The sequence below is a fragment of the Rhinoderma darwinii genome, chromosome 2, assembly GCF_050947455.1.
Source record: "Rhinoderma darwinii isolate aRhiDar2 chromosome 2, aRhiDar2.hap1, whole genome shotgun sequence".
Taxonomy (NCBI): domain Eukaryota; kingdom Metazoa; phylum Chordata; class Amphibia; order Anura; family Rhinodermatidae; genus Rhinoderma; species Rhinoderma darwinii.
In genome coordinates, this window is record NC_134688.1 from 429,693,941 (window position 1) to 429,838,119 (window position 144,179).

General features: G+C 42.5%; 5 protein-coding genes across 7 annotated transcripts; 3 read left to right on the forward strand and 2 right to left on the reverse strand.

Annotated features, from left to right (window-relative positions):
- Window positions 1–4,730: 4,730 nt before the first annotated feature.
- On the reverse strand, window positions 4,731–8,133 carry EMC6 (ER membrane protein complex subunit 6). Its single transcript, XM_075850875.1, has 2 exons — window positions 8,016–8,133; window positions 4,731–5,262 (listed from the first exon to the last, which is right to left on the reverse strand). Exon 2 carries the CDS (start codon window positions 5,231–5,233, stop codon window positions 4,901–4,903), a length of 333 nt encoding a protein of 110 aa, XP_075706990.1. The 5' UTR covers window positions 5,234–5,262; window positions 8,016–8,133; the 3' UTR covers window positions 4,731–4,900.
- Window positions 8,134–8,589: 456 nt separating this feature from the next.
- TAX1BP3 (Tax1 binding protein 3) lies at window positions 8,590–35,594 on the forward strand. The gene is made up of 4 exons (XM_075854388.1): window positions 8,590–8,707; window positions 27,027–27,146; window positions 30,466–30,543; window positions 30,685–35,594. Exons 1-4 carry the CDS (start codon window positions 8,669–8,671, stop codon window positions 30,820–30,822), a joined length of 375 nt encoding a protein of 124 aa, XP_075710503.1. The 5' UTR covers window positions 8,590–8,668; the 3' UTR covers window positions 30,823–35,594.
- Window positions 35,595–38,563: 2,969 nt separating this feature from the next.
- On the reverse strand, window positions 38,564–63,964 carry CTNS (cystinosin, lysosomal cystine transporter). 3 transcript variants are annotated; one of them, XM_075854392.1, is made up of 11 exons: window positions 63,745–63,964; window positions 58,392–58,482; window positions 58,191–58,302; window positions 57,352–57,436; window positions 51,509–51,612; window positions 50,405–50,536; window positions 48,741–48,840; window positions 48,542–48,661; window positions 45,064–45,234; window positions 43,396–43,513; window positions 38,564–40,776 (listed from the first exon to the last, which is right to left on the reverse strand). In XM_075854392.1, the coding sequence occupies exons 2-11, from the start codon at window positions 58,459–58,461 to the stop codon at window positions 40,646–40,648; spliced, it is 1,143 nt and encodes a 380-aa protein (XP_075710507.1). In that variant the 5' UTR covers window positions 58,462–58,482; window positions 63,745–63,964; the 3' UTR covers window positions 38,564–40,645. The 3 variants fall into 3 exon arrangements, with proteins under 3 accessions (XP_075710507.1, XP_075710508.1, XP_075710506.1); XM_075854393.1 differs by lacking the exon at window positions 63,745–63,964 and adding an exon at window positions 59,750–59,930; XM_075854391.1 differs by lacking the exons at window positions 57,352–57,436; window positions 58,191–58,302; window positions 58,392–58,482; window positions 63,745–63,964 and adding an exon at window positions 56,200–57,343.
- Window positions 63,965–64,022: 58 nt separating this feature from the next.
- Window positions 64,023–88,022, forward strand: SHPK (sedoheptulokinase). Its single transcript, XM_075854389.1, has 7 exons — window positions 64,023–64,228; window positions 65,943–66,084; window positions 68,493–68,676; window positions 69,661–69,813; window positions 71,850–72,025; window positions 79,834–80,034; window positions 87,383–88,022. The coding sequence occupies exons 1-7, from the start codon at window positions 64,079–64,081 to the stop codon at window positions 87,772–87,774; spliced, it is 1,398 nt and encodes a 465-aa protein (XP_075710504.1). The 5' UTR covers window positions 64,023–64,078; the 3' UTR covers window positions 87,775–88,022.
- Window positions 88,023–101,632: 13,610 nt separating this feature from the next.
- TRPV1 (transient receptor potential cation channel subfamily V member 1) lies at window positions 101,633–143,314 on the forward strand. The gene is made up of 15 exons (XM_075850876.1): window positions 101,633–101,955; window positions 103,099–103,268; window positions 104,303–104,455; window positions 105,525–105,665; window positions 108,960–109,258; window positions 110,558–110,734; window positions 113,995–114,153; window positions 117,090–117,173; window positions 126,440–126,510; window positions 129,658–129,823; window positions 134,644–134,710; window positions 136,306–136,616; window positions 138,037–138,164; window positions 140,392–140,510; window positions 142,947–143,314. The coding sequence occupies exons 1-15, from the start codon at window positions 101,633–101,635 to the stop codon at window positions 143,102–143,104; spliced, it is 2,526 nt and encodes an 841-aa protein (XP_075706991.1). The 3' UTR covers window positions 143,105–143,314.
- The last annotated feature ends 865 nt before the right edge of the window (window positions 143,315–144,179 follow it).

The window sequence follows — 144,179 nt, forward strand, 5'->3', positions numbered from 1 at the left end:
TCAGAGCATGCTGTGGATATTCAAGGCAGATTGTAATACAAAGGTTGAGATCTGCAACAAAATCTGCTGCAGAGTTTGCTGAGAATTTGAGGTAAATCCGCAGAAAAAATTTCCACGTCGGAGCTGGGGCTTCCTATTTCAGGGCTTGTTACCTAGCGTGCCAAGACTCCTGAATAGCCAATCTGTGTAGTTGGGTAGCAACTTGAGAGTGGGGAATGTATCTCTGTACTACAGACAGCTTTGCTACTGAGTACAACCCATGAGATGTAATGGTGACCATATTGGCCATTGTCACCCAACTTAGCTAGAAACCTGGAAGAAAATACGTCACAGGGTAAGAAAACTAAAGGACTTTATTTAAGCGGAAAAAGCTCCTAAAGACATACAGAAAATTGTGTTCAAACCATAAATATTAATTTATACACATTATTATTATTTATTAAACATTATTTATAAAAAGTGTTGGCATTTAGAATTTTTAAAGAGGGCACCACTGCACAATTTGCATAGAAATGTCATTTGTTGTAAAAAAAAAAAGTCTATGCAGTTTTTTTAAACAAGTCTATGAACTGGACGTGTAGAGTTGTTCATTGATGACTCCTGTCACAAGGAGCTGTGTATGGGGACGAGAACTCGTTACTGCGGTCGCTCGTCCCCACACATTTCTATCATGTCGGCAGCACTTCTCGTTTACACAGGGAGACGCGCTGCCGACAACGATAATATTTTGCACTTTTAACACGATACGAACAAGTAAACTAGTTTGCTCGTTGATCTGCTGATCGCTGCCGTTTACACAGGGCAATTATTGGCAACGAGCCTTCTATGGACGCTTGTGTGCCCGATAATCGCCCAGTGTAAAAGGACCTTAAGAAGAGAGGACAGAGGAGAGCTGATAACTGATATTCTATTGCCACCAGAACATCCTAGAGATCAGTTTTTTGCTAAATACGGCCTTAGATTTATGAAACATAACATATTTATAGGATTACAATTTTTACATTTTGCTATTATTCCAATAAAAAAGTAACTATGTAACAAGCTATGCCTCTAATAAATACAATAATAATATACAATATTTCATATTTTTATTTTAAAGCCAGAATTGGAGTCGGTTTCTACTGACCCCGACTGAATGACTATAAGGGTATGTTCAAGCACACTAATTACGGACGTAATTCGGGCGTTTTTGCCCCTAATTACTTCCGAAAAATGCGGCTTGAAAGCGTTGACAAACATCTGCCCATTGAAAGCGATGGGCTGACGTTTGTCTGTTCACACGAGGCATATATTTACGCGCCGCTGTCAAATGACGGCGCGTAAATAGACGCCCGCGCCAAAGAAGTGACCTGTCACTTCTTGGGGCGTAATTGGAGCCGTTATTCATTGACTCCAATGAATAGCAGCGCCAATTACGTCCGTAATGGACGCGGTGTTCAAGCGCCTGCACATGCCGTTACGGCTGAAATTACGGGGATGTTTTCTCCTGAAAACATCCCCGTAATTTCAGCCGTTACGGACGCTGTCGTGTGAACATACCCTAAAGGCACGTTCACTTTTCAGGCATATTTTGGAGCATATTACACTCCATTATACACTTGAAATACGCCCGCAGCATCCCACTGATTTTAATGGAAAATACACTGTGTACTTCATAATACTTATTTTTTACGCTGCGTTTTTTTCCCCCGCAGCGTGGGCATGAGATTTACTACATCTCATCCACTTTGCTGCTACTGTAAATGCTGCAGAATTTCCGCACAGAATTCCGCAGCGTTTGCGCTACGTGGGAACCCGGCCTTAGGGTCCTATTCGACGGGCAGATATTTAACGAACAAGCAGCGAGCAATGATTTCGCGTTTTTTTACATTCGAAAGACGGTCCATTACACGTGACACTAATTGCTAAAGATTTTCGCTGCTCAGACGTTACTGAGACAGTTGCTCATCTCTGAACTGATCACGACTGGAAGATTTCTGATTAGACGAGGGGATGCGGAGGCGACAAACGATAATCTTTTGCTCAGGCAGATGTGGCCGATCCACGGATTTATTGTTCGTCGTACCATGCTATTATACGTAGTGATTAACTCTTACAGTCGAACGATTATACAAAACTTTGTACGATAATCGCTCCGTCTTTAATCTAAAGTGCGCACACCTCTTAATAAATTTGGTGCACCTCATGCCATCCATGGCCCAGAAAGTCAAATCTACAACAGCTATTAGTTGGCGTAGATTTTAGCTATAATTTATGCCAACTTCTGCCATAAATTATAGTCAATTTGTAGGACCGCCCCCCCAAAAGCCCCGCCCACTATATTTAAAAGGTTCTTGAGCGTCGTAAAAAGAAAAAGCTGCAACATTTTTTAGCAAAACGCGACTTTTCTATTCGGACGTGGATTGTTTGAATCGAGTCCTTGTGCGGCAGCAATGTAGTCGCACACGTTTTATGTGACTCAGGATTTTCCAGCCATCTTTCCTTGGGTCTCCAGCTTGCAAAATTTGCAGGGGGGGGGGGGGGTCATCTGTTGGTCGTGGCACTTTTCATTAGTATATTCAGAAATATCCCAAATTTTTCTACAAAACGGATGATGAAATGTAGGTAAAACTAGAGGGGGTGGGGATTCAGAATATAGAAAAATAGCGTACAATTCGGAGGTGCAGGATATTTTACCACTTGGGCGGCATAGTAGCCATGGATTTGTGGAAGAACTAGAGTACTGCCCGATCTCATGTAAGAACGAAACCTAAATGTTCACCTGCGATTACAGATTTATTCCTCATGTTTTCCTGAAGTCCATTGTAATAAAATGATTCTTTAGTACTGTGGAGTCCTACAATATCAGCCAAATGTGAATTAGGTCTTCATAGCATCATCAGAACAGCCGAAATCTCTACTTTGGTATAGCAAGTGAAAATATGAGATTTTTGGTACGAACGGTCATATCTTCAGGAGATACGGGGATGGGATGTCTGGATGTGGGGGGTCCCACCGTGAAGCATGGTAGAGGAGGTGTGATGGTGCTTTGCTGGGGACTCTGATGATTTATTTAGAATTGAAGTCACTCCTAAGAAGCAATGGGCTCTCATTTCCTTTTCTCTTAAAGGGGTTGTCCCACAAAGGACATTTATAACCTTTCCACAGTATAGGTGATAAGTGTCTGATCCCTGTCCTCGGCTGTTTCCGTCAGCTCCAAGGATATTGAATGGAGGCACAAGGCTCATGTGTGACCATCGCTCTATTCAAACTCCTCCTTACGGTGGTCTTGCAAGGAAGAGGAGGACTCGGGACCACGTTCTAGTGATAGGTGGGGGTCCCAGTGATCACAAACGGATTAATGATCCTATAGATAGGAGATAAATGTCCTTTGTGGGACAAGCCCTTTAATCTTGCAATACACAACATAGTTGTCGATCAAACCCTTGTTCAGCTGATCGCTACCTCTCCTCATAGTGGCCCAGAGTGGTCAATTTTGTATCTTTATTTCAATAGGGAGTGAGGAATAAGCCCCTGCCAGACCCCTCTAGAACACTTATCTCCAGGGTACAAAGGATTGGTCAAGTTGATATCCAACGTGCCTGATCCTTCTTTACCCCAACAGTAGAGATCAGGGGATTGTCAGAATTTCCAATACTCATGTGGTTTGGCTGACGGAGTGCGAGAAGTTGGCCCAATATGACCAAAACCACGTCTCAGATTGTGTAAGAAATATTGGACAAAGAATACGCGTGACAGTGCTGTGTCAGATGACCTGGCCTCCATAATCACCCGACCTAAACCCAATACAGAGAGTTTGGGTCAAGTCAGACTGCAGAGTAAAAAAAAAAAAAGCAGCCCAAAAAAAAAAATCTCAGAATATATGCAAACGCCTTCAAAACTATTGGAAAACCCTCTTAAATGGCTAAAACAAGATAAAAGAATGTCAGGAACTTGCATAACGATTATGAAGGTAATGAACATCCGGTATGAAGAATCAACTAAAAATAAAGAAACCCCCTTCTATGAGTAAGGCTGGGTTCACACGACCTATTTTCAGGCGTAAACGAGGCGTATTATGCCTCGTTTTAAGTATGAAAATAGGGCTACAATACGTCGGCAAACATCTGCCCATTCATTTGAATGGGTTTGCCGACGTACTGTGCCGACGACCAGTAATTTACGCGTCGTCATTTGACAGCTGTCAAACAACGACTCGTAAATTGACTGCCTCGGCAAAGAAGTGCAGGACATTTCTTTGCCACGTAATTTGAGCCGTTCTTCATTGAACTCAATGAAGAGCAGCTCAAGATGTACGAGCGTCTCAGACGCCTCGTATATTACGAGGAGCATTTACGGCTGAAACGACGCAGCTGTTTTCTTCTGAAAATAGGCTGTCATTTCAGCCGTAAAAGCCAGCTAGCGTGTGAACATACCCTCAGTGTCAAAACCTGGGACTGTCTAGCAATTTCCGTATCATTGCATCAAGTTTCGGTACCAATCCCTTGTTGTATAGCTTTCTTTATTTAATATCCGCACATACAGCTAGGAATGCATATACTGGTCACACACGTAGGAGCTGAAGATTTTACTAAGCGATCGAGCTCCGCACTTGTATGAGGTCAGTATAGGTTATAGAAATTTACATTGAGAATACAAATATTATCCTATGTACATAGAACTGCAGATTTCAGACTTCGCTTTCCTGTGAATTAACATTTCTTGAAATCTATGGAGAAAACACAAGTAACTTCAGAATTCTAGAACAGTTTTAATTGAGGGAAGAATACATAGCTTTGATAAGTTACTAACAGAGACCAAGGAGAAAGATTCATTTTAAAAGGTAAAGGTCTAGTCAAATTCGATATTGGGCAGAAGTCCTGGAAATCCATTAAAAAGAGGCAGATTGAGCCGGCGGACTTCAGTAGACATGCACCATGCCGTATAGGAAGGTCCAGAACAGGACGTACGTGAAGAGGCCACCAATAAGCCCCCCGGTAAAAAGTGGCCTCCTCGATTTAAAATATTTGTTCCACCTGCGTCCAGACTTTAACACCAACAGCACGGAGAGGAGGAAAGAGGCAATGAAGTAAAAGATGAATCCGTACAGGCCTGTTAAGCCAAGAATTCCAGCCGTGGCTCCGGAGAGGGCAGAGACCGACGTTCTGCAATAGTCGAGGACGGCGGCGTTCCCTCGCACTGCGGCTTCACTGATAAACTGCGGACCCTCTCTCTTCAGACCGATGGCAGCCATCCCTGAAAATGTATGGATTCCAGCTACAGCTGTGCAACAACAAACAAAAAAAAAAAAACGTGAGCAAAGGATGACAGAAAGCAAAAAAACAACAAAAACGTTGCCTAGACCTGGGCCATATTGACTGATTGGCACAGTAGGCTTCTGCCTATAGGTATGCCAGGGAGAGGGGCGACTGCTGAAGGGAAAATTGACATATGAATCCAATCAACAGCGTATTTATATGTAAATTATGGTTACGTATATGTCAATTTGGCACTCACACTGCGTGAGGACACGTTCCAGGCCAAGAGAATGCTAAATAAGCTGCCCCCGCTACCAAAAATTACCCAAACCTGTACCTGCGCTTCCTTATTAACAGTTTTTCATTTTCGGTTTTATTCTCCCCGCCTTCCAGAACGGTTAACCTTATTCTGCGGGTTAATACGATTATGGCGATAACAAATTTAGTTTTTTTTTTTTTTCATGATGTACAACTTTTACAAAAAAAGAAATTTGTCTCATGTCGCCATATTCCGAGCCATATCGTATTTCATTTTCCGGCTATGGAGTGGCGTGAGGGTTTATTATTTGCCGGGCGAGCTGGAGGTTTTGGGAGCAGAGGTTACCAAAAAACAGCAATTCTGGCATCCACCCTGCAGGTTAAAGGATCAGTCATGTCCCCAGAAAAGGTAATCTGCCTCCTTACCGGTGCTGCTGCCTTGTTCAGGATTCCAGCGGCGTTTATTTCTGGTTACTTGGTGCCTCCCTGACCCTGCAATCAGCCCGATCAATTTGGCGGTTGATATACTAATATTTTAATAAAATGGCAACTTGACGGTCTCTACAGAGCGGATCAGGTTCACACCTCGTTCACACTGGGCAGTGGAGATTAAAATGATCGGGCTGATTGCAGGGGCACGGAGGCCTCTAGTAACATGAAGTGAACGATCGGGAACAAGGCAGCAGTGCAGGTACGGAGGCAGATTACCTTTTCTGGGGACGTGACAGGTCCGCTTTAAATAATGCTGCATTGCAATAGTTCTGACTTTTACGGACACGGCCATACCAATTATGTTATTTTTTTTACATTTATGGATTACTTTAACTGGTTCCTGACTGCTGGCTGTGTTTTTACGGCCAGCGGTCAGGGACGGGTCCTTAAAATCCGAGCCATAGACTTTTTACGGCTCGGGTTTTAACTTGCTGCCTGCGCGATCGGGCAGCTGAATGTCGGGTCTCTGGCTGTCAGTGACTGCCGGGGACCCGGAGGAGAAGATAGAAGCAGCTTTCGCTGCTTCTGTCTTATCCAATGTCTTTTTACACAGCGCTCAATGAACGCTGTGTATAGGAATAGAGACAGCAGCAGCGGCGCTGTCTCTATTCCTCCCGGTGATCATGTGACTGGTCTGCTGTGCAGCTCCAGTTACAGGGGAAATGCATGGTGTAAAAGAAAGAAAAAATATATAAAGTTCCCCAAAGGTCTTTTTAGACCTTTGAGGGACAGACCATAGTAATAAAAATATAGTAAAGTAAAGTGCAAAAAAAATTAATAATAAATACACATAAAATACCCACGCCAAAGAAAAACGTTCCCCCCGCCAATCATTGTTGTAACGCTAGCGCTGACCCAATTACCCTAATATAGACATGTAATATATTCAAATTTACGGTAGACAATGACGATCACAAATAAAAGGTCTATTTTAGGGTAAAACTATGTTATTACCAACAAAAAAAAATTGCTGAAACGTAAAAAAGCTTATTTTTTTACGATTATTGTCAAACTTTATGAATAAAAATTCAAAAATAGCAAAAAAGGGGTGTATAAAAACGATACAAAAAGAAACCTGCATTGTCTACGGAAAAAACGTCGCAAAAATCACGTCGTTAGCCCAACAAATAAAAAAGTTATAGCCATTTAACTAACACGTGCTAAAAAGGGCTAAACGGTGTCTGGTCCTGAAGGCTCAAAATAGCCCGGTCCTGAACAGGTTAAGTAAAAAATAGGAAAAATTTTATTTTTTTAATTCTCCTATTTTTTTGCACATTACTAAAAACTTTAACTGTTTATTATTTTTTTTTTTCTAAGAACATCTATCCATAGCACGATCGCAGTAAGGAGGATTTTGAATGGACAAGCGGTCACATGTCCTGCAGCTCCATTCATTGTCTATGAGGCTAACGGAGAAAGCCAAGTGCAGCGCTCGGCTGCTTCTGTAATCCTGGCCATCTCCTCATTCATAAATGACTAAGATGGGAATAGATCCAGGGTGGCTATAGATCAGTGTGAATATCTGGTGCCCACCATTGTTTAAAGAGGACAGGTCATGTACCTAGAAAAGTAAATCTGCCTCCATACCTGTACTGCTGCCTTGTCATCAGGGTATTTGGCATCTGATGGGGGGGGGGGGGGATCTTGAAGGGACTGTAATAGAATAAAGGGACTGCTCCTCTCTAGAACAGCGCCAATCTTAACCAAAGGATGTGTCTGGTATTGCAGTTCAGTTCCATACACTTGAAGGAGCAGAGCTGCAATACCAAACACAGCCTATTGACGAGAGTGGCGCTGTTTCTGGAAAAAGAGAAAAAAAATGCCTTTTCTCTATTCTCTGGGGCCTAGTAACACACACGATTGGTCTGCTCGCTGTCCTCTACACAGGGGGTTAATACGTGCAGGATTACGTGTCCCCCTCGGTGATTCTGGCAAAAAATGACAGCCTCTATGAATGAAAAATGTGTATACAGATAGATACGACATCCACATGAAGCTGAGCCCGGCACCCTGCCAAATATACTGCACCTCTGCGGAAGATGCCACACCGTCTGCCAAGCTACCAGCCTCCTTGTACCAACCGCTCTGCGACCACTAGCAGAACATTACAGTGCGATCTCCGCCATCTTCAGAAGTGACAGGAAGTGACCTTTCACCCCGGAAGCTGTTCTAGAGATGGGTATGAGGCGTTTACGGGCGGCCATATTTATTGATGGCATCGAATATTTTGTAGCGTCGCCTCTCTTATAGGATCCTTGTTAATCCAGCGAGAAAGTATATTATCTTATATTATTATTATTATATTGTATCATTATATTAAATAATATTTGTATCTTTATATTACTGCGTGTCCCGGTCGGTAATGTCTGCGTTATGCAAGAAAATAAATTTATCAAATAAAGTCAGAGGCTTGGCTGCTATTAACCGCGTTTATGAACAATATATATCAGGGTGTGAAGTCGTATATACCTCGGCTCTGTGGATGCAGAGTTAATAATGGGCGTGGTTTTCATGTTACTGCATAATTCATGAGTAAAATATGTGACTTCCTATGAAGTGGGCGGTGTTATTCAAATAAGGGTGTGTCATCTAATTAATATGCATGAGCTGGGCGTGTGTGAGGCCCGGACCGCTTTGTCCAGTTGCGGGCGGTGGCGGAGAGTTGTGGAGCAGTCGCAGGGATGTCGTTTATTCCGGGACAGCCGGTCACTGCCGTTGTGGTGAGTTTTTCCTTGCTGCTATGTTCACACTGTAGTTTAGTTCCCATATGGAGCAGGAGAGTCTTGTAACAAGTTGTTGGGTGACTTATGACTGAACTCGCCTGCAGCCAGCGCCTCAGCTTCCTGACCAGCCTGTTACAAGCGCGGCTATAAGGGCGCTCCATAGCCTTAAAGTGACCCGACCCCCATTAGTGTTGTCAAAGTGATCCAATACTGTCAACTTTAAAAAAAAAAAAAAAAAAAACTTTTCCAGAATGCTGATTGGCTGCTAATTGCAAACTCTTTATTGTGACAGGTATTTAGCAGTCCGACCGATCATAGTTGCATTTTTATAAAGTCCCATGACTTTCGATCTATCGTCCTTTTTTCCATTGTGATGTTACGTTGTGGGGAAAAAAAAAAGTTGCAAAAAATTCTGCGTCTAGCTGCTAAAAGCCCTTTCACGCTGGCCGATTATCGGGCAAACGAGCGTTCACCGGAAGCTCCTTCCCTATAATTGCCCTGTATAATCGTATAGGGACGAGCGATCGTAGTAACGAGTGCTTGTTACTATACCAGGTCCTTGTGAAAGGAGCAAACGAGTGCCGATCAACGACCTTCATTGATCGAGCTGTCTCTTTGATCGAGCTGTCTCGTTGATCGGCGCTCGTTTCCACGACGTGTAGATTGCTCTCTCGTGTAATAATTGTATTGGAAAAAAATGACCTTTCGGATGGACACCATGTTTATCGGGCTCGCCAACTTTGTTTATTGTTTTTAGACTTAGTTTTGGATTGTGGGCGACGCTTTCCAGTTGCAATCCATTTAAATAATTTCCAAACTTTTTCTCCGCCAGTAGCGTGCGCCATATATTCCACAATGGCCACACTGTATTGTAGTTCCAGGGGGACAGTGCGGAGCTCGTCTGATGGGGGAGATTTATAATATGTAAAAAAATCTCACGTATGGCTTCTCTTTTCTTTGAGAATACAGGAGGATCTGAAAGACGGGGTTCCCACGTAGTATAAACGCTACGGAATTGTGTGCGCATATTCCACAGCATTTACAGCAGCAGCAAAGTGGATGAAATTTTGCAAATATTAGCCACACGCTGCAGAAATAAATCACAGAAAATTTGCGCGGGAAGCGTTCTGCCGTGTTTCTTTAAACTAAGCAGCATGTCCGTTCATGCTGCGTATTCTGAGCGGAGATGCTGCGTGTTTGGCCCATAGACTCAATGGGGAGCAGAAATTCCGTACTAAAAAAAATTGCAAATTGTGTTGCGGTTTGTACAGTGATTCTGCAGCGTAAAAAAGCAGTAAAAACCGCTGGAAATCCGCAGGTGCACACAAAGTTTGCTATAATTAACACTAAATCCCCAGTAAAATCTGTTGCGGAAAATCCCCTGCGTTTCCACAGAAATACGTGCAGCAAAAAAAACGCACTGTTTGCTGCAGATTTCTGTAACTGATTTACCTGCAGTATTTTTATTTTTTTTTCAATTCTGCTGCAGAAACTCGTCAGCATCTCCTGTCTGTGGGAACGGACTCTAATCCTCGCTGACCGCCTGTTGGGCACGTGTGACTTTTGTTATGCCCAGAAAGAAATGATCCGCTCTCTCCAGGTAAACCACCATACATTTTAGATTAACTATCTAATGTGTATGGGGACATCCAGCTGCTCTGCAAAATCGGACGTGGGGGATGAAATGACAATCAGACATGTTGGATTTCACCCTGTCCGATCCTTTGTTGGGCCAGGTGGTAAACCGATGTGAGAGGTGTATGGGAGCGGCTTGTCTCCTCTTGAATAAACATGCATGCTCTGCCGAGCTTAGCGTGCATGTCTATGGGAAGATTGAGGGAGATCGCTGCCAGCCATTCACATGAGATCTACTTTTATCTTTTCTAACATAAAAATACTGATCGCTGTGGGTTCCCCAGAAATCTGTTCTTTTTAGGGAAAGCTGCGGACAGCCACACATTTTCCCCGCGTACTGGTCCTTTGACTTTGTGCTGGGTGGATTTTTTCTGTTTGTATAATAAAGTCCTGAGATTTCTTCATGAAGTGCTGGATCATACCTTACCATACAATATTATTGTATTACTTGGCACCCATTTAAGGCCTCATGCACACATCCGTAGCCCGTTGTACGGCTGCTAATGACGGATCCGTGAAACATGGACCGCACACGGATGGCTGGTTTATCGGACCAAATGAATGAATTGGCCGAGACTATTCCGTCAAAAACGGACCTGTTCTAATTTTGTCGGAACGGCCACACGGTTCCGTTAAAACAACGGTAGTGTGCATGGCACCATTGAAATGAATGTTGTGTGCTATCCGTTAAAACAACAGATAACACCCTGAAGGAAATAACTGAAGTGGGCATGAGGCCTAAGTGTATGGTTGACTACGTAATACCTAGTCATCCCTGAGGCTGTCTGAGTTGGAGCCATTCCTTCCATCACCTCTCATTTCTGTCTAATAGAGGGGTCCAGAACAGCACGGCACCAGCTCTGCCTGCCCGGTCCATTCACTTGGACTGTGCTGGCGTCTATTAAAGCTGTCAGCACAGTCTTGGGGTATGTGCACACAACCTCCTTTGTATAGAGGCGTTTTACGCCTCGAATTGCGCCTGAAAACACGGTTCCAATACGTCGGCAAGCATCCGCCCATTGCTTGCAATGGGTCTTACGATGTTCTGTGCAGACGAGCTGTCATTTTACGCGTCGCTGTCAAAAAGACGGCGCGTAAAATTACGGCCGCGTCAAAGAAGTGCAGGACACTTCTTGGGACGTAATTGGAGCGGTTTTTCATTGACTCCAATGAAAACTAGCTCCAATTATGTCCGTTAAAAGACGCCGCGAAAAAAGCCTGCACTTGTAAAAACTTCTGAAATTCTGGAGCTGTTCTCTCCTGAAAACAGCTCCGTAATTTCAGGCGTATTTGGCGTTGTCGTGTGCACATACCCTTAGGCTGGCTTCACATGGATTTTTTTTTTTGCAGGAGGAAAATCTGCCTCAAATTTCCGTTTGGAATTTTGAGGCAGATTTTCCTCTGCCTGCACGCCGTTTTTCACTGCGTTATTCGTAGCGTCTTTCACCCACAGCCATTGAGCGCCGCGGGCATAAAACGCCACGAAATACGCTTTCTCTGCCTCCCATTGATGTCAATGGTAGGTCAGAGGCGTAAACCACAGAGATGTGCAGAGAAGTGACAGGATTCTGAATACTCATCACGTCCTGGCTGGAGGTAATGTATATTCACTGTCAGGACACTGCAGTAACGTTATAGTGTGTATGTGGCTGCACAGAAGGATATCACTATCTGCTGTGTAAATGAATGGAGAGAAGTGTATGACGCTGATTAGTCAGCGTCATACACTCCTCTGTACAACGCCCACTTGGTCAAAAGTAAAACACGTCCAGTTGTCCATTAAGAATCTCATTAGCATAAAGCTAATATAGGTCATAACTCCATCAAAAATGATTGTTTTTCTAAATAAAAAACACTGCTGTCACCTACATTACAGCGCCAATCACATTATGTACAATATAGGCCACTTATAATGTGGTGACAGAGCCTCTTTAAATCGCCACCCATTGATTTTGGCCACTCGCAAGAAAGAAAAGCGTCATGTTCTTCCTTGAAGCTGTTTCCGCTTTTGACCTCCCATTGAAATCAATGTGAAGTGGAAAAAAACCTGTGCAGTAGTTTCTGAGTGTTTTTCCGCTGCATTTTGTGTTTATGGCTCTTGCGTTAGATTAAATGGCCACAGGCAAAACACGTGGAATTCGAAGAGCTATAACTTCTTTGTTTTTGCATCGACATAGCTGTATAAGGTCTTGTTTTTTGCGGGACAAGTTGTCTTTTTTTTTTAATACACTGCAATACTTCTGTTTTGCTGTGTATTACGGACAGGCAGCTGTCAGGTCATCAACTAGAGGCAGACCTGGGGTTATTTGTTAGGCCCCCGGCTGCCATAGAAGCCACCGGTACCCTGCGATCGCCTCGTGGGGTGGGAGAGGTAGTCCCCTCCCTCTAAAACCACTGAGATGCAGCGCTCGCTATTGGGGTTAAATGAGTAGGTTCGATATTGATATAGATCCCGGCCACTCGGGCAGACTACTGGAGATTTACCTGCTACCGGCAGTGTTTGTTTATTCCGATGCAGAGCTATAAAATGGCTACTGCATCGGAATAATCCCATTAGTGGCTGCCGTAAAAACACCTATGGGCGGTCACCAAATGGGTTAAGGCGCCATTCACATTACATTTCTGGCCATATGTTTAGTATATACACTGGGAAAAGCCTCTGACATACATTAAACTGAGACTGTGAAGAATGCCTAACAGTGGCACCTGTCACACACACACTATTATGGCATCAATTTAATTTATATGTCCTAAAAAGCTACGTCGCCCATAGGCATCCATGTGAAAAAAAGTATTTTGCACAGTAGAAATTTCTTTACGGGATTCCGTTGTATTGTATAGTGTGGCCTAGTAGTCTACTACCCTATTGTACTTGCTACAGCATGCTAACGTACACCGGCCCGACGGAGTACGCTCCTTTGGCCTCCATCGGGCTAATTTAACTCTATGGACACGGGTGCTTTCCTGGCATACACATTTTAAACAGACATCACAAACAGGACCTTGGTCCGAGGCGTCACCTGAAAATGGCCTGGGGGGGTCTATCGAGAATTGTTATGCACTCCTCTTTGTCTACGTTTTATAGATCTAAAAATAAAATCTTGCAGATATGCAGTAAGCACTCATGGATGTCTTCAAGGGGAATGCTAAATAAAACACAAGGCTACAAGTTCAGGCCGCTGCGTTAACCGTTTTGGATAGTGGATCTTTGTTAGAAGACAGTGAAATATTTGGTATGATGCCCGAAGGAATACTAGGACTTTGTGTTGTTGGTGGCTGATATCTTTACATTTTCAGATCTGTTATAAAGAACCCATAAACGTAACATTTGGGATGATTTGCTGTATATACTTGTTCTGTTTTATTTTTTTTTGCAAATTGTAATTCTTTAATTTGGGTTCTTCTCTTGTTCTTTTGCATTAACTACAACCAACTTACCTTAAGGCCTCATTTACACGAGCGTAATATACGCGCGTGTGACGCGCGTGCTTTTCACGCGAGTCGTACGCACCTATATTACTCTATGAGGCAGTGCAGACAATGCGTGAATTTTGCGCAGCACGAGTGCGTTGCGTAAAACTCACGACATGTTCTATAATCGTGCGTTTTTCGCGCATCACGCACCCATTGAAGTCAATGGGTGTGTGAAAACCACGAAGGTCGCACGGAAGCACTTCCGTGCGAACTGCGTGATTCGCGCAAGAGCTGTCAAACTGAATGTAAACAGAAAAGCACCACGTGCTTTTCTGTTTACAAACATCCGAACGGAGTGTCCTAGACATGAGCGAACCGAACTTTACCGGGTTCGGCCGAACTCGTTTTGACCGAAACCGGCAGGAGACAGTCACTGTGCAGGGTGCTGAAAGAGTTAAACTGGTTCAGCACCCTGGACAGTGACTTCCGATTCCAATATACGTGAACGTGTAAAAAAAAAAGAAAAAGTTCGGACTTACCGATAACTCCCGGCTTCTTCCTCCAGTCTGACCTCCCGGGATGACAATTCAGTCCAAGTGACAGCTGCAGCCAATCACAAGCCAAGCACAGGCTGCAGCGGTCACATGGACTGCCGCGTCATCCAGGGAGGTGGGGCCAGATGTCAAGAGAGGCGCGTCACCAAGGCAACGGCCGGGAAGTTCTCGGTAAGTACGAACCTCTTTTTTTTTTTTTTTAAACAGGTTACTCGATATGGTGATCGGAATGCACTGTCGAGGGTGCTGAAAGAGTTACTGCCGATCAGTTAACTCTGTCAGCACCATGGACAGTGACTGACGTCGGCTAGAATCATCTCTATGATGGCGACTGCACGAAAATCACCCAGCCGCGCATCATACACGGATGACACACGGAGCTGTCAAGTGCCTTTTGCGTACGCAGAACGCTGTGTTTTTTGCGCGCGCAAAACGCACACGCTCGTTTAAATGAGGCCTAAAAGGGGCCATTTCTCCCAGGGATATGCCAGCAATGTGTGATCAGTGAGGTGGATTGCCAATGGTAGTCTACTGATGGAGGCTGCGATGTAATACCAGACACAGCAACTGGATGAAAGTGGCACTGTCTCAGAGAGAAGCTGTAGAGACTTTGTTTATGTCATTGGCGCAGGTCCCAGTGGTCCTATCCACACATATTGAAAGCATATCCCGGAGATGTGGAAATTTTTTTAATGACTGGAAGAAGGGGAATTTTTCTTTAAGAATTTAGCTGACTCGTTAAAGCAAGAGAGGACAAGTCACAGGATTTAGAAAGCCAATGCAGCTAAAGACTATCTTTAACTAGTTTATTAATTCTCTAATCTCCTAACTAATCTAATTGGCGCTATGATGCTGATAACTACAGTGTATTTTTATTTTTTTTCTTCAAAAACGTTTATTATTTGCAAAGTTCTGAGCATTTTTCTAAGTATGCTAATGTGTCTCTAATAGCCAAATAGGAGGCGACCTTTCTTTTCTCTCTGGACGGTGTAATGTTTTCTGTAGGACACTGTCCAATCGGCATACAGCTCCGCAATACAGCGTGATCATATAGTATACAGCTTCCATTCCTGACTGTGTTTTCAACTGGTGATTATTCCGGTTGTTTCAGAGCCAGAACTGCCATATGAAAGATTATAATCTCATCTTTCATATGCCACCAGAACCGCTGTTCTAGGTGGTCCACAGCCGGAGATATGGCTGTTTGAAGTGATCCCCCTTCCCTCCAGCCTCAGTCTCTCACACTGTGTGTAGCAGCTTCATGCTGATAGGACAGCGTCAGAGGCTGTGAGGAGGCTCCACCTCAGGAGAATCACTGCTGTTACCTCCCACTTGTCTAGTATAGGCTCATCTGCATATTTAGAAAAAAGCTCATAACTTTTAAAATAATTACGGACATGTTGCTATGCGACGCAAGGAGATTAGCCAAGATTCCTCCCTTTTTCTTTTTTTTTGTGGAGCCGTAATTACCGATGCACTACAGACCGCATTTACGGACACCGTTCCGTATATATGTGGATGATTTACGGATGTCTATAAATTACTATGGACCCGTATAGACGGACAGTATTTACGGATGGATGAGAAATACGCTTGTGTGCCTGGGGCCTTCCTGTGACTCTAGTGCTTTACACTCTCCAAGACTTCCTCTGTGCTGCTCTAATACCCTGGAATCCTCTCTCTGAATTGGACTAATTTCTTACAATTGTCTTAAGAACTTTTATCAAGTTTCCAAGCAATATTTAGTTCGCCACGTTTGTTTTCCACATTTAGTAATTTATTATTTTTTTTTATTCTGTGGTGCTTGGGAAGACATTGGTTCTATATAAAGTTTACATACATTGTTGCATTAACTATCCATGTAGTCAGGAGTTATGGAAACCTTTCGGGTTTCTGTCCATACATTACATGAATGCTTTACCACCTCATTAAAAATGAGGAAGGGGACGCCCACCAAATTACATGTCCTAAGAGTCTGTCATCCGTGAACCCCTTTGACAAATGATGCTGAACTGTGTGAATATATTCAGATTCTAAACACTAAGCTTGGGGGACGGGACTTGTATATTAAGCATCAAAATCGCGTTCGGTTTCGTAATGTGGTTTTTAACATGTGAATGGACCTTTAGGGCCCATTCACATGAACGTGAATAACGTGTGTTGCGCATGGAAATCACGTGCAGCGCACGGACCCACTGATTTCAATAGGACCATTCACACGCTCGTGAATCTGATACGCTTGTGCGAATGTAGCCTAAGTGGTTTACAAGATATCACACAACCAAAGTGGAAACTGGTGATAGCCGAGGTGTGTTTGACGTTCCTATCGCGGCTGCATTCCTGAGTCAGTCACTTCCTCCCTGAGTCATCCTGAGACTTTGACAGCAGCATTTATATAGCGTTTGACATGTTAGAACAGTTGTGATCTTTTCCTGCCTCTCCCTACAATTGCTTCCCAAGTTATCCCGTAAAGTATGGCTTCTTGTAAATACAGTGAGAGATCGAGCGTGATTCATCGTGTAGGGGCTGCCATTCGTCATTTAGGTTTGTCAAAAATCCGCAGATTGTGTTTTGTTTGTTTAAAAATAAAATAAAAATTGTGTATGTATGTATTGAATATCACAGCTGGTAGAACAATGAGTGTCACTTAGTAATTCTGTATTAAGGAGTCATTCCATGATGCAAATAATACCTATAATGTATGCGAATAAGCTGGGAGAGTGGAGAAGTGCTGCAGTGATCCGCTCCAGATCTGTCAGACTCCACACGACTGTTTTATACACTTCCCAACATTGACATTACAAAGTTTTAGAATTGTGGAAATCACAGGATCGATAGACCTGTTGATGATATGCAAATAATGAAAAAATGGTAACAACATATTGCAAACCTCTTGATTTATTCAGTATAGAGTGTGAGATCCATGCGCAGAAATACACGCACTTACACGCCTTGGCATGCTATCAATGAGGTTATTAATGGTTGTCTGAGGAATGTTATGCCACATTGAATGCACTTGGGCACACACATCATCAAGATTGGCTGTTGGCAGCTCCCTTTGCAATTGCTGACCAATGACGTCCCAGATGTGCTCCATGGGAGATGCTGCAGACCATGGTAGCACGTTTAGGCCACGCATGCTACTCACAGTAGCACGAGCAACATACGGCCTGGTGTTGTCCTTTTGAAAAACTGTTTCTGGGACACTGAAGAAATGGTCGTAAAAATTTTCCACGACTGAGCTGTTAGTGTACCTGAAATAAAGACTAGAGGGGTCCATCTACCGTACATTGTCACCCCACACCATAATCCCAAGAGTAGGACCAGTGTGACTTTCCCTTGTGAAGGCTTCTTCATGGCATTGTCCACGTGGTCTCCATACCAATCTCCGATACAAGAGCGGTGGCGTGTGGTCAATGGAAAACCTGTAGCTGGACATCTGGCTTGTAGCCCAATGTCGTGTGTCGACACTGGTTGCCGCCCTAGGCTTGGGATGTGACGTCCACTATCGCTATGCGCCATTCTTCCAATCAGATGATCCGTCCGCGCAGAGATTTGCCCCTACGCACCTCTTGCTTTCGTTCCTGTTCGTTGTTCTCCCAACCTGCAGGACACACAACGTTGAACAGTGCCGTCATCTTGGCCTAGGCACGTAGCAATCTGCCGTTGTGATAAACCAAGATCTCCCCGTTCAAGGATTCTGTCCTCCGTTTTACGATAACTGGCACATTTTATGCCCTTCCTTGTGCCACAGATTCGAACTAGGTGATTGAAAAGTTGATCATTTGCAGATCTTAAAGAAACAGTGTCATCACAAATTATTTTTTTATATGTTAAAGATGTTAGTGCTTTATTAAAAACGTTTATATTCATTTGTGTGTTTGTGTTTTACTTTTTCTTATTTTTACACTTTTTCTTCCCTATGGGGGCTGCCATTTTTTGTTCCATTTCTGTGTGTGTCGATTAACGACACACACAGACATGGAATACGGCAGCCACAGTCCCATAGGGACGACGAACGGCTCCCGTCCCATTGACTGCCGTGTACGGCGTCTGTGTGGGAACTGCGCATGCGCCGCTCCCACACAGTCCTATTCGAAATTGGCGCCGTCCGGCGCCATTTTCCTGTGGACCGGAAGTCGCGGCCGGACAGTAATATTACTACTTCCGGTCGCGGCTTCCGGACAAGTGCACATGGAACAGTGGCAGCAAAGGGAGCGGACGGGCCGGAGGGAGCCGCGGCGGCAGGAGCAGGTAAGAGATTTCAATGTATGTTAGTGTTTGTGTGTGTTTACTACTGTATGTAAACCTACTACACTGTGGGTTACCTCAAAAAATGGCGACACACAGTGTAGGAGGTTAAACCTTTCAAACCCCTCGTTTATCCCGGCACTAGCCAGGATAAAGGAGGGGGGGATGCTGAGAGCTCACTAGAGCGAGGGCTTTTAACCCAATGTTGCAATGCTGCAATTTTGGGAACTAGCTCCATCTAGTGACCAAAAATGGGTAGTATTATAAATTAGAAAAAATTTATAATATTTCCTGACTCGCGAAAAAAATAAAAAAAATTTGAACAATGTTTAATCACCCACACACTAAATGTTTAATTTTTAAAAAAAAAAACATGTTTTTCTGGCGACACATTCCCTTTAACGACTCCTGCTACTCGATTTTGCATAACCTTACGGCTTGCCCTTCTTAGTTTTGCAATTTCAATATTGAGGAGTGTATATAATACATGAGCGTCTGAAGGATCCTCCAGAGAAATATTGTTTCCAGTACATCCCTCATGACAGCACCACAGGAGGTTGCCCTATTGACCTCTGTAGGGACAGGAAGACAGAGAGGTTAAAAGGCCCCTCCCACCACCCACTTGCCAGTATTCTTCCTGTCCCCACAGGGTCAGGAGCAGAGAGACGTCGCTCCTGTGTTACTGCAGGAAAAAACGCGGGCAGGGGGCAAGATCGGGGGGTCCGTGCACTCCCCCTTCTCTTCCCCCTAAAGCCCAGGCTAACACCCCTCGAATGAGAGGTCCCTTAGCTCCCACCCTAATACACCTACCGGAGGAATCCTAGGCAGGGTTCGGGTAGTGTGTGGGGGCTGGGGATTCCCAAGCAGGCTTCAGCCTGGCCGCGGACCAGGCGGGGACCGGCAGCTCCATAAGTTTGGACGCACCGGCAGGGATCCTCGCTGCGCCGCATAGCAAGTCTCAGTCGCCGGCTGTGGCGGCTGCACTCTAAAGGAAAGAAAGCCACAACGAATAGCTGACCGGACGTCGGGCTACTTCCGGTCCGCGGCCATCTTGGAAGGCGGGAAATTCAAAACGCCCGCATTTAAAGGGACACGCACAGGTATGTAGTTAGAGCTGATTACTCTAACTTGGATTATTTTTGTGGATTGCATATTGCATTGCCTGTTACCTGTCGCAGTATGGAACTTCCTCGTCCTGACGGAACTCCAGATATGTCCCAGGGTCACGTGAGTCTCACCCTTGGGGTAAGGGTTATGACTCCTTATGTATGCACACCATACTTTACCTACCTTCTGTTTTCTCTAGGATAAAGATTCCTCTCAGAGACAAACTGATAAAAAGAAGGTTAAAAAATGTGCGACTTGTGCAAAAAAATTGCCAGTCACATAGGAAACAATTGTGTCAGGATTGTATTGCAAAAATACTAAAAGAGGAACAACCAACGTTCATGTCTGAACTTAGGGCTATGATTCGTTAAGAAGTGAGTCAGTCAGTAGCCTCCCTCGCCCCTCTTCAAGAAACTCCCTCTCACTCCCGGGCAAAAAGACCACGGATGGAAGTGGATCAAAAATATTGTCCTCCCTCTCAGGGGTCTGACTCGGAGCAGGAGTGTTATTACCTATCGGAGGGTGAGTTAGAACAAGGAGAGGAACTCTTGCCTTCAACTTCTTCCACTCAAGAGAAAAAATGTTTCTTCTCTTCTGAGATGTCTGATACCTTAATTCAGGCAATACGGGAAACCATGGATATTCCCGAAGAAGACCAACCACATACCATCCAGGATGAGATGTTTGGAGGTCTAACGGAAAAGAAAACAAAGGTTTTTCCGGTAAACGAAAATCTCAAAAGAATGGTGACAACTGAATGGGAAGATTCAGAAAAAAGGCTCTTCATTTCAAGAGATTTTAAAAACAGACTTCTCTTTGATCCAGAAGACACTAAACCTTGGGATGAGATCCCAAAAGTAGATGTCCCAGTAGCCAGGGTTGCTAAAAAAAAACGCAATCCCATTTGAAGATTCCTCGCAGTTGAAGGACGCCATGGACCGAAAGACAGACGGGCTACTAAAAAGAGCGTGGGAATCTTCCTCTGCTTTGATCTCGACTAATATCGCGGCCACATCAGTAGCAAGAGCAATGTTTATATGGTTAAACCAGCTGGAGACCCATTTGATGATGAAGACATCACGACAAGATCTATTAGAATCTCTACCCTTACTAAAGATGGCAACCGGATTCTTGGTAGACGATTCAGCGGAATCTATTAGATTTGCTGCCAGGAATGGGGCTCTCTCAAATGCTACTAGAAGAGCATTATGGCTCAAAATGTGGTCAGGAGATACGAAGTCCAAGAACAAATTATGTTCTATCCCGTTCACAGGGTCTCTGATGTTCGGTCCTCTCCTTGATAACATGCTGGAGAATGCAGCAGATAGGAAAAAGGGGTTTCCTGAAGAGAAACCAAAAAAACCCCCTCAGTTTGGGAGGTTTCGCCAACAGAGGGATCCTACCTTACAGAACTACAGCGGGAAAGGGAAGTCCGGTCGCTGGAGTTACCCCAAAGGAAAAAGGGGTCGAGGATATCTCAACCCCAATAATTGATTTCAGCCATGACTCCAAGAGCGTAGGAGGAAGACTCCTACAATTTTATCCCAAATGGTCGAGAATAACCCAGAACCCCTGGGTTCTAAAGATCATAGAAGAAGGGTATGAAATAGAATTTTCCTCCATTCCTCCAGAGAATTTTCTAATAACCCAGTACCAAGCAAAAGACCTTCATCAGATCCTTATCCAGGACGTCCAGAAACTACTCAAATTGAGAGCCATTTCTCCAGTTCCCCACAACGAAATATGCAAAGGCCACTATTCAAAAATCTTCTTAGTCAAAAAAACAAACGGTTCCTACAGGACAATAATCAACCTGAAGGTCCTAAACAAGTGGGTGAAATATCGAAAATTCAAGATGGAGTCTATCAGATCGACTATTCCTCTAATAAGGGAAGAGGCATCAATGTGTACGATCGATTTAAAGGATGCGTATTATCACGTTCCTATCCACCCCGCTTACCAGAGATTCCTCAGATTCGCAATTCAGGACGGTCCTTCCATTCTCCACTTCCAGTTTGTCTGCCTCCCTTTCGGCATTTCCTCCGCCCCCACAATTTTTACAAAAATTATGGCAGAGATCATGGCATTCGTAAGAAGTCAGGGTATAGTAATTATCCCATATCTAGACGACTTCTTGTTGACGGCAGATACTCTGTCTATCTTAGACAGTCATCGGTCACAGGTTCTTTCCCTACTACAGGAATTGGGATGGATAATCAACTTTCAGAAGTCGAGTCTTCCTCCCCAAAAACAGAAGGACTTCTTAGGAATACTGCTAGACTCCTCCCTCCAACATTCCTTCCTCCCAAGAGAGAAACAAATACTCCTATTGGCAGAAGTAAGGAAATTTTGGGGGAAAGACGCCTGTTCTATAAGGGAATGTATGCGGATGTTGGGAATGATGACGTCTTGCATCCAATCTATTCCATGGAGTCCATTTCACTCCAGACCCTTACAGAATCTGATCTTGTCCCAGTGGGATCGGAAACAGAACTCCCTGAATTCAAATTTCCGAGACTGTGAAATCCTCCCTCCTGTGGTGGCTCTGCACAAACAACATAGACAAGGGAGTTCCTGGAGAATGGTCCCTAAACAGGGAAGTCTTTCTGTCCTTAACCCGAAGATGGGGTTATCCACAAATAGACCTGTTTGCCACGAGGAAAAACTCCCAAGTAGAGACCTTCTCCCTAAATCTCAAAGACAACCCATTAGGAGTAGATGCATTGTCCCAACCCTGGGGCATGAATCTGGCCTATGCCTTTCCTCCGTTTCCTCTAATACCAATGGTGTTAAGAAAAATCCAGGAAGATTTGACAAAGCTCATCATTATTCTTCCCTATTGGCCAAAAAGAAGTTGGTTTCCAATCGTAAAATACCTAGCGTTGGAAGACCGTATCATGCTCCCAGTCAAGGAGAATCTTCTCTCCCAGGGTCACTTATTCTTTCAGGGAATAGAAACTCTGAAATTGTCAGCCTGGATCCTGAAAGGCAGATCTTGAGGAACCACGGTCTGTCAGATGAGGTAATTTCAACTATCTTATCAAGTCATAAAGAAGTTACCTCAAAAATCTATCAAAAAATTTGGAAGAAATTCTGTTCCTGGTATGGAGACCCAGGACCAGACCCCTTTTCTCCCAACATCGCGAAAATCCTAGATTTTTTACAATCTGGATTCAAAAAAGGGCTTAGCCCTAGTACCTTAAAAGTACAGATTTCAGCCTTAGGAAAAAATTTTAACACTCTCCTGGCTGAACATCGGTGGATCAGAAGATTCACTCAAGCGGTCTCTAAACTGAAACCTTCCCTAAAGAAATCAGTTCCTACCTGGGATTTGAATGTGGTGTTAACGACTCTTTGTGAGCCCCCCTTTGAGCCGCTCGACACAATTAGAATGCACCTTTTAACTCTAAAAGCTGCATTCTTAGTCGCTATTACTTCAGCAAGAAGGATTGGAGAAATCCAATCTCTGTCAGTCATAGAACCGTACCTAAAAGTACAAGAGAATAAGATTATTCTAAAGCTGGATCCTTCCTTTATTCCAAAGGTATCTACTGCTTTCCATAGAGAACAAGAAATAATTCTACCTTCCTTTTTATCCAGATCCAAAAAACCAACAAGAAGAAAAATTCCATTGCCTGGATGTCAGGCGAGCAATTCTTCAGTATCTGGATAGAACCTCCTCCTGGAGACCAGATAAAAATCTATTTGTCCTGTTTGGGGGAAAGAATAGAGGAAAGAAAGCCTCAAAAGGCTCTCTAGCGAGATGGGTAAAAACTACCATACAAGAAGCCTACAAGTCCCAAGGACTATGTGCCCCATAAGGCATCAGAGCCCATTCAACGAGGGCAGTTTCGGCATCCTGGGCAGAAAGAAGAGAAGCCTCTATGGACCAAATCTGCAGAGCTGCCACTTGGTCAAGCCATCATACGTTTTGCAAACATTATAGGCTCGATGTTCTTTCCGATACGGATTTAAGTTTTGGACGGAAAGTCCTCCAATCCGTAGTCCCGCCCTGAGCATTATAATCTGGTATTGCTCCTGCGGTGCTGTCATGAGGGATGTACTGGAAAATAGGAATTAGACCTACCGGTAATTATATTTCCAGGAATCCATCATGACGGCACCCTTACATTCCCTCCCTTATTGAATTCTGATTTGTGCAATTAACATGTCAGTTATTATCCCTAGAAATAAAATAGGGTTGCATCCATCCTGGTGTAGTAATTGAAAAACACTGGCAAGTGGGTGGTGGGAGGGGCCTTTTAACCTCTCTGTCTTCCTGTCCCTACAGAGGTCAATAGGGCAACCTCCTGTGGTGCTGTCATGATGGATTCCTGGAAATACAATTACCGGTAGGTCTAATTCCTATTTTCTTTGCAGCAGCTCTCCTCTCGGCTAATATAGGGGGGGTCCTGAATGAAGGATCTCCCTCTATTACATTTCCCTGCTCTAAAAGAACATATGTAAATGGTTGCCTAAGGGCCTGTTCACATCTGGGTTGGAGACTCCGTTAGGGGTCTTTGTCACAGAATCCGGTCCAAAATGCCAAAAAACAATAGCGCAGCATACCTTTTTTTTTTTTTTTCCTCTTAAAACAACGGACACCATGACGGAAACCCGACAGAACCTATTAAAGTCAATGGGTGCCGATGGTGTCTGTCACGCAACAGAATCGGTGCTACTGGTATTTCCGTTGTTCTCCTCTGTCGGATCAGAGCAACACAAACGCTGAACGCAGATGTGAACAGGCCCTAATTCAGACAACCCCTGCAACCTGGCAATGTTGGCTGTCTTGTGCTATCTTCCAGCTGTTACAGGCAAAAATCATGGTTTCTTTACAAGAGAGTAGGGCTGACTGCTGCTTATGGAAAGACCACTTTACAATAATATTGAAAATTGCTTCTCCGCTGTACACCGTGACCTAATGGAATGTTATAGTTGCAACTTGTGGCCATTGTCATGGAGCCCTGGTACCTGCAAACAAAGTTATGCTTGCTGTCGGTGAATAGAAACCTTTTTGTTATCACACAGAGGCTGAAAACTGGTCCTATATTATTTTTGCCCACATAAGAGTTAGTTACGCTGTGTCGTTGTACGTTTAGAGTAACCCGCCTAGTGTCCTGTATAGGAGAGAGACTAGTACTGCTGTTGACGGACAGATGACCACATAGACTGGACACATTCTGGATAAACTCTGCTATAGCTTACTGACCGGACAGCAAGCGCCTTCTGATGTTTCTGTAACTACCATCAACTTCAATGAACAGAGCCATGCTAATGTGTGGCCAACTCTCCATTTGTTCCCTTCTGTATGTGGCCGCTGCTGGTGACCATGGCTGGCAGAATTTGGATGCGGAAGTGCCATATGTGTCTCTTTAAATTCCTCCATGGTTGCCTTCACTGTATTCAGTTCTTCTGAAGCCGGCTCGTCCGTGCTGCAGCTCATAGGGACGAGCCTGCGGCCAGTCCGGCAGGTCCTTGCTCCCCCATAAATCTTGTAGGTGCGATCCGCTGCAAGTCTGTAGAACAATTCATATTACAAAGCATTCGCCCTTGTGACACTTTGTAACTTCTATACATTATTACAGAACTCCTGTGAATGTCAGTCACTGTTCTACCAACAGATGCACAGGATATGTTTGTGAGATGAAGTGCATTAGGACATTGCTACTTAAGTATTGCTTAATAAATTATTGGATGTTCACCAATGGTGGTGTTAAAGCGGTTGTCTCGCAAAGACCATCCCCTTCTAAATAGAAGCTGGTTCGCCGCAGATCTAGGCGATCAGCTGTTTGCGCCAGGGGAGGCCGTGTCCGCATACTGCAGGAAAAATGGACGACGGTCATCCAAATAATTGTCCGCCTATGTAATACATGGATGGACAGGGTCAACCAGAGCGGGAGCCACTGTGTAAGATTCTTTATTATAGAGGGGAGTCCCATGTCTTGAGACCACCCATTTTAAAGTGGGTTCTGGGTAATGCAGAAAGTGTTTTCTTTGTGTGAGAGAATAAAGTGACTCAGAAGTGTATTGTCTGGGTGGATTTGTTTATCTGCATTGCCCATGGTTACCTTAGCAGACATCAGAGCTTATCTGTGGTATCCAAGGGCAAGGCATGTGAACCTTCAGTCACTTCTCTAATTCTCTATTGATCCCCCTCCCCCAGATCATTTTACGATAGATGGCACATTTGTTTGCGGACATGTGTGTTTAACTAATAATAGTTTGTCATTTTTAGCAATATGTTTACTTTCATACATCGCGCATATGTTTTTTTTGTTTGTTTTTATAGGAAGAGCAAAAAAGGAAGCTAAAGGAGTTAGGGCCCATTCACATCAACGTTGTGTTTCCGTTCACCTGTTCTGTTGAACCTTTTCATCAGAGGAACAGATAAACGGAAACTACTACTTCCCTTTAAATTACCATTTGATTTCAATGTTTTATTTTATTTTTTCTGTTTTTTTTCCACTGAAACTATAGCCTAGTCACTACATTATTGTTTCGCTGAAAAATACGGAAACCTAGCAGAACAGAGTCAAACTGAAACCAAATGAAAGGAAAAAAAATACCATTGAAATCAATGGTAATGCAAACGGAAGGAGTAGTTTCTGTTTGGCTCTCCGTTCCTCTGACTGAAAGGTTGAATGGAACAGATTATCGGAAAGACCACGTTTATGTGAGTGGACCCTTATCCGGGACTTTTTAAAATCGGCAGCATAACATTAAAAAAAACCCAGAAGATACTCTCCCTCTGAAGTGCCCCATGCTTTAGCGCTGAAATCCTGTTTTCTGACCCTCCAGTCTCGGGAGCTCCTGTAGTGCTCATCTACCCTTCATTGGTCACGTGTCGCTCCACCATCAATCGCATGTGACTGATGAGACAAGCAATTGGCCGCAGCGTCACACGACTAATGCACAGCACGTGACCGCTGCAGGAGCTTCCAGGACCGGAGTGGCAATGAACGGGACTTTAGCACTGGAGCGTGGGGTACTTTAGGGGGTAAGTATCTGCTAGATTTCTATGCTATGCCATCCCCTGATATATATCTACATGAAGTGGGAATGCAATATGTGAACTGTCCCCGATTTTGAAGGTTTTATTTCCGCTTGCAGACTCGCTCCGTAGACTTGGAATCACTTTGTCTCGCACTTGTCACCAAGACCCCTCTTGTCATTCCTCTGCATATGAGATCACCCATCTCATAATGCACAATACATTAGCCAATGAGCTTGGCCAGATCCCAGTGTCCCCAAAATAAAACCGTACCAGCACAGAGGTGCGGACACCATCCAGCTGTGAAATCTCTGCTGTATCCTGTACCAATGTTCTTTTTCCTCTTCTCTTCTCTTTAAAGCAAAGAGTTGAAATCCATAAGCTGCGTCAAGGCGATAACCTGATCCTGGGATTCAGTATTGGAGGTGGCATTGATCAAGACCCTAACCAGAACCCCTTTTCGGAGGACAAGACAGATAAGGTGGGGATCCTGTACTGTAAATGGCACTGTAACATCTCTAAACTTGGTTTAGGGGGTGACTGTTAAATAAATCACCAAACACATAAGAGTAAACGGGTGGCAATGTACTGTGGATCACTGTGCTGCTGGGATCTGTAGTCCGATAGCTGTGTGTGTGTATAAAGTGTCAGCTCCAAATGTAATAACAAAGTGAAGAGAAATCTGCACGACACTCACCCTTTCAGACCTTCAAACGCCGCTTTTTACTTCGTGCGGAAGCAGATTAAAAACAGGAGACGTGCGCATAGCAGTCGGCCCAATTTACAAACCAATACACGTTCGATTAAAAAAACAAGATATAGAGTATAAAGAAATATAAATACCATGAAATGGAATTACTTAAAGGGAACCTGTCACCAGCATTTCACCTATTGAACTTTACTTATTCCTCACTGGCGGCTGCTATCAAAAATTCATTGCCGTTATCCCCTCTCCGAAACTCCTCCTCCGACTGTAAATAATGGTCTGCAAACATTTTGCGCCTTTTATTATAATAATCCGGTGTCCCTTTGTGCGCACACACCAGAAGGGGACATCAATGCACAAGCGCAGGATGTTGTGTGCTGGGGGAAGGCGAGGAGCTGTCAATCAAAAGTAAGGAGGCCGGGGAAACGCGGAAAGACTTGAGGAATGAAGATGTGACTTTTCGAATGAAGATTTGACTTTTGCTCATTCGCGCACGGCGCAGGAACACTAAAAAACTGAATACTAAAGCTACAGAGCCGACTATGAAGACAATTATAGGTGATATAGAAATGATTTTTCACCCACTACCACCAGGTATTGCTGGTTTAATAGGTGAAATGCTGGTGACAGGTTCCCTTTAAGAAATGGCGATAGGTCATTCCTATAGTTTAGACCCGTTCTAATAATTCAATTGGCTTCACGTCTCAGCAATTTGACATTTCTGTCACTGCCATCGCGTTGCAATCCACTGCCACTGAATACACGTTGCAATCCTGCAGCAAGAATATATTTAGGTTTGTCGTCGTCCTCCATGTACCTCCCTCCTACAAGACTAATCAATTTTGGAGATCCCTTCCCTGTACCTAGCGACTACGTATGTTCACGAAACCGTTTAAATAGCGGACGTATTGTTTTACCAAAATAGAAAAATCTACAAGGGCACAAAATGACATACACCGTAAAGTCCGACCTAGAGGTGATAAGCTGCGAGACGACGTGCTGCATAGCTCCAACTCTCACCTTTTTACCAATATGCATGTACTTACAATAAGGACAATGCCTGCACTTGTGGTTTCCTACTGGGGTAGCTTCTCGCAGCCAATCACCCCCCTTTGTCCCCGAATATCCCCCTAACCAACTCCTCTTGTAAATTTTGACATCTCCTAAATGAGACTATAGGGGGTTGAGAAGCCTTTTCTATCAAATCCTCACCTGCCTTAATAATGTGCCAATGTTTCCTTATGGCGCTCTTCATGAGACCCGCAAAGGGACTTTATTGGAAGGAAAACACAAACCGCGTGTTCTTTGACCTACTACGATGACTAAGGGTATGTTCACACGGGCTATTTTCAGACGTTTTTCGGGCCGTAAATGCCCCGAATGATGGCTGAAAAATCCGAAGCAGGACGCCTACAAACATCTGCCCATTGATTTCAATGCGAAATACGGCGTTCTGTTCCGACGGGGTGTTATTTTACGCCTCATTTTCAAATAACGACGCGTAAAAAGAAGTTCACGTCACTTGAGTTTTTTGGAGCCGTTTTTCATTGACTCAATAGAAAAACAGCTCCAAAAAACGGCCATAAAAAACGCGGCAAAAAACAATAGTTGCTTAAAAAAACAGCTGAAAATTAGGGGCTGTTTTCACTTGAAAACTGCTCTGTATTTTCAGCCGTTTTTTGTTAAGCGTGTGAACATTCCCTAAATATCAATCTGTTTCTATCCTGATTGATCACTTTAGCAAAGGCCTGGGACAATAATTCTTCACCATACACCTTAGCTCTTAACCTATCTATAAGTTCCATTGACTGTTCCAAGAACGTATCATGATTACTATTGATTCTCTTTAGCCTTAAAAATTGACGATAGGGAAGTGACCTCTTAACATGTGGCGGATGAAAACTATTCCAATGTAGGAGTGCATTGGTCGCTGTTGGTTTGTTAAAACCACTGGTATATAATCCACTTTCATCAGCCTTTATTTTTACATCTAGGAATTCTACATAATCTCCAAAATTATCCGTAAATTCTATATTGAGTTGGTTGTTTTAACCTAGTGAACAAACTCCTCAAACTGCCGGTCCGTAGCGAACCACACTAGCCGAACGTCATCGATAAAGCTTGTCCGGTATTTAATATCACACAAACAATTGTACAATTCTATCAAGAGTGAATAGCACTGGGCAAAACGCAGCTTTACCTCCGTAAGATATCCCAAGGGTCAACCTGTAAATTTATACAATGCCCCCTGTTTCCCCATGATGTGTACACAGATAAGGTTTTGCATCTCCAGCAGTATATGGGGTAGGGGAGGTGCATGACCAGTGCTGACGCCGGCCTAGCACCGAGGAGGGAGGAACCAGGACCGGCTGCCTGCAGTCAGGATTGCTGTAGGGGGCCCAACAACCTTCAAGGAGTTGGGGCAAGGCTCTGATTTGGAACCATGTGAATAAATAGCAATTCCATAATATATTGATATTAACAGTAATGTTCCCTTGAACAGCAAGTGGCATCTAATGATGGGCTGCAGGCCTGCACTTTGCCCAGCACTACATGTAATGACTATTTTGACAGTGGGTTTCATATCCGCCAGTGTCTGCTGTGACTTCCATCATACAGCCTGTGATTCGCTGTGGGTCATTATTAGGTATTTCCTAGTTTGTACATTTTCTGTTTTTTCAATCGCAATGTTATATTAGGAATCTAAGCGACCTTCAGTGTTGTTAAAAAGATGCTCGATTGTCAAATTGCTGGATCCATTAGTAGTTGAGTAAATTGAGAGGCAAAATATGGCGAATTGTACATTTCACATATACCGATATTACTATAGCAGAAAGCCACAGCACTGCAATGCCATAAAAACGGCATGTACATGTTCTAGATTAAAGCTGCTGTTTTTCTAACTAAATTCGGTAAATAAAAATACAAACCGTATGCCATGGTGTGATCTCAATATAAATGCTTCATTGCCAGAAAACCCGGTCACTACGGTAGGCTGCTTTGATAACTCACTACAGCAGCGAAAACCAAATCTAGCAAATGGTCAATCCAGATTCGCTCAGTTAAACTATTGGCTACCTGCTTTGAATTTCAGGGCATCTACGTCACAAGAGTAAGTGAAGGAGGACCTGCAGAGGTGGCTGGACTTCAAACTGGAGACAAAATCATGCAGGTAGGTAAACCATTTTGCTGCTTCACCTCGACAAGCATGCCCGGTGAGGTTACACATGACATTGTAAACCAGTATTTGCTCCAGTCTGGATAAACCTTTTTTCGGATGGGTAAACCTAATCTAACAATCTGTCTCTTCCAGGTGAATGGATGGGACATGACCATGGTCACACACGATCAGGCTCGAAAGCGTCTCACCAAGAAGAATGAGGAAGTTGTCCGTCTTCTCGTGACTCGGAAATCCCTGCAGGAGGCTGTGAGGCACTCGATGAGACCATAAAGATCGCACTGCTACATGGATCTTCCCATCGTCTAGCACGCAGGGTAACCTGAAGAACATGTGCGAGGCAATCTTACATACATGAGTTGTTGCTGTCATCGCAATTCTATAACCACCCCAAAGAACATGATCCGACAGGTTCAGCAGCAGCGCATGTATTTTGGTTTGCCTCTGGCCAAGTGATATGTACCTGATGCTGCACACACTACCATATCCAATATACTTCACTGTATATTGCTTTTACAAGCAGTGCTGACCTATCATCACTGTTATTTTAGTATGATGGGTACTGCTGGGTTTTATAACTCCTATTCATTTCAGTGGACAGTGACCATTCGAGGGACCTCTCCAATGAGAACAGTGAAACGTGAGCCTAGCTGCTGGTCCACCATTGGTCGCACTTTTGACATTTCTGTCCTTTTAAATATCCGCTACTGTCTTTGTGATAAGCCACTTCAGTCTCAAAGGTGTGGTGCAATTCTATTTTTAAAAGGATTCACAAGTGATATAATCTGCATAGTAAAAATGCTTCCCCTTTGGGAACTCCCCGTCATCTTACGTTGGTGCAAGCTATTGTTTTTGGTAATGAGCCATTTTAAACACATTCCATTCTGTTCATGAACATTTTGAAGTCCCTTTTTACTGTCATGTTTTAAAGAGCACCTGTCTGCACCTGTTTTAGTAAATACAGTGAAACCCCTAGAGGGGTCATCCTCTCGAAGAACATAGCCAGTATGCATAGTATATGATGGAATGGAAAATCTGTCACGAGAAATCCACTCCAGATAAAGAGGTGATCTTTTGCGTGAGCTTTCACTGTACATGTTCCAGAATTGTTATTTCATGGAGAATACAAGGATTTACTAAAAACAGGCATGTCAGAAGTGCGGACAGGTCATATTTAAGCTTCTTCTATTAATTCTGGTACTACAAAGACCTATTTTAATTCTATCCTGATTACAGCTTTGTCACATTTACTGCACGCCAAGGTGAAAAATAGAATTAAAGGGGAACCTGTCCGCAGCTTTGAGGCCTCAAATCTAGACCGAGTGATAACAAACCTGTTGTCTGTCATGCAAGTTGCATGAACAAGAAAACGATGTTTAGTTCACCCAGTGTGCCCATCACAAGTGCCACCGCATGCTGCAAGCCCCGCCCCTCTGCTCTGAGCGACTGTTCTAGCAGTCTCCTGATTGGCCGCTAGGGCCCTCACTCCGAGCACAGAGTGGCATTTGTGAGCGCTGCGTCGGGGGAATCAAACATCGATTTCTCAGTCACTCAACTTGCATGACTGAGAAAAAAGGTAAGTTCCAAATGCCTCGCTCTTTCAGCAGCTTTGAGGCATCAAAACTGCTGACCGGTTTCCTTTTAAATACTACTAGCACATAGCATCGGTAAATTCCTACCTGGTACTACCCTACAGAAAATAGTCGGACCCCCCCCCACCCTCCATTTTACAGCCAATATGGATGTGTAACAAACCTACCACACTACATTAAACACATTACACTTTACCCCCCCCCCCCCCCTCTTGCTCACCCATCTGCTGACCAATCATGTATGAACGTGAACTCTGACTTCACCCCAAGGACCAATTATATTAGAAACTGGAGGATACAAAATGGACCTAGAAATGAATGGCCGTGATGGCTGTTGTTTCTGCTAAATGTTAACCACTATTCATTGTATTGTATGTTATCACGAGGGACTGTCTAGAATAATACTTATACCAAAGACTAACACTAATCAGATTGTACGAATTGTAGTGTCGTGTTATACACTTTGTTCTAGATTTGTCATCGCAACCTGTAATCACTAATGGAAATGTAGATTTTACCAGTTTCAGATTTGCAGTATGAAATTAATAAGGGCATTTAAATATGGATAATAAATATTTTTATTCCGTGTACTGGATTCACACAGCTATATTTGACGTCTGTTTGATCTGTATGTTTCCTGCCAAAGAAAGTGGATTTTATTACAAAAAAGGACATAAGTGTGTGAGGTTTTCCTAATTTTTTTTCTTTCTGATGTAATCTACAAATCAAACATAGACATTAAATGCAGCGTGAATGTGCCCTAAAGGGTAATATAACTTTTAATAACCAGGGTCCATTAGACTATTCAGTTGTACTGTTAGTTGCCTATAGATTGATTGCACTTTCAACAAACTTTTGATATGTTCTAGAGACACATCAAAAGTTTGGATCAGTGGGGGTCTGGTTGCTGAGACCCCCATTGTCCATGAAACTAAGGTGCAGAAATGCTTAGCTGAGCACTATGCACTTTTGGCTGAGATCAGCGCTCCTTGTGAGGTTTAAGACATGCCCATGTAGACTGTCTTCAGCTGAAGGTTCAAAGCGGTTGTACTGAGCACCTCAGCGACAACGGGAGTCTCCGCACCTAGACCCCACCAATCCAAACTTCTGATGTCTTTATGACCTATCCAAAAGTTTGATGAAAGTAGTTGCTCTTTAAAGCAAGGGTCCTGAACATATGGTCAGGGGCTGAGGAGGCGGTGAGCTGCGGACATGGAGACCAATGTACACAGCTGTTCTGCGAGTTACATGCATGGAGGTGACTGTCAACAAGCACTGCCTGGAATTCAGCTGTGGTTTCCTCTATCTGCTTTGATGATCAAGTTCAAAACTTTTAGGTATAAATTTGTAATATGGCAACCATATAAATCTATGTCCCATACTGTACCTCTGGTTTCATATGGAGAAATACTGAGGTGTTTTTTTTTTTCTTGCAGACTGATGCAGGATCTGTGATGGGAACAAAGGGTGGCATGTTCCATTGCATTCTGTACTGTGGATGTATTCCTTCCAGAATCCTTGCTGTTAGGGCAAAAGAGTGCTTACAGATCTTTAATACGGAACCAGACGTACTCTATGTGACGCTATACAGGCCCCATGCACCAGGCTTGGCAGGGTGTATGAGGCCAAAGGTTGCACTTGTGTTTCTGAACAATGATACGCTCCCACTATATGGAAGCTGTATATTTCTTGCAAATAGCAGGATCGGATCCTGAAGCCCCTTCCAAAGGAAAGCTTACTTTTTTTTTTTTCTCTGACAATTTCTATGGTAAGAAATATACGATACTCACGCAATGTTCATAAGGAAGTGTGAGTGTAGTCTTGGACTGCGTTTTTTTTGGCCCCTTGCAGGAGCTATATAGATATATAATGGCAAAATCAGGGTCTGCAAAAAAATCTTTCCCAAAGGCTGTTTTGTTTTGTTATATAGTGCAGGATAGGCTAATAATAAAGAATAATGTGCCATTTATGGTTTATCTGCCATCTTGGTTTCTTCTTCAGCACTAATATGGTTTCCCTAATACAGCCTACCTTTCCCATGATGCTTCTGGCTTTGCAGAGGGTGCGGAGACTCATCACACTGAACTTCTGTCTCCTAACTGCAGAGTCTGTGTATTCCTATGTGATGCAGCTTCAGCCTGTCTCCTCTGCCTCCTGCTTGTGGTTTTTTTTTTCCATGTCTGTTTTTACAATGCAGTGTGGAGCAGCATCTCCTAGAAATACTCCAGACTCTCAGCACACACAACTCACAGATAGTATAGACAGTGTTGTTTCTTTCTCATTCTTCACATTAAAAACACTGCACAGTGGGAATAGGCTCTTCCTATAAGAAACTTCTAACAGTACAGGTGACTGGTCTGACGGGCCTTGGTTGTTAAGTTTACTTTCCCTGTTAAGTTACCAAGAACTTGAAATGGCTAATAAATTGAAGACCTGTTCTTGTAACTTACCAGATTTCATTGAATGTGAATTTTTTTTTTTTTTTTTTTATGTTTATGAAAGTCTCTGTGCCTCTAATTCTTGGTTAGTGGACCTTAAACACAAAAGCCATGTCTCAAAACCTTCTCATAGAAAAAGCGGCCTGGTCACCCGTAGCAAGTAATTAATTGGCATTCAGGATTCATTTCTCCATTGCCATTTATAAAATAAAACTTGAACACCGGTTGCCACGAGCAGCAAGGACACTTTCTATGAGAATCTTGATACATGAGGCATAAAGTGCCTTCTACAGGGGTAAATGAAAGAGCGCCTCCATGTAGTCATGGCAGGTGCATAAATCGGGCTGACTAGGCAACTGTAACGCTACAGCCTCAACTTCAGAGAAACTGCCCTGTCTCCCGCTGTCACTTGTGAGATCGTGGTACCCTTTTAAGGACAACTGCACCACAATGTGGTATTGCCCTTTAGTTGTATGTGTATGACTTGAGATTAGATACAGGTTACAGCTTAATCTTCCTAACTAGATGTCACTGTTTTGTAGGACTGTTCCTTTACGATTGTATATAACCAATCACATGCTGTGTTCTTCTGATACATTTATGTGGCCTTAGATACTTTGCAGACAAGTACGCCGTTACATATATACAATGATCAGGTTACGTAGATATAGTCCTTGTGAATACAGAGCAAAAATACGCTAGTAAAAAGTAGGCCCCGTACTGTATGAATGCAAAATGACTCCTCTCTATTGTCATAGGACATATTTGTTGTGTTCAACTGATGGTTTTTGTAGTCGGCCTGTTTGCCATATTTTATTTGTATAGACTGTGCAGTATGAAGCCACTTGTTCATGAAGGGACGCTGTAAATGATGATACTATTAAATGCACTAATTTTGCACTCCATAAAGCTGACCAAACAGGTGCCAGACTCACAATGTGTTAGGCAGAAAGTAGTAGCTTTTTTTACTGTTTTATACACCAGCATCAAATAAAATACAAACTGGATTTTAAAAGGTGTTGTGTATTTGTTGTATTTTTTAAATCCTATGTTGGATTATCCATAGCCCTAATTTTTTCCTTGTTAAAGAGGCTCTGTCACCATATTAGAAGTGCCCTATCTCCTACATAGTTTGATCGGCGCTGTAATGTAGATAATGCTGTTTTTTATTTTGAAAAACTATCAATTTTGAGGAAGTTATGAGCAATTTTAGACTTATGCTAATTACTTTTTTTAATGCCCAACTGGGCGTGTTTTAACTTTTGACCAAGTGAGCGTTGTAAAGAGAAGTGTATGGCGCTGACCAATCAGCGTCATACACTTCTTTATTCATGTAGTCAGCACAGCGTGATCTAGCAAGATCATGCTGTGCGGTCACATACACCCACATTAACTTTACTGAAGTATCTTGACTGTGAATAGACGTCACCTCCAGCCAGGACGCGATGTCTATTCACACTCCCGAAACTTCGGTAAAGTTTGTGTGGGACTTAATCGCTGCACAGCTTGATCTCGCGACATCACGCTATGAATGACAGCAGTAGCGTGATCGCGCGAGGTGATGTCTTGGATGGAGGTGATGTCTAGTCACTGTCAAGACACTTCAGTAAAGTTTAATGTGGGTGCATGTGACAGACAGCATGATCACGCTGTGCTGAGTATGAATGGAGAGAAGTGTATGACGCTGATTGGTCAGCGTCATACACTCCTCTTTACAACGCCCACTTGGTCATTAAGAAAGTAATTAGCATAAATCTAAAATTGCTCAGAACTTCCTCAAAAATTATCGTTTTTCAAAATAAAAAAACTGCGTTATCGACATTACAGCGCCGAACACATTATGTAGGAGATGGGGCACTTATGACGTGGTGACAGAGCCTCTTTAAGGAAGTATGTAATACAACGTCATAGCTTTAAATGTGGCTAAAATATGAGGACTAGAGCTCAGATCTTAAAGTTCAAATGATACCGGGCTCAATATTGTAGACGCTGTTCCTGTATGAAGTCGTAAGAGCACTTATTCCTGGTTTTGTGTCACTGTCAGGGAGGGGGAAGCTGCAAATGACATCAGAAAGGAAGATCTTGGCCTGTTACTGTCACATCTTCCCCTGTACAGCCTCTAGGAGTCCCTGCCTCTCTGTGGAACTTCTGTCCCATACTGAAAACCTGATTACAGTACGGGACAGTTGTCTGGCAGGGACTCCTAGCATCGTACATAAGTATGATGCTAGGAGCCCGGCTCCCTGCAGTGTGTTCGGTCCGGGACTTGCGGCTGAAATACGTTCTGTCCATTACGGACCAAACAGGCTCGTGTGAATCCAGCCTTAAATTTTGTTTTTATATATATTTTCTCTGTCAGGTTTTTTTGCGGCGGAATCGCTGCGATCCTGCTGCAAAAAAAAATAATTCAACATCTATTTGTTGCGGGTTTTGCCTCCCCATTGAAGTCAAATACAATTAACATGCTGCGGATTAAAAAAAAGACAAACACACCATATCCATTTCTGAGCCTTTTTTCCAATTAGCGCTTACATTTTCTGCAGTATTTACGCTACGTGTGAACTGACTCCATGCCATGACGCAGATTTTTTTTTTTTTCCCGGCTTCTGGATTGCAGAGATTTTTGGTCTCTTTATGCATAGATCTTTACGAAATCAATAGAAATTGAAGACAGGCATAAGCGGCATGCATAAACTTTGCACATCTTGAACGTTTTATTTTTTTGTATTAGTATCTGTTTGGGTCAGACTTAGACACAAACATGGATTTTTATGCATTTGTTTAAGAAATGTTCCGCTTTTAATGTAAAATTGCATGGCCGCACCCATGATTGTAAAGTGCTAGGTGGCATTTTACAATGTGCCGGTCTACTTTTAGAAAATATCAGTATGGGAGTATAATGATTTAAAAATTCAGGTTATATTTTGTGTCTGTCAAATATGTGAAAATATTTTTGGAAGCGAACGGATTAATATATTCCGGTTATAAGTTTATAGTCGTCCTGGAACCCATGTTTAAAGGGGCTGTCTGGGACGATCAATTGATGGGTCAGCCGTAGGATAGGCCATCAATGTATGATCAGTGGGGGTCTGAAAACCAGGATTCCCACTGATCACACATTTCCTTCGTGCACATAGCTCGGCTGTGTATGAGGCCGAAGGCCTCATGCACACGACCGTAGTGGTTTTCTGGTCCGCAAATTCCAGGACCATGTTCCGTGAAATGTCCTCCGCATTTTATCCGTATGTAATCCGCAAAATGCGGATAAAAAAAAAAAGCCTAGGTAAAACAGGATGACGACAGAACTCATTCCCGGTCGTCGCCTAGCAACACTTCCGCAAACTGCGGTTGACACACGGAGGTGTACTTGCATTTTCCACGGGCCCATTGACTTCTATGGGCATGTCCGCATCGAATTTGCGGGCCGTAATAAGACATGTCCTGAGTTTGTGCGGCATGGATTTGCGGACATGCGTGGACCCGTGAAAACACGGATAGTGTTTATGGGCCCATAGAAATGACTGGGTCCACAATTCTCCCGTGGATTTTCGGGGGAATTGCGGACGCAAAAACACGTTCGTGTGCATGGGGCCTAACTGTCAAGACAAGTTTCAATGGTTTTTTTTTTTCATCCGCAAAATCTGACAGAGGCAGAAGTTAAAAGATGTGTGTTCAATGAAAATCCTCATGTGATGCTACAATATGTAAAAAAAAAAAACAACAAACCATGCAGACTACCGGTTTCTTTTCGGCATAAACTAGATATACATGGTCATAATACTGGGCTGTGTATCGGTCTTTGCATTGTTTTAAAACCAAATACAAGTTGTTCACCAGGTACGTATATTTATTGAATTATAACATCCACATACCGGTAAAGTAAACCGTTTTCAATGGGTTGGAAAGAAAAATACTTTGGTTGTATCAAGCCTATAAAATAATTTGGCATTTTAGTTTACAATTTGGAGTAACTGAGGTATTAGATTTATTTTTAGCAGTCTGATCGAAAAATATTCCCCCCCCCCCCCCACTCCTATAAAGTCCAGGTCTTCGTTCTTGTATCAGCCATGTACTATAAACTAACATACCAGCATCACTTGTATATAAGCTTGAAGACCGAAAAACCTACATATATAAAGTGTACTGTCACACGGTCAAGATATTGAGGTTTGAAGCAAACCTGAAAATTAAGAGATTAACAGAGTTGAGGCAATATCCTATAGGCCCCACATGTCACCTGCAGAGTTGTGGGATTCTTTACGCAGCTATTAACATGGAGGCAACACTGGCCACCTGCAATTTTCATTTTTCCCAACAAAAATAAAAAATAGAGCGTACGCCATCACACAGCTCCGCATATTTGTTTTTCAGACTCCCTGTGAATATGACATTAGGAAAGAGATATTGGCGCTCACTGCAATCCCTACGTGTTCAGGTCTTGAGTGGCTGGGGTTACATACAGATTTTTGTACTACAAGGAATGTAATAGCGGTCGCAGTTAATCAGAAGACGTATATATGACTTAGGAGATTTTCATGTGACTGACAAGTGAATATTAAGGAGACATGTTTAAAAAAAAAAAAAAAAAGATGCAAAACTGTTTTGTGCAACTTGCGGCTCTTCTGCGCCACAAATCTATGTGCTTATTAAATCTGCCCCTATGTTTGTTTTTAGTTTATTGGAGAAAAAAAAAGCATCGGAGTTGTCCAAACATGGTGTGAACTCCGCCTTAGGCCTCATTCTGACGTCAGTCTTTAGTAAGTATTTTGCATCCGTATTTAAAAGCCAAAATCGGGAGTGAAACTGAAAAAGTCTAATATAAAGATTTTGGATCCCTTCTAGTTTTGGCTTACAAATACTGAACAAAATACTGCAGTGTGAAAGAGGCCTTAGGCCAGTTTCCAGGAGCCTAATAGGGGTGAACATCCTGTCCGGACTGGCTCATGATATGAGATCTACGATGCTGTTAATGTAGGTGGTTAGATCCATGTTCAGGCTGAGATTTTCACCGACATTATGTTCATGTGAAACCTGCCCCAGGCCTCCTGCACGCACCGTATTATGGATCTGGAATGTGGCGCCCATTGAAATCTGTGCCTATACTGTACCTCTGCCTTTTCATCCTAGATTCTGTAGATCAGGCGGTATACAGCAGTGCTTCCAGGGAAGATATCACTGCCTCATGTAACAGGGACTCCATGTGCTGTCAAACAAGATCTGTGCTTGCCATGTGTATAAACTTAGTCTGTGTATATCCCCAGGCTTAGACTGGTTTAACACATTGTAATATGTCCGTATTTTAGCATTCATATTACAGCCATAACACTTGGACCCTCTTTTGCAGGTTATACTAAACGGAGCTCAGATCAAGATCACCATCGGGTTATATAGTGATCTAAGTTTAGTTCAAGCTCTACAATTCTGCTGGTGCTGTGTAAAACCAGCCTCAGGGTCCATTCACACGTCGTTGCAGTTGAGGCGCGGTTAGTACCGCATTGAAAAACCAGATCCAAAACCGGTATTGCGGTTTTACCTCGACTTGGTGCGTTTCTAACCAGACCTCAACATGTTATTGGACTCTTAGAATACGTTTAAATGCGGCAAAAATATTCCCCTATGGATTTTGCCGCAAATTTGTGGCAATTATGCAACTAATCTGCTGCATGTGTGAGAGTTCATACAGTTGTGGCGGATTTCGCAGGGAACTTGCAAAGGCTGAAATCCAGTGAAAATCTACGGCTTCTCCACAACAGAATGGGCATGTGGCGGACTGCAAATGAAAGCGATTTTCCACATCGTGTTTTTCTGCACAGTCTATAAACTAAAAAGATATAGAAACCACAGAAAGAAAAAAAAAAAAAGGTCTGCTGCAGATTTCCACAGCAAATCCACCATGTCTGAACGTGCCCTTAGATTTCAATTACTTACGGGTTGTTCTACAAGTCACTTGATACAGAGGCTGGTGAGGAATTCAAGTTTCTTGCTGGTCTTATAAAATATAAGTTAAGGCACAATAGTAAAAAATTCTAAGTCACTTGTACAAAAGAAAAGAGCGTCAAGTCTTCATTAAACATTTTGATATCCTTGTGGCTTTCTATACAAGCAGTAGTGCTGAGTTATAAATACGATGTCAAAAATAATGGAGAACAGGCCCAAACCAAACTTTGTGGGGTCACCAAATATTAACTTCCATTCATCTGTTGAAAGAAAAGAGATAAAGTCATTGTGAGGCCATAGTATACACGGAAGTCACAAAGCTTAGAAATAATGCGCTGATCGCTATTAGGATCGTTTTTTAATTTCTTCAACTGAATATTTTACCATCTTTTTATTAATGCTGTATTCCCTTCCTAGGAAAAAATCCTCAATGGAATTACTTTCCACAATTTCTTCTCTGCCGGAGATGGTCACAGACTGGTTTGACTGACTGTACTTAAAGAGGCTCTGTCACCAGATTATAAGTGCCCTGTCTCCTACATAATGTGATCGGCGCTGTAATGTAGGTGACAGTGGTTTTTATTTTGAAAAACTAATCATTTTTTAGCAAGTTATGAGCAAATTTTAGCTTTATGCAAATTTGTTTCTTAATAGACAACTGGGCGTGTTTTTACTTTTTACCAATTAGGCGTTGTACAGAGGAGTGTCTGATGCTGACCAATCAGTGACCAATCAGTGTCATACATTTCTCATTGTTCCAGCCCATTGTTACAGTGTGATTGTGCAGTGAAAGAAGCTAGGCTGGAGCAATGAGAAGTGTATGATGCTGATTGTTCGCTGACTGGTCAGCGTCATACTCTCCTCTGTACAACGCCCATTTGGTAAAAAGTCAAAACACGCCCAGTTGTCTTAAGAAACTAATTAGCATAAATCTAAAATTGCTCATAACTTGCTCAAAAATGATCGTTTTTCAAAATAAAAACCACTGCTGTTATCTACATTACAGCGCCGATCAGATTATGTAGGAGATAGGACACTTATAATCTGGTGACAGAACCTCTTTAAGGCTGATACCACATGCACAGTCAAAGATGAAGCATGGAGGATAAGAAAAGAAAGACACCTCTTTTATAATGTTCCAGGGGCTGGTTTCGGACTGTCATAATGCGTTTGTTTTCTAGCATCCGGTTTACAGCTGCAATACCCAGTCATCCTATGGTGATCTAAGATTAATTGAGAAGAATCACAGGAGGTCCGGGTAATGTGGCAGTAACATGGCAGCTACCATGCAGCAACATTACGATAATTTGCATAATAAACCTTAGGCTGACGTTCTGATTACTTGCCTATAGGTTATCTGTAATTTACATGAAGAAATGTGACTGATAAAAGAAGGGATAATTGGGAAAAACGGTCAAAATTGAAAAATGTTTCACTGATCTTTATCTTATGTCTAGGCCAGCTCTACTGGAATTTGAGCTGGGCAGTGATATTAAAAAATCCCGCTAGATAACTCTACCCTTTTACTCTGCTCAGTATCTGCTGCCTACACTCTTCCCTTTGTGTCTTATCGGAGGCAGTACAGGATGCCTGTTCACATCTGCATTGGCGGCTCCGTTTCGTGGCTTCAGTCACAGATCTGGTCCAAAATAACAGAAACCCATTAAAAAGTCAATGTAGTCCGTCAGGCACCGATGGTATCAGTCATGCACTGGAACCGGCTCTTGCGCCATTTTTGTTCTGCTCCTCTGATGTGTACAGACCATAATTGTGTCACTAAACCTCTGGCGATCTCAACCTCCTGCAATGTACACTGTGGAGCAAGTCATATACATAAGATAGCTGTTGCTGATAGATCTCTCTCCTGACACCCCATTAACACGCTTGTTAGGAATGTCCGAGCACGCTCGTGTACTGCGGGAGGACAAGTTGCTGCAAGACACCTCTGCCAGCGCTCGCCTTTAGGGGAAACAAAGGATTTGTAGGTTGAAATCCAATATACCTCACCTGTGTTTTCCCCAGCTGGGCTGTTCCAATAAACATTAGATTGTCCCCAGGACCTGCAGACATTTATCTATTGGGCATGACGATCATTGTCTCAAATATATTTACACCACCGACTAGGAAACTAGCTATGAAATTATTATTATTTCCTGTTAATTAGAGTGGCAAAATATTCCACAGTGTTGTACAGAGATTGTTACCATTCACCCCAGTCCCACGTCCCCAATGGGGCTCACAGTGTAACACACAAGCACTAGGCCCAATTTTATAGGAAGTCAATTTACCTCCAAGTATGTTTTGGGGGTTTGTGGGAGGAAACCAGAGTATGGGGGAGAACAACCAAACTCCATTCATTAGGGAATGTGAAAAACTCCTCACTAAATAATTACAATAGAAATGTCTGCTTCCCTTTTATGTGAGAAGATAACCTGAAGTTTATTAAAATGTAATTTGCCTGAGCCGGAGGAATTCTTTGAATTTCCTTGTACAGAATAAATGCACTAAGCTTGTGTCATGCCGCAGAGTTTACAGATGATCCATAATGGAGTATTAAATGGGCCGAGCCAGAGAACAGGATCCCGCACACCATCCTTAGGCCTAATTCACACGAGCGTGTTATACGGACCTATGTAATTCATTGTGACCGTTCACACAGCCGTTGTTTCAACGGACCGTGTGAAGGCTCAGTGGGAATATAGGACATGTCCTATCTTTTCACGCATCCCTCCATAGACTCAACTATGGGGGGGGGGGGGGATGCGTGACATCGCGTCCCGCAGCGCTGAGCACGGATGCACCTTGGACAGTTTTTCACGTGGGAGATGCGCCACGCTCGTGTGAATTAGGCCTTACGTTGTGTTATTCGTCACACTCACCGTTATTATAAGACTGTAGAAACATCTGAATGATACTGAAGCTGCCACCTGTAAAATCAAGCAACACATTTCCAATGCTCCAACCCTCTGTGCTTTTCCGACGGAAATTCATGTAAGCCTAAGTGACAAAATAAATCAAATCTAACCATATCACGAATTATATAATATGACGGTGTAGGTTTAGGTTACATATGTTATCACTGCTACCATATACATGCCTGTCCTGTTAGTAGTCCACCCGCTATAGTTTCTCAGAGTATAGGCCCCGTTCACATGGCCGTATTTATAGTCTATATGGTTATATATAAATATATATATATTTTAATTAAAACACAAACAAACATGAACTTGTGGATTGATTTCCCAATCATCCTCCCAATGAGATAACTGCAAGGAGATTTTCCAACATCTTGTACATACAAAATGCCAACACTGAACGATCGGCACAGCACGTCAAAAAGGAAACTGGACTGCGTCAGCCAAGCTTAAATGCCATATGTACAACCTATTACAGGGATGCATTTTCAGGCAACGCTTCCTAGGACTTTTAAAAGGGGTTTTCCCAAAAGGACAACCCCAATACATAGGCTCTATCAGGGTACATTGAGGTCATAGACAAAGATCCCTCACTCGGGACCGCCTTATATTGGCCAAGGCAGAGTGCCACTGCAAAGTGTAGCTTTCGCTCTGGAGGACTCGGAATGACCGGGTATTACATGAATTCAACGTGCAACAGGTAAAACTACATTTGTATGAAATATATGCATGCAACTACGTTTCCCCAGTGACCACGGCGGGGGGGGGGGGGGGGGGCGCGTGGTGTGTGTGTGTGTGTGTGTGTGTGTGTGCGCGCGCGCGCAGGTATGGTTATCTGACGCAAACTGCACATGGACCGAGTTAACGTGCGCACATCAATGTGACAGCTCGTTGATCGGCGCTCGTTTGCGTCTTTCACAAGGAGCTAGTTTGGGGACGAGCGATAGTTACTACGATCGCTCGTCCCCATACATTTCCATAATGTCAGCAGCACGTCTGTTTATACAAGGAGATGTGCTGCCGACAACGATATTTCTTGCAGAATAAACGATACAATCATCCGATGAACAAGCGTTTGCTCATTCATTGGCTGATCGTTGCCCAGTTTATACGGCCATGATCGGAGACTAGCATTCTGTGGACACTCATTGGCCCGTGTAAAAGGCCCTTTAGATGGACATTGACACCACTATTAGGTCTACTCCGCTATTTCTAAGCAGAAAAGAGTTTGTCACCTAGCCTTCTTACAACCAATATGGCTGCCACTAAACTTCTCCAAGGTTTTCCCAGACTTTTGGATAGAAAATCTGTTAATCACATAGGGATAGATTTTTCCACGCAACTACTGCTCCATATTGAGGTAGATTCTTGGAAAGATGGGTGACAAAAGTGACTGTCATGGCCGCCATAGGGAAGAAGCAGATGGGATGAATAAAATGCTACATAAACATTTTTAATACACGGTCACCGCGGGCAAGCCAGCACTTCTATTCATGACTGTTTTGGTTTATTTGAGGTGAAAATGCTCCGTAAGGGTTCCTGCAACTTCTTACCATGTGCCTTATTACAGAGTATGTTAGACTTTTACAATACAAGGTCATTTATCAGAATTATATGTTCAGTATAAGTTACCTGTGGAAAGTATTTAATCAATGTAATTGCCAGTTTTATATAGGAGAAGCCGAACAAGAACTGAAGCCAGTTCACTTTTCCAGCCACGGCCACAAACAGCACGAAGAAAGCAAACAGCCAGGCAATGATCAAGACGCCAACCGCCACTTTAGAGACTTTCTGGGCACCTCGCTGCAAAAAACAGAGGACGACAATCAAACAGGACTATTCATACCAGGTGTTAATAAACATACAGGGAGAATAAGAATATGCATTACACATGGGTGGTGAAGTGTAATAGCCCCAGTCACACTGAGAACATTAAAAGGGGAATTCCAATCTCGGACACTTTTCTCGTGCAACACAAACACTTTTTTTGTATTGGCATCGGGTGGTAATACGTTCCGGTCACACAGAACGTATGAAACTCCAAAGATACAATAATTAACCCCCAGCCAATGATTTGTGGCTGTTCCACTCCAGACCTATCTCCATTTCTGGACCTAAAAGTTTATTATCCATGTACAGAGTTACATGTCTAATGTTAAGGGGGAGATACATTTAAAACTAAAACAGTGTCTGTCTTCTCTGCGCTATAGCGAAGTCCTATATTACACAATCGACACATATTTAGCATCGCTATGCACGGGATAATTAAAGGGTTAATTCCTGGGGTATATATTATTCATTGAACAAGCAACCTTAAAACTGGGCAGGACAAAAAAATAAAAAAAATTCCTGCTTGTGATTATTTTTCCCTTCACAAGTTCTACAGAATTGAGATCAGCTCCAATTTTAAAGTGTAGCTAAACATTTGACAAACTTCTGACACGTCCTAGTGACGTGCCAGAAGTTTGGATTGGTGGAGGTCCAAGTACTGAGACTCCCACCGATCGCTAAAACGAAGCAGCTGAACTGCTCGTGTGAGCGCTCAACCGCTTCGTGTCTGTTCGGCTTTTTCTGGAAACATACATTTATTTCCGGAAACAGCCGAACAGACACGAAGCGGCTAATCAGATGCTTCGTTTTAGCGATCGGTGGGGTCTCAGTGCTCGGACTCCCACCAATCCAGACTTCTGACATGTCACTATGAAAAAAACAGTACTCACATATAAGACCCTGTTCACTGGATTTTGCAGGCAGACAAAAAAAAAAAAACGGCCTCAAAATGCCTTCAGCCATTGAAATCAGTGCCAAAAAACTCAGTGTGAACTGTGCCTAATTGCATTCCTCACTTGTTTGTTTACGGAGCTTCCTGCTGACACTTAATTCCCCAGAATGCTCTGCACTGGCTAAACATAGCGCATGCGCTGATAAATCTCTATTATCTTTATTAGAGGTAAGGAGGAGTTCACACTGAGTTTTTTTTACACGGAAACCGCGTCGAAAAACGTGCAAAAAAATGGCCAGAAATACATCCCATTGATTTCAATGGGACATGCCCTATATTCGGGTGTTTACGTCTCGGACAGAGAAAGGGTACTTTGCTGTGTTTTTTGCCCGCTGGCCAAAAACCCAGCGAGAACTCTGTGTGAACCCTGGAGACCGCACATGCACGTTTATTGCGGTTAAGAATATAGACCCCCGAAACATCTAGAGGCAGAAGAAAACGTGACATCACAGGTCACGTGGTGTGCAGGGAGAGCCGAGAATTGGGGCACTTTTGAAAAGTAAGAAAGTTACGATGTAGTGTGGAGTAAACCTGAGGTTTATTGACCACCTTTCACACTTGCAGTATCTAGGTCAGCATTTTGCATCAGTATTTATAAGCTAAACCCAGAAATGGAAAATAAACAGAAAAGTAGAATGGAAAGTTTCGTACTTCTGGTTTTTGCCAACAAGTACTGATATAAATATGCAAGTGTGAATGTGGCTTCAAGGGTTGTTGTGGATTCATTTTTCTGCTATTGGCCATGTAGTAAGAAATCATGTTACCGTATTTTTCGGACTATAAGACGCACCTGACTAAAAGACGTACCCAGGTTTTAGACAACAGAGAATAGGAACATTTTTTTATATTTTACAAAGAAAAAACTATTGGTTAAAAAAAACCTATTTTTTAGGTTTCACCACATTCTGAGAGACATAACTTTTATATTTTTCGTTTGAGCGGTGTGAGGGATTATTTTCTGTGGGACGAGCTGTAGTTATCATCACTTTTTATTTCATTCTTTTTAGCGCTATGGTGACCAAAAGACAACGATTCTGGGGTTTTAATTTTTTTTTTTTACGCTGTTCACCATGCGAGTCAAATAATGCTATATTGTAATAGTTCTGACTTTTACGGACACAGCGATATCAATTTTTTTTATTTTTACATTGTGCTTGGGGAAAAATGGGAAGAGGTGTTTTTTTTTTAATTCTTAACTCCTGAAAATGTACCTAACTTTTTTTTCTTACACATATCTTAGTTCCCCTAGGGATGGATGAGTTATGGAAACAGCGTAACTCGCTGAGCTATGCAGTTTCCATAACTCCCATAGTAGTGAATGGCAGTTACAGAAGCAGCGTAGCATGCTACTCTTTTCCCGTAACTACTATTCAGTTCTATGGGTGTTACTGAAACAGCGTAGCTCAGCGAGCACTCGGCTGTTTCCATAACTCCCGACCACCTAACCAGGAAGTGGCCGGGAGACAGCGGAGCCGGGTAAAATAGAATGAGGTTTAGGGGGCCCAGTTCTAGAGATAAGTGCGGGTTAAGAAGGGGTTAAGAAGCGGTCAAGGGGCCCGGCAGCGAGTGGTCAGGGGGCCCTGCACTGCCGGGTCTCTTAACTGCCAACTATAAGACGCAGGGACTTTTTAGCAAGATTTATTCTTGCTAAAAACTGCGTCTTATAGTCCGAAATATACGGTACTTTGAAATTGATTTGTATTAAAAAAAATCTTCACCTTTTATATATTCTGTCATCAATGTGCCAGAGATCAGCCTGTAAATGCCCCCCCCTCTCTCTCTCTCCGTATATGGTACAAAGAATAGCCCGGTACAGCAGCCATATGAACTCATCACATGGCCACTAATAGTATTAGATACGGCTCCGTACAAATACCACGGCAGATCTACATGATTAAGTGACCACGTGACACGCTATGCTTTGTACAATGTATTAATAGAGAAGGGAGGCCATGTGTGGGCTGAGCCGCAGCTGCAATGTCCATGAGCTTTGTCTGGTATTGCAGCTCAGCCTCACTGTACTGAATTGAGCGAAGCTGCATTACCAGACACAGCCCATGGGTAAGTGTGGCGCTGTTTTTGGTAAAAAGAAAAAAAATTACACACTTTTGCCTTTTTAAGACAATTTCTTTAAGGAGGGTCAGGTCTACAGGAGTTAAAAAAGAAAAAACCCGGAGTGAAAACAATGCCCGTTAATGTCTTTTTATGCCTGGAACACAACTTTTGGAAGAATATAACCAATGTCAACACATTTGCCATCTCTCTAACAGCCAGTTGACAATGACATTTCAAGGAAATCTAATAAAATAATCCACTATTCCTAGTTACCTCATAAATACAGCACTGAACTATAGTAACAAGTGTTAGGAGCACCGCATGTAGGCTAAAAAATACATCATTGGCTTCTACTGGGATCACACCGTTGGGGTAGACCTGAAGAAATTGTTCCTGTAAAATAAATACATGCACATTTAGTATCGGGGCTATACGTTTACATAAGAAATAACGAACCACACAGAGCACATACCCGAACAAACGGGATCCAGAAGAGGCCAACGTTGAAGACACTATATGCAATGAAGCCGGTCAGATTTAACGCCAAGAAGTCAAAACTCAGGCCCACAACACTAACCAGAGAGAGGATGTGAAGACACCATATTTAATATATCCAGTAATCAATAATATAACATCGTATTCATAGAATCTCTTAATATTAAAAACACATGTTGTAATTCTAAGCGCCTTTTTAAACAGGCCAATGATTGGACGAGTGTTCATAGGAACGCTCGTTCCGGATCATTGACCTGAGTAAACAGGGCAACGATCAGCCGATGAACGAGCAAACAATTTATCAGCTGATCTGCTCGTTAACGGCCAAGAAAATTGTTGCTAGTCGGCAGCACATCTACCTGTGCCGAAATAAATCGAAATATATGGGGATGAATGGTCGCAGCAACGATCGCTCATCCTCGTACATAACCAGTCATTGCTCCTTGTCAAAGGAGCAAGTGAGCGCCGATCAACAAGCCGTCTCGTTGATCGACGCTCGCTTTCACGGCCTATATAGGGTCATGTAAAAGGACCCTAAGGCTCTGTTTACATCAAGCAGCTATCTCGCGGTGATCTGTGTCTCAGATCGGTCATGTTCACATTGGTATCTTTTCGCTTTGTTTTTAATCTATGAAGGATATTTTTGTAACGGATTCCATTGACTTATAATGGGTCAGTTGTGTTTATTTTATTTTTTTTATTGGGTGAAATAGGGAAGCAGAATACACTGTTCTCATCAGAAGCAATGGAAAGCTTCACCGATTTTATAAATGGATGAACAAAAACACGGAATGTTGTATGCAAACGGAACGACATATGACAGGACTGGCTGTGTGATGTGGTCTGGCTCTGACATAGCAATAAATGGGCAGCGCGGGGGCTCAGTGGTTAGCGATGTTGTCCTGCAGCACTGAGGACCCGGGATCAAATCCAACCAAGGGCAAAGTTTACATGAAGCTTGTATGTTTCCCCTATGTTTGTGTGGGTTTAACCTGGGTTCTCTGGTTTCATCACATACTCCAAAAACATAGCGATTGGTGAATTAGTTTCCTATAAAAATGGCCAATATGTATGTGTGTGTGTGCGTGCGTGCGTGCCTGATAAAATTGCTATTCCAATTAGGGACTAATGTGAATGTGTACGTTTCTGTACAGTGCTATCGAATATGTTTAAGCAACAGGAAATAAATGGGATTTTAATTTGTGTTCACGCAGAGATGTGATGTTTCTAGGACACACAAAGGTTTTTTTTTCAAAGAGCAGATGGAAAAACAGAGCCAGATAACACTGCATGTAAAAGATAAAACGAAGGGATCATGCACACATCAGTTATTTTCTTCAGTGTGATTTACGTTTCTTTTTTGTTTTTTTAACGGCTAGCACATTGACCCATTCATTTCTATGGGGCCATGAGCACATACACTTTTTTTTTGCGGATCCGTGTGCAGAGCAGGTCCTATACCGGTCAGTTTTTGTGGATCGCTCTCACCTATTCTATTCAATGGTCTGTTAAAAAAAGAACGGACCGCACACGGCTTCCATCCGTGTGCGGTCTGCATTGTGGGCGAGTATTTTGCAGCTGTATAAAAGGATGTGTGTATGAGGCCTATGGCAGAGAGACATATAGTAAACTGGTGATCACCTTTTCCTTTTCCAGTTCTCAAAAACCTGTGGGTAGAAAGACACCGACCAGGCCAAGAAATATATCCAGCCAATAATCTGCTGAATCACTTCCACCGCTACGCTGTGGATCACAAGGAAACGTATTCTTGGCCTGGAAACAATTAAAAGTGGAGAGGTTATAGTGTCATGGACACTGCGGACATGTAGCACTTATTTATTTTTTACCTGCGAGTTCATTTTCCACACGCAGTGGCTGGAATATTTCCTATAGAAACTTTATTTCCCAACAGATAACAGCTGATCGCTGGAGGTCCCAGCAGGGAGACACTGTGATCAGCTTATAGTCAAGGGACCTTTCTAAGGCTTCGTTCACATCTGCGTCAGGGCTCCGTTCTGGCGTTCCGTCTGAGCTTTCCGTCAGAATGGAACCCTGACTGAAACAAACGGAAACCATAGATTTCAGCGGTGACGGATCCGGTGTAGTCGACTATGGTATTCATTCCGTCAAAACTACGGAACCCTTGCACAACGGAGACAAATTGAAACCATTTGCACCGGATCCGTCACCATTGAAATCAATGGTGATGCAAATGGAAACCTATGGTTTCCGTCTGGTTCCAGTCAGGGTTCCGTTGGGAATCTCAGACGGAACGTCAGAACGGAGCCCTGACACAGATGTGAACGAAGCCCAACAAGTAGGGATAGTCTAAGTGGAGAACTATGCAACTACCGGTAAGTAGGGGGGGGGGGGGAGAGAGAAGTATGTGGCCCTCATGTCTGACCTTTGGGTACAGATGCGAATACTTTTAATGCCAAACTGTATTAATGCAAATTTTAGCTTTTTTTTTTTTTATGCACATAGAGAAGTGACAGCTAGAACAGTTTTTCTTGTTCAGATAACCAAATTATTTTTTAAATTGTTTTCTACCATTTTCATATAATTTTTTTTCTCTTTGGTGTAAGCAATGTAAAATACGGAATAGTTAATGAATGGGTACCTTGATACTATTTCTATTATTGTATTCATGCCCGCTCTTCCTATGTGCAGTTCCAGTGAAAAGCTTGTGTAACAAAAAGCAGAAATGAAACAATAATGCTCCTTAAAAAACAGAGTGTACTTAACCCATTGTTGTGAGAATTATTGCTGCGCAGATAAGCAGTGACCTGTCCCACGTCTTCTGCAGTCACATTAAAAACAGAATGATCCGAATTTGCTAACAAGATAATCTGAAGGCAAATCGAGAAAACATGTAAAGACAAGATTTACACAACAACTCAATGTCCTGTTATATTTTTACTACCGAAATACTGTTATATAGACAATTGGTAAGCTTTATATCAAAGTGGAGGATTACGTACACAGACAGCAATACCCTGAAATAGCGTATACTTTTACTGTCAGAATTGCTTAGGAGAGTTCTGATAATAGAGGAGGAAATAAAATTCCCTGCCAATGACTTAAGGGTGTATCAGCAGAATCCAGGCCACTGCATAGAGCAGCCTGTATTCTGCACACGGCTCAGTCAACATAGGCTTTTATGACATTCAGAAGTGAATTCCATTGACTTCCCTGCTCTATTATCAGATCACTCCAGCTCCTGCAGGGAACATTACTAATATTAGAAATATAAGAAGTACAAAAAAAAATTAATTAATAAATAAAAAAAAAAATATATATATATATATATATATATATATATATACATACATACACACACACACACACACACACACACACACACACGAAAATAAGATGGGTTATAGCGGTCGAATACAATCTTTAAGGGGGTGTTCCCATCTAAGGCTTCATACACATGACCGTGCCCGGACAGCCGGCCATTTTTACGAGCCGTACTCCCATTATAAAGTATAAGAGCACGGTCCGTAAAATGAAAAAATAGGACATGTCCTATTTTTTTGGGCAGGTTTCTACGGCACGGACACCCTCCCGTAGACATACGGGAAGGTGTCCGTAGGTCATAGAAATGAATGGGCCTGTAATTACGGTCAGTAAATACGGCAGATTTTACGGCCGTGTGCCATGGGGCCTTAAAGTGTAGCTAAACTTTCAAACAAACTTCTGACATGTCAGAAGTTTTGATCGGTGGGGGTCTGAACATGGAGAACCCCCACCGATCTCCAAAACGAAGCGGCAGAAGCGTTTGGGTGAGCACCGAGCCGCTTACTCGCGGAAAGCCGAGCAGTTGCTGTACGGGCCCATGGGCTTTCTATTGAGTCTGTACACGGTCACATCAGCTTTCCGAGAAAAGCCGATCAGAAACCAAGCGGCTCAATGCTCGGTCTCCCACCGAACAAAACTTCTGACATGTCACTATGACATGTCAGAAGTTTGTTGCAAGTTTAGTTACCCTTTAAGCATTTATGAAATTTCCACAGGATATGCCAAAGATGCCACCTCTGGGACACTTACCTAGAAAGTTCAATGAAGATATGGCCGTGAATCAGCGAATGGGGGGTGGGGGGGGGGGTCACTGGACCTATTGTCCCAAAGGTGGATACACCATAAATGCTTATTGGGAATACTCCTTTAAGGTAGTGCTCCGTGACAACACAGAAATTCCTTATAAAATTGCAGCACATGCAAGACGTGAGATTTCCTGTTGCTGGTGACTTTTTTCTCATACAGAATTGGGAGGCTCGTAAATCATATTGGGATTCAATTCTATGACCCCCTATAGCACTTTAAGGTGGCTTCATCTAGCATTGGGTTTGTAGTTTACACAACCAGCAGAATAGCAGCCGTCATCTTCTTTACTAACAGAGGTTCTCCATTTAAGCGTTCTACTCAACCACTTTTTAAAATAAAACCAGCGTGGAAATCAGCGGACGGTCACAGGCCCAGCTTCTCTCGCCCCCTGGCGTTCAGCTGTTATCACTGGGGAAAGCCTGATCTAGGATGCTGTAGAGGAAACGTAGCATTACATGTCAGCCATTGAAATGAATGACCGCCATGTAATGCATGGAGACGCCGAGTCTGCCAGAGCAGGAGGCACTCTTTATGGCTTGTCCACACAACAGAATTGCTGTGTATTTTCCATCCGGAATTGTGGACGGAAAATACGGTAGCAGCAAAGTGGGTGTGAATGAACAAATGTCATCCACACTGCGGAACATGTCAGTCCAGAAATTCACCTGCGGCGCGTATTTTTAATTCCGCAGTATGTCAATTACTGCTGCGGAAAGTGGACTGAGTTCCTGCGTTTTTCAGAGGAGAGGTCGCCATACACAGGCTTGAAAAGAACGCAGCAAAACCCGTACCATTTTCTGCACTAAAAAAACGCAGGAAATTGTGCAGTTTTTCCGCAGCGGATTATCTGCTATTTCAAGCGGCAATGCTGCAGAAATTTTCTGCAGCAATTCCGTTACATGTGGTCAAGAGACTCTACAGAGAGTCTCTCCATCCGGTCTAGTGGAGGACACCACTGGGTAGTGGGGCATACGGACAGGCATCGTCATCCTGATACAACTTTTTTAATTTTTCTTTTCCATTTTCTCTCATTTGTGCACGATCACTACAGTCCAGTAAAGAATTTCTTTGCTCTTCAAGTTGTCCATGGTTATAGCCATATATACACCGCTCAGCCATAACGTATAAACCAAGTGACTAACATTGATAATCTTGTTACAAGCGGTGGGGTATATTATGCAGCAAGTGAACACACGCACTATCATCATGGTCTGCAATGAGGGATTCCAGGACTGATCTAGCCGGCAGAGCTTCCCTGTGAATTGATGGGGATATCTTCTCCTCCTCTGTCCTACAGACGGTAACCTGGGTATTGAGCCCCTCACCCCACATGATGCATTGGTTTTATTTGCCGTTGTACATTGCTGATAATCTTGAAACGGTAGGACTTTTTACATCCAGTTCTGTTGCATTATGTCTTACAAGTATTGATTTTGTTTTTTTGACTATTTCATTTTGACTACTAGTTTTGTTCACAGATGAAACTGAGAAAACGCATTGGAACGCAGTTTATTATGTCTATCATTTTAAGTCAATCAGAGCCACCTCTCAAGACATACGGATTTCTTTTTCATCATTCACCACCTCTATCTGGTGGTTGTGGTATGTTTTTGTACGAGTATAATTAAACAAAATTTCTTCATTTGTGGCTACCATTGTTGTGTACAGTTTGAAATTTTTGCACATATTTGCTTTATCTATTGTGCACTTGCCTGTACCTGAAATCCACTATAGAGAATTGGCTAGGCCATTAATAGGGTATCTAGGGTACAGGTTGGAGTCGTCCCTTGAGTAGGGGCATTACTCCGACTAGGAAGGGTGACCTGATCGGGTATACCAGGGTCAGTTATTTTTCTTGTTCTCTCAACTCAATGAACAAAAGAAAAAAAAAACCTCTCCCCTCACCCTTATTATTATTTTTTGCATCATTATTTAGAGGGATAATTATTTTCCCAATTTATTAAAGGTTACGTTAATTGCTGAAAACGTTACTGCTGGCTATGATAGAAAGGAGTCAGAACACACTGCTGCATATGGGGCTGCGTAGCCGCAGAACAGTCAGATTGCCCATGCAGATCCCTGTCCACAGCCAAAAGTGCCTACAATGAGCATGCGAGCAACAGAACGGGATGAATCATGTTTTCCTGTGGACGGCCAGGTGCATGTGCGTCGCTTACCTGGGAAAGAGATGGCACCAGGATGAACAAGAAGGGGAGAAGGCAAGCCAACCGAGCCAGTGTGATGCTCTGGGCAATATTCTGCTGGGAAACCTTTGGTCCTGGCATTCATGTGGATGTTACTGTGACACGTACCACCTACCAAAATATTATTGCAGACCAAGTACACTTGTTCATGCGGTCTGTATTACCTAATGGCAGTGGCCTCTTTAAGCAGGATAATGTGCCCCGTGACACTGCAAACATAGTTCAGGAATGGTTTGAGGAACATGACAAAGAGTTTAAAGTCTTGACAGCCTCCAATTTACCAAGATCTCATCTGATCGAGCATCTGTGGGACGTGTTGGAGAAAAAGTCATGCACTTCTCATTGTTACAGTGTGATTGTCCAGTGATAGAAGTTGGGCCGGAACAATGATAAGTGTATGACGCTGATTGGTCACTGATTGGTCAGCGTCATACACTTCTCTGTACAACGCCCACTTGGTCAAAAGTAAAAACACGCCCAGTTGGTCTTTAAGAAACTCATTAGCATAAATCTAAAATTGCTCATAACTTGCTCAAAAATTATCGTTTTTCAAAATAAAAACTACTGCTGTTATCTACATTACAGCGCCGATCAGACTATGTAGGAGATAGGGCACTTATAATCTGGAGACAGAGCCGCTTTAAACCACATAGCCTAAATGTTTCTTTTTTAGTTGGAAGTTGAGTTGTGGTAGAGGAAGTACAGGAACGGTTAAAAGACAATAAGATAAAACATTAGGTACACATAACATGCCTTAATACAGATTAATTATTCCAACCCCAAGTACCGATCAGGGATTTTAAAATGAAAAACCCAAAAATAACAAATGCTAATGATGTGCCACATCCCTCAGTGGACAGTGTCCTTATCGGTGGCTTGCTAGGGCCATTGGTAATGAACAAGTACATTGAACACAGCAAAGTGTAGGCAGGTTGGCTTAACTGCTACCTGTAGATGATCTGGGGCCTCCTGATCGATGCCATTAGGTCACGTAGTTTCAAAGCCCCAGGTGCGAAGTGCCCCCAGAGGTGTGACCTGGTGAGCACCTGAAAATCACTTGGGGATGGGAAACCCACTTGATTAGTAGAGTACACTTGCACTTCTACTCTTGAGCGCACTCACCTCTATTATGCTCGCTGGGTATTCACTTTGCACATTTGTATGATACATGGATTTCTCCGGGTGCAAAGCCCTTATGGGTTTTCCCTCCTGGATGTCAATCGGTGGGTGGGTGTGGCCATCAGGTTCCTCACCCACCTGAAACCTATTTCCCCATTTTAGAGAAGCTAGTCCTAGACTTTGGATGTGTGGGCAGCAGCCCATGCAAGTGCCGAAGCACAGACGGGTTCTCCCTAAGTTTCGGCAAGGGGAGGACGTTGGGCGGGTAATGGTTTGGGAGCTCTTCTCCTTTCGGAGAGGGGTTACGATAGTCTGCATCCAAGCGGGCACTTTTTTGTGTGGCACTTGGCTGAAGAGCACAATCTCGGGCTTTAAAAAAAGATAAAATAAATACATCTCAGTGAGCCCTCTTAGCCAAATGGAGCGCCAAGATGTGTCACAACACACCCAGACATGTTAGAAGACAGAAAGCCCTTTCCCTTAAAGGGAATCTGCCACCAACACAGACCCCCCTGGACTAAGCAAAAGAGAAAGCAGGAGCTCCTCCACCAGATGAGTCCCCCAAACATCCATGTGGGGAGATATCTCGTTAGGGAAGATTAAGGCTATGTTCACACACTTAGCAAAAAACATCTGAAAATACGGAGCCGTTTTCAAAGGCCGTTATTTAATTAACTAGCGTTTTCCGCTGCGTTTTTTACGGCCGTTTTTGTATAGTCAATGAAAAATAGCGAAAAAAAAATGGCTCAAGAAGTGACATGCACTTCTTTATCGCAGGCATTTTTTAATGCAGACTTTTTTCAAAACGGCCGCGTAAAAAAAACGCCCGTCGGAACAGAATGCCATTTTTCCCATTGAAATCAATGGGCAGATGTTTGGAGGCGTTCTGTTTCCGATTTCTCTGCCATTTACGGCCTGAAAATTGGCTGGCAATAAGCCGTGTGAACATACCCTTCTCAAAACTAGAACAATAGAAAATTGCAAACCAATCAGATTACTGTTTTATTTTCACGAAAGGGAAAGTATTTGAAAAATTTGAGCAGGAATCAGATTGTTGCTATGGGATAAATCTCCCTCAATGGGTTTGGAAATATACACCACAAGTGCGGATACTTCACCCAGCGGTGGTCAGCCTTATGCCCACACATTACTTACTTCTGCTGGAAGACGGACAATTGTTTTGTTCTTTGAAGAGTATGTAATGTTGAAAGTAAAAAGCGCAGTTTCATTCAATGGGGCACTGTAAAAATAAAAAATACAAAACATACGTACAAAAGTCTGGGCGCAATTATGTAAGCAGAAATGTTAAGTTCACCACTATATCCTTCTTTTTAGTAAAGGATTTAATAAACATACTGTCACTATTTTGTAAGTGTCATTCAGTGCCTAGCATTTACCAGTGAGAAGGGGCCTGTTACATGGCCCGACATGGGCCGCGTAAATGAGACAGGGATTATTACGGGAGATAGAGAGAAAAAACGCAATTCAGTACAGGAAAAAAACAATTTCACTGCATATATTCAAGGAAATGGTCCTAGATTATCCACGCTCATTATTGACAAGGGGAATGGTAACGCTCAGCTGCCAATTTAGGCTAGGGCTTAATGGTGACTTTGGCTGTGACTTTTGTTCCTAGCTTAATTAATTTCCAGGAGTAATAACAGAGGAACAGCACAATGCAGAGTTCAAAGAAAAGGTGCTCCAGAATGGTTATTGTGGGGAATACGATTATGTCTTAACAGATACTATAAACAAAGGGTGGTGGCCATTTGTAAAGAGCAGAGCCCGTTTTGGCTTTTTCCTGCCCCCACCCCAGATGTGTAGGAACTGCCCAATCCTTAAATAAAGCGTTGCACTTTTAGCAAAAAAAAAAAAGCGTCCTCTGCTTTTTACGGAGCCCTGCAGCCCCCTCGCTCTTGCCATCTGTGGAGATCTGACATTTGGGCTAAGATATATCTCCCCCCACACAAACATTTACAAAGCACAGCACTTACTTTACAGCAAGGCTTAGGTTTTTTAAACTTCCATTTTCCATGGTAACAACTTCTGGGATAGAAATCCTGTGCTCGGCAACGAACCACACAAGTGATGGGGGAACATCTGCACCTGGAATTCAACAATATGTTCTCATAGTACCAACACCAAGCAATGTCACTGCTGGCACAGATGGGGTTAATGACGTCACCGCTACTTACCGCAGAATACGAATAACCTGAATAAGAAGAGGGCGAGTATTGGGGACTTTGGATTCAGTGTTCCTTCCATGGCTGTATGGCTTCTCCTGACCTGTGGAGCAGAAATAGACATCATACATTATAACCTTATAACCCCTCCATCTAGAAGTACCCACATAACATCATATGACTCAAGTGCCCGGGCTGCCAGGACCCCTGGGTGGTCTGATACCTGGAGCAGTTAGATTGTATAAATGGATTTCATTTTTTGAGCTACACAACATTTACATTAATTCTTACTGATCTGAAACCGTCCAGCAAAGGTATTTATCGTGCAAAATACGCAGTTGCGCGGTGATTCATTTTGGATAAAACACGCGTTTTAATGCATTCTTAGGCTCCGTTCACCGTGTCGTGGCTTCCATTAATAACAGAAGCCAAGCCGCAGTATGACCAATAACAATGGCGCACAACGGACCCCTACGACTTGAGACAATGTGCTGTCCATTGTGCCACCCGTAGTTCTGACAGCAAGAAGAGCGCTGCATGCAGCTCTATTCCTCCAATCAAATCTGACGGAATTGGCCCCGAACAGAACCTCCAACACAAATGTGGACAGAGCCTAATAAAAAGGCTCCAAAATCTCCATGTGGCTTTTTTCATTAAAGCAACTGGTCATGGTGACGACTCCTTCCTTAAAGAGGACCTGCCACATCATCTAAAACCAGCTGGATAGCTTACCAGCCGCTGCAGCGCTGGTCTTTCTTTCTAGCGGCCCGCGTTCCCCTGCATACAGTCCCTTTAGTTTCCGTGACCTGTACGAGTGGATTGTCATGTGGGTCGTCCCCAGCGCTCAGTGTTAATCTCAGTCACGGACAATCAGACACTGAGCTCTGGGGATGGCTCATTTGACAATGCCGGGGAACGCGGGCAGCTAGAAAGAGAAGACCAGCGCTGCAGCGGCTGCTCAGCCATCCAGCTGGTATTAGATGACGGAGGATGCGACAGGTCCTCTTTAAAGGCAGAGCCGTGTAGTCGATAAGCCAAACTTCCAACTCCGACTCCTTTATAAATGGCTCATATAATAATTAGTAATAACAAATTGACTGCAGTAAAATGGTAACATCCGGCTTTTCATCGCCATCGTGTAAATAATCCGCCTGCTTAGATAGAACTACAAATGATTTTGTAAATTCCTGTGAGTAATTATACAACACAATGTGCCTTATACAATACTAATAATATTTAAGACTTTTATTTTGAAGCCGGAATTGGAGTCAGTATATTTCTATTGACTTCACAGACTTTCCTTAACCCGTTAGTGACCGCCAATACGCCTTTTCATGGCGGCCACTAATGGGCTTTATTCCGATGCTTACGCCTTTTCGCTGGGGGCATCCCTGCTCGAATGGACGAGATCTATATCAGTATCGCTCATTTAACCCCTCAGATGCGGCGCTCAATAGCGAGCGCCGCATCAGAGTGGTTTTGGAGAGAGGGAGCTCCCTCTCTCATCCCACTAACTTCCTTCATGAGATCGCAGAGTGCCGGTGTCTTCTATGGCAGCCGGGGGGCCTAATAAAGGCTCCCAGGTCTGCCTTTAGTTAATGCCTGCTAGGCCGTGCCAAAGGCAGTTGGCCTAGCAGATGCCTGTCCATTTTACACAGACAGGCAGTAATACAGAAGTATTGCAGTGTATTATAAAAGTGATCAGATGACCGCACAGTGAAGTCCCCTAGTGGGACTAGTAACAAAAAAGTTTAATAAAGTTAATAACAAAGTGGGAAAAAAAAAAGACAAACCCACTTTTTCCCCCCTTAGAAAATGCTTTATTATTATAAAAAAAAAAAAAGTACACATATTTGGTATCGTTGCGTCTATAATGACCTCAACTATAAAGTTATTACATTATTTAACCCGCTCGGCGAACGCCATAAAAAATAAAATAAAAAACAATGCAAGAATTGCTGTTTTCTGTGAATCCTGCCTTAAAAAACATGTGATAAAAAGTGATCAAAATGTTGCATCTACTCCAAAATGATACCAATAAAAACTACAAGTCTTCCCGCAAAAAAAAAAAAAAAAAAGAAGAAGACCTCATACAGCTGCTTCGACAGAAAAATAAACAGTTATGGCTCTTCAAATCTAGAGAAAAAAGTATTCTTACTGTGTAAGGCTGGGTTCACACAGAGTTTTTTGACGCAGAAACCGCGCCGCAAAACTTGTCAAAAACGGACCGAAATTGCCTCTGATTGATTTCAATTGGAGGCGGAGGCGTCTTTTTGCCGCGAACGGTAAAACCGTCTCGTGGGAGAAAAAAGGGACATGCCCTATCTTCGGTCGTTTACGCCTCTGACCTCCCATTGACATCAATAGGAGGCAGAGAAAGCGTATTTTGCGGAGTTTTATGCACTCAATGGCCGTGCGCGAAAAACGCTGCGAAAATTGGCGTGCAGGGAGAGGAAAATCTGCCTCAAACTCCCAAACGGAATTTTGAGGCAGAATTTCCGCCTGCAAAAAACTGTGTGAACCCAGCCTTAGGCTGGGTTCACACAAGCGTGTGCTTTTTGCGCAAGCAAAAAACGTGGCGTTTTGCCTGCGCAAAAGGCACTTAACAGCTCCGTGTGGCCTCAGCATATGATGCGCGGCTGTGTGCTTTTCGCGCAGCCGCCATCATTATGACACTCCGTTTGGATGTTTGTAAACAGAAAAGCACGTGGTGCTTTTCTGTTTTCATTCATCCTTTTCACTGCTGTTGCGCGAATCACGCTCGTCCCACGGAAGTGCTTCCATGTGGCATGCGTGGTTTTCACGCACCCATTGACTTGAATGGGTTAAAGGTTTATACCATTATGACAAGCCAGTGCAGCCCCTGTATTCCTGTTTGACACGGTTTTATGGTCCCTTTCAATTAATCAGCAGAGATGACCAGACCATTTACAAAAAGCCCCCGCAAACCTACAGCACTCCAAATGGGATTTCTGCCTTTACTAGGGTGCGTTTAGAAAAAAACGTGGTTTGGTGGTTTTTGCAACAAAGAACACTGGGGGCAGATATTAGCTGAAAGTCAATGCTGAAATATTGAAAGCGGTACAAATATTGCGCTTTTATTCAGTGGCATTATGTTTTATTTTGTCCTACGTTTTTTGGCACAGCGCCACGTTGTTTCAAAACCGCAGCAAGGGTTGTTTTTTTTGTCTTACTCCCATAGACATTCATAGGTTATTTTTAGCACTACGGAAGGGTGTCCGTGCCGTGGAAATGTTCCGGAAATTATGGAACATGTCCGTTCTTTTGCATTTTGCGGGCCGTGCTCCCATACTTTGAAAATGCGTCTGTCAGTCGGCGGCCGGCCGTGCCCGCAATCGCGGGCCGTGATTGCGGGCACGGTCGTGTGCATGGGGCCTTAGGCCTCATGCACACGAACGTATTTTTGTCCTCCCGTAAATACGGGTTCTTGGTCACACGTATTCGACCCGTATTGCACCAGTATTTACAGACCCGTGCCCGTAAATACGGGTCCGGTGTCACCAGTCTTCCATCCGTATTTACGGGCACGTTTTCGCTGCAAAATTGCACTGCGCTAATCGGCAGCCCCTTCTCTCTATCAGTGCAGGATAGAGAGAAGGGACAGCCCTTTCCGCAGAAAAAGTAAAAGAAATTCATACTTACCCGGCCGTTGTCTTGGTGACGCGTCCCTCTCTTGACATCCAGCACGACCTCCCTGGATGACGCGGCAGTCCATGTGACCGCTGCAGCCTGTGATTGGCCTGTGATTGGCTGCAGCGGTCAAATGGGCTGTAACGTCATCCCAGGAGGCCGGACTGGAGGAAGAAGCAGGGAGTTCTGGGTAAGTATGAACGTCTTTTTTTTCTTACAGCTTTATCTATATTGTGATCGGTAGTCACTGAAACAGTTACTGCCGATCGTTTAACTCTTTCAGCACCCTGGACAGTGACTATTTACTGACGTCGCCTAGCAACGCTCCCGTAATTACAGGTGCACACACGTAGTCACCCGTAATTACGGGAGCCCCATAGACTTCTATGGGCCTGCCCGTGCCGTTATTACAGCCTGAAATAGGACATGTTCTATATTTTTCAACGCCATGGGCACCTTCCCGTAAGCATATGGGAAGGTACCTGTGGCCAATAGAAGTCCATGGGCCCGTAATTACTGGCTGTAGTACACGTGTGTGACGGCCGTTAAAACAACAGCTGTCACACAGATGAATGTATTTTTTTTAATTAAAAGTAAAGAAAAAAAAAGACATTTCCCATTTTCCCCCAAAAACAAAATGACAAAAAATAAATGAAATAAAAAAACATAACTGATCACTGCATCCATAAAAGTCCTATTACACCATTATTCAACCCACAGTGAACACAGTAAAAAAAAAAAAAAAAAGTATCAAAAAGCCTCATGTACCCCAAAATGGTACCAATAGAGAAAATACAGCTCGCCCTGCAAAAAACCACACCCTCATATCGCTCAAATCGACAGAAAAAGTTATGAATCCCAGAATATGGCGACACAACACAAATGTTATTTTTAACAAATATTTTTTTCCTTGTATAAATAAAACAGTAAAATATAAAAACGATATAAACTCGGTATCATATCGACCCGCAGAATAAAGGTAACTTGCTGCTTTTAACGCATAGCGAACGCTATGGAATAATATTTTCTTCCCCAACTCACCCCACAAATAAAAAAAAGTTCTAGTTTCGCAGCACGTTACGTGGTACAAATGCTGCCGTGAAAAACTACAACTCACCCCACAAATAAAGAAGCCCACATATGGCTTGATCAACAGAAAATTTTTAAAAAGTTATAGCTTTTGGAAGGTGGAGAGGAAAAAGCGAAAAAAAATATAAAAATAAATGACTGTGGAGAGAAAGGGTTAAAGGAGTCAATGACTTTGACAGATATAAGGTATAAGGTATACAGCTCCTACGGTCTCTGAGACGTTCATCCGCTGCCTCGTGACTTTATTTTCTGTAGGCAACATTTAACCACAATATCACTGGGACTTGCAGGCGACTTCTCAGGACGGGTGGTAAATGTTGGGGTATGTTCACACGCTTAACCAAAAACGTCTGAAAACCTTACGTGTGAACATGCCCTAAGATCGGTGGTGGACTGACTCCAATCCCCGTCCCTTCTCACTACAACATCAGTCAGGAGACATTAATGGCTGACAATCGTAACCAAATGATCTGAGAGTTATGACATCGATGTGTTCTCACCATAACCACAGTCCATGCCCCCTATTTACTTGTACCACCAACTCTCTTCAGTTTGCTATCTAACCAATGTGATTGTACCAGTCACTATGTATCCTTATACTCCGCCCCGTCTACAGGACACCGACCTGTGTGCAAACCCCTCGCGCCCAGTGCTTCCTCTCCGATGAGCTGACCAGTCACTCCATACAGCTCACGAGTTCCTCAATTGTTAGTATTGTCAACAAGCTCCGCCTTCTTCCGTGTTTACCTTATGATACAGGAGTGACATAGATGCGGGGAAAGGAGCGTATCTAAAATCACGGATAGGCGCCATTTTTCCGAAGACCATTTGTACTAAATGAAATGGGTAGGCTTCAAGAAAATGGCCTCGGTGCCGGAGACAATAAACTATGGTAACTTTGCATGGGCGGTCCATGGTGGGACAGTCCGCTGTCAGTGACAATCAAGTGACAGTTAGAGATGGAGCTGGAAAATAACTCTTTCGTTCTGGGCATTGATGTGGGCACAAGTTCTGTAAAGGCCGTGGTACTCGAGCCTGTAACCAAGGAGGTGCTGCACAGCGAGAGCCGGGACACAAGGGCAGGGCTGGAGAGTGAGTGTGGAGCACAGGTGAGACAGCTCCTGAACTGCTCTCGGCATGCTGGAACTTTTAGTTCCACAGCAGCAACAGAGTGATAGATTTATGCAATTCTATATTTGTGGATTGCTCCATATGCAGTTTGTAACGTGGACTATATAAATGATGCCCCCACCTTATTTACAGCTACTTATTTTCACACATAGCCTTACTATTTATAACAAGACATCTTGTAGATGCCCTGAAATTAAGATCGGTTCAAAATGGCGCACAAAATTAAGGATAAAGACGGTCATGTGCATAAGACCTTAAAGGGTAACTAAATGTTCGACAAACTTCTGACATGTTATAGTAACATGTCAGAAGTTTTGATTGATCTGAGCACTGACCCCGACCGATCGCTAAAACGAAGCGGCAGAAGTACTCTTGTGACCGCTCAGACATGTCAGAAGTTTCTCAACGTTTAGTTACCCTTTAAAGTAGTGCTCCACCTTTAATATGTTACATTATAACTTGCGTAAGGAGTAATTCCCTTTAAGGAGGAGTTCTCACAGAGTTTTTTGACGCGGAAACCGCGTCAGAAAACGCTCCAAAAAAATGGCCGAAAATGCCTCCCATTGATTTCAATGGGAGGCGGAGGCGTCTTTTTCCCACGAGCGGGAAAAAGAAGGGACATGCCCTATCTTCGGGCGTTTACGCCTCTGACCTCCCATTCACATCAATGGGAGGCAGAGAAAGTGTATTTCTCTGTGTTTTTTGGCCACGGGCAAAAAACGCATCGAAAATCGGCGTGCAGGCAGAGCAAAATCTGCCTCAAAATTCCAAACGAAATTTTGAGCCAGATTTTCCGCCTGAAAAAACTCTTGTGTGAACCCAGCCTAAGACCACTGTCACACAAGTGTATTGGAGATTCAGTTGTGTGGTGGGAAAACGTTGGATTTGTGGCCGTTCTGCTCATATTACGCTGATGTGATATTACTATCTGACCTACTCTCTTTAGCTATTCCAGCCTCCTGATAATCTACAATATTCCCTGTGCTTGCCTGGCTGGTCCTTTAAGCCCAGTTCACATGGCGGATTTTGCCCAGCAGGTCCCTGGTCACACAAAATCCGCCACGGAGCTATTAAGATTTCTCCTCCCATTGACTTCAATGGAAGATGCGGGCGGAATCTGTCTGAATATCAAGCAGGACGCTTCTTTTTACCACTAGCTGAAAAACTCAGCTAGCGGGAAAAAGAAGCGTCCGACTCCCGCTCAAATTAATGAAAGGCGGAATGTTTCAGTGGAATCTGCGGCGGGTTCTGCCGATAAAATTCTGCCGTGTGAACAGGGCCTTAAAGAGGAACTATCATCTCTTCTGATTTCTCCAGTTTTAGTAAATACTTGTATTCCACATAACATAACAATTCTGGAGCATCTTTTCTTAGAATTCTTCGTTGCACTATTCTTCTGTTACTACTCCTGGAAATTTATAAATAAATTGGCAGCTGTGTGTTACCATTCCCCTTGTCAATGGGGCGTGTCCCTACGGTCTCACTCTGTCCAATCAGTGCTAGACTTTGTTGGGACCCACCATATTGAATTGATATATGCCATTCTGGATCTGTGGGAAGTTGGGTGAGGACCCCTATCGCACTGCATTGCTGTCATTACTTGTGCAAGTCATGAATTTATATATCCAGGTCATTTTAGAGAAATGTTCTCTAGAACCGAAATAATTGAGATCAATTTTCTTCTTGTTTCAGGGAAAAGAACAAGATGTCTGTCAGATAATAAGGGCTCTAAATAATTGCTTGACCGCTCTTCCCAGCGATAAGCTACGAAAAGTTTCACGAATTGGGGTGTCTGGACAAATGCATGGAGTCTTATTCTGGAGAACAAACCAAGGTGTAATATCTCGGTGATATAGTTTTTCAACTTATTTCCATTAGTGAATTTTGAGTTGACAGAGGGGGTCCCCCGTCCAGGACCATCATCTATTAGGAGAGCAGCTACACTGTGTGAGTCCCTTCTCTGGAGGACCATGGGACAGTTCGAGTTTACATTCCTATACTACAAAAAGGTCTAACTTGGTGTGAGGTCAATTCTAACTTTTGCTATGATGTCTGTGTACGCTCCTGGGACCAGATACAAAAAAAGACAAGTATAAGGTCGTATTCACACGGCTGTGTCCGGTCCTTGATATACGGACCGTATATAACTGTGATGCTAGGATCCCGGCTCCCTGAGCTGTGGTCGGTCCGAGTAATACGGCCGACATACGGTCCGTGTATCACAGACCAAACACGGCCGCGTGAACCCTGCCTTAGTGTTCCCTTTATACTCTTTGTCCCTTTAGGACCCACTTCTGGTTCTGGCTTAAAAAAATGCATTGAAACTGCATCAAAAACTGCCCCAACATGCAATGTGTGAGCTGGCACTAGGCTTAATGGTGCTTACTAGTATTTCCTACCACTATCACCCATATGTATAACTGGCAGGAAGATTTTTATTTTTTATTATTATTTTTACTTTGCTAGTTTTTTATCAATTTTTTTAATTTTTTTCGCAACGAAGAGTTCTGGTTGTTACTTACAGATTCTTCCACGAGGGTGCGCTCTCTTACCTCTACATTTGTGAGCCTCCAGACTCCGGCAGGAAACACTACAGATGAGTTATGGCTATTGTGTTGTCATCTACCATACTGCACCTGTATTTTGGAATACACTACTTCTATTTCAGTAACCAGGCGCAGGAGTGCCCCTAATTGGCGAGATGATACTTGAATAGGATCTAAAACTGTGTTTTTCAATGCGTAGCACACACAATTTAGGTGCTGTGACCTGTCACAGATTTCTTCTTTCAATCAGACTTCTCTCTCCTCCAAGAAAGAGTTACATGTGAGCAGCTGCTGATTGTCAGCTCACGTGTCAGCAAATGCTATGCACCTTTGTGCAAGTCATCGGTGAGAGGTCTGGCGTTGGAACCCCCTTAAATGGCTGGAATATTAGAGCCTAACTCCACTTTTTTCTTTACTCAAATCCTCACCACTGCATTTTCCAGCTGTTAATTATGATCTGTATTGGTGACTATACATGCAATAGACACAACGGTTGTGGTCACCAATAGTCATTTTCTGCAGCATAGAACAGCGCCTATAAGGAAGAAGCAGGAAGGTGGGCGTGGAGTCAGGCTTTAAAGTCTTTGGACATTTTTGGGGTATTTTTTTATTTTATTGAAATGCACAGAGAATGCACAGTTTTACGTCTGCAGCTTCTATGTATCACGGTACATAGAAGCAGCAGAAAGATGTTCTGAGCCAAATCCGTCATTAAGCTTCACTGACGACTCGGCTGAAGGGCTCCAGTGCAATTTTCTAAGCTTAGTTCTGATCAAGTTAAAGTGGATCCAGCTTAGTGACGGATTCGGCTCAGAGCGTCTTTCTGTAGCTTTTATGTACCGTGATACATAGACGAGGCAGACATGAAACTGTAAAATTTTAATAAAAGACCATTACAAATGTGATTTAAAAAAAAAAAAAATTTTTTTTATTTATATATATATATATATATATATATATATGCATTTCAAAATAAAATTACCCAAAAAAAGATGTCCATAGCCTTTAAAAGGACTCTGTCACTAGTTTATTAATTCCCTATCTCCTGACTAATCTAACAAACGTTTATTATTTGCAAAGTTATGATAGTTTTTCTAAATATGCTAATGTGGCTCTAATAACCAAATAGGAGGTGACTCCTGGGTGTAATGTTTTCTGTATGACGCTGTCCAATCAGCATACAGCTTCTCCCTCTTCACTGCCCAGCAATACAGTGTTTATCTTATAGTATATAGCTTCCATGTGTATTAAACTGGCAATATCTCCTGTTGAGTCACAGCTAGAACTGCGATCCTGTGTCATATTGAATATTAGAATGCCCCCAGAATCGCTGTTCTAGGTGGTCCACAGCCGGAGATATGGCTATTTGAAGTGATCCCCCTTCCCTCCTGCCTCAGTCTCTCACACTGTGTGAAGCAGCTTCATGCTGATAGGACAGGACAAAGGTTGTGAGGAGGCTCCACCTCAGGAGAATCGCTGCTGTTACCTCCCACTTGTCTAATAAAGGCTCATTTACATATTTAGAAAATAGGGCATAACTTTTAAAATAATAAACTTTTTGGGACACAATTTTCACTAGCGTTATCAGTGTGACAGCGCCTATTAGATTAGCTAGGAGATAGAGTATTACTAAACTAGTAACGATGCTATTGTGATTTTATATATATAATGTGTGTGTTTTTGTTTTTCTTACAAGGATGTCATTGGATTAATAGCGTAAATCTCAGAGTCTTTGAGCCAAATGCAGTCAGCCAACTTGTCACCTGGGAAGACGGACGATGTACTACAGACTTCTTGTCCTCTTTACCTCGGCCGCAGTCCCATCTTAATGCGGCATCAGGCTTTGGCTGCGCTTCAATATTCTGGTATTTAAAGAACAGGTACAATATACTGTTAAGTTGAACGGCTCTAAATTTATAACACAATCTACTATTATACTATGTGATTTTAGAGAAAACAAGTCTAGTAGTCCGCCATCATGGTGAATTTGCCACAAAACAGTGGGGTCGCGTGCAATTTTCATTGTGCTCTAAAGGAAAATCACAGACACAAACAAGGCTCGTTCATCGGCTGATTGTAACATTTATCTTGCAAAAAATATTATCGTTGTCGGCAGTTTAAACAGGGACACGTGATAAAAATGTATGGGGACGAGCGATCATAGTAACGAGTGCTCGTCCCCATACATAGCTCCTTGTGAAAATAGCAAACGATCACCGATCAACGACGCTGGGCCGTGTAAGAGGAGCTTTAGATGCACTAAGTTAAGGCTACATTCAGATGAGCGTAGCTAACCTCGGATGTGAAAAACTGTTTTTCACGTCCGAGGTGTAGAAGACGCGTTGTCACGGATCCCCCATAGACTAGAGTCAACGGAGGGATGCGTGACACGCAGTAAAATAGGACATGTCCTACATTTCACAGACCCTTCACACGCTCCGTTGAAACAACCGTCGTGGCAACAGCTCCATTGAAATACATGGGTTCAAAGTCCGGGTCAGGACCTCCTCTCAGGACTTAGACCAGCTGTCCGCCTAGGATGACTGGTTATTTATTCACAGTTGCTCACATTTGGTAAGTCTAATCAGTTCCATTATTGAATAATCTAAACCCTGTTCAGTGGAAGGTCTAGTCATCGTCCGGAGAAGGAACCCGACCCTAAACACATTCTATCCCGATGCGTTTCCTCTTGATATAGGATTCATCAGGGGATATAGTCAAAGATGAAGAGCAACAGCAAAGTTTGCAGCAGCAGCATGACCTATGGTGGCGTCAATCTGCTGTACCACTAGGCCGTGTTTTATGTTTTTTACATCCGTTTTTAGATGAGGGTTTTATGACATGTGCTTTTATGTTTTCTACAGGCCTGAATTCCTTCAGCAATATGATGCAGCTGGTACAATCCAGGACTACGTTGTCTCTGTGTTGTGTGGACTCCGGAAACCACTGATGTCTGTACATAATGCTGCTAGTTGGGGATATTTTAATACCAGGACCAAAACCTGGAACACGGATATGTAAGTTGTAGTGTGGTATATATTATAACTTCTCATGTGATACAGGGTTAGGTATCTAACCGTACAACGTTGCTTTCAGAACACTCCCTGATTAGATTGTAATACGGTATAATACAGGAGATAGTTTTTGCTAGTGACATAAAATTACATAAAACAGCCGGATACTCTACAACAAATTCTGTTAAGCCATGAAATCATCACACTGGCCGCGCTCCTTTCATTTACCGGGATGTGGGTAATGCTTAGGGTATGTTCACACGTAGTCAACAAAAACGTCTGAAAATCCAGAGCTGTTTTCAAGGGAAAACAGACCCTGCTTTTCAGACGTTTTTTTACCAACTCGCATTTTCCGCGGCGTTTTTCGCGCCGTTTTTGCGGCGTTTTTTACGTCCGTTTTTGGAGCTGTTTTCATTGGAGTCTATGAGAAAACAGCTCCAAAAACGTCCAAAGAAGTGTCCTGCATATAATGTATATAAGTGTCCTGCACTTCTTTTGACGAGGCTGTATTTTTACGCGTTGTCGTTTGACAGCTGTCAAACGACGACGCGTAAATAACAGGTCGTCTGCACAGTACGTCGGCAAACCCATTCAAATGAATGGGCAGATGTTTGCCGACGTATTGGAGCCGTATTTTCAGACGTAAAACGAGGCATAATACGCCTCGTATACGTCTGAAATTTGGCCGTGTGAACATACCCTTAGCGACTCCCTCACTGTTAACGCACTTGCGAAATCACTTGTAATATGCAAGTAAAATAATACTACGAATTGTTTGGTAAAAATAATATTGGGAAAAGGCTTTGTATTGTAATAAAATAGTATGGTGCCATAATGCTATGCGTACAAAATGAAAGACAATTATTTGCATTCATTGTATAGAAGTGAACAATATAACAACCTGGAAGAAAAATAAAGTCACCAGTTTATATATGATGTTAACGTCTACTAATCAGCTGTTTCTCAGGGCTTATTCAGATGAACGTGTAACTTGTCCGTGTGACGGCCATTTTTTTTTTACGGCTGTCACACGGCTGGATGTATTTCTTTGGGGCTATTCACATGACCGTTGTTTTAACGGACCGTGGGAAGGGCCCGTGAAAAAATAGGACGTCCTATTTTTGTCTTTCCACAGAACCCTCAATAGACTCATGTCTGAGGGATCTGTGAAAATGGGTCCCGCACGGGTGCAAATCAGCTGTGAAAAACACGTTTTTTCACTGCCGATTTCACACACTTTCGTCTGAATAAGGCCTCATGCCCACTTCAGTTATTTTCGTCAGGGTGCTATACGTTTTTTTTAACTGATAGCACCCTGACACATTCATTTCAATGGGGCCATGCACACTTCCGTTGTTTTAAAGGAACCGTGTGGCCCTTCCGTCACAAATAGAACAGGTCCTACTCCTGTCCCTTTTTGACGGAACTGTCTCGGCCTTTTCATTGATTTGGTCCGTGAAACAACGGACTGCACACGGAAGCCATCCGTGTGCGGTGCGTGTTTCACGGATCCGTCATTAACTGCCGTACGACGGCCAATGGAAGTGTGCATGAGGCCTAACCCCATGCACATGACCATGCCTGTAATCACGGCTCGCAGTTGTGGGCACGGCCGTCTGCTGAGGGCCGCCCGCATTTTCGGCCGTGCTCCCATACAATGGGAGTACGGCCCGTAAAACACGAAAAAACTGACATGCTCCATAATTCCCGGCACAATTCTACAGAACGGACACCCATCCATAGCGATACGGAAAGGTGTCCGCGGCCAATAGAACTGAATGGGTCCGTAAAAACCGCGGACCGTATTACGGTCTGCGGTTTTACGTTGTGTGCATGGGGCCTCTGTCATATATTTTCTGGAAAGCTGTGTGTGTCAAACAATGGGCATTGATGCAGCTTCTACAAGGGTTAGAGTCTGGGGTGGCACATCTGCGTAGTTGTGCGTCAGTATGGGGATGTTTTGCTGCAGAACTAGGTCGTTTTATGGCAGTTTTGTGATCCTTCTCACGGTTTTAATTGGTGATTGTTTTCCCTATCAGATTACAGGAGTGGGGTTTTCCTATACGTCTTCTCCCTAATGTTGTGGATGCTGGGTGTATTGCAGGGAAGACTTCTTATGAGTGGTGTGGAATTCCACAAGGGACAGAAGTTGGCGTGGCCTTGGGAGATTTCCAGTGTTCAGTCTATAGTTCTTTAACTAATAGCACCGATGCAGGTACGGATAAACTATAGTTCACCTACTTCATAGCATTAAGTCTCAGGTCATAGATCATATATGGTATAATAATAATAATATAATATAATATGCATCTGAACCGAGTTCTCCATCACTGAATGAAATACCTCTATTGTTTAGTTGTGTTAATGATGAGACAAGTGTTTCCCACAGGGTGTTCTACCTCAGCTTGTGAATGCAAGAAGTCCTCACACTGTTTAGTCCTTATTTTTATTTGCTCAGAACCCTTTTAATACTGGCAATAGATTTGTACGTATCATGTCTGCCCTGGTACTAGAGTATATAGTACTTTTTTATATCTTGTGCCGAAAAAGATAAAGTACTCTGTGTGCCATGCAACATGAAAGCCATACAGCACAAACTGTTACCATGTATGAGACATAAGAGACAAGCTCACCTACGCTGGATTCACATGAGCATGTTCGGTCGGTAAAGGACGAAACGTATTTCGGCCGCAGGTCCCGGACCGAACACAGTGCAGGGAGCCGGGCTCCTAGCATCATAGTTTTGTACGACGCTAGGAGTCCCTGCCTCTCCGTGGAACTACTGTCCCGTACTGAAAACACGATTACAGTACGGGACAGTTGTGCTGCAGAGAGGCAGGGACTCCTAGCGTCGTACATAACTATGATGCTAGGAGCCCGGCTCCCTGCAGTGTGTTCGGTCCGGGACTTGCGGCCGAAATACGTTCCGTCTTTTACGGACCGAACATGCTCGTGTGAATCCAGCCCTAATGTTCCTTGCAGTGCTTATGTGACTTAAAAACGGATGAGGGAATATGTTGTATTAGCAGGGCCGATTCGATCTTTTCTGCTGCCTGAGGTGAAAATTGAAATGGCGCCCCTCAGATCTTGATTGACATCGTCCTGGCTGTGCTGCATCACTACCAGCCTCCTACGTTGCCTTCTACCCCCCTGGCATGTACGGTACAGAGATAAAGCTGAGCAGAGTATACCTCGCTGCACTGTGCGTGCCCCGGGACTACTAGGCAATGGCGCATCCGAGAAAGTTGGAGGAGACTGGTAGTGATGTATAACAGCCAGGGCGATGTCAATCAAGCATGGAAGAGTAGGTTTGGAGCCAAGACTATGTGACTCTTTAGGATAGCAACACCGCCTCATGACCCCTTATAGAGTAATTCACACACACCGTGCGTCGTTTTAAAAGTTGATTTTATAGATTTTGCTGCATCTAAAAAAAACATACAAGGGGATGTTTGGAAATATTGTCAGGTCATGTATTACCACATGGTTTCGGTTCAAGGGGTTAAAACTACTTCAACTGTACCCATTAAATATACAATGAATTGCAACAATTCCTTCTGCCCTGCAATTTTGTTATTATAAATATATCCTATATAATTAAAGCACCAGAACCAAGCTCTGACATATATGGCTCCAGAACTAAGCTCAGTACATATGTACAGCACCAGAACCAAGCTTAATACATATATACAGCACCACAACAAAGCTCAAAACATATATACAGCACCAGAATTAATCCTCCGTACATATATATACAGAACCAGAACCAAGCTCGGTACCTACATACAGCACCAGAACAAAGATCAGTACATAAATACAGCACCAGAACCAAGATCAGTACATAAATACAGCACCAGAACCATCCTCAAACATATATACATCACCAGAACCAAGCTCAATACATATATACAGCACCAGAACAAAGCTCAGTACATATATATATATATATACTGCCGTTCAAAAGTTTATGGTCACTTAGAAATTTCCTTTTTTTTTTAAAGAAAAGCACAGTTTTTTTCAATGAAGATAACATTAAATTAATCAGAAATACACTCTATACATTGTTAATGTGGTAAATGACTATTCTAGCTGCAAACGTCTGGTTTTTAATGCAATATCTACATAGGTGTATAGAGGCCCATTTCCAGCAACCATCACTCCAGTGTTCTAATGGTACATTGTGTTTGCTCACTGTGTTAGAAGGCTAATGGATGATTAGAAAACACTTGAAAACCCTTGTGCAATTATGTTAGCACCGCTGTAAACAGTTTTGCTGTTTAGAGGAGCTATAAAACTGACCTTCCTTTGAGCTAGTTGAGAATCTGGAACATTACATTTCTGGGTTCGATTAAACTCTCCAAATGGCTAGAAAAAGAGAGCTTTCATGTGAAACTCGACAGTCTATTCTTGTTCTTAGAAATGAAGGCTATTCCATGCAAGAAATTGCCAAGAAACTGAAGATTTCCTACAACGGTGTGTACTACTCCCTTCAGAGGACAGCACACACAGGCTCTAACCAGAGTAGAAAGAGAAGTGGGAGGTCCCGCTGCACAACTGAGCAACAAGACAAGTACATTAGAGTCTCTGGTTTGAGAAATAGACGCCTCACAGGTCCTCAATTGGTAGCTTCATTAAATAGTACCCGCAAAACACCAGTGTCAACGTCTACAGTGAAGAGGCGACTCCGGGATGCTGGCCTTCAGGGCAGAGTGGCAAAGAAAAAGCCATATCTGAGACTGGCTAATAAAAGGAAAAGATTAATATGACACACAGACATTGGACAGAGGAAGATTGGAAAAAAGTGTTATGGACAGACGAATCGAAGTTTGAGGTGTTTGGATCACACAGAAGAACATTTGTGAGACGCAGAACAACTGAAAAGATGCTGGAAGAGTGCCTGACTCCATCTGTCAAGCATGGTGGAGGTAATGTGATGGTCTGGGGTTGCTTTGGTGCTGGTAAAGTGGGAGATTTGTACAAGGTAAAAGGGATTTTGAATAAGGAAGGCTATCACTCCATTTTGCAACGCCATGTCATACCCTGTGGACAGTGCTTGATTGGAGCCAATTTCATCCTACAACAGGACAATGACCCAAAGCACACCTCCAAATTATGCAAGAGCTATATAGGGAAGAAGCAGGCAGCTGGTATTCTATCTGTAATGGAGTGGCCAGCGCAGTCACCAGATCTCAACCCCATAGAGCTGTTGTGGGAGCAGCTTGACCGTATGGTACGCAAGAAGTGCCCATCAAGCCAATCCAACTTGTGGGAGGGGCTTCTGGAAGCATGGGGTGAAATTTCTCCCGATTACCTCAGCAAATTAACAGCTAGAATGCCAAAGGTCTGCAATGCTGTAATTGCTGCAAATGGAGCATTCTTTGACGAAAGCAAAGTTTGAAGGAGAAAATTATTATTTCAAATAAAAATCATTATTTCTAACCTTGTCAATGTCTTGACTATATTTTCTAGTCATTTTGCAACTCATTTGATAAATATAAGTGTGAGTTTTCATGGAAAACACATAATTGTCTGGGTGACCCCAAACTTTTGAACGGTAGTGTATATATACATAGCGCCAGAACCAAGCTCAGCACAAATACACTTCAGTACGGAGATCATTTGCAAAGCCAGGTTAGCAGCTTCCAGTATGGCCTGAACAATGGTAAGGATATGCTGGGAGTTGCTTTCCCTCCCAAAAATTGTACCACCCATCATCTGTATAAATGATACAGTACATAGTTACATAGTTTGTACGGTTGAAAAAAGACACATGTCCATCAAGTTCAACCAAGGGACGGGAAAAAGGATGGGAAAAATTTCTACACATAGGAGCTAATATTTTTTCGTTCTAGGAAATTATCTAAGCCTTTTTTTAAAGCCATCTACTGTCCCTGCTATGACGGCTCCTGCAGTGACTATTCCATAGATTCACAGTTCTCACCATAAAGAAGCCTTGTCGCCCCTGAAGCTTGAACCTTTTTTTCTCCAGACGGAGGGAGTGCCCCCTTGTTTTTTGAGGGGGTTTTACAAGGAACAGGATTTCACCATATTTTTTGTATGGGCCATTCATATATTATATAAGTTAATCATGTCCCCCTTAGTCGTCTTTTCTCAAGGCTAAATAGGTTTAATTCTATTAATCTCTCCTCATAACTTAGATTCTAAATGCCCCTTATTAGCTTCATTGCACTTCTTTGTATTTTTTCCAACTCCAGGGCATCCTTTCTATGAACTGGAGCCCAGAACTGGACTGCATATTCTAGATGAGGCCTCACTAATGCTTTGTAAAGTGGTAATATTACATCCCTGTCCCGCGAGTCCATGCCTCTTTTAATACACGACAATATCTTGCTGGCCTTAGAAGCAGCTTATTGACATTGCATGCTGTTATTTAGTTTATGATTTACAAGTACACCTGTCATCTGCAAAAATAGAAATAGTGCTATTAATCCCATCCTCTATATCATTAATAAATAAGTTGAATAACAGTAAATACAGTAATAATTTGTCAGAGGCAGAATATTTACGATCAGTAAATCACAGGTGATTACAGTCGTTCTCTTTCCTTTTTTTCTTCCTCTGGTCGAGACCACCACGACGACTTCTCACGGCCACGACACCTCTCTGCAGAGTTTGCCATTCCGATGTCTTCATTTTTCCAACATATCCGCACCCCCTATGCTAACACAAAGTCGTCATGGTGCCACACACTGCTCCCTGAATATAACAGCAACATATACTGAGCCCCTGAATATACTGCCCGTGAATACAATCATATCAAACACTGTGATCCTGAATATTGTACTTTACACACTGTGACCCGGAGTGCCGTGAGAACCCTTATAGACATTATAGGCCACCTGAGCCCCTGTTTATGAGCTATCACGCTTAGGGTACTTTCACACTTGTCAAATGGCAGCCTTTTGCTGTTTGGCCAAATACTGCACAGCAAAACCGCATATGTTTTTACCACGAATTGCTGTCATTTTTCAATGCATTTTTTTTGGGCCGCATGGCTTCTACGTGGGAAGCAGAAACTTTTTTTCCCCTATTATTTTTAATCAGCAGCATGTCAATTTATGCTGTGGAATCGCAGCTCTTCTGTGGCGGGTTTTCCCCCATTAATTCAATGGTGAGGTAAATCCTGCAACAAATAGGCACATTTTGGTATTTTAGCAGCAGAAGAGCTGCGATTCCGCCGCAAAAATCGCCAATCCAAAAAAAGCCCTTTTGGTTGAAAAATAATAAAAAGGTTCATACTTTTTATTTACCACTATTACCTCACACTCTGAGTGCAGAACGGCCTCCTACGATGACGTTTCATCCCATTTGACTGCTGCAGCCAATTAGAGGCTGTAGCGGTCACATGGGCTGCAGCGTCATTCCTGGAGGCTTGACTGTACTCAGAACAGAGTTACGCATCGCCGTGACAAAGCCCGGATGCTAAGTATAAACTTGGTTTTTTTTCCCCTGCAGTATTTCCACAGTGTTTATTCCGTCTGAAAATTTGCACCACAATTTGGTACAGTTTTTCGGGCGGAACTCAATGCAGTTTCCAAAACGGATGTACTGTGTACTTTTACGCAGCGTATCCGCCCTGTGTCCTTACCCTCACTCTGTAAGCATGTCGGCTCACACATCAATCATCTGCCAACAAATTAAAAATTAGTCTTGAACGGTGGGGCAACTTTTATGGTTTGTGTTAAACACGTACTCCCTGTGGATGCAGCATGTACCCGTTTATAGGCCGTGTACCGCACCTTGAGAAACACAGGTTTAATGCAAACAATCAGATCGTAACAATAATTGTCCAGTACAACACGTAGCACATGCAGTTTTACCACAAGTCGGTGCGGTTTTCAAATGATTTTTAATGTCTGCAAAAAACCCAAGACATTAACAATCGTTCAACAGCCACTATATGTGTCTGTACCCTAATGCCTCCATATACTGGACCAGTGACATAAATACAACAACTATAGAGTTCTGCATGCATATACACATACATGTACATATCACACTCACTGATTTTTATATACACAATATGTAACAGACGTACACTAATATGCACCTTACATGCACACATCATATACACACATATAAGCACATTATACACATATAAAGTACACATTGTAAACAACATACACTTACTTTTTATGTAGGATAGCTGTAGAAGGAATCCAGTGCAGCAGCTTCATGGGGTGAGAGCCTCCACTCCAGCACTTTTTCTCACAGCCCGACACTGTGCCTGCAGACACTCTCCCCCACCCCCGCCATCAGGTCCCGACTGCAAAGCTGTATCATATCACAGCAGGAGGAGAGATTCATGTGAAGAGTAGGGAAGGGGGGCTGGAGGGGATCTTTTAAGGTAGCCGCATAGATCATCTGCTAATACCTGGATGGGTAGTGGGACAGCAGTTCTTAGCTGCAGTGCTGCCCCCTTAGAAGTGCTGTACCCTGCCGCCTGAGGCCAGAGGCTCATGTCGCCTCATGGCAGGTGCTACCCTGTGTAATGGGAGTGACAGCCGACAATAATAGAATTGTACTGCGTACGTAAGACGGGTGTCAAAATCAAGGTCCGAATGCCTCCCCTTTGCCTTGCGCCGACGTCACTGGTTTCTTTCGTTAAATCTCATGCAAATCCCACCCTGGCCCTAAAGAAACCAGTGACGTCGGCGCACCCTAGAGCTATCAATCATGCCGAGGGGGCAGTGTTGTGGTAGGTTTAGGCTAGAGCGTATTTGTAGGGCTTGGGACTCAGCGTGCGAGACAAACCTGTTCCGTGTGCCAGCTGGCACACATGCCATGGGTTGCTGCATCCTGGTGTGCGCCATCATCTGAGATCTTGGAGGAGTTGTCCCACATGAATTTTAATGGGACTGTAATGAGCATGCAGTCATATTGCACAGAATGGGACATTTTTCAACTAGGACATTCAAAGATCCAATTCTAAAGATAAAAGTAGTAGGATCATGAAGACAATCCCTTTTATAGAGTGAGATCAGCTTTTATCGCTGAGGAAGTGATGATTGATTCATGGACGGGCTGGTAAGCAGATGGAAACCACTTTAGGTAATAAAGGGGGGTCCAGAGTAGGGTACCCTCCTCTATGATGTCCATATGGCATATGGGAAAGTGTTGTCTTAACCCCCAAACGATATCCTTTAAAACATGACAAGTAGAAGCACTTGAGGTCTGTTCTGGCTCACATATATTGCGGTTACTACTGTCCTTTTTCATTCAGTATATTAAATGTCTTCTTTGAAATCTAAGTAACAACAATACAGATATATGTATCTACGTAATAATTAACGGTGTTTATATTCATTGTGATTGTGGCTGCATGCCAGAATGCCACTTTACTAACCGCATCTTCTGAGCCTTCACAGTGTCTACAAGTAATTATTAGATCCCCCCAAACAATGGACTGCCAGTCTATCTCCAGGATGTCTATCTTGGGACCTATGTCTCCATACAAATTTTTTAACTAATTTCCAGGAAAAAAGAAAGTATCACGTGGTGGATGAGCCTTTCTTTTTCAGTGATATTGGAGTTTTAACTGGTTGTGCGCTTCTCTGTGTTTTGGCTATGAAGAAGTAATATTATTTATAGGACTACTTGAAACTTTTTCTATGTGGAACTCGATAGTTCTCGTGATTCAGAGCGCCAGCTTCACACCCCCACCCCCCCCCCCCCCCCCCCAAGTGTAGAACTGACATTGGGAGAGGAGGTAGGTCTGGCTGGTTGCCAAGGCTAATGCCGATGCCTCTTTTGCGCAGGAGATTTGCATGTGAGGCTCTGGCGTCCGACTGTTGCCTTAGTAATCGGTCTGCCCTGCTTATTTCCTAACATCCATTCTAAAATTTTGGCGGGAGAGCTGGATCACTGGAGCTAAACTTTAATAAATTGAGGATATACAATTTACAGAATATCTCATTGGTTTCACGTTATTTGATTTTGTGACTTTCTGTGTAGCATGTACATATTTGACTTTTCATGAATTATTATTTTCTAATTTGCAAGTCCTGAATATTAGCACTTCTGCTCAGCTGACCTTCCCTATGCCGGAGGGATTTCAGCCTGAAGACCACCCTAGTCCTACGGAAGCTGTGACCTATTTTCCTTACTTCAAGGATCGGTATTTGGCAGTTGCTGCTTCACTGAATGGAGGAAATGTTTTTGCATCCTTTGTCACAATGTTGGCTCAATGGACAGCAGATCTAGGTAATATCTGTACTGTCAATACATATACACCGTCTGATTAACTGTGCAGATATTTATACAATGTTAAAGGGTAACTAAACGTTTGACAAACTTCTGACATGTCATAGTGACATGTCAGAAGTTTTGATTGGTGGGGGTCCAAGCACTGAGACCCCCATTAATTGCTAAAACGAAGCGGCAGAAGCACTCTTGTGAGCGCTCAGCTGCTTAATTTCTGTCCGGCTTTTCCCCGAAATCAATGTATCGGAGTACGAGCTTAATAGAAAGTCTATGAGCACGAACTCCGATACATTGATTTCCGGGAAAAGTCAAACAGACACGAAGTGACTGGGCACTCACACGAACGCTTCAGCAGGTTTGTTTTAGCGATTGTTGTGGGTCTCAGTGCTCAGACCCCACTAATCAAAACGTCTGACATGTCACTATGACATTTCAGAAGTTTGTCAAACGTTTAGTTAGCGTTTAACATATTCCGCTGTGAATTTCTGAAAGTATATTAATTTTTATTGGCCCCTTCTCCATTTGAGTACTACATCATCTACACACAGAGATTAGGGCCAAATTATTATAATAACCAGTTGACCTAACAGTTTGTTTTTGGATTAGGGGTTGGACTAACCATGCAAATGCGGCAAGAATGTACAGCTTCTTTGTGCATTTAAGTACATCCTTTAATCTAGCACGATGGCTCAGAAATCCTGATAATCTAGCATGTGGCAAAAAAAATCCCATGACAAATTAAAAGAAATTTGCTCATAGCCAGGCTTTTGGCAGGTCCATGGTGGCTCCACTTAGGAGCTTGTAAGAAGCAGGTAAATATATAAATCAATCAGACATAACATTAAAATCACTGTCACATGAAGTGAATAACATTGATCTGGTTAGAAATGGCACCTGACAAGGGGTGGCATATGTTATGCAGCAAGTAAACACTCAGTTCTTGAAGTTGATCTGTTGGAAGCAGGAAAAATGGGCAAGTGTAAGGATCTGAGTGACTTTGGCAAGGGCCAAATTATGATATACTCCTATCACAAAATATAGGCAGAATAATAAGTATAATGCAAAATACAACATCTTTATTAGATAGAAAATAAAATACAAGATAGATAGATAGATAGAAAATAAAATACTAGATAGATAGATAGATAGATAGATAGATAGATAGATAGATAAAACTTTATTTATCACCAAGGGGAAATTAGTTTATCGTCACAAATATAAAACAATATAAAATGGAACAACAAACGCATGATGCACGGATCCCCACATCGAAATACTAAAAACCTCCTATAGGAAGAAATGCGTAGGTGAATACAACAAAGTGCAAGTGCCTGAACAGTAAATGTAGCAGCCCCATACTGACAAGTTTCGAGTTAGGGAAAATAATTAGACTACACAGGCACAAAAAGTAGGACAGAATACAGACCAAAAGAGGCGGACCCTGATCCCCAACACGTGTTTCGCTACCTGCTTCGTCCGGGGGTCTAAAATTATCCAAATTATGATGGCTGGACAACTGGGTCAGAGCATCTCCAAAACGCCAGGTCTTTTGAGGTGTTTCTAGTATGCAGTGGTTAGTACATACCAAAAGTGGCCTAAGGAAGGACAACTGGTGAACCGGCTACAGGATCATAGACGCCCAAGGCTCATTGAAGCGCTTGGGAAGCAAAGGCTACCCCAACTGGTCCACTCCCACAGAAGAGCTACTGTAGCACAAATTTCTGAAAAGGTTACTGTTGGCTTAGATTGAAAGATGTCTGTACACACAGTGCATCACATCTTGCTGTGTATGGGGCATCATAGTTGCAGACCGGTTAGAGTGGCCGTTCCGATACCTGTCCACCACCGAAAGCGCCTACAGTAAAGAAACAGGAGAAGGGGGCCTGGTCTGATGAATCACATTTGTTTTTACATCATGTGGATGGCCGGGTGCGTGTGCGTCACTTACCTAGGGAAGAGATTGCACCAGGAGGCAGTGTGACGAACTGAGCAATGTTCTGCTGGGAAACCTTGGGTCCCGGCATTCATGTGGGTGGTTCACACCGGTGGCGTAATTATGGGGGTCGTAATTGCGACCGGGCCCCGAAGACAGAGGGGCCCCCCGCACCACATGAATGAAAAGTTGCTAAAGTAAATGGGGCCTATGTAAAAAAAAACTACACGGGTCCCTGTTACTATAGTGACTGACTGTACGTACCCCACTCTTTCAGGAGCCCAGCGGGGGTACTGACATCACAGCGCTGTACGCAACGCATGACATCACAACGCTATGCACTGCGCACAACATCCCGACCCTGGATGGAGTCAGGACTTCCACTGTGGCCAAAGAGTAGGGTAAGTTTAATATTACTGTCTACTGAAGCTTATGGGTCGGGGTCCGACTCCCGGGACCCCCGCCAATCAGCTGTTTTGAAGGGGGTGCAGCGCTCGTACAAGTGCTACTTCCCCTTCATTCCGGTCACTTTCCCACACTGAATCGCCGACATGGATGTACAAGCGCTGCATCCCCTTCAAAAAAGCTGATTGGGGGGTCCCGGGAGTCGGACCCTGACCCATCAGCTATTGATGGCCTATCCTGAGGATAGGCCATCAATGTTTAGGGACTGGACAACCCCTTTTAAGCCTACTATGTGGTAGGCTTAGATACAGGGCCCCAGCAGACAGTAATCTTATACTGTATAACATTACTGTCTGCTGGACCCTGTATCTAGGCCTACCTTAGGCTTAGATACAGGGTCCAACAAACAGTATCACACATGCACATGGGCCCTGTATCTAAGGCCCTGTTCACATCAGCACTGCCCTTGCGTCTGAGGTTTCCGTCGGGTTAACCCCTCAACGGAAAGGCAAATGGAAACCTTAGCTTCTGTTTGCATCACCATTGATCTCAATGGTGACAGAAATTTTGCTAATGGTTACCATTTGTCACCATTGTGAACAAGTTCCGTTGTTTTGGCGGAATCAATAGCGCAGTCAAAAATGCAAAACAACTGCATCCTGTCACAACGGTGAAAAACTGAAACCTTTAGCAACGTTTCCATCACCATTGAGATCAATGGGGAGGGAAACGGAAGCTGAGGTTTCAGTTTGCCTTTCTGTTGAGGGGTTACCCGATGGAAACTTTGATGACGGCTTTTTTATTCTCAATAAAATGGTTAATGAGGGTTGTGTGTTTTTTTTTTTTATTTCAATAAATCAATTTTTTCTATGTCTTTGTAATTTTTTTAATCTTTATCGCTACCGCCTTAGTAATTGCCGCTGACTGACAGCGTCCATTACTAAGGCGGGGCTTAGCTGGTGAAAAGGCTAACACTAACCCCAGTATTACGCTGGTACCCACTGCATCAGGGGTGCCGGGAAGAGCCGGGTACGATCCAGTACCCGACCATCTGTATTGATGGTCGGGCACTGGGGGGGCCACAAGCTGGTGCTATTAGGCTGGGAAAGGTGGCCCTTCCCACCCTGGTAATGCTAGGCTGCTGCTGTGTTGCATCTGGCTGGTTATGAAAAATGGGGGGACCCCACGTCATTTAAAAAAAAAAATATAATAATTATTGGAAATCACGATGTGGGGTTCCCACATTTTTATAACCAGCCAGATACAACATAGCAGCAGCAGCTTAGCATTACCAGGGTGGAAGGGCCACTGTTTTTGGGCTTTCCCAGCCTGATAATACCAGCCTGCGGCCGCGCCAGTGCCCCTCCATCACTTCAGATGTTCGGGTACTGGATCATACCCGGCTCTTCCCGGTACCCCTGGTGGCAGTGGGTACCAGGGTAATAATGGGTTTAGTGTTAGCCTCTTCAGATCTAACATTAAGCCCAACCTTAGTAATGGGCGTTGTTGATCAGCCAGCAGCTACCGGTATTACTAAGGTCTCTTGCACATGACTGCTGTGCCACTCGGGCCTTTTTGACGGCATCCGAGTGGCACCCGATAGTCTTCACGAACCCATTCACTTTAGCGGGTGAATCGGGTCCGTGAAAAAGGGACTCAGTCGTGTGCATAAGGCGTTAGGCGGTAGTAATAAAGTTTAAAAAAATACAAAGACATAGATAAAATATTTTATTGAAAGAAAAATCCCACACACAACCCTCATTAACCATTTTATTGAGAATAAAAAAAACAACGTTATCGAAGTAGTCCTCGAATGTGAAGTAGTTCAACAACCGAACTTGTAAAAAAACACAAATACACAAAAATAATTAGTAACACATAAAAAAGCAAAACAATTCTTATACTTACCTTTCCTGGGTCCAGCGCTGGAACCGCAATGTCAGCGAGCTAGGCCCTATATCTAATCCTGTCATGTGTGATCCCGTCTGCTGAGCCGCTGTATCTAATCCTATCCATAGCTATAGGGTCGTAGTGCTATAGATATGCTGTCTCCTATGTACACATATACAGTACATACACGCGTGCATTTTTTTGTGAGGAACACATGTATTGGGGCTATTTCCCCTAATGTTTTAAGTCCTTAGTGACGCCCCTGGCTGCTGGTGCTGCATTGTTGGGTCACTTTGGAGACCCAGTGATTCAGCTGATAGCTGCGTACCGTCGGCCATGAGACATTTTTTTTTGGGGGGGGCCGAGAAGAACCTTTGCATGAGCCTTTAGCTACGCCCCTGATTCACACGTACCGCCTACCTTAACATTGTTGCAGACCAAGTTCACCCCGTCATGCCAATGGTATTCCCTGATGGCAGTGGCCTCTTTCAGCAGGATAATACTCCCTTCCACACTGCAAAAATTATTCTGGAAAAGTTTGAGGAGCATAACAAAGAGTTCAAAGTGTTGACTTGGCCTCCAAATTCCACAGATCTCAATCAAATCGAGCATCTGTGGGATGTTCTGGAAAAACAAGTCCAAATTATGGAGGTCCCACCTCACAACTTACAGGACTTAAAGGACCTGCTACTAACGTCTTGATTCCAGACAACACAGGACACCTTTAGAGGTCTTGTGGAGTCCATGCCTCGATTGATCAGGGCTGTTTTGGTGACATGAGGGAGACCTACACAATATATGTAGTTTTAATGTTATGGCTGATCACTGTATAAGTATGTGTTTAAGTATGTATATTTAGTTATATAGACGTCCAGTTGTTTGTAATATCCAATAGTACCTTTTTGGGTAATATGCTGCATGCTACAATGGAAATTACAGCCCCTTTATTTTATCTCTTTAGTGGACTATTTAGTGGGTGTATTTGCAACCCTAGTGTAACTGTAATGATGGGGGTAGGGAAACAGACAAGTGAGACCTAATCTACCCACCACTCAGTCCCTGCCTACTTGCAACGACCCGCCCTATTCGACGGGGTACAACTGGGCGACAGTCCCTACGCTCAATAAGTGCACGACAGACAAACAGACAAGGGTACACAGAAGCAAGGGAAAAGGGGCAGTTGCCCACGGCAACACCGTGAGCAACAAGAGTGGTGAACGAGCCGAGTCAAACCAGGAGTGTACGAGGTACCAAACGCAGAGCAGGAGAGTAGTGAACAAGCCGAGTCAAACCAGTAGTGTACGAGGTACCAAACGCAGAGCAGAAGAGTAGTCAGTAAGCCAGGGTCAATATGAAGCAGGGTCAAATAGTTCAAGAAGCTGCAGCAGGGCCAGGAAACCAAATGAGAAGAATCACAAGCAAGGAGGAACAGGAAAGGCAGGTATAAATAGACAGAGGGCGGGAGCTAGCTCCGTCTGGCCAGGCTGTGATATGCTCTCCCACTCCTAAGCCTGCCATCCTGATTGGTGGAAGATGGAGTCAGTCTCACAGACATAGAAGCAGGTGCCGACTGATTACCTATGGGCGTAGACACAGAAGCTGAGCCTGGTAACTCTATTATGGTATTCTATTGATGCCCTTATTTTAATAGAGAACCTGTCACTATGACAGACCTGTTTCTTGATTTTACATGGGAATACCTGAAATGTAAGTTTTTTATGTAGAAAGAATTTGGCGATATACACAGAAAACCTGATTTTAAATTGAAAGAATCTAACACAATTAGATAAGTGCAATCTGGTCTCAAGACATCTCCCATTTCCTGTACACATTAGCAGGAGACAGTAACTACATTCGTCTATTTTTCTGGATACAAAGCTTTTCTGTGGGTTCTCTATTTGTGCCAAAAGATTTAACAACTAAAATTCTATGAAATTCAAGATCTCTAAATTATGCAAGAATATATAAGATGTTTTTCTTTTTTTTTTTTCTTTTAATAAACTTTTTAAAATTCATTAACTAAATTTAGTCTAGATTCAGACATACGGTTTCTTGTGCAGTTTTTTTATTAAGATTTTTGGAATTAAAGCCAGGAGAGCATCCTAGAGGGAGGAAATTTATAAAGGAAAAACTGCAATGCAAAACTTTTGCAAGATTTTCGTAGAGAGCGATCAAAGAAAAAATTAGAGCCAAAGAGGACCTAATAATGATCACAATTACTTGCTAGAAATGTGAAACACCAACAAATACATTTAACAATTCCTTAAACGCTGAATATCTGTCATAAATCAATAAGCAGAGATCAGAACAGCCTCAGGGTATGTTCACACGTAGAGTCAAAAACGTCTCAAAATACGGAGCTGTTTTCAAGGGAAAACAGCCCCTGATTTTCAGAAGTTTTTTGAGCAACTCGCGGTTTTTGCATCGTTTTTTACGGCCGGTTTTGGAGCTGTTTTCATTGGAGTCTATGAGAAAACGGCTCCAAAAACATCCCAAAAAGTGTCCTGCACTTCTCTTGACGAGGCTGTAATTTTACATGCCGTATTTTGACAGCGACGCGTAAAATGACAGGTCGTCGGCACAGTACATCAGCAAACCCATTGAAAGTAATGGGCAGATGTTTGCCGATGTATTGGAGCCGTTTTTTCAGACGTAATTAGAGGTGTAAAACGCCTCCATTACGTCTGAAAATAGGTTGTGTGAACCTAGCCCCTTTAAGCTAGCCATACACATAATGTCGATGTCCAACACCCATTGATTCTCCGATCAGCCACAAATGTAATTTTACAGCTGTGGGATAATGCGTTGCCAGGGACCTCTGTCATCACTTATCTTGCAAGGGGAACAAATAATTGGGCATGTTGAAATCCAACCAAGCCGTTTCTTGTTTTCCACTATGTATGTCATCGGGGGGATACACATTGTCCCACATACACATTAGTTTATACTCACATCATTGTGTTACAATTCATCTGCTCGTTTCAGACATGAAAGGATTGGTGAAGGAAAATACATACTTATTTGTGAGAGTGCTCATGCTGTAAATTTGCCTTTTTTTAAAAAAATCTGGAGCCCAAGAAATATTAAGAGTCTGACTAGCATTTTTTTTCTTCTTTACAGGTCTTGAAACTACTGACTCCAACATATACACGAGGGCGATCAGTGCCGCTGTGTCTGCAAATGACACCCACCTTACCATCTGTCCTACACTCTTTGGGGAGAGACATTCTCCAGACAGTCATGCTTCTGTTTCAAACCTGACATCTGCCGAGCTGTCACTAGGTCAGGTGACTAGAGCACTATGTCGCGGCATTATTGAGAACATTCATTCCATGCTACCATCACACCAACTGAAACAGTCTGGGATTAAGCGAATCATTGGGAGTGGAAGTGCATTGGCAAGGAATGCTGCCCTAAAGCAGGAGGTGGAGAAGATCTTCCCTTTCCCTATAGTCTATGGAAAGGATGTTGATTCTGCTGTAGGTGCAGCTATGGTAATGGTTCAAGAGTAACTATCCCTCAACATATTACAAATCTGTGGTCATATTCCGCAAATTTAACAGCCAAATACACGTCAATTGCTTGCAAGAGCCTAGTAATTGCCATGGTAAAGTAAATATACAATATTTGCCTTATAGCATCCAATTTCTGGTGCTGTGCTTTACAGATAATCAACATGTATTTTGCAATATGAATTCCAGAATAATTAAAGTCGAGTGATAATTCAATTTAAAATATTAAACTTTATTTTTTAAGTGTTTGTATATTTTTTAATTAATATCACACAATATGAAAGGCGCATTGTATGTTACATTCAGGTTATAAGGTGTTGTTGTTAATTTTTTCGCAATTACAAAGGTCCATGGATAAGAAAAACGTTGTGTTACCGTTACACGGCCAAATAATACATCTCGGGACTAAGAAACTGCCAGTCCACCGGCATCTTTAGCTCTCTGGAGCATTTCCTATTTTATTCTGGCACACTCTTTTTTTCAGATAAGGTCCCTGAATAATCTATGAACTTTAAAAAAGAACCATCTAAATATCCATATTGGGGCATTATGGACGACGAATAGTAATTGAGGCATCTAGACCATCTGAAGCAGAAGCACTTCCTATGACTGAGAGGGACAGTTTACGCCAAGAGTCCAATTTACTTTCAAATTTTTCTCAAAACGGGGAGAGGTTTAACTTTTCCTAATCCGTGAGCGTCATGGAGATTATAACACCCAAATACTTAAATGTCGTTACCCATGTCAATGGGGAACGTCCGGTTAGAAAAGAGGTGTCCGGTCCATCCACCTGAAAGACCACTGACTTGGACCAATTAATAGACAATCCTGAGTGATTCCCAAATGTGTCAATGACCGACATAGCAGTCATAAAGGAAGAAGTGGAGTCCGCTAAAAACAACAAAAGCTCATATGCATATAATGCTATCTTCTCAACCATATCACCTGTCTTAAAACCTTCTATGTCTTCCTATGAATGAACCAGCGCAGCCAATGGTCCCACTGCCAGTGCAAAGAACTTTTGCCAGGGGCGCAGAGGGCAACACTGCCTAGTGCCTCTATCCAGTGCAAAGGGTTCTGAAAGGGACCCATTCACCCTGATCCTGAATCGAGGTGATGAATACAGTAATTGAATCCAGGAGATAAAAGTTGTACCAAACGCCACTCTAGTCAACACTGCCCACAGGTAACCCCTATTCAATACTGTAAATCGCCTTAGCGGTGTCCAGGGAGCAAATGTTCCTATTGCCTGGGCTATCTACAGGTATTTGCAAATTCAGATACAGCTTTCTTAGGTTTATAGCCATGGACTTTGATGCCATGAAGTCTCATTGATCAGGGTTATTTAACGACCGATTAATCTGCGAGAGTCTAAAAGCTAGCGCCTTTGCAATAATTTTGACATCTACAGGTAGTAGGGATATTGGGCGATAAGAGTCATGAAGAAGCGTGTCTTCGCCTGGTTTAATCAGGAAAATATTCACAGCCTTTTGCATGGAAGGTGGTAAACAACCTGTGTCTACAGCTGCCTGGAACGTCTCTAGCAGGACAGGAAACAATACAGTACCAATTTTTGTATTTTTTTTTGTAAAGCTCCGCAGGGAGACCATCCTGGCCGGGTGCCTTATTGTTAGCAAGTGCTAAACCAGCAGCCTCCAACTTCTCTAACTTTGACAGGGCATCTAACATATCCCTTTGCTCAATAGAAAGAGTAGGAAGGTGAACAGGCTGTAAATATAAGAAAGTCTGGTTTGTGGTCATTCAACTACTAGAGGTATTTAACCGTGAGTAGTATAAGCAGAACATTTCACAGGGGTCATTAACTACGTTACCCAGGGAATGTTTTATTTCTGGGACATATGTGTTACCCTGTTATGCCTTGGCTACAGTAGCCAACCAGTGGCCCGCCTTTTCCCCTTCTTCATAAAATAATTGTTTAGAAAACATATGTGATTTATCAGCCATGTCTGAGCCATGTCTAAGGCCTCATGCACACGACCGTAGCCATGTGCACAGCCGTGATTTTCGGGTCGGCCGGCAGCGGAGTGTCACCCGTGAGCCGCCCACAAATCACGGGCCGTGCACATGGCTGCGTCCGTTATTTCCTATGAGCCTGGACCGCAGAACACGGCCGTAATAAATAATAAGACATGCCCGTTCTTTCTGCGGTCCAGGCTCCTGGTCCATGCACGGACCATGGAAACCACGGTCGTGTGCATGGCCCCATAGGAATGAATGGCGCCGCAATTCTCCCGTGGATTTTCAGGGGAATTGCGGTCGCAAAAGCACGTTCGTGTGCATGGGGTCTAAGGTGAGACTGTAACGGCTCTTTGGCCTCCCACCATCCAGCTTTGGCAGCGTCTTTACTTTCACAAATATAGCGTGCCTCTGTATCCAATACCCTGTACTGCAAAAACTTACCTAATTGTCAACTTTTTATTTTAATATGTCTTATCTGTTGTATAAGTACACCACGTAATAAAGCCCTCATAGAATCCCAAAGGAAAAGCTGAGAAACAGATCCCTTACTAAAAGCAAAAAATTCTATTAGACTAGATTCTACCTGATCACCACTAACAAGGTTTAACTAGAAAGCGTTAAACTTCCAAGAAACATCCCTTCATGCTAGCAGCCCCTATGACCAACGCAATTTTAAAATTAGGGATGAATGAGCCGATAGACTGCGGGCCAAGAACTTAATGTCATCTATAAATGGTGCTTTACTATCAGAGCCCAAGATCATTGACCTTCGGCATCTATGTCCTGCTCCAAGCATTGGAACGGAATAAGTCTGTGGACAAATACAATAACCCCTCTGGAATACCCAGTATAAATAGAATGATAGCTATGACTTATCCAGGCCCTTTTGAACCCCTGTGCTTTATCACTAGTAAAATAAATTTCCTGTAAACAAGCTATAGTGGGTGGATGGGATTTGATATAGTTAAACACCAAATGTTGTTTAGTCGATCCCCAATCCCCTGACATTCCAAGTAAGAAAAGTTATTTTATCAGCCATTAAACATTACTACCCAAAGACATGTTACAGGGTGTGCATGAGCAGAACAGGTATACTTTACTATGTAACATTTCTAAGGACAATTAGCAGTATAAGGCCTCATGCCCACTTCAGTTATTTTCTTCAGGGTGTTATCCATTTTTTTAACTGATAGCACCCTGACCCATTCATTTCTATGGGGCCATTCACACTTCCGTTGTTTTGACGGTTCCGTTCGTCCGTTCCGTCAAAAGTAGAGCATGTCCTACTTTGGTCCGTCATTCAATGACCGTGGGGCCCATTGAAGTCTATGGATCCGTCATAAAAGCGGACGGCACACGGAAGGCATCCGCGTGCCGTCCGTTTTTCACGGGTCCGTTGCTAAGCAATGGCAGGGCGTGCCAAAGTTCCCTGCATTCAACCCACAAGATGGATTTTAATGGACTGTTTAAAACAGAAGACAAACGGAAGCACATCTATATAAAACGGAACAACGGAACGGACGCGGAGTGACAGCGGAAACCACACTGATGTCACAACGGACACACGGATCCATTTTAAACGGACGTGAAAACTGAAGGATGTGTGCATGAGGCCTAAGAGCATTGATATCTTCAAATAATAGCTTCTCAACAGAAGAAAGAAACAAAGAAAACAAGTTCCGCTTAGAAGCTGAGTCCGGTAGGACCGACTGTGGCACCAGTCCTCCATGAAGCTAGAGTAGAAGCAGAGTGACATAATTCACCTCCATCTTGTCAAACTACGCATCCTGACAGAGAAAGAGAACAACAAAATGGAAGGAAAAATAATGTTGACTGAGTACTGGTCAACCCCACAAAGACTTCAACCACTACAGTCAGGTAGCAGCATAGTGTGAGTTCCTGGGCAAAGGAGGCCAAATATATGAAGCAAATGTGAGCTGGATGCACTGACTACTCCGGGTACTAGATCACTCAGTATAGCGCAGTCTATGTTCATTATGATCCAGCCAAGATAGGGCATCTTTAGGTGTTTTGAAAAAGGAAATTTTTTCCTTTCACCACCACTCGCCAGGTAGAGTATGGAATGTGCACATTTCTGAGGCACTTTTTAATATCCTAAAATTGCGCTCGCTGCTTCTGAATCATTATCGAATAATCAGGATAAATGGAAACCCTTCAGCCATTGAAAGTAACATCCTTAAGATCTCTGGCCTTCAGTAGTATAGTATCCCTGTCCTTGTAATGAAGGAGCTTTACCAACACCGTGTGAGGGTGAGCCCCAGGTGGCAATGGATGGGTTGGCACATAGTGTGCACACTCCTTAGCAAATAAAGGAGATAGCTGGCCTACTACAACAGTTTCTCTGAGAAATGTGTTGAAATATTCTGATGGGCGGTTGCCTTCAACCTTTTCAGGAAAGCCAACAATGTGCACGTTGTTACGGCGTAATTTATTCTCCAGGTGATCGGTTTTCGCCAATAGGGTTGAAATAGACTGTACTTCAAATTGCACAGGCAAGAGATGTCTTCCTTAATACCACCTATTTGCAGTGTTAGGAAAGTGTGGAGCCACATCTGGCCACTGCCAAAAAGACATCCCTCAGTGTTGGTTCAGTGTGCGAAGCAGTCTCTATAGATTTAGAGGGAGTCAGTATAGTGGAATCATTGAGGGGTTTAAGATAACCAGACCTGTAGCCCCAGGCATGGCTGTTTCATGGTGACTAGGCCAAGTAAATTGTTGAGAGTCTGCCCGACATGTACCTGAGTGGGGCATCCCTTCTACTTCAGCCTCAGGAGAGTGTCTGGCAAACAGTGCTAATCGCGCTGCTATCTCCTTGCCCTTCTCTGCAGAGTGCACTTAGCAGGTTGCCACGCAGGGCGTTTCGGCGCCATCTTGGAGATCCCTGGTCCCATCTTTATTGCGCCTCGTCAGAAAGCTGTAATACTTTTGATACATACAGTGATAAAGCTTTATTTGGATAAAACCACAAAATCTCTTAAGGTGTCCTTCAAGCAGGGTTTTATTTCCGAGTTCTACAAGCATTGAAAAAGTGGCAGACATTTTATTCGGCAATTTTTTACATGCATTTTTGGTGGTGTCTTTTGTGTCAGTTTGTGCATGCATTTTTCCTGACATTTTTAAAGTTCTATGGAGAAAAGCTCTAGAAAAAACACCATATCTAGAGCATGGTGCGTTTTGATTAAAATTACGTACATTACTTTAAAAATGCTACAAAATGCCAAAAACCAAAACGCTATGGCCCACATAAATGTATTTGGTGCATCTGCTGTGTGACAAATTTATTAACCATTTGCTCTTGAATTTAAAGCCATTTGTGCCATAAACGTTGTTTCGTAAGAGTGCAGTGAAAAGTGGGTTCGGCATTTAGACATTATGAAATGTGATTTTCATTAAAGTCTCAAATGAGAAAAAAAGTTGTATCTCTGCTCCGCACAGATCTTGGTGTAGAAAAAGTGATATAACTTTAGCCAGTGTGAAAGTTAATGGCAGTGGTGCATGTTGTAACAGATTTATCGAAGGGGGCACATGCAGTCAAAAAATTTGTCACAATATACGTTAGTAAATTAGCCAAGCTTTAACTTAGATATTGCCTAAAATGACACCACTTTGATTAATGTGGGTCTGCGCCCAAATAAAAGGGTTCAAAGCGCTGCATGTGAAACAGGCCATAAAGAGGTATTCCAGTCTCCAGCATGGGTAAAAATGGTAGATCGGTGGGGGTCGGCTGTTTCCGTCGGCCACGTAGACTTTGAATTGAGGGGTACCATGCATGCCCGGCCTCCACTCCATTCAAACTCCTTCTAGCCACCAACTTGTGGCTGGGTGGAACGGGGAACCAGGGTCCCATGTTATGGCGATCGGTGGGGGTCCCATGTTATGGCGATCGGTGGGGGTCCCAGTGGTCAGATTTCCGCGGTCAAGCACTTTTCACCTATCCAGCGGATGCCCCTTTAAATATGACAGAATCTGCTGATTCCTACTACTGTCAGTAGAAAATTAACCGGCTCTCATGTCAGCTAAGCTTTTCGAATTTGCTTCAGTCACATGCTTCAACCACTAATATTATTGTGATTTAACAGAGCAAAAAACATTTCCACATCATCTCCCCCGGATTGATTGCAAGGCCTAAAAGGCACTTAGCTCAACCACAATTACTGTTGGTGGTCATGTGATTTGGTGGTAAATATTAGATCCATTTTCCCTTGACTATGTGGTCAGCTCATCTGTAACTTTCCCAGACGTTATCTATGCCTTGCTTAAGACACAATTTACTTTTAACTGTGGTAACTGGATGTAAATTAATATTATTTTACTTTAAAGTGAGGTCAAAAGTTATATATCTTCAAGGTTTTTTCTTTCTGATCTGCAACCATAAGCAATGTAACTCATTTGTATGAAATACACATTTGTTGCCACATTCTTTGGGGACGAATTCATTTAAAGCTTTACGCCCCTTATGTGGCAGTAAAAAGTCGCAGATTTTGTGACTTTAGTAAGATTTTCAGACTATTTGCCCTTTTATGCTGCTTTTGACACTTTTTAAAAAGTTGGGGGCAGCAGAAAGGGTAGGACCTCATAGCTCATAGCTATCGTAGATGTCACTTTGTGCCGCACGGACAGCCCAAGATGCAACAAGTTTATTAATAGGCGTTCACCGCTTTATAAATTTGTTGCTTCATACTCCAGCGGGCTTCCATCTTGGGCCTAGTTCACAATTAGTTTTTTGGGCGCTGATTTTTATGCGGAATCAGCGCCAAAAAATGGCTAAAATCACCTCCCGTTATTTTCAATGGGAAGCAGAGGTGTTTTTCACGGACGGCTTTTAGCCGATCACGGGGAAAATAAAGCGGCATTTTCTTTTATGCTGCGGTTCCCCTCTGACCTCCCATTGAAATGAATAAGAGGCAGATAAAGCGTTTTTCGAAAGTGCAGGCAGGTCAAAATCTTCAGGAATTTTGAGGGAGATTTTTTCTGCGTGAACTAGGCCTTAGACTGGTATATGAAATGCCGGTCTTAGTAATTCTGAGCCTTTTTTTTGTAGTTATAAAATATTGCCCATGCACATTGCATTCTGTGAGTTTGGTTGGTTCTTACAGTCTTGTTTAAGGTGTTTTCTTTACAAGGTTTTATGGTGTTTTATTGCCATCTTTTCAGACAATTTTTGATAAAAACACAGCGGCCAAATGATTGCTAGTAGTCAATAGGAGAGTTTGAAATTCTCCACACACAGTGGTGCTTTTTTCTTTGCGCCCTATTTGGCCCTGGTGACATTTTCTTTTAAGATGTGGCATCTTTTTAGAGTTTTTCCCCCTCACGATTTTAACAAAAACTGTGACTGCCTGCGTTACATGAGTTTCAGCTTTTGGAGCAGTTTATTTGGAAACGCACAAAAAAATTGAACATGTGCCTTACTAACTTACCTTCCAGAAATAGGTCTGTTTTCGTCTTTTTTATGCCATTAATATTGATAAATTCCCGCCACAGACCCCGGTGTAGGAAAAAATGGCATGATTTTAGCCAGTATTAAAGTTAATAGCACTGATGTGTGTTGGGGCAGATTTATCAAAGAGGGCAAATCAATCATAAATTTGTTGCAATGTCCATGAATAAAGTAATTGTTAACGTTGCCTAAAATGACTCCACTTTTGATAAATGTTGGCGTTTATTTTTAGGAATCCAAATACCAGTGTTCTTCGTAATATTGCTTTATCTAATCTATGGGAACGATAATGTCACAGTATTAGCTGTTCTCCATTGTGGTTGTAAACATGGATTGTAGTCATATTTTTATAACATGCATGAAATCCGTGTAACAGTTCCCATGGGTTCCTCTCTATATGTCTTTGTAATCATCATCCTAATGAATGCTGGAAGTAAAGATCAAGTCTGGACTGGGGCATTTGCTACTAAATGAAGAATCCACATGTGCAGAGCTCCCAGTAAAAGCCTTGAGAGCTCTTGGGAATAACATACTCTACAAGCTCTTCCTCAGTCATCACATTATTAGTTTGCTGAAGCTTTCTGTGCTGTAAAATATCAGAACACTGGAAGAAGAGAGGAGCAATAGCTCAGCCCCATCTATCAAGCATCTCATAAAATCCTGACGCAGTATTGGGAATAGCGCTTTGGTCCTAATAAAGACACGGACAGAAATAACTGTAAAGATCCAGTAAACATATGTTAAGGAAGCTGAGATAATATAGAGCGACTCCACAAGGTAACAATTTTATCTAGACTTTTTGCATTGTATGTGATTTATAACTTTTATGCTATCTTGGGTCTAGGAGGACAAAACACTTATGGAATAATGATTTTGTCAAAACATTAAATATTGTATTTAAACATTCATACATGTATATGTAGCAGAGCTGAGTTTGTCAGTACACTAGGGTTGGGATTGTCATTGTATATATTGGTGTAGTAGAGGTAAGTTAGTAACACACAATTCAATGTAATATCAATATATATATATATATATATATATATATATGTATATATATATATAGGTATATATATATATATATATATATATATATATATACATACATATATATATATATATATATATATATATATATATATATATATATAGATATAGATATATATATTTATTTATTTATTTTGTATTATTATTATTATTTTTCCTTTCATGTTTTCACTACATTTTGGATGTGTGGGCATGGGTTGGACTACCTAGACTTTCTTTTGAAAATTGTATTGTATTTGATACTTTGAACATGACAATATCCTATTCGGAACAATGGCTATATCCTATAGGATGTATTTGTTGCATACTCTATAACTATATCCTATTTGGAACTATTTTAGGGTTATATTAGTTTAGTGGGATATGAAGGTCATCAGCAGCAAGTGGATAAATCTCATAAGTACTCCTCCGAGTGTCTTATTTAAGGTTGGCTTAAAATACACATAGACAGGACTTCTCCCCAGATGTGTATTATCATAATGACTATAATTCTCCTCCTATAAGTGTTTCAGCCATTGAGCATCTTCCAGGAATCCATTAATGGCTCCAGAGTACTTTTCACAGACTGCATTAACGTACCTGGAATCAAACAAAATCTATGGTTGTCATCCAATTTCATGGATTTGGGAAATAACATTTTAGCTCTGTGAGGATGCAGCTGATTTTGGCCATAAGGGCCACAAGAATAAAATGACTTAAAAAAAAAAAAGCCCTTTTGTACATTTGTTTTTAAGTCCCTTTAACTTGAACATACACTTTATGGAGAAAAGTTTTGGGACACTTACATATTTACACCTACAGGAGATTTTATGACATCCCATTCTAAATCCATAGGCATTAATATGGAGTTGGTCCCACCTTTGCGGCTAAAATAGCTTCCACTCTTCTAGGAAGATTTTCTACAAGATTTTGGAGTTTGTCTGTGGGAATTTTTGCCCATTCAACCAGAAGAGCATTTGTGAGGTCAGACACTGATGTTGGACGAGAGGACTGGAACAGAAAAGTGCCTTCCACAAACTGTTCCTACAAAGTTGAAAGCATACAATTGTCCAAAATGTCTTGGTGTACTCTACAGAACACGTTTCCACTGCTCCAGAGTCCAGTGGCAGCGTTATTTATACTACTCCATCTGACACTTGGCATTGTGCTTGGTGATGTAAGGCTTGCATGCAGCTTCTCGGCCATGGAAACCCATGTCGTGAGGTCCCCGTGCACAGTTTTTGTGTGGATGTATATTACAGAGGAGGTTTGGAGCTCTGCAATTATTGGCGAATGTTATGCACTGTGCTCCTCAGAACTCGGCGACCCCGCTCTGTAACTTTACGTGGTCTGCAACTTTGTCGCCGAGTTGTTGTGGTTCCTAAATGATTTCACTTTGCAATAATACCACTTACAGTTGATCGTGGAATATCTAGGAGGGAAGAAATTTCATGAACTGACTGCAACGGTGGCATCCTATTACAGTACCACACTGGAATTCAGTGATCTCTTTAGAACGACCCATTCTTTTGCAAATGTTTGTAAAGGCCGACTGTTATATACAACATAAGAAAGAGAATTGGCTGAATGTAGATATGGTCCAAGCTAAGTTAAGTAAAACAAAAGTGAACAAGGCTCTGGGACCAGATGGGTTACACCCTAGAGTTCTTAAAGAACTTAGTTCAGTTATTTCTGTCCCCCGCTTCATAATATTTAGAGATTCTCTCGTGACTGGTATAGTGCCAAGGGACTGGCGCAGGACAAATGTGGTGCCTATTTTCAAAAAGGGCTCTAGGTCTTCCCCATTTAATTACAAACCACTAAGCTTAACATCCATCATGGGAAAAATGTTTGAGGGGCTTTTAAGGGACTATACACAGGATTATGTGACAAAAAATAGTATCATAAGTGACAGCCAGCACAGCTTTACTAAGGACAGAAGTTGCCAAACCAACCTGATTTGTTTTTATGAAGAGGTGAGTATAAACCTAGACAGAGGGGCCGCTGTGCATTTAGTGTTTTTGTTCTTTGCAAAGGTATTTGACACGGTCCCTCATAGACGCCTAATGGGTAAATTAAGGACTATAGATTTAGATTGGATTGAGAATTGGCTCAAGGACCGTATCCAGAGAGTTGTGGTCAATGATTCCTACTCTGAATGGTCCCCGGTTATAAGTGGTGATCCCCAGGGTTCAGTGCTGGGACCACTATTATTCAACTTATTTATTAATGATATAGAGGATGGGATTAATAGCACTATTTCTATTTTTGCAGAGGACACCAAGCTATGTAATATAGTTCAGTCTATGGAAGATGTTCAAAAATTACAATCTTTGGACATACTGAGTGTTTGGGCAACCACCTGGCAAATGAGGTTTGATGTGTATACAAATAAAGTTATGCATCTGGGTACCAACAATCTGCATGATTCATATGTCCTAGGGGGAGCTACACTGGGGGAGTCACTTGTTGAGAAAGATCTGCGTGTACTTGTAGATCATAAACTAAATAACAGCATGCAATGTCAATCAGCTGCTTCAAAGGCCAGCAAGATATTGTCGTGTATTAAAAGAGGCATGGACTCACGGGACAGGGATGTAATATTACCAATTACAAAGCATTAGTGAGGCCTCATCTAGAAAATGCAGTTCAGTTCTGGGCCCCAGTTCATAGAAAGGATGCCCTGGAGTTAGAAAAAGTACAAAGAAGAGCAATGAAGCTAATAAGGGGCATGGAGAATCTAAGTTATGAGGGAAGATTAAAATAATGAAACCTATTTAGCCTTGAAAAGAGACGACTAAGGGGGGACATGATTAACTTATATAAATATATATGAACGGCCCATACAAGAAATATAGTGAAAACCTGTTCCATGTAAAACCCCCTCAAAAGACAAGTGGGCCCTCACTCTGTCTGGAGAAAAAAAGGTTCAATCTGCAGAGGCGACAAGTCTTCTTTACTGTGAGAACTGTGAATCTGTAGAATAGCCTATCGCAGGAGCATTTGTTTACATTTTTTTTTATCCTTCCTCTGTATCAGTAGCGGAAAACAAAGTTCAATAATTTCTCGAATTTCTTCCCTTTCTCCGATACCTTGGTTAAACTTGATGGACATATTTATTTTTTCATTCGTATTATGTCATTACATAACATGCCTAGGTGCTTGTTTTGATATACCTGTGGCAATAGGACTAAATGAAACACCCAAATTCCACGATTAAGAGGTGTGTCCCAATACTGTTGACCATATGGTGTATCTCTAGATGCCTGTACATTATGCCGATACATAAAAATATGTATTGACATCTATTAGAGTGTGATCAAAATGTAACCTTCAACTTCAGACATTCTGTTTCTTGGCCCACAGTCCCTTTTGCTTTTGCAGATTCCAATGAGTGTTGGACTGTAGTTCCATGAAGGTAATGATTCTGAGGGCCCACCCTTTGTCTTTACAGAGTATGTGCATGTCCACTTTTAATTGCATCATAATCTTTTTGCTATTGTTATACACACAGGACATATCATTAATAAAGTGAAATATATTTAAAAAAAAGTTTCCAAAATTGATTTCTGTTAGAACTTTGAGGCCATGTTGTAATGGGAGACCATTATTGTATCAGAGCCTGGGCCCACCAAAGGATCCTCTGCTACTCTGGTGGGCCAGACTGACCCTGAATCCAAACACATTTTTGAAAAAATATGGTAATTCAGTCTTTTCATTTCCATTTGAAATTTGCGTCTGACTTTGTGAACCATGTAAATGTATGAAATATCCTGAGGATTATTGGTGTTCTTGAGCATCTCATTGTTCTTATGAAGAACCTTTATACTGGTTCAGAAACCGTAGTCATTCCAGAAATTTAGAATACAGACTTCAGACTGGGAAATAACTTAGGCAAAGCTGCATTTGATAATGGATGACTCAAGATTGTTAGAGGAAACATCAACAACCTTCAATATGCTGAGAATATACACTTATAGGGAAGACCTGAGGATTAAAAAAAAATCCTCAAATGTAATGATCAGTCTATAAAAATAAACACCAGGCCATAGTATCTTCTGTGGCTCTTTATTGATGTTGAAGGTGAAAATACCAGTCAACTGATGGAAAACCGAAAGAGGAAAAATCATGGTCAGAAATCATGAACATACCACTGAGAAGATTAAGTAACCTAAAAATAAGTTAAAGGGGTTTTACTACAAGTAACATTTATCAGCTATCCACAGGATAGATGCTAATTGTCTGATCACTGTGGTCCCCACTGATGAGACCATAACAGATCACTAGAACAGGGGTCTCAAGCCCCCTGTTCCTCCTCACTGCACGATAGCAGTAAGGAGGAGTTTGAATGAAGCCACGGGTAGTGCAGTACCGTTCCATACAAAGTCAATGGGACTGACGGAGACAGCCGAGTACAGCGCTTGGCTTTTTCCATCAGCCTTATAGACCGCCGCTCCATTCAAGCTCCTCCTCACTGCGGTTGTGCAGTGAGTAGATATGATAGGCTTGGGACCACCGTTCTAGTGGTCCCAGTGGTGGTTTTCCCTGCGATCAGACGTTTATTACCTATCTTGTGGATTGGGGATAAATATAAATTGTGGCAAAACCCCTTTAAGTCGTCCCGGAGAAGAACTATTCATACAGTTATTTATTTGTTATTACCAGTTGCTTATATAGCCATGACGTATTCCCTAGCGCTTTACAGAGATTGTCATCACTCACATTAATTCCTGTCCCCAATGGGGTTCACAATCAAATTTTTAGACACACACACACTAGGGCCCTTTCTCTATAGGAAGCCAGTTAATCTATCAGTATGTTTTTGGAGTGTGGAAAAAAAAACAGAGTACCCAGAAGAAATCCACACAAACACATTTAATACATACAAACTCCATCCAGATGTTGCCCTTGTTAAGGATCCAGAAACCCAGCGCTGCAAGACAATAGTTCTAACCACTGGGCCAACATGCGGCCCTTATCAGTCATTCAAGTGACTTGACAGCAATGAGTATTAGCAATAATAGTTATATGTGTGCATGTACGTGGCCTTCTATAATTGGGCCTTTTAGAAAACCGGAAAAGATATAAAGTTTTAAAAAAAATAGTTAAACGGGTTTTCCAGCCAATAAAAATTGATGGCCTATCCTGAGAATAGTCCATCAATTTTTATTGCCTGGAAAACCCCTTTAAAGTATATGGATAAAGTCTATGTCTGGATGAAGGCTTCTGCTGGCATATTATTTTCACTTCAGCTTCAGTAATAGTATATGCATGAGATTATCTGATGGCTCTATAGTTCACAGATATGTGTTTCAAAGTGTATTTGTTTTGTAAAATTAGTTTTACAGGAATCTGTACAATACAACATGGTACTTATTTTTCTACAGGTAAATGAAAATGAAAAAGATGGGAAGTTCATCAGATCTCGAAGAAACAGACCACACTGAGGACACAAACGCTTCTGCAGATGAATCCCACAGTGATGACAATAATCTACAGGTCCACGAAACTCACCAACACTTCAAATTAAAGCATACCAAGTATGCAATTTTTGGTTCACCTAAAACGAAAGGCCGCCGTTTTGGCAAAGGAGACACAGAGAGGGAAATGGCTCCTATGGACTCGGTGTATCAGGTAGAAAGCAAGGCAATGTCTCCGACTGTTAAGTTTCATGTACAGATCGAAAAAGGACACCCGTGTAACCAGCTGATAAGGTGTGTATGCTTTTTCTTTAACTTTTATTTTTTATAATGTTAGAAAATACCTTTGAGGACATTACGGTATGTATTAATTGTATTTTTTTAACTACAGTTTTTCCTAGTTACAAACTGCTTTCTCAGAGAGAATTAAAACCCAAAACATAAAATTGGTCATATACTGTAGTTGATATGGGTGTTTTTAGACTAAGCTACCTTGACACAATACCAATTTGATGTATACAGAATACAACAAATCCTTTATTGTATACAAAGTCCTAGGCTCTGTATATAATGCAATCTATGAGGTAGGAGCAGTAATAGGCACTTTTATCTTCTCTCTGTATAGTCTAGCTGTGACTTTATCTCTTACTGTTTCTGCAGAACCGACATGGGACAACCAAGATGATCATCAGAATCATCAGGATCTTTTTGTTCAAACATTGACTCACAATACATATTTTTGAAAACAAATTGACAGCTGAGCCATCATTTTGTTGTCCATGGTCCACTCCATGTCTGTTCTATAAGTAAAGGGGCAGCTAAAGCAGCTCCTGAGTATTAGTGCTCATCTTCAAGAGGACTCCAGATCTTGGCTTTAAGGAGCCTTGTGAACATGACCTCGGTTGTTTCAGGTTTGGCTGGAGTTGTCCTCTAAATAATGTTATCTAGAGCTGTATAACTTTACATCAGTGATCCCCAACCATTTGCTCGGGAGCCACATGTGGCTCGTAACCTCCAGTTATGTGGCTCGTGATAGAATCCCTGAGTTATGACCATATGCATTGGCTACAATAAGATTTCAAAATTGACTATATTGAAGACATATTCTAACCTCTGAACCATGGCAATTTGGATGGTAGCATACATATTTTCTTCTTTATTCCACTTAAAATATATAATACCACTTGTACCACCTTCTTCACTTCCGCCAAATGTTTCTCTATTTTTGGAATGTGGCTCGCGACCATCACTGCAAGTTTAATGTTAGGGACCTCATCTTTATATTTCTTTACTATGTCTAAGTGCAGATGGATGTGATAAGGTCTTCCCATATTTTCCTGATAATATAAAATGGACATGATAAACAGATATGTAAAAAAAATCATACAAACAAACCAATCTATAGTTTATAATCTTTTACTTATTTCTACGTCACAGACAGAGCTCATCTGTAGAGTCTACTAACAGCTGTAGGGACAGAACATTTAAGCTGTATGACCGGACCCGGATCTTTGATGCTGCAGCATATGGAGACTGTGATGAGCTGGATGATCTTCTGGTTTATTTATTACGGACTCAGAAGCGCCTTACTAATAAAGAATATAAAGGTATCCCCCGACAGTCTTCAATAGTCCTCATCTAAGATTAGAATTCTAACAAAACATTTTAGAAAAATAATCAATTATTGCCTACCTAGAAAACAATTATTTAAACTGAAAATTTTTGGGACCAAGGGGCCCTTAGGATGAATTTTTTTTAATGAACATTTTTAATTCTCCATGTAGATAATCAGTGTCTGCCCGCTGCTGATCTTGTGCTTTATTGAAATCATTTTGAATAGCCCAATAGCAATGGTGCAGTCAAGAATGTTGATGTTTTTGTCTTTAGCCATCTTTAAATAATTATAGAGAGTTTCAAGGTCTGGAATAAAAAAAAATTATGCCACAGTCTCCTGCTTTGAGAATGAGCCATTGTCTTAATATACTCAACATTGTCATCAGTATGATCATTTTTGGATTCCCATTATTCCCTCTCATTCAGGTCTAAAATTTCGTCCAGTATTTAAACTTTTTATAATATCATGATCTTGGTTAAAGCTTGCTTATTTACTGGTATATCCACCCTCTGACTAATTATAAATCATTGTAAATTACTCCTAGTTTGTGGCTCCAGTTTTAGAGCCATCTATAAGGACATTTTATGCATGGCAGCAAAAGGCCCAAGAGAAAACTTTGATTTTACTCTTATTGCAAGTCAAGTATATGGATTGTATTTGGGGGAAAGATGGTGTCATATATTTTAATGGAAATCTACCAGTTTTAGTCGTTATGTAACATACTATTGCATAATACTTCACCCATCAGCCACCGTACTGTCCTGAGCTCGGTTTTGTGTATTCAAAGTATCTGCTCCTTGGAATTCTTGTAGCTCAGTGAATCGGTTTATTGACAATTTGAGAATGGCAATCTTGTAAAAAAATTACTTTTCAACAAAAGATGTTGCTTTCTGTCCTTATTAATTTATGGTTAATCAATCAATCAATCAATCAATCATTTTTTCCTATCCCCCATAATTAATTTTTTGTGTCTTTTTGACACAAAATACCCTACTTTACATAGAAAATGTGCTTCTTATTTCACAGAACCTGAAACAGGAAAGACCTGCTTGCTAAAGGCAATGTTGAACTTAAGTTATGGCAAAAATAACACTATCCCCTTGTTGCTGGACATTGCACAGAAGACGGACAATCTGAAGGAGTTTGTTAATTCGGCATATACAGACACTTATTACCGAGGTACAGTCTACCTTATACAAAATATGTGTTATTCTGGGTTTATTTTCTGCTTTCTAGTAAAATGCATTACATTTTATGTGTACATTATAGGCGATGCAGATTATGCACAAAACACTCTGGCGAGGCATCAAATCTAACAACACAGGGAATAAGGGCTTATGAACTGTGTATGATTTACTGTGCGAAAATATATGCAAAGCTCTAAAATATATACTGTAGATAGAATTTATAGAATAATATTCATGCAGTTATTTTCGTTTTAGATTTACATATCCATTTCCTTGGGAACAATTTTCTGCTTCTCTAATTAAATGTTAAGCTTTAACTTAAGTGGTTTTTCAGGATATCACATCACTCTAAAATATCATTATGTCACGTCATTTCTAAGTTCTACTGTTTGTTTTTTTCCGGGACTAGAATGATTTTTAGATAACAGCTAGCCATAAGGACATAATACCTAACAATAAGATTTACATAAAAAAAATTCCCCGTGTCCCTGCTCGCAAGGCACAAGCCATAACCCCGTCAACCAATAGCACTAGAACAGATATGGTGGCCATGTAACATCACACTAAATGACACATCAGTTATTTATCTAGTAATATAGCTGTAGGTTTTTAGTTTTTTTAAGCGGGGGCCCTGGAAATGTTGAAGTCTAACCAGAGCAAAGAGCGGCTACAGAGAGCGTCTCTTGCTCTAGAGGACCCAGTGTGTTTGTGTATTACATGGATAGATCATTCATTTAAAAAAAAAGGGACATGTAATGCCTTATTTCCCCTGTGGTAGCACTGTAGATAATTTGAACACTTGCTTCCATGTTCCCCTACAGATCACAACTTGCTGGGGATCCAGCTGCAGGACAACATTGTATCAGTTTACGTTTAGGGGAACCTTTCTAACAAAAAGGGATTGCAAAAGGCAGTGATGTTGGATTTTCGATTGTTTGGCCAATAATTATTGTATGTGTATGGGCAACTTAGCACTTTGACTTGTGGATTTGGAGACTTCATGTTTCTTATCTGTATATATTGTTGTTTGTAAATATAGTTTGTTCATGTGTTTCCTCCAGGTCAGACTGCCCTGCATATTGCCATTGAAAGAAGAAACATGAATCTTGTAGAGCTTTTGGTACAACATGGAGCAGATGTTCATGCAAGAGCAGATGGTGAATTCTTCAGGAAAGCCAAAGGAAGAGCCGGCTTCTATTTTGGTAAGAAGATGGAGTTGATCATAGTAATACTGTAACGACCAGCAGGTTTGTGATCCCACTGGGCTACTCCGCCGGATTGCCGTAGGGCCACCCCTAAGGGCGTTGTCTAAGCAGGGATCTGGTCTTCACTGCGGGCAGACTGCCAGGTTACTACCTCTTGAGGTGGTCCCGGAGGAGTAGCTGCTGGCCAAACAGAAGCTAGGCAGAGACAGGCAGATGGTACCTTGGTCGTAGTAGACAGGAGCTGGATTACTGGAAGCAGCCTGGTGCCGGATTGCTGGAGGCACGCTGGTGCTGGATTGCTGGAAGCACGCTGGTGCCGGATTGCTGGAAGCCCGCTGGTGCCGGATTTGCTGGAAGCACGCTGGCACCGAATTGCTGGAAGCACCCAGATGGCATAGGATACCGACAGTTAACAGACTGGATACAGGATACCTATAGGTAACAGACTCGGGATACAGGATACCAATAGGTAACAGTCTCGGTATACAGGATACCAATAGATAACAGACCCGGGATACAGGGTACGGAACCTTCGCATCATATCACTAGGTTTGTCCAACTTTGCTCAGGCACTGGGGAAAGGGGCAGGGTCACTTATAAGGGCCAGGGTGTGCAAGTATAGGTTGGAGACATTTTTATTGGTGCACGTGCTGGCCCTAGCACCCTACGACACAGTCTGGGGGAGAAGGAGGCAGAGCGCAGAGTGCGCCAGTGTTCCTCGGAAGGGAGTCGCCGGCGTGAAAGCACATTCACGGTTGCAGGTAAGACGGGAATGCTGGCGGCCAGTGGCCAGTGGGCATAACAGTATCTCCCCTTATGCCCCCTCCTCTTAGGTCCAGGGCGTAGGAGGAACTTCTTGATGAGCGCTGGGGCATCAATATTCTCTTCAGGTTCCCAAGACCTCTCCTCAGGGCCTAAACCCTTCCAACCCTTCCCTCCTACTTTCTTGTAATCCAGAATCTCCTTGACCTCGAAGACATCTGGAGAACCGATGGGAGCAGTTACAGAGTTAGATGACTTTCTGTACCGGTTGTGAACTACTGGTTTCAGGAGAGGTACATGGAAGGAGTTGGGAAATTTTGATGATAGGCGGCAGACGTAGTTTGTAGGACACAGGATTGATCTGTCGTAGGACTTCAAAGGGACCGAGAAATCTAGGAGAAAATTTGTAGGAAGGAATCTTTAAGCGAATATTCTTAGATGACAACCAGACTTTAGCTCCGGGGGAGAAATAAGGAGGTGGCCTTCTCTTCTTGTCAGCATATTTCTTCTTCCACGCCACCGCCTGCAAGATCGCTGACTTGGTCTGTTGCCAGATCTGGAGAAAGCATCCGTAGGAAACATTGGCCACAGGAATGTTGGAGGTAGCAGGCACAGGGAGAGGCACACGAGAATGTTTCCTGTAAACTATGGAAAACCGAGAAGTAGCAGTTGATTCACTTGTATGATTATTATATGAGAATTTAGCCCACGGAAGGAGATGTACCCAGTTGCATGTTGAGCTGATATGAAATGGCAGAGATAGTTTTCGAGCACATGATTAATTAGTTTAACTTGGCCATTGTATTGTGGATGATACGCAGAAGAGAAGTCCAGTTTTACATCCAGAAGAAGCCTTGTGGCGGATTTCTGGAAGCATGCTTGTGCCGGATTGCTGGAAGCATGCTGGTGCCAGATTGCTGGAAACATGGTGGTGTCGGATTGCTAGAAGCACGCTGGTGCTGGATTTCTGGAGGCACCCAGAGGGCATGGGATACCGACAGTTAACAGATTCTGGATACAGGATACTAATAGGTAACAGGGTGTGCAAGGATAAGTTGGGGACCATTTTTACTGGTGTGCGCGCTGGCCCTTTCATAACTAGCACTAGCACACACACGCACCCTACGGGCAGAGTCTGGGGGAGAAGGAGGCAGAGAGCGCCGGCGTCCCTGGGAAGGGAGACGCTGGCGGGGATGCACAGAGCTGCGGTCGCGGCTGCCGGTAAAAGGGGGATGCCGGCGGTCAGCGGCCGTGGGCATAACAAATACATCACTTAAAAGCAGCAATCCTGTAAAGTATTGGAATTGTATGTGTGCCTTTAAGTATAGTCTCTACTGTCATCTAAGCTTGCATAATGCACTGCACTCTAATAACAAGAAACCAGAAGAAGTCGGAACTTAGCGTTATATTTATGTGATGGAAGATTAAATATCTGAATAAACTACAGGAGGTGGAATTGGAGTTTCCATTAAAACGTACACTGAAAATGTAAATGGGCAGAGAAGAATGTTGTTTTTTTCATGATCATTTTTTTTTCATGATAATAAGAATGGGGATCCACGGTGGCTTTAGGTAAAAATCATGTGTTACCACGATCGTTCCACCTCAATGTTTTCCTTTGAGGGGGGAAAATAACATTACAATATCAAAAATTCCTACCATGTGAACAGCAACTTTCTCCCTATGGGGAAACATTGAGGTCACGCAACGGTTGCAGTAAAATACGACAGCCTTAAAGTCATTTAACTGTATTTATACTGTGCTATGTTACAAATGTAGATTGCCCCAATGGATATTACAGAATATGAAAAGACAACATTTCTGAAAAGGCACCATTATATGTTAATTATCTGTCATTCATTTATAACAAATTTGGAATGCGTTAAAAAACAAAAAAATTACTTTCCAAAATTTCCCGCCACTCCCACATCGACGGCACCAGTCATCAGTAAGGTTGGAATATCATCGCTGCGGTGGTATGAATAAATAGTATCGGTAGAGAAAATCCACGGCACTCCCTATTCAGTTGAATTATTCATTTATTGTTGCGGCAAGACAAGTAAAAGCAGTGTGGATGTGGAGCTCAAGCCTACGGCCGTTTCGCGTGTGCCCACGATTATGCTGGACAATTGTATAAATAAATAGACTTGACAGGTTTTGTTATTTTAACACATATACGGTACAGCTTATTTCAAACATTTTCAAAAACCTTGAGAAATGTTTTATTATGGTTCATAAGACCAACTTTTTTATTTCCATTTCTTTAGAGTTGATCTAGATTAATTGCTAGTTGTTCCTCGTGCCAAAGTTTCCACCTGTCAGCATTACCTGCCCACAAGATGGCACATGATTGTTCATCCATACAGACCTAGATATTACCCGCTCTAGTTTCTATGACCTGCAATGTCTGTAAATTAACTTAGGTAAAACGAGATTTTATGATGCAGTTTAGTTTATCAGTTTTATTACTATTTATTATGCCCCAATAATAACAACCACCTTTGCCATTTCTTTTGTTGTTATTATTAGGGGAACTGCCCTTGTCCCTGGCAGCTTGCACCAATCAAATAGAAATTGTCCAGTATCTCCTGCAGAACCAGTACTCTACAGCCAATATTGCTGCCAGGGACTCTTTTGGAAACACAGTGCTTCATGCCTTGGTTGACATTGCGGACAATACAGTAGAAAATACAAAGTTTGTAACCAAAATGTATGGAGAAATTTTGGTGTTGGGTGCACAAATTAAACCATCCTTGAGACTAGAAGATATTACAAATAAGAAAGGTCTAACTCCCCTGACCTTGGCAGCCAAAACAGGGAAAATTGGGGTAAGTGACAAAAAAAAGGACAGGTAAGAACTGAGGGTTATGTGAAATAAAATAAAAATACTATAAGGGTAAATTCACACAAAGCGTTTTTAGGAAAAACACCAAGTTTTATTATAAATAATCTTGTTATTTTTTGCAGTATTTTTAGTGGCAAAAAAATCTGCAGATAGATATTAGCTTGAAGTCAATGAAGAAATATAAAACGCCCTACAAACATAGCGTTTTTATAGGAGGCATTATTTTAAATCGCAGTAAGCCTGGCTTTGGTGTTTTTTGCATCATGTAATGTCTTTTTTGTCTAATAGACCTCCATAGGTGTTTTTCCCTCTTTAAAAAAATGCAAGTGTCAATGTGTGTTAAGTTTTAATGGTGTTTTTAGTTGGATCTAAACCTAAATAATGCCCACAGAGTGTCATACTTTGCCCACACAAAACCTATGTGTGCCAACATAATACTACTGTATATTGTGCACACATAGGTAAACAGTGTCCACACAATTCTATCCTGTACTGAAATAGACTCCACATAGTGTCCAGAGTTTGCCATACTTTGCCCACACAGAGAAAAACAGTTTCCACATTGTGCATATCAGTGCCCAGAGCGGATCATACATTGCTCAGATAAATTGGGGATTATGGTGGCCATTTAGTACCTACAGCCCCACATTTCCCTCATCAGAGAGCAGACAACAGAGCCATAGTACATTATTTGTATTGAAACAGGCAAGAGTGATACCATGATCATTATTAGTGGCATATAACCACTAGACATTCATAGACCAGCAGATTGTGTGCCTTTGATTAGGTTGCAATGTTGGAAAATAGAATAGCCCGTACCCTTACCCTATTTTAAAAACCATTAAAGGAGTTTTCCCACAATTGAAATATATCCCCTATGCACAGGAAAGGTGATACATTTCTGATTGCTGAGGGGGCTCCAACACCGAGACCCCTACCGATTACTCCTGAGCGAGAAAGAGTTTGAATGGAGTGGTGGACAAGCTGCACTGTTTTCGTCAGTCCCATAGACAATGAATGGGGTAGCAGGGTGCGTAATTGACTTCTGCTTCATTCAAAATCCTCCTCACCGCACAACCACAGGGGCTTGGGACTGTGATAGTTGGTGGTCCCAGTGATGAGGCATTTAGGTAATAAATGTCAATTGTGGGAAAACCCCTTTTAATGCAAATATTATTATATATATTATATTTGTATTTTTTCAAAAAAATTGATTCAACAGTACATTTTATCCACACAATATTTTATGGCCATATAGTAACTAATATTTATGTGCTTTCAGGTTTTTGCTTATATTCTCAGGAGAGAAATAAAGAATCCAGAGTGTAGGCATCTTTCTAGAAAATTCACTGAATGGGCATATGGGCCTGTCCATTCTTCTCTTTATGATCTATCTGGTGTAGACACGACAGACAACAACTCAGTGCTAGAGATCATTGCTTACAGTAGTGAGACACCGGTGAGTAATTCTCCATTTTTGTGCAGAGTTAAGCAAACCCTAAATTTCAAAAGTCGAACAATCCAGAATTTAGCATGGATCATACATTGCTACTCCTGAAGTGTCCAGGAGCCTTGTAAAATAAGGGCCAGTTCACACAGAGTTTTTTTTACAAGTTTTTTGACGCGGAAACCGCGTCGGAAAACGCGCCAAAAAACTGCCAAAAATGCCTCCCAGTGATTTCAATGGGAGGCGGAGGCGTTTTTTTCCCGCGAGCGGAAAAAACGCCTTGTGGGAAAAAAAATAGACATGCCCTATCTTCGGGCGTTTACGCCTCTGACCTCCCTTTGACATCAATGGGAGGCAAAGAAAGTGTATTTCGCTGCGTTTTATGCCCGTGGTGCTCAATGGCCGTGGGCGACATACGCGGCGTGCAGGCAGAGGAAAATCTGCCTCAAAGTTCCAATCGGAATTTTGAGACAGATTTTCCTCCTGCAAAAAACTCTGTGTGAACTCACCCTAAGGGGAGAGCTTCCTGGCAGAGCCGACTTTCTGCAAAATTACTCATTCTATAAGCCACACTTGCCGGATAAATGGCCTCCTTGCCTGCGGAGGAAGTGGCATGTGAGCAGCTGCTCGGTCATTACACTTTGTCTTTCCTTATTGGGGAGCTGTGGTCGGCATTCTGGTAGAACAGTGGTTTTCACTGTTAGGGGGCCTTCAGGTAGCCCTTTGATTTAAATTCGAACTGTGTAATGCCTCATTTCCCCAGTGGTGGTGCTGCAAAGGGATTGCACAATTGCTACCAGGTTCCCCCACAGATTACCGCTGATCACTGGAGGTCTCATCTTATTATTCACACCAAAAAGGTATTGTTTAACCCCTTAATGACCAGGCCTGAAAAGGCCATAATGACCACCTTATTTTTTTTCTGATTTGCCTCTCTGCCTTTCAGCAGCCATAACATTTTTATTTTCTATGTGGTTTGGGGGTAAAAATAAATCACTGTGTAAGTTATATAATTACATTAAAAAAATAATGCATGAATATAGGAAAAAGCTAATTTCGGCACAAGCTGCTGTTAGGAAAACACATAGTGTGCAGACAAACTGAGTAGAGTAAGAGTTTGGCCCCATGTACACGACCGTATTTTTCATCCATAATTATAGACCGTAATTACGGAACCATTCATTTCTATGGGCTATGGACACCTTTCCATATTTTTACAGATGGGTATCCGTGCCGTAGAAATGACAGAACATGTCCTATTTTTGTCCGTAATTACGGCACGCACTCCCCATAGAAGCCTATAGGCGCTTCCGTAATTACAGACGGCTATGGATGTGCATCTGTAGCCATCCGTAATTACGGAAGCGTTGCTACGCGACGCCAGGAGATTAGACAAAAGTAGAAGATATGTGCAGCACTGCAGAACAAGACAAGCCGCCAGGGCCAAATGGGTGCCGACCTGCAGAGATCTGATCCCACAATAGCCAGACGAGTAGTTGAAAAGAGAGACAGCACTCTAAACAGATTGTATCAAAAAGATGGATTTATTCTCCCATAAGTGAAATAAACTGTGCATGTAATGACGGGGGTAGGGAAACGGACAAGTGAGCCCTAATCTACCCGCCACTCTGTCCCTGCCTACTTGCAACGACCCGCCCTAGGCGACGGGGTACAACTTGGCAGCGGTCCCTACGCTCAGTAAGTGCACGAGACAAACAGACAAGGGAACACAAAGCAAAGAGAAAGGGGCAGTTGTCCACGGCAACACCGTGAGCAACAAGAATGGTGAACGAGCCGAGTCAAAACCAGGAGTGCACGAGGTACCAAACGCAGAGCAGGAGAGTAGTCAGTAAGCCAGGGTCAGTATGGAGCAGGATCAAATAGTCAGAAGCTGTAGCTGGGCCAGGAAACCACACGAGAAGAATCACAAGCAAAGGAGGAACAGGAAAGGCAGGTATAAATAGACAGAGGGCGGGAGCTAGCTCCGTCTGGCCAGGCTGCTATAGGCTCTCCCACTCCTAAGCCTGCCATCCTGAGTGGTGGAAGATGGAGTCAGTCTCAGAGACACAGACTCAGGTGCAGACTGATTGCCTATGGGAGTATACACAGAAGTTGTGCCTGGCAGATCCTTTACAGTGCAACGTGCAGGCTGGACAAAGGCTGCATAGAGCAGCTGAAACGTTGCGCAGTTTATTGCACTTGTGGGAGAATAAATCCATCTTTTTGATACCATCTGTTTGGAGCGCTGCCTCTCTTTTCAACTACTCGTCGGGAGATTAGCCAAGATTCCTCGCTGTTTTTGTGTGGATCCCTAAATACGGATGCATTAAGGATGCACTACGGACCGTATTTACGGACACCGTTCCGTGTATGCGGATGATTTACGGATGACTATAAATAACTACGGATCCGTATTTATGGACAGTATTTACGGATGGATGAAAAATACGGTCGTGTGCATGCGGCCTTAGCTATATATGTGTACTTGTAGATAGAGTCGATAGCACAAAGTGTGGCCTCATGCACACGCCCGTGCCTGTAATCACTGCCCACGATTGCAGGCACAGCCGTCCGCCGACAGCAGCAGACTGCCACCTGCATTTTCGGCCCGTACTCCCACACAAAGTATGGGAGCACGGACCGTAAAAAGCAAAAGATAGGACATGTCCTATCTTTTGCGGAGGATTTCTATGGCCCGGACACCTTCAAGCAAAAATACGGGGTGTCCGCGGTGAATAAAAGTGAATTGGTCCGTAATTGCAGACCGCAATTACGGACAAATTCTATGGTTGTGTGCATGGGGCCTGAGTATTTGCAAAGTAAGGCCCCGTTCACATCTGCGTCGGAGGCTCCATTAAATCTGTCTGAGATTACCAGAGACAGAAGTGCAGCATGTGGCGCGATTGTCTCTGGTAAAACCACGGACACCTCGATGGAAAGCCGACGGAAACCATTAAAGTCAATAGGTTCCCTCCCTGCCGGTGGTGTCCTTCATGCAACGGAACTGTTGCTTCTATCATTCCCTTGTTCCACTCCTCTGACGGAGCAGAACAACGGACTGTAATAACACTGGTGTGAACATAGCCTTACCCAGAATTGCATTTAGGCTCAACTGTGAAATGTTGCAAAACTGTTGTTTACAAGTTTAGCTTTTCTTTTGTTTTTCCTGTAAAATGTGAAGTAGAAGTATATGGGCGATGAAGGCTATTACTATATGGTAAGCCCCCGGTATACTAGGATAATAACGTGAATTGTGCATCCATATTCTACAGAATCGCCACGACATGCTGCTAGTGGAGCCCCTCAATAGACTATTACAAGACAAGTGGGATCGTTTCGTCAAGTGTATCTTCTACTTGACCTTTTTGACATATGTGATATATATCACCATCTTTACCATAGCGGCCTACTACAGACCAGTTGCAGGCAATGTAAGTTCATCTTTTTTTTGTAAACTAATGATGAATATCGGGTGGATGTAAAATGGCATCTAAAAGAGGTTGCCTTGTTTTGACAACTCCTTTTTTTAAATAAAGCCCGGCTATCAGCGGTTCACCTTTGATTCAGTTTCAGAAACTGCAGAAGCAAATTTTTGGGCCCCATAAAAGTAAATTCAAGGCCCCTTTCTCCGTCAGACCTGTGTTTTTTTCAGTTGTTGACATTTTTCTCACCTGTACTCAGCAGTCTGTATTCATCATATGGCTTCTGCAGAGCATATGTACGTAGGCGATATATTTGATTTCATGCATCATATCACTGACTGCCAGAGCCAGTATGACATCCACCACTAGAATACATTATACAGTAACTCTAGTTAAGATGAACAGATCAATGAGATTTTTGCAGTATCCACTGAGAACTTCATATTTATAATGGCTGGCTGACGTCTTTTGTTACAAGACGTTAGTTTTTAACCCATCCAGTCTTTTGCTTTGCTTGGAAATATGTGGCAACACGGGTATCTGCAGGTGAGTAGTCTAGTGGCCGCTTATCTCATTCCAGACGGAAATAAACATGTAAAAGAGGACAGCTGTCAGCTAAACCATTTGTCAAGTTTAGGGCCTGTTCATATCAGCGTTGTCTTTCCGTTGAGGGGTTCCGTTTGAGGTTTCCATTGGGGGAACCCCTCAACAAAAAGGCAAACGGAAACCTTAGCTTCCGTTTGCGTCACCATAGATCTCAATGGCGATGGAAACTTTGATAATGGTTTCCGTTTGTCACTGTTGTGACAGGGTTCTGTTGTTTTTGACGGAATCAATAGCGACTGCGCTATTGATTCCGTCAAAACAACGGGAAATATACGGCCGCAAATGCATGATCGTGTGCATGAGGCCTTACTGCATTGTGTACACAGCGCTCACTGAGCGGCATGTATTGGATGATTAGAAAAGCAGAGATAGTAAACCATCATTCTGTCTCTGACAGACAGCTCTCTTTTCCCTGCCGCTACACATGCAGGAATAGACTGCGCAACACCAGTTATAAACGGTGACTTTTTTTACACAAAAAAATGTTCAGACCACCGAAGGTTTAAAAATCTTTATTTTCCATCAATACAATCATTGTACATATGCTGACATGTTTTAACGCAAGTTTAATCATGATGACATATGTATTGTAAATGTAAAAGTCATTATGAGTAACTGATACCGCTCACAATAATGATAATTTGTATGTTAGCACAATCAATTTTGATCAAAAATAAATGATATTGTTGATCTTCTTGTGCATTCGCATTATCGTTATGAGACAACCCGTCTGATGTTGATTCAAGAGTAAAATACAAGCAAGTCACACTTATGTTTTGATCCATTAAGATGTTAGACGGCAGATGTCGAGGAAAAGAAGGGTCGGAATATTGAATTTCAACATACCCGATCCTTTTGTTCATTATTAGATAAGTCACTGCCAGGCGAGTCTGGCAGCAGCTTTCTCCCTGAGAACACACGAACGCTTGGCCAAGGCAAACATGCATGTGTATGGGGGAGAAAGGAGGAATAGCCGTTGGCTGAACGAGCGCTCGACTGATAGCTCTAAAATGTATGGCCAACCTAAGACAGACTATGAAACCAAATAGCCTGATAGCTTTGGTTTCGTTTCTTTTTATTTTAATAAGCTGCCACATTGCTCCGTGAGGCTGGGACTGCTAAACAGGAAGACATATTACTGCACTTATCAAATCAGCATCTCTGATGATCGGCGATAATCGGTAGAGCCAATGTTATACTCCCACTGACGTGTGTTATATAGTCGAAGCTTCTTAATGATAACAGACAAGCTCTGATTTGCTGTGTTTCTGTGTAACAGTACCACTCCCAACCACATGGAGCAACGTCACAGCTATTGTTCTATTACTCACCAGAAGGGCCCCTTCCTCCCTCTGTGGTGTAACCATAATGGTGATGCTTCTACCGCATTGTGCTGCAGAAGCAGAATAATTGCTATGTGTGGCTTACCTCAGGGCCCGGGTCCCTTATTTTTCAGTGGATTGGTTTGGCCCCAGACTGCAGTACTGGTGTCATAAAGATAATATATCTCTATAATGGCAGGAGATAATTTTTTTTTATGTAGAGCTCCAAATCACCTGTATAGTAATAGATTTAAAAGATAACATACTGGCTGCCTGAAACCACCACTAGAGGGAGCATGGGAGCTTACTGCATACTTTTATATATTGAAATCAATCATAACACAGTATGGAGTAAGCTCCTAGGCTCCCTCTAGTGGTGGCTGCAGGCAGTCAGCATGTTATCTTCTAAATCTATGTTAATGTACAGTAGTGTATTTAGAGAACTGTATAAGAAAAATTTACCGCTATAAAATATATTATGAAATTAATCAACACAGTCTTTTGCACCTAAAAACAACATGATGCTAAAAGGTCGAGATTTGCTTTAAAGTAAGATTAGGTGTTAAAGGGTAACTAAACGTTCAACAAACATCTGACATGTCATAGTGACGTCAGAAGTTTTGATTGGTGGGGGTCCGAGCACTGAAACCCCCACCAATTGCTAAAATGATGCGGCAGAAGTGCTCGTGTGAGTGCTCAGCCACTTCGTGTCTGTTCAGCTTTTTCCGGAAAGCCGATGTATCGGAGTACGGGCTCATAGACTTTCTATTGAGTCCGTACTCGGATACATTGATTTCCGGAAAAAGCCGAACAGAAACAAAGTGGCTGAGCACTCACACGAGAGCTGCTGCCGCTTCGTTTTAGCGATTGGTAGGGGTCTCAGTGTTCGGACACCCACCAATTAAAACTTCTGACATGTCACTATGACATGTCAGAAGTTTGTTGAACGTTTAGTTACACTTTAAGATATAATATATATCTTTTAATGGATAATATTTTTTGTGTTGTATTTATCAGCCCCCATTCCCTGTAGACAGTAAACTTCGTGCCACTGGAGAAGCGATCACTGTGATCGGCGGAATCTATTTCTTTATTAGAGGGGTAAGTCAATGCTTTTCGTCAGTTGTAATTGATTGATATGTATTAAGAATTATCATGTAAGTAAATCAAGGGACTATTTTACATATTATATAGCAAAAATTGTAATAATTTCTGTTCTTTTAGTCCACATATCAGAAATGTCTGATAGTATCGTGAAATGTGTGGGTGGTGTTAGCTTTAAGGCAGTTGCACTTTTGTTTTATACTTCAGCTGCATCAGAAATGTGTGAACATGGGCTGTAAATGTAGAAAAAAACATTCAAGAAATTAAACCTTCCCAGTAGTCATCTATGTGTTTATTTATTTGTCTGTCTGTCTATATATATATATATATATATATATGAATATCTAGCCTTACATTAGTGATTTTCAATGGCCGAACGATCACTGACACATTGGGAAAACAGACAACAGTAACAGACGTGTAATGATTTCTTGCCCAAAGATGTATCGTCATCTGCATAAAATGTTCATGGACGGGAAAATATATATTAATTAATTTATGACGTCAGCTTGGTCATACACAGCGAATGAACGTGTGTTGTTTGTTACAATTTTGTGTGGAGCCATTCGTCCAAGAACATTACGAAACTGTAATGCTCAAAACAAAATTTGTTTCAATAAATAAGTCTCCCCCAAGAAAATGGTATCCTTCAACTACTAAAAAAATAGGAAATGTATAAACATAGTTTATAAATATAAATGATATAATCAGAAATGATCTATCTATCTGTAATATGACTTTAAGGACAATAATTACTGACACCGGGATTATATTCGTTTTGTCTTTACTGAACATGCAGAAAATATGACAACAGTCAAAAACTTGAGCTCTAGGCAAAATATAACTGGTGCTCGGTAAACAATACAGTCTCTGCTTTTATCCGGCACTTCAATATAACACAGTCTCTTATAATCCGTAATGATTAAAATATGTTCTCTTTATCCGGTGCCTTAGGATAATAAAGTCTCTTAGCTTCCAGGTTTAGTGTAATGTGATCTTTGAGGTCCGGCAATGTAATACAATGCACTCTCTGATGAGCCGGCAGTTAATGGCTCTATGTTACCTTATGCTCAAAATGGCGTCTTCAGCTTCTTGCTCTAAACACTCTCTTCTTAACTCGGCCGGATCTCCTTAACTTGGAACTCCAGTAAATGCGCGTCTGATACTTCACATTACTTATGCTCTGCTGCTGGCCAGAATGCTCTTTATCTTTTACAGTTATCTGAGTCACAATGTCTTCCTTACTTGCTACAGCTCTCTCAGTCCAGTCTCTGTCTCTTCCTGTCCAGCGCTTCTCAGACCTCTCTCTAGACACTTCCTCACTAGACCTCTCTTGTATATTACTCCACACACTAAACACTGTCGATGTACTAACCTCACAGCGCCCTCTAGTGGCCGGCCACCACCTCCCATTTCTCAATGCCATACAATCCTTTTGCTGGGTTACATCTTTTCCCCCAGGTTTATCAGTTGCCGTCCCGGCAACTTGCTGTGGCGTCACAAATCCTTCAAACCTAGAAGGAAGTCTTCCAAAATTGGATCGCTGAGAATGACGTACCTGTGACAACTCTTCTTCCACAGGAGTAACATTCTCTTCTTGTACTTCACTGGTACTTTCTGGTCTCTCTGGTACTTGAACCGGCGGACTCCACCAACCTTCATCTATGGGAACGGGTGTTGCAACAGGAGGATCTCTAGTGTTTGCTTCTGGTTCACGACTTATAAATGTGCAGGGTCTCAGCATATTTCTGTGTACGGTTTTCAAAGGGCCACTACTACCCTCCGGCTTGATCACAAATACAGGAATATATGGATTGGGCTGACGCACCACCTCATACGCCAAGGTTTCCCACTTCCATTGCAGCTTTCCTGCTCTTCTTGCACCCTGGTTTCGCACGATTACTCTATCACCCACTTGCAAAGGTAGTTCCTTCAATTTCTGATTTACTGTAAGATCATGAGGCCCCAGTCTCTGCGCCACTAAATTATACATTTCTTGTACCTTGCGTCGATGACCCCACATCCAGGTCTGCGGAATCCACTCTTCTTGTTCTTCCGGGATAGGCATCATTAAATTTAGGGGACATCGTCCATTTCTTCCGAACATTAACAGAAAAGGAGAATATCCAGTAGTGGCATGTACAGTGTTATTATAGATCCAGATTAATTCTGCAATGTAGTCAGGCCATCTCTCTTTTTTTTGTTTCTCCAGTGTTCGCAACAACTGCAATATGGTCCGATTCATCCTTTCACAGGCCCCGTTCCCTTGAGGGTGATACGGGGTCGTGCGGGTCTTTTTAATCTGGTACAATCTGCATAATTCTTCTATTACTCGCCCCTCAAAACAAGCTCCTTGATCAGAGTGAAGCTGTGAAGGACATCCATAGGGTAAGATGAAATGAGTCCACAATCCCTGTGCCGCAGATTCAGCCGTTTGATCTCTGGTAGGTACGGCCACTGTGAATTTGGTGAAGTGGTCTATCACAACCAATAAATATCTGTACCCTTGTAAAGACTCATCTACTGTCAAATAGTCCATCATGACCAACTGTAATGGATAATGCGTCTGTATATGCCCCACCGGAGCTTGTTGTTCAGCCGCTCTGGCCAGGGTGCAATTTCTACAGTTCTGACACACTTTCTGTGCCACTGCAAACAGCAAAGGATGATAGTAGAATTGTTGCAACCAACGGAAAGTCTTTTCAGGACCATAATGCCCCTTTTTCTCATGCATCCACTTAACCGTACTTTCTAACTCTCGCTCCGGCAACACAGCTTGCCAGACGGGTCCTTCCATGGTCGGTAGGAATACTCGGCGGTACAATATCCCTTGTTTTACTGCCAATCTATCTCGTTGGCGATATATTCTCTGTCCCACTCCAGACAATCGCAATCGCTCTCGTTGATTGGGTCGGTATCTCTCTAGCACCCATCTTCTTACAGTCCGAATTTGAATATCTTGCAACTGCTGTTTCTTCCATTCTTCAGCAGTCCATTGATCGATGGTTTCTCTTATGGGCTCCCCAGTATGCACCGGAGCACTTTGAATATTCTCACCTGGCATCTGATCATGTACTTCATTGGCAAGGAAATTAGGAGTCTCTGTTTCCTCTAACTCCTCTTCAGTCAGTCCTTCAGGCAAATCTACTGGATTACGGGACAGGGCATCTGCATTCCCATTAGCTCGTCCTGGGCGGTACTTCACAGTAAATTTAAATTTGCTAAGTCGTGCTCGCCAACGTTGCTCCATAGCACCCAATTTGGCCGAGTCTAAATGAACCAATGGATTATTGTCAGTCCATAACACACACTCTGTGCCCAGCAAGATATCTGCAAATCGCTCGGTAACCGCCCATACGACTGCCAAAAGTTCCAACCGGAATGAGCTATAGTTGTCCGGATTCTTTTCCCCATCTCTCAGCGTCCGACTGGCATAAGCAATGACACGTTCCCGTCCATTCTGCACTTGAGAAAGAACAGCTCCTAATCCTTTTAAACTTCCATCGGTACACAAAACAAATGGTAGAGAGTAATCTGCATACGCCAAGACAGGAGCACCAGTTAGTCGTCTTTTTAACTCTTGGAAGGCTTGTTCAGCCTCTATTCCCCAAGTGATACTTCTCTTATGATCGACTCCCGGTTTGGTTCCATTCAGTAACACATATAGGGGAGCAGCCACCTTAGCAAAATTCTGTATGAACCGTCTGTAATATCCAATCAGTCCTAGGAAACTTCTAAGCTCTGTTACTGTCTTTGGTACCGGCCATTGTTGCACGGCTCGTACTTTGGCATCCATTGGTTGTACACCGTCTCTAGTAACCACGTGTCCCAGGTACTCAATTCTTTCTTTAAACAAGTGACATTTGCCCGGTTTTAGTTTTAGACCATGTTCTTCGATACGCGTAAGTACCACTTTCAATCTTTCCAAATGTTCTGTGAAAGTGGCTGAGAAGATAATGATGTCATCTAGGTAGATGAGCAAACATTCAAAGTTTAAATCTCCCAAACAAACTTCCATCAAGCGCTGAAATGTAGCTGGTGCATTGGTTAGACCGAACGGCATTCTCAAAAATTCGTATAACCCCATAGGGGTGATGAATGCAGTCTTTTCTCGATCTTCTTCTGCAACTGGTACTTGCCAGTACCCACTGGCCAAATCCAGGGTAGAGAAGTATTTGGCCTTACCCAAAGCCAGCAAAGAGTCTTCTATTCGTGGTAAAGGGTATGCATCTCTGACGGTGCAGGCATTCAATCGCCGGTAATCTACACAGAACCGCAAGCTTCCATCTTTCTTCTTTACTAATACTATGGGAGAAGCCCATGGACTTTTACTGGGTCGGATAACATGACTGTCTAGCATGCGTTTTAGCAACACTTTGGCTTCTTGATAAAAAGCGGGCGGAATGGTACGGTATCGTTCTCGTACCGGGTGAGCATTTCCCGTATGTATTTCATGTTCTAAAGTTGTTGTCAACCCAAAGTCTGCTTCATTCTTGGAAAAAGCCTTGGAGTGCTCTCCTAACACTCCCGCCACTTCATCTATTTGTCTGGTAGTCAAATCCGTTCCTTCTAAAGGTATTTGCTCCAGTAATCGCCTCCCAATGGTGTCATTAGCTTGAGTGGTGGCTCGACACACTGTAACCACAGCTACACTTTCACAAGGATAACTCACTTGCCAATCTGAACGGCTTTCCACTTGTTCCTCCCTCACCGGAAACACTTCAGCTACTAGTTCCCGGGGAAATAAGGTTACATTTTGTTTCGTGATATTAACCACTCGTAATAATACTTGTCCAGCCTGTACCTTGCATATCGACCGGGCCACGGCTACTCCTTCTTTCTGCAGAGCTGATTCAATTAACACAGTGGTGCCCTTTAACACTTTATTAGTACCCACTGGCAAGGGTAACAACATTTCATGGCCTGCTGGTACTTGTATACTTCGAGAGGCTGGTATCTTAACCAGTCCTACCCTTCCAGGCCAATTTAACAGTTCTCCATTAATGCGACAATGTTTTAAAGTGCGCTGTAAAGCCATTTGAGAAGGTCGTTGAGTGGGTATTTGTTTCCAGTATTTTGGGCCCAGCTCTTGTGACATTACTCCATCTAAGTCCCGCAATATATTCATTCCTAGAATCACGGGAATTTCAGAGTCCATAGCTTTTTCTACTATGATAACCCCCTTTTTGTTCAAATCACGATTCCATATTGAAATGTCCATTTGTATAACTCCCAGGATAGGGATAGGTAAACTATTAGCTGCCTTGAGTCTTATCCAAGTGTCACTCTTCTCACATAACAAGGAAGGGAAATAAGTTTCAAACACAACTTTATCCATAGTGGTCACTTGAGATCCAGTATCGATTAAACATGACAACTCAACGCCATTGAATTTTGCTACGACGACGGGACATTCCCCCACTATATCTGTAGCATCTAACGCAGGGCATGTATCCGTGGACTCCCCTGTAGTTTGCCCCTCAACTACAGGTCGTTCTAGATTAAATTCCTGCGATTGCTCTGATAGTGAGAACGCATGCAATTTCTAGCAATGTGTCCTGCTCGGCCACAATTATAGCAGATGGTAGGGTCTGGAGCATTCCTACCTTGCTTCCTCCTATCTGCAAACGACTGTCTCTCTTGTGAGTATCGAACTGGAGTTCCAGGGTCAGGCTTATTAGTAATAGCGGCTTTCAACTCTCTCATGGCACCTTCCAATGACTCCATCCTTGCCTCCATGTCGGAGTTCTTCTTGGTTACAATTTCTGCTTGCCTGACCACCGTATCAGTGCTGGCCGATTCCTCTTTTTCCAATGCGATAGCTTCCGTCAATAATTGATGAATCGTCATATCTGGTTCTTTCTTTAACTTTTCCTTCAGAGTTCTCCTTAACGGTGGATTCTTGAGACCTATTACAAACTGATCCCGCAATACTACGTGTACATTGGTAAAGGACCCGGCTGATTGTTCTTCTTTACGTTGCAACATTGCCATTATTTCCTGTAATCCATTTGCAAACTGCACCAGTGTCTCTTCTTCTTTCTGCTGGCGGGCAAAGAATCGCTTCCTTATCATGCCCTCAGAGGACGTATCCCCATACACATCATCTAATAGCTGCCGAATTTGTTCGAAGGTTTGTCGGTGTCGTGCTGGCTGTAACAAAACGGTTTTCCTAGCTTCTCCTTCTAAGGTACTTAGCGCCAATTCTACTTTTAAATGTGGAGCGACATTACAGAGCCGTGCCGCTCCTTCCAGCCGTTCACTCCAATCTTCCAACAATAGATCAGATCCATTAAACTTTGGCAAATGATTTAAGAGGGCTCCCACCGGTATCATTGGATGGGTCACACTGGATGATAATGTTGTCTCGTCCATTGTATCTGCATCCATCCTGCCGACTATGCCAAGTTGTAATATGACTTTAAGGACAATAATTACTGACACCGGGATTATATTCGTTTTGTCTTTACTGAACATGCAGAAAATATGACAACAGTCAAAAACTTGAGCTCTAGGCAAAATATAACTGGTGCTCGGTAAACAATACAGTCTCTGCTTTTATCCGGCACTTCAATATAACACAGTCTCTTATAATCCGTAATGATTAAAATATGTTCTCTTTATCCGGTGCCTTAGGATAATAAAGTCTCTTAGCTTCCAGGTTTAGTGTAATGTGATCTTTGAGGTCCGGCAATGTAATACAATGCACTCTCTGATGAGCCGGCAGTTAATGGCTCTATGTTACCTTATGCTCAAAATGGCGTCTTCAGCTTCTTGCTCTAAACACTCTCTTCTTAACTCAGCCGGATCTCCTTAACTTGGAACTCCAGTAAATGCGCGTCTGATACTTCACATTACTTATGCTCTGCTGCTGGCCAGAATGCTCTTTATCTTTTACAGTTATCTGAGTCACAATGTCTTCCTTACTTGCTACAGCTCTCTCAGTCCAGTCTCTGTCTCTTCCTGTCCAGCGCTTCTCAGACCTCTCTCTAGACACTTCCTCACTAGACCTCTCTTGTATATCACTCCACACACTAAACACTGTCGATGTACTAACCTCACAGCGCCCTCTAGTGGCCGGCCACCACCTCCCATTTCTCAATGCCATACAATCCTTTTGCTGGGTTACATATCTATCTATCTATCTCATATCTATCCAGTGGGGGATTAAGTAGACCATAGGCCCTGGGCTGTTCCACAAACTTGGGCCCCCCTTCCCCACCGCCATGTCTATAGTGAACACCACCTTTTTGTGTGAGCATTGACAAATGGTTGTTACGATTCCCCTTGTCAAAGGGCTGTGTCCCTACATAGTGACAGTCTCCAACCATCGCTGACATTATAACACTGTGTAGGGACACATCCTCCTGACAATGGGAACGGTAACACGCATTTGTCTATTAGTCCTGGGTAAACAGAGATATGTAGAATACAAGGATTACCTGCAACAGACATGTCAGGAGAGGTGACAGATCCCCTATAGATCCAGTGACTCACAAGTGACCTCTTCTCTGACGGGAGCTATTTTCTTTTCTTCTTCATCTGACGCAGACCGTTATGGCGACTTCTCCTGATGAGACATCTTTGCCCATCACTTCTGCAGCCATTTCCAGCCTCTATAGAAACACACAAATTTAGACACCAAGGCCCAGGACCTTACATTAAAGGGGTTGTCTGGGCACGGACCGTTTTTTATACTGATGACCTATCGATGTGCCCGGACAACCCCTTTTACTCAGACTATTAAATTTGGACCCCAGACTAGATCATAGAATACATACAGACCCCAGACCTTGTAAACTATTGAAGTCCCGAGACCAGACTCCCCTAAACAAATACAGACCCCAGAACAAGCACCCTGAATGAATACAGACTTCAGACCAGACCCCTAAATACAGACCCCAGACCTGACCCCTTACACTAATAATGACCCTAGACCTGACTCCCTTAATATAGACCCCAAAACCAGACCCCCTAAACTAATACAGAGCCAAAATAAAGACCCCTAAACTAATACAGACCCCTAAATACAGTGACCCCTAAATAATAATGACCCTAGACCTGACTCCCTTAATATAGACCCCAGACCAGACCCCTTAAACTAATACAGACCCCAGACCAGACCCCTAAATACAGACCCCAGACCAGACTCCCTAAATACAGACCCCAGACCAGACCCCCTAAATACAGACACCAGACCTCAAACTAATACAGACCCCCTAAATACAGACCGCAGACCTGACCCCTACACTAATAATGACCAAAAGACCTGATTCCCTTAAGTAATACAGACCCCAGACCAGACCCCCTATTCTAATACAGACCCCAGACCAGACCTCCTATTCTAATACAGACCCCAGACCAGACTTCTAAATACAGACCCCTAAATAAAGACCCCTAAACTAATACAGACTCTGGAACAGGCCCCCTAAAAAGACCCTATAAACGAATACAGACCCCAGACCAGACCCCCTAAATACGGACCCATAAATAAAGACCCCTAAACTAATACAGACTATGGAACAGTCCCCTAAATAGACCCTATAAACTAATACAAACCCCAGACCAGACCCCCTAAATACAGACCCCTGACCTCAAACTAATACAGACCCCCTAAATACCGACCCCAGACACCTCAAACTAACACAGATCCCTAAATATACAGACCCTAAACCCCTTAAACTGATACAGACCCCAGACCAGTCCCCCTAAATACAGACCCCTTAAACAAATCAATCCCCTTATACTTACATAGCAGCTCACCTCAGTCTTCTCTGTGGAGTTTTGCTGCTGCTGCTCGAGGTCCTGCGGTCATGTGACCAGCAGGTCTCTAATCAGTAGTAAGCACTTCAGAGATGAGGTCATGTGACCAGCAGGTCTCTAATCAGTAGTAAGGACTTCAGAGATGAGGTCATGTGACCTTATGTCTAAAGGTCCTTTTGCAGGACATACACAATGCAGTTTTGTCGCGATTCACGGCAAAATCGCGACAAAACGACAATGTACTTTGGGCGGGCCTTGGGCCCCCCGGGAGGCTCGGGCCCCGGGCGGCCGCCCAAAACGCCCTATGATAATCCGCCATTGTATCTATCTATCTATCTATCTATCTATCTATCTATCTATCTATCTATCTATCTATCTATCTATCTATCTATCTATCATCTATCTATCTATCTATCTATCTATCTATCTATCTATCTATTATCTTCTTACATATTATTTATAGATCAGGTAATAAAATATACATTGTTATATTTCTTTAGATCCAGTACTTCATGCAGAGACATCTGTCCTTGAAGGCCCTGCTTGTGGACAGCTACAGTGAAGTTTTGTTGTAAGTCCCCATTTTTAGGTAATTTATTCTATTTCACTGTGCAGCAAAATGTACGGATGTAGCCATCTTTATATTGACTGATAACTTGCTGCAGCGTGATATCACAAAACACATTGAAAAGCCATTAAAAAAAGTCAAGTTAAAGTTTCTTGACACTGTATTTAATGCATTAAAAGTCAAGATAAAGACGGCTACATCTGTAGGTGTAGCATTTAAATTCGTATGTAGAATAGTCAATTATGAAGGAAGCATTTTGAATAAAGGGTTAATTACAACTCATGCATGCGCGCGACTCTCTCCATTATGATCTATGCACTGCTCGGCTGTATCCGTAACTCCCAAAGAACATAATGGAGAGAGCTGTGTGCATACCCAGCACCCATCATGCTTAGCCTCCGCCTGGAATCGTCAGCCAGCACTCCCCTCACCTGAGGAAACCGTTCTCGATATAGATGCAGGTCCCAGAGCTGGGACCTGCATCTATTAGTAATTTATGGCATATCCCGTGGACACCAGAGGGGCAATATTTGGGCCTCTTGGTGGCCTATTGATCAGTAAGTGATGTCATATTGGGAAAAAAAACAAAACGTAAAAGTTTTAAACTTTGGCTGCCTGTTGTCACCACTACAGAACACTGGGAGCTGTTAAAAATGTATATGAAGGCTGCAGATAACTGCAAACAACCAGAAAATTATCATTTCGATTTGGCTTAGATTTTTGTCCTCAAAATAGTTGCTAATAGAAATGGCTGCCGGTTTGTAAATGGTAGAATCAAATCAAGGTACGAGAATTAAAAAACAGAAGTGTGGTTGTAGAAATCGGAGGCTAAGACTGGCAGACGTCATGCAACACAATAGACAGAAACAGGTCAGGAAACAGTCCGGGTCAAATCCAAATCTGCAAACAATAAACACTTACACAAATGATCAGGAACTAAGGAACTTTGTTGCTCTAGCAAGGTGCAGCAATTCTTAGCAGGCTTAGAAACCAATTTTAATATACCCTATTAGGGTACTCTAAGTTAATAGTGGGGGCATGTGAGCAGCTGCTCAGTCACTGCCCTTTCACTGTCTTTATTGGGGACTTGTACTTGGCATTGTGGAGGAACTGTGGCTCTCACTGGTAGGGGGCACTGCAGGCACTGCGGGTAGCCTTTTGATTTCAATGGTAACGGTGTAATGCTTAATTTTCTCTGTGGTGGCGCTGCAAAGGGATTTCAAACTTGCTGTCGGGTTCCCGAACAAATCACTGCTGATCACTGGGGTCCCATCTTATTGTTGATATCAAAAAGGTATTTTTCAAAGTGGACAACCCATTTAACCCTCCGACTAATAATCCTATACTATGCTTGAGCAAGAGGGAAAATAGTTTTGCCAGTGCTGTTATGTCCATCCAAACGCAGGGAGGTAAACAATTTTACTGAATAGACCTGAATTTCCATGTCTACAATTAAAAAAAATTACATTTTCGGAATGGTTTTTCCAATTTTAATGTGACTGTAAGGGGGTTAATGCTGTCCAGACTTATCGCTGTTAGGGTATGTTCACACGGCAGCGTCCGTTACGGCTGAAATTACGGTGCTGTTTTCAGGAGAAAACAGCACCGTAATTTCAGCCATAATGGCATGTGCAGGCACTTTTCGCTGCGTCCATTACGGACGTAATTGGAGCTGTTTTTCCATGGAGTCAATGGAAAACGGCTCCATTTACGTCTGAAGAAGTGACAGGCACTTCCTTGACTCGGGCGTCTTTTTTACGCGCCGCCTTTTGACAGCGGCGCGTGAAAAAAATGACCGTCGGCACAGAACATCGTAAGACCCATTTTAATGAATGGGCAGATTTTTGCCAACGCTTATGAGCCGCATTTTCGGACGTAATTCGGGGCTAAAACGCCCGAATTACGTCTGTAAATAGTGTGAGTGAACCCAGCCTTAGTGTAAGTCTACCCCATGAGAAGACAATCTTTCTCTCCAACTGCTTGGCTAACTAGAGCAGAAGAATATCTTGCATTTTTTTTAGTTCTTCTCCGTTATATCTGCAGTAGACCAAAAAAAAGCTGCCAATAAAAAATTGTGAAAAACGAGTCCTGTCTTAATAGAAAAACTGGCCTTGTTGCCAATAGCAACCAATCAGTTGCAAAATTAAAGTTGCATTGTGATTGGCCAGTTTTTCAGTTAGTTTTAATAAACAAGGTCCAGACTATATACAGTGTATAATCTTGGGCAATATGCTTCTAAATATAGTAAATATTCACTAATTTTTATATACCCTTTTAGGGAATTCTGGGTTAATAATAGGAGACCCTCTTTTCAGGACCCTAATCTTTTGGGGAGAGTGGTTACAAAGAGTGTCTCTCGTTCCAGAACACCTGTCCTGTCCTGCATTACACAGACAAATCATTGATGTGAATGGGCACTGTGTAACGCTTAGTTTTCCCTGTGGTGGCGCTGCAGGGTAATTGATCACTAAGGTCTCATTCACACATTGCAGATTAGGTTCGTTTTTCGCATCAGTATTTGTAAGCCAAAACTAGGAGTGAATCCTAAACACAGGAGAAATATAATGGACAGATTAATACTTCTTCCCTTCTTTACTATACACTTACTGCAAGTTTTCCCTAGAGATTACAGGTAATCACTAATGGTTCCAGCAGGTGTGTGGGCGAGGGGGCACTTTGTGATCAACAAACTGTCAAAGGAAACCTTCTAACCAATAGGGATTGTCCAAAGTGGACAACCCCATTAAATAAGCATAGGAAAGCCTGGCGGCAGAGGTGGGACAAGGAGAGAGATATTGGCCACAGGTCCAGTGGCAGGTCCAAGTTTCATATCAGAAACACAGAGCTCCCCCTCACTAGATTATAAAAGGGATCAGTACAGAATTTTGTATTTGTATTGATAGTATACGAAGAAAGCCACATTTAAGGCTGCACTGAGGGGAGCAGACACGGCATCTGATCCTGTTGGAGACCCACGTACAAACTTTTCAAACTCTTAGGTCTTTGGTATTAGGACTTTCTGGAAAGCGCTTGAGGAAACTGGGGGAAGAATCTTCTAGGTATTGGAAGCCCCCGTGCAGTTGCCCCTTTTGCCCTCCCTATTACTAAGTCCTGATGATGTTTGTCTTGTTTCTTCTTTGTTTCTCTTAGCTTTATTCAGTCACTTCTCCTCTTGATGTCCACTTTCTTGTACTTTATTGGGAGACATGAATATGTGGCATTTATGGTCATCTGCTTAGCAATGAGCTGGGTCAATGTGCTGTACTTCACAAGAGGTTTCCAACAAATGGGAATTTATGCTGTGATGATTGAGAAGGTCAGTCACCTATTTAATGTTTGTTCTGTAACAGTTACCTATATAGATTTGCTAAATGTTAATGACAATGCAATAGGTCTATACAACTTTTAATTTCCCTTTTTACGTCAGACTGTAATGATGGTAAATGTGTGATAATATTAAGGAAACCTTTCACCAGGATAGTCACTTTTACATTCATTACACTTGTAAGATGCCCTAATAACGCTGAACTAGTGACAGCAATTGTAGATATGTCAGCCTGGAAGAGCTGCCTAAGGGGTGATGCAGCAGGAACACACTGACCGTAACACAACAAGAAAGTGGGTGTGGCTTATTTGGAGTATGCAGAAAGCCCAGGAAAATGCCTATCCTCGCGATTACTACTTTATCACACATATCTCCAGTTCTTAAAACCTCTGATACATTTATTAGAATGTGAATGATATTAGAGGCTTTTTTTTATATGCTGTACTTTTTATAAATGTTATATTTTGTGTTACTGCTTCTTTAAGTGCAGTACTTGATTTAATCTGTAACCTGTAAATTGGGTTACTCAAGTTGTTCCGTCTGCCAAAAAAGGGAAATCTACGCCAGCTGTGGGTGTCCCCGCCCTTTTCTTTTTAGAAAAGTTTTACAGCAAATTGCGACATTTGTGCCATTTGTGACTTTTCTACGAAATCTAGGGTGGAAAAGTTAATAAATTACCCCCATTGTTTTTACTGAACACAACTGATATTGTAGTGGAACACGAAGCTTAACGGATGTATCTCTTTAAGAGGCACAGTAATCTTAGATTTGGGGAGACTTAACCACCTGGATGTCATTATGCAGCTGGGGTTTAGCGTTCCAAACATATGCTGGGGGTTTAATGGCCCCAAACCTAGTGACAAGTTCCTTTTAATGGTTATAATTATAACTTTCAGAAGAGACTCGCAATCTTGGTGGTCACAACACAAAAGGTGTTATCAGGTGTTAACACTTAACCAACCAGGAATACCTCATCTTACAGGTCTCTTCTCCCAGAGACTAAAACCAGAGTATGTTAATTCACACAGACTCACATCTCTCCCATGATTTTCCTGCCTTTTGTCAGACATTGGTCCCTCTTAGTCCCTGCACTTAGGGTGCTTTTTTCAACACTTCTTGACCTCCTCCTCTAGGACCCTGTCCCTGTCCCTCCCTATTGCACTGTCACTGTGACTTAAGGGTAGTGTAAAAGGGAATGGACTCCCACTCACGGTTCCCTGACTCTTAAGACTTCTGCCTTTTCGCCACTACTCAGTGTCACCCTGCCACTGCTCCCGGACTCTCAAGGGTTAAGTATATTAGGGTCACTGTTTCTCAACGTTCCTCTACAATCACACAGGTACTTCCACCCCAAGACCTCCGGGCCTTACTCAGGTCCACTTTTATTCTTCCAAACTCTGCGGGATCAATGCAGCCTTCTCTCCAGGGCCCCAACTATCAAGGGCTTCCACTACTCCATTCCTCCAACTGACTACTCCACCAGTCCAGATTATTCCAGGACTGTACTTACTAGGCCAGGTTTCAGGCCTACAGGGCAACTAGTCCTCACTATAGCTTCCTCACTGACTTGCTAATATAGGGATGCTCCTACTCCCCTACAGGGACTTCCCCTGGGTTTTAGCACAGTGTCGCTCACCAGTCCACTAAGTCCACTAAGTCCTACATCCTGGGCTGACTATCTCTATAGCACTAGAAGACATCCCAGAGCTAACCACTTTGGCTGACAATACACTGCAACATTAGCCTGCATGGAGCACTGGCCAGCCACCCTCATCTATGGCGTGCCTACATCAGCCCAAAGATACTAATGGTCTCTGACTAGCTCACTGTCCTCCCCATGATATCCGCCTCTCAATCTTCTACGTATTGCTTCCCTCTAAGTACTTACTTGATTCCTAGCAGGCAACTTCCTTCTAAGCTCCGTATAGGCCTGCATGAGTTCTTCAAATATCTGGCTCCAGTGGCGGATTAAGAAGACCATGGGCCCTGGGCTGTTACCCAAACTTGGGCCCCCCTTCTCCACCACCACCCTGCCGCGCTGTAACTATTGCTAACACTACCTAAACACTAGTACACAAAGTAGGCACATTATCCACAAAGTACACACAGTACACAAAGTACGCACATTATGCACAAAGTACGCACATTATGCACAAAGTACACACAGTACACAAAGTACGCACATTATGCACAAAGTACGCACATTATGCACAAAGTACGCACATTATGCACAAAGTAGGCACATTATGCACAAAGTACGCACATTATGCACAAAGTACACAAAGTAGGCACATTATGCACAAAGTACGCACAGTACACAAAGTACCACATTATGCACAAAGTACGCACATTATGCACAAAGTACGCACATTATGCACAAAATACGCACATTATGCACAAAGTACGCACATTATGCACAAAGTACACAAAGTAGGCACATTATGCACAAAGTAGGCACATTATGCACAAAGTAGGCACATTATGCACAAAGTACCACATTATGCACAAAGTACGCACATTATGCACAAAGTACACAAAGTAGGCACATTATGCACAAAGTACGCACAGTACACAAAGTACCACATTATGCACAAAGTACGCACATTATGCACAAAGTACGCACATTATGCACAAAGTACGCACATTATGCACAAAGTACACAAAGTAGGCACATTATGCACAAAGTACGCACATTATGCACAAAGTACACAAAGTAGGCACATTATGCACAAAGTACGCACAGTACACAAAGTACGCACATTATGCACAAAGTACGCACATTATGCACAAAGTACACAAAGTACCACATTATGCACAAAGTACACACATTATGCACAAAGTACGCACATTATGCACAAAGTACGCACATTATGCACAAAGTACACAAAGTAGGCACATTATGCACAAAGTACGCACATTATGCACAAAGTACGCACATTATGCACAAAGTACACAAAGTACGCACATTATGCACAAAGTACGCACATTATACACAAAGTACACAAAGTAGGCACATTATGCACAAAGTACGCACAAAGTACGCACAGTACACACATTATGCACAAAGTACGCACATTATGCACAAAGTACACACATTATGCACAATGTACACAAAGTAGGCACATTATGCACAAAGTACGCACAAAGTACGCACAGTACACACATTATGCACAAAGTACGCACAGTACAAAGTACACAAAGTAGGCACATTATGCACAAAGTACGCACATTATGCACAAAGTACACAAAGTAGGCACATTATGCACAAAGTACACACAAAGTACGCACAGTACACACATTATGCACAAAGTACGCACAGTACAAAGTACGCACATTATGCACAAAGTACACAAAGTAGGCACATTATACACAAAGTACGCACATTATACACAAAGTACGCACATTATACACAAAGTACACCTTGTAAACACATGAATATGGACATTAAACATACATGAATATGGACATTAAACACACATGAATATGGATATTAAACACACATGAATATGGACATTAAACATACATGAATATGGACATTAAACATACATGAATATGGACTTTAAACATACATGAATATGGACATTAAACATACATGAATATGGACATTAAACATACATGTTTATGGACATTAAACACACATGAATATGGACATTAAACATACATGAATATGGACATTAAACATACATGAATATGGACTTTAAACACACATGAATATGGACATTAAACACACATGCACTTACCTTTTATGTCTTCACCACAGCTCTTCTGCTCACAGCACGACACAGAGCCCGCCGACAGTCTCCCCTCCCCCATGTCCCGACAGCTAGCAGCAGAGGAGAGATGTTTAGAGCAGGGAAGGGGGGCTGGAGGGGGAGCTTCTAAAGCAGCACAGACCACGGCTTCTAAATAGAAGCGAAGCTCCCCTCGCCTGACAGGTGCGGTCCTGGCACCGGGGGTTCGGGCGGTCATGGGCCCCCTGGGAGCCTTGGGCCCCCTGGGAGCCTTGGGCCCCGGGCGACCGCCCGAAACGCCCTAATGGCCCTAATGATAATCCGCCACTGTCTGGCTCACCACCTACACAGCTGTAGCCTCCAGTCCTTCCCCGCCTCTATGCAAGGAGACAAGCCCACTTCCGTTGGTGACCAGGTCCTGCTCTTCTAATGCACAGCCCAACAGCAACTAGGTCTAACACGTCACGTGGTTCACCCACTGTCCCCCCAAATGGTGATAATCCTTTTCCAAATATAATCTCCCCTTTGCCCCCCTTTCTCAGCGTGGGGGTGCAGCCGATCAGCAGCACCATGCTCTGTCCGTTGCCAGCACCAGGCTTTTCCTAGGCCCACCAGTCTTTCACAACTCACCTGTCACCAATCCCCTGAAGAGTCCCATTTGCCAACACAGTGACTACACCGTACACCGCCGCCTGCCCCTCCTGCAAAACTGTAAGACAAAAATACACTTACATAGTGCAACACAACATATATACATGGTATAAATCACTAAACACCAGAGCAGTCACTCTATGAAACGTTGAAGCCCTCTTAAAGTGACAGGCAACCATAATAAAAAGGATACATAGACAGTCTATAGGCTGTAAATGGGGGCACATCGTTTACCCTCCGTGCAAACCCAGCAGAATAAACTGCATGTGTCATTTATCTCAGGAACACTGGCATGAAATATACCCCTGTGTTTTAGTCCAAAGTCTCTGGCCTTTCTCTTAATAGATTTAACCTTTTTCTACTATACATAGTCATCCAAAATGGCGAGATGAGATCATCTTACACATAAAAGTTTTTCCTGTTTTGCAGATGATTCTACGGGACATGCTTCGCTTCATGTTTGTCTATATTCTGTTCCTCATTGGCTTTGCAGCAGGTATGAAATACTATTCAGTTCTAGTTCCTAGAAAGTCATCTGTTCATCCAGCTGGTAATTCTGGCATAGATTATCCCAGGGATTTAGATAGAATAATACAAAGTTTCTTATTTAGTCATATGAAATTAATTTACAAAAATGATTGCTTTAGATGATTATTGGCGCTGATGCCGTTACAATGAATCAGAATTTGACGTTGTTTTTAGCTTTCACTACATTCATCAAGAGGGCATACGCTCTGTTGAAGAATTTGGGTGACAATGTACGGAGGAGAGATGCCAGCGCACACTTTGCACCCCAGTACTGCTAAATCTCCCCCATTATCTTCAGCCAACAGTTGGCACTTTAATAATAGAAATTGGCATTCCCCAATAATTCAACACTGGCACAATGTGACTTATCCATGCTTTATAATCTCTCCAGTGACTCTTATATATCAGCAGGTCTTGTTGCTATATCAATTGTCTATATTGTTACAAATCTAAAATGCTACATACATCCTTTTTCTGTGGACAAATAATAAGAATGTGATATAAATTATACCAAATTAAACACGTGTCATGTTGAAGTCATATAAAACTCTCTTGCGTTGATACATTGTTTTCAAAGGAATCCAGTAGGTGGCAGTAAATAGCTCTTTCCTATACATAGTTTAAAAAAAAAAAAGTCCTGTATTTGATACTTTTAATTTGCCCAACAATTCTGGCTTTTAAGACATGATCTTCTTTCATCAGTCAAAACCGCTCTAATTCATATATGCAAGAAACAAATCGTTGTCACGATAGCAGAATATCTATATAGGGGGTATAGGGAAGATCACTGCATCAACATATGAATTGATCAATTTAGGTGTAAACTGTCCAAGGATTCGGAGGCTAAGCTATGGCTGATACCAAGTAGATGGATAGAGGCCCGGCTGAGCCCATGCTATTGTTTAGCGTTTCTATATAGGATGAGCAACTTAAAGCAAACCACCAATATCCATATGAGGTTGCATTAAAGATTGTGGTCCCCAGAATGTAAGCTGGGCAGCTCCCATTGCAAATTATCATTTCCCAGTAGCAATTCAATAGGAAATTCACCACCAATGGTCTTTTACAGGAGTTACAATCAGTATGGACACCATTGCAACTCCCATGGAGGTTGTCACAGTTTTCATTGATATTTACTTTATTATGTGTTTCTTTGTTACTAAGAAATGTCAGTGATACGTCTGACTAATAATAATAATAATAATAATAATAATACCAGCTAAATTGTAAATTCCAGACCGATTCCAGGTGTCAGAGATAGTTGTTACCAATTATTATTCGCAATATCTATCTATCTATCTATCTATCTATCTATCTATCTATCTATCTATCTATCTATCTATCTATCTATCTATCTATCTATCTATCTATCTATCTATCTATCTATCTATCTATCTATCATGTATCTATCTATCTATCTATCTATCTATCTATCTATCTATCTATCTATCTATCTATCTATCTATCTATCTATCTATCTATCTATCTATCTATCTATCTATCTATCATGTATCTATCTATCTATCGACATATATTCCGTTATGTCTTCATATTATCTGGCAGCCTTGGTAACCCTAATCGAAGATGGAGACGGCAGGAATGAAAATAGCACTTGTAATGCCAAACGTTGCTGTAAAGCTGATCCGGCATTATACAATAGTTTATATTACACATCCCAAGAACTCTTCAAGTTTGCCATCGGAATGGGAGATCTGGAGTTTACTGAGAACTACAAGTACAAAACGATATTTATCTTTCTGCTCATTACATATGTCATACTCACCTACATCCTCCTGCTTAACATGCTCATAGCGCTGATGGGGGAGACAGTAAGCAAGATTGCTCAGGAGAGCAAAGGCATCTGGAAGTTACAGGTAGTTTACGTTTTTCTGAATGAAATATTTGTGGGTTTTTTTCCAATTAATTTTGTTATTTTGGTTTTCTCAACAACTTTTGATATTCGTATTTACACTGTATATTACTAAAATGTAAGCTTTGACATCAGGGGCAAACTGACCATTTGGGTACTCCCTGAGAGCCCAGGCTATAAGAATGTGTTCACATCTGCGCCGTAGATTCCGTAAAAAATGCTGGTAAAATAGTGCTGAATGCTGCGCTATTTTATCTAGTAAAATGACTGAAAATTGCCGAATTCCATTATAGACAATGGGTTTTGTTGGCGCCGTTGGTGTCCATCATGTGACCGATCCGGCACTTCCAATTTTCTTTCTTTTTCTCTACATATGACAGAACAGAAAAATGGAAAAACGAATGCACATGTGAACATCTTGGTTGAACATCTTGGCTTGGTTTTTCTTGCATGCAGCTGCAATACTGATGATACAGTTGTTATTATTATTGGCTCCTGTAATGACGGGGTAGGGAGACAGATAGCTGAGCCCTAATCTACCCGCCACTCAGTCCCTGCCTACTTGCAACGACCCATCCTAGGCGACGGGGTACAACTGGGCGACGGTCCCTATGCTCAGTAAGTGCACGACAGACAAACAGACAGGGGTACACAGAAGCAGTGAAACGGGGAGCTGCCCACGGAGACACCGTGAGCAACGAGAGTAGTGAACGAGCCGAGTCAAACCAGGAGTGCACGAGGTACAAAACGCTGAGCAGGAGAGTGGTCAGTAAGCCAAGGTCAATAACAAGCAGAGGATCAGAAGTTCAAGCAGCAGCAGCAGAGCCAGGAAACAAGCAGAGCAGAGCCACAGGCAAAGGAGGAACAGGAAAGGCAGGTATAATTAGACAGAGGGCGGGAGCTAGCTCCGTCTGGCCAGGCTGTGATAGGCTCTCCCACTCCTAAGCCTGCCATCCTGAGTGGTGGAAGATGGAGTCAGTCTCACAGACATAGGAGCAGGTGCAGACTGATTACCCACGGGCGTCGACACAAAAGCTGTGTCTGGCAGATCCCTTACAGCTCCATATGGAGAGTTGCAGCTAATCATATTGGATTTTTGGTGTTTTTTTTTTGTGTGATTTTCACAAGATCATTTGCAACCTTTTTCCCAATAGGGAAACATTGAACTCCCTCACAAGTCAGATTCTTGGCGATTTTTACAAGGTTGCTTGCAACTTTGTTTCCCATAAGGAAACATTGAAGTTGCCCACGATTTGTAACCTCACAGGAAACTGTACTAATATTTTGATACTATATGACTAAAAAGAATATATGTTTTTTCATACTTTGGAGGGCACTGTCAATGAGAAGAGGCAGTACAAACAGACAAGTGGTTGGAGCAAACATGAGCTACGTGACCTTAAACTAAATTGTTTCTTTTCCAGAGAGCAATTACTATACTTGATATAGAAAAAAGTTTCCTGAACTACTTTACAAATAAGAACCGGTCTGGAAAATCTGTCCTGGTGGGACTGACACCTGATGGAAAGGAGGATTACAGATGTTGCTTCAGGTAACATAGAATTTGACATTAAACTATATTTCCCGAGGTCACCAAATAGAGACTATGTATAATCCCATGGTGCTCTTGTGTAGGTTGGAGGAGACTGAGACGGCTGCGGTACCGTTTCATAGTTATGTTGTATTACTAGTTACATCTCAACTATTTACTATATAATTATTCTGTGATTAAAGTATAATTTAACCATCAGGAATAATGACACAAAATCTCACTATTTACACACATTTATTTATAACAATTTAAATGCCGATGAAAAGTAAAAAACTTGTTCCAGGTGATACCTTGTAGGATTGTCACATTGCTCTTGGTGCCATTTAACCACTGGATCATGAATATCAATAGAAAGCAATCATGTATTTAAAAGACAAATTAACCCTCGCTATTTCAGGTCCTGAGGACATAGCAATTTTTTTTCGCGCTTTTTCATTGATAACTTGTACATTTTTCATCGACATAGCCTTATGATGGCATATGTTTTTTGTAGAACAAGTTGTATTTTTAAAGGGTATATGTTTGGGGTACATATAATGTATTGAAAAGCTTTTATAATTTTTTTGGGGGGGGTTTGAAAAAAAACAAACAATTTCTCCATTGTTTTTTGAGTTTTGTTTTTACGGCGTTGACCATGCAGGATAAATGACATGTGTACTTTACTCTCAGGGTCATTGTGATTATGGGGATGCCAAATTTGTATAGTTCTTGTTTATGTTTCATTGTTTTTGAGTAATAAAAATCCTTATTTTTATTTTTTTATTTTTTTTTAAAACAATTGTTTTTGTGCCTTCACATTCTGAGAGTTATAACTTTTTTTGGTTTATCGTCAACGAAGCTTTATGAGGGCTTGTTTTTTGCGGGACGAGTTGTAGTTTTTATTAATACCATTTTGAGGTATAAAGGACTTATTGTAACTTATTGTTTGCCGTTTATTTATTTTTTTACGGCATTCACAGTGTGGGATAAATAAAGAGTTAATTTTATAGTACGGGTTGCTGCGGTTGCGGATATACCAACTATGTGTACCTTTTTAAATATTTTTTTTCTATAATAAAGAATTTTGTAGGAGAAAAAAGGGTTTCTGTTTATTTTTACCCATTGGCACCCCACAATCACGTCAAGGAATGCTTATGGGGTGAGAGAGGGTGCCCCCACCCTCGGTCTATCACTTAGACGCCACGGACTCTATTGACTGCAACATCTGAGGGTTTAAACGGCCAAAGTTTATATTATGAAGAGTTATTTTACATTAAAATTGATTGTACCACATGAACTGAGTGCAAAGCTTTCATAAAGACACAGAGAGAAATAAAAGTCTGGAGAGACAGGAGATATAGAGCAGAAGGAGATAGACAAGCAGAGAAATGTGCAGAAATATGTAAATGTGTAAATATGGAGAATTATGGAGAAAGCCCAAAATAAAACATTAACTCAAAACACACTGCTGGAACTTTTCTTTTTTAATAAGAGAAATTTCTAAATTGGCTTTTCACATTGAAAGCTTCACATTACACTGAATGGCACCTTTATTAGAGACACACATCTAGTAGTACGTTGGACCTCCTTTGGCATTCAGAACCGCAGCAATTACATTTTTGCGCTCTTTTGACAACTGGAGTCTTGCCTTTCTGTTTCAGTTAGACAGCAATGGCACTTAACCTGGTCGTCTGCTATTATAGGCCATCCGTGCTGATGAACCACGAGTTGTTAGTTCGGACACATTAATTTAAATAAATAGTTGTATTCGGCTGCAATTTGCTTCTGCATGTTCGTCAGAATGATCCCTTACATCCTCCTGTGACTGCTTTCGGCAACAAATGGTGATGTCCACAGGATCTCCTTTTGCTGGATTTTTATTGCTCGATCACACCATTCTCAGTACACTCTCGACACACGCTGCACGAGAAAACTCTACAAGGTTGGCAGTTTTTAAAATACTGGCCCCTAGCTAGTCTAGCACTGATGATCATACCTCGTTCTAAGTCACTCAGATCGTTCTATTTTCACATTCTAATGTGGATTCACACTGAAACTCATCCACAGAAGACTTGCTCACTTCATTTTATGCTTCACCCTGGAGTCACTTGTCTAATTTCCATACAGAGAAGCTCAGATCATGAAAGGGCAGGTGTCTTTAATAAAGTTATAAGATTTCACTGTACATTGTAAACTGAAAAAAAATATATATATATGAAACTAAGCATTGCATAATTGTTACTTGCAGAGTTGATGAGGTTAACTGGACCAAATGGAACACAAACTTGGGGATAATCAACGAAGACCCTGGAAATTCTGGGCTCATGAAGAGTAATCTAAGTAATGCTTCGATCCGAATTGGCAGAGGTAAGGCAATAAGTGTGATGTCCTGTCACAACTTGTATAATATACCATGTAGGGATCAGATGCTTCACTATTAACATAATGTTCTTCCTAATGGAATGCAGAACAGGAAGTGTATGTTCTCTTTAACCAAGCCATTGTTGCCTGACACGAACAAGCGTGACAGGCAAATACAGATATCTGTGGTAGATTTTTTAGTTAAAAAGTTGTTATGCTGTATGACAGATCTGCATCCCATCACTAGAAGTGCAGACCAGGCTACAAGGTAAGGAATAGATCGATCGGCGATTTGTTGTTGTAACCCATGTAACCTATGTAACCATGAACAAGAAGTCATTCAGAAAACAGCCATCTGAAATCCGATGATCTGACTGGGGATTCTGGTATCTTAAAGCCCCTAACGTCACTGTCCATATATGGACAGTGACGTCAGGGGCTACTTCCAGAGCGGAATCTCTGGCCAGAGCGTTGCCACGCTCAGCCACTCTCTAGCCGGGTATTCTGCCGCTAGAAGGAGCCCCTGACGTCACTGTCCATAAATGTCAAAATCCCTGGCCACAGAATGGCCGATGCGCTGGTGTGGAATTCTGCTTCTAGAGGGAGTCCCAATAGCGCTATCTACAGGTGGGTTTAGCGCTATCTACAGGGGGAGTGACGCTGTCTTCAAGGGGTGTGTCGCACTATCTACACGGGCACTATGTACAGAGGACAATGTTGTGCTATCTACATGGACACTGTGTGTGGCACTATCTATGTGGGCACTGGCACTTTATTTGTGGGCACAGTGGCATTATCTACAGTGGGCACTGGCACCATCTATGTGGGCACTGTGGCACTATCTACAGGGGCATTGCATACATTTGGGCCATTATACTTTGTGGTGGCTGCTAAGGGGGTACTATACTGTATGGGGGCAGCTATGGGGGCAGCTATGGGGGCATCTGTGTGGGCATTATAAAGTATGGGAGCTTCGGTGTGGGCATTATACTGTATGGGAGCTTCTGTGTGGGAATTATACTGTATGGGGGCAGCTATTGGGAAATTATACTGTATGGGGTAAGCTATGGGACATTATGCTGAATGGGGCGGTTATGAGGGAATTTGTGTGGGCATTATACTGTATGGGGCATCTTTGTGGGCATTATACTGTATGGGAGCATCTGTGTTGGTTTTATACTGTATGGGTTGATCTAGGGGGGGCATTATACTATGTGGGGGCAGCTATTTGGCATTATACTGTGTGGGAGGCACTATGGGGTATTATACTGTGGGGGGGGGGCTATAGCGGCATTTTACTGTGTGTGGGTTCTATGGGGGAATTATACTGTGGGGAGGCACTTTAGGAGCATGATACTGTGTGGGCTGAAATGGATGTGGGTGTGCGGGGATTAGGTGGGGTTAGAGGCATGGCTTAAAAGGAAAACAAAATTGCCACAATAAGCGCGCCACATCTGTTGTCTTTTGCAAAACTTTAAAGTTGGGAGGTATGGCTACAAAGAGCAACTTTTAATCTGCAGGACCCGGTATGTCCATACGTTACATCGGCAGCTCATTAGCAAGGTTATTCCTATCACACTAAGTGATGGCATATTGCTGGAATATGCCATCATTTTCGGTGGTGGTTCCGACTGTTTAGCACTGCATCCCCTTCTCTGTTTTTTTCCTGCACCAGGGCGCTCCCAACCACCGACTGTGCAGTGAACTGCAACACTGCTCCATTGAAGTGTACCACTGCAGCCCCTTCATTTTCAGGATTGGTGGGATTCCCAGCAGTTGGCTCTTTAGAGCTCTAAGTCAGAAAAAACTGAGCTGTGGCCGCTATAAAGATATATTAAGCATTCCGGACATAAAAACGACATGATAAAAGTAGAGATTTACAGCAGACGGTGGAGCACGTTACATTGCATGACTTGTTCACTACCCAGAAGCTCAAGCTTTGAAAAGCACTATAAGGTATTGGGTCAAACAATGTTTTTTTCTTTGCTGAAACTCCTATTCCTATGACTATAATCTGCTCCTGAGAGAAAATTAGAGGTTCATTGATCTGTGGTGTGTAGTCATAGTTCTGGAGGTCATGGGGTGCTTGTATGGATCTTGTATGGCTGTGTTTTTGAGCCCTAATGAGCTCTAAGCTATGGTCACAGGGATTACGTTCAGGGTCTCTCTGACTTTTGACGTCAAGAATAGACCAGCATGCAGTCCTATTCTTGCTGTCAACCTCGACAGAACCCAGATGGACCCCGCTATTAGTAAATGGTATCCGTCCTGCGCAGATCATATGTATGCATGCAATCTGTACCATTAACCTTATGATCTGTATCATGAAAGTGCAGTTCTTGATTTTAATTAATTGAAAGACTGTGTAGTCATGGGACATATGAAATGTTCTCCTTGATTCATTGACAGCTTTAATAAATGTTCTCATTAATCTATTTTCAGCTAAAACATGGAAGACCTTTGTACCACATATCAGAGAATTCAGCATCAAAGGAAAAAGTGTCAAGGAGTCGGGGGAAACTGGTGTATCGCTGCAACCCATATCTGAGGCTATAACGGAACAGGACTTATACGAGGATGGGACAGCTAAGCCAGTGTAGACTGGACAGACCAGTGTTACATCAGTCTACACCAGTCTACATCAGCCAGCGTGATGTGATCTTACTTATTGTTTCATTACATCCACTCAAATGCTTTACAGACTAATTACAATGTAGATAACCAATATAATTAAGGGCTCCCAGTCATATGTTCTGAAGTGAACAAGGTCCATTTCCTTAATATTGACAGAACATGAAGCAGAAGGCAACATACCAATGTTTGACTATTGCAAATAAAATACTACTGCTACTGCTATTACTCTCACTATCACTTTGTAATTTCTATCAATATCAGATTTTCATAGCAAATTCGTTTGTTATTTCAGATCTAAATTCAGAAACTGCATCCACAGTTTAATCAGTACTTCTCAAAATCTCCCCCCTAGTATATTCTGTAGAGTCGTAAATCAGCTTGCCTGCTCGGGTGACCACTATTTCAGTTACATGTACTGAATGGGCCGCATGAAGTTCTATGTAAAATGATTATGAGTGCACGCCCCACTATCCATACCTAACATGTCGGCCTACATTCTTAAATGGGTTTTCTCATGAAGACAACTTTTTTAAAAATAGAATCTGGCTACTCTAACATCCAGTGATCAATTGTTATCACCTGGGAAAGCAGCGTTTGGCTTTACACTTCACCTGCAGCATTACATGCCAGACATTTGAATGAAAGGAAGTTTTAATTGGTACATATGCGGTGACTGACAGGTGAGTCTTCAGCAACATGGAAATGCTTATTAAGCTATTGCCGACTATGATGTAAGCATACGGGAAGTATGGAGCAGGCTCATGGGCTTAGCCCACTCCATAATAAGCAGGTGTCAGCTGTATGAAACAGCTAACACATAATAGCAACGATAGGTTTATCCCCTTAGATGCCGCGGTCAATAGTGACTGCGGCATCTAAGCCGAAATAAAGAGGGGGTCGCCTCCTCTGACAACCCATGGCAGCCTAGCAGCCTAATGAAGGCCCCCGGGTCTGCCATACAATAATATTCTGCAAGACATTAGTATTGTAGTATATCGTGCGAGCGATCCAACAATTGCTGGTTCAAGTCCTATAGGGGGA

Excerpts from the sequence above, each read along its gene's own strand:
- EMC6 (XM_075850875.1), bottom strand. The coding sequence starts at position 5,233 with ATGGCTGCCATCGGTCTGAAGAGAGAGGGTCCGCAGTTTATCAGTGAA.
- TAX1BP3 (XM_075854388.1), top strand. The coding sequence starts at position 8,669 with ATGTCGTTTATTCCGGGACAGCCGGTCACTGCCGTTGTG. Across the intron at positions 8,708-27,026 it reads AGCCGGTCACTGCCGTTGTG|CAAAGAGTTGAAATCCATAA; the intron begins GTGAGTTTTTCC and ends TTCTCTTTAAAG. Across the intron at positions 30,544-30,684 it reads CTGGAGACAAAATCATGCAG|GTGAATGGATGGGACATGAC; the intron begins GTAGGTAAACCA and ends TGTCTCTTCCAG.
- TRPV1 (XM_075850876.1), top strand. The coding sequence starts at position 101,633 with ATGAAAATGAAAAAGATGGGAAGTTCATCAGATCTCGAAGAAACAGAC. Across the intron at positions 104,456-105,524 it reads TACAGACACTTATTACCGAG|GTCAGACTGCCCTGCATATT; the intron begins GTACAGTCTACC and ends TGTTTCCTCCAG. Across the intron at positions 138,165-140,391 it reads GATTACAGATGTTGCTTCAG|AGTTGATGAGGTTAACTGGA; the intron begins GTAACATAGAAT and ends TGTTACTTGCAG.
- SHPK (XM_075854389.1), top strand. The coding sequence starts at position 64,079 with ATGGAGCTGGAAAATAACTCTTTCGTTCTGGGCATTGATGTGGGCACA. Across the intron at positions 69,814-71,849 it reads AAAACCTGGAACACGGATAT|ATTACAGGAGTGGGGTTTTC; the intron begins GTAAGTTGTAGT and ends TTTCCCTATCAG. Across the intron at positions 80,035-87,382 it reads TCAATGGACAGCAGATCTAG|GTCTTGAAACTACTGACTCC; the intron begins GTAATATCTGTA and ends TCTTCTTTACAG.
- CTNS (XM_075854391.1), bottom strand. The coding sequence starts at position 56,592 with ATGTATTTATTTTATCTTTTTTTAAAGCCCGAGATTGTGCTCTTCAGC. Across the intron at positions 48,841-50,404 it reads GAGAACTGGAAAAGGAAAAG|TGTTGTGGGCCTGAGTTTTG; the intron begins GTGATCACCAGT and ends CTCTCTGGTTAG. Across the intron at positions 45,235-48,541 it reads TTCAGTGCTGTATTTATGAG|CGAGGTGCCCAGAAAGTCTC; the intron begins GTAACTAGGAAT and ends TGTTTTTTGCAG.